The following is a 144,179-nucleotide window of genomic DNA, read 5'->3' as shown; positions in this document are numbered from 1 at the left end:
AAATCTTGCCATTTGCAACGACGTGGATGGAATTAGAAGGTATTATGCTAAGCAAAATAAGTCAGTCAGAGAAAGACAAATACCATATGATTTCACTCATGTGGAATTTAAGAAACAAAACAGATGAACATAGGGGAAGGGAAAGAAAAATAAAATAAGACAAAATCAGAGAGCGAGACAAACCATAACAGACTCTTAACTCTAGGGAACAAATTGAGGGTTGCTGGAGGGGAGGTGGGTGGGGGATGGTGTAACTGGGTGATGGGCATTAAGGAGGGCATGTGATGGAACGAGCACTGGGTGTTCTATGCAACTGATGAATCACTGAATTCTAGCCCTGAAATAATACAGTATGTGTTAAAAAAATAAAATACATAGCCGTGTTCATACCTAATTTTCTATTTGTGTTCATGTTTGTTTGTTTTCTAAAGGGAGCCACCAATTTGTAAGATTCAAGTTCCACAAAACCTGGATTCTCCCTTTAAAAACAAGCTATAGTTCAAAGAGTTAATGTCAAAGACCAGAGTTTAAATACAAGATGTATCGATTACAAGCCTTGTGGCTTTGTGTATAACGTGGAATGTCTTTTTTTTTTAATTTTATTTGAGTATACCTGATATATAGTATGTTTCGAAACCTCACTTCCTTATCTTTAAAATGGGGATTATAATGCTACACTCAACTCGAAGGATTGTTTGGAAGATTCTATGAAGTATGTGTGTATAGTTTAATGACACACGCACATTAGGGAGCCAACGAGTGGCTGTGATGATCACAGCATTCCCACAAAGGAAGGTTCTGGTCATGCTGTAGCAATTTAATGGGAAGAGAATGACTGACACAGGAGAACCATCCATGACTTACCAAATATATGTCGAATACTTGTCAAATACATCCATGACAAATACGTGTCACAAATGAATGGGATACTGGAGAGCAGGGCATTTTGTTCAACACTAGCTCCCCAGCCCCTGGCATATGGGTAGCACATATAGTAGGTGTTTAATAAATAGTGCCGAATGCTTATGAAAGGAAAGTTGTTGCACCAATTTTCTGATATACAGGGATATTGACATACAGGGAAAAGCTAACACTTTGACCAAAAAGTATCACCTCCATTGGTTAGCAGTTATTTATAAATAGTATAGGTTTCTTAACAATGTATATAACTACATTTCTATTGAAACGATGTAAACATCTAAATAATTTTTGAAAAAGTCAAAGAGTTTGCTCTGAATATCAAGTGCTTAAACTCACAGATATATCAGATGAAATTCAGATGCTTGGCAATTGCCAACACACCCTCTGTCACGTGTCTTCCATGAGACAATAACCTTTAGGAAAGCAGGTCTTATTAAGTTTTGTTTTTACTTATTTTCATCCGGCTTGTTGTCCTCCCCACCCCCACCCCCCCACTACAACATGGGCTTAATGAATGACTAGTCTCTTAAACCCTTAGGATGTTATTGGCAACTGACTTTCAGTATCTGAGGAGGAAGACCAAGAAAGGAACCAACACTGATAAAATACCTACTCTGTGACAGGCACTTTCCAGATACAGTTCAACTTCACAGCGGTCCTGTGAGGTGGTTTTCATAAGAGGTTAAGTATTTTCCAGTAATAGGAGGGCTGGAGCAAAAATAAGAAAATATGTTTAATTAAAGTGACAAATGGTCACTTGAGATGAAATGGGGACAGTGTGTGTATATGTGTGTGCATATCTGTGCACACTTACGTTTATATGTATATGTGTGCTGTACTCGAATGGGCTTTTGATCATGGGCCTCAGTCTGGTAGGTCTCAAACGTCGCAGATTGTATGATGCGCAGAGAACGGGAAAGTGGTATTCACAGGTGTTAGAAAACCTTCAGAGGGGCACCTGGGTGGCTCAGTCGGTTAAGCATCTGGCTCTTGGTTTGGCTCAGGTCATGGTCTCATGGATTGTGGGATCGGACCCCTTTCCGGCTCCATGCTCAGCGGGGACTCTGCTTGAGGATTCTTCCTCTCCCTCTGGCCCACCCCCCACTCATGCTCTCTCTCTCCGTCTAAAATAAATAAATGATAGATAGATAGATAGACAGATATATAGAAAACCTTCAGAGACAACAACAAGATTTAATGCTGCTGTGTGCCAATCTCAGTCTTATTAAGCAATACTGTGGTTGGACCAGGCCTTGGTTCTTATTATGATTGCAAGATATCCTTCAGCAACAACCATCAGGAAACTTTGGAAAAATTAAGGTTTCTTATGGAACCTAGAAATTACGCAGCACGCCTGGAGCCACATGGCAAGGCTGGAGGTAAAGAGAGAGTGTGGGGACACCCAAGCCAGTGGATCTGCTTTTATTGGGGTTGAGAGTGGGTGCCTAAGGTTTCATGCATGGGCTCATCCTTTGTTTACTTTAAAACACAGTGGAAATTTAAAGTATGGGAGGAGAAAAAAAAAAACAAGTGGCCCAAATGGTCAGTTACCAAAATCAACCAAGATCTCTGCAAGCAAAGGAGCCTGGGTTAGGGGAGGCCATTGGGCTCTTCATCTAGTGGTGCCTCCTTGACAGGGATGCCTCTGCAATCCCAGTTTAAGTCAGGCATTTGCATTCCAAAGAAAGAAAGAACCCCACAACAACTGTCAAGGCTTGCTCCACAACCACTGTTGTCGTGATTGATTGTGTCTATTGTTAATTGTCCACAAATGGCATTTGCTTTATTAGAATCCTTAAGTAAAATGTGTGGAAAGCATGAGAACACCATGAACCTATTACTTTGCAATTGGCATCAGTCAAACACTGCCTTCTTGCCTATTTGATTTTACTTTAAAGATTTTATTTATTTGAGAGAGAGAGTGGGGGGGGGGGGCGCTGCAGAGGAAGAAGGAGAAACAGGCTCCCCACTGAGCAGGGAGCCAAACGTGGGGCCCAATCCCAGGACCCTAAGGTCTTGACCTGAGCCAAAGGCAGACACTTCGCCGACTGAGCCACCCAGGCTCCCGTACTTTGTTTTATTTTTATTCCCACCCAGCCACACCTATGGCCACAGGTATTACTTATTTTAATTCATGCATCAGTGATCTGCTGAGCTGGTTTTCAGCTCATGAAACAGCCACTAAATGTTTCTTAGCTTTCCCCAGGTCAAACAGATCGCTTTGTGTGGGTGTCCCCAACCATCATCTTCTCATGGCTCTGCAGGCTCTCGTGCCCGGAAGGGATTTATTTCCGTTGGAAGGTGTTGGTAAGGATTCTCTCCCTTCTGATCATAGTTCCTAAATGCTTTCGTGCAGAGGTATGTTGCCATATAGAGATTCGGTTGTCCTGTGCCATACCCTTTATTTTGGGTTGACCTGGAAGCCAGGATGAAACTCTTCCTGAGCTCCCTGCTCCACAGCAATAGGAAAAAACTGTTGGGCTTTTTCTCTAGCTTACACTCCTGGGATCCCGTGAGCTAAGTCCCAGGAGCCGTTCCATAGAGATTAGACATGGCACACAGTAACCCTCAATAAAAATTCACTGACTGAGAGTGGAAAGTAAGTTTTAAGTTCCAGTTGTCCATTTTTTTTCTCAAAATCTTTGACTTTCAGAAATGCCACAAATGAAAGTAAGAGGAAATTAATATGTTATAAAATATATTAAGCTAATATATGTGACCAGATCAACTTTGGATGGTTGTTAAAAACTAAACAAAAAGACCTCCATTTAAATACATTTTATATTTACATTTAAACGCCTTTATCCTTAAATGCATTTTCATTCTAAAACTTTTGAGTTAGCAGCCACAATAGAACAGCTGGTCAGCTGGAGTATTTTCCTGAAGACTTGTGATCTGAAAAAAAACCTGAAGAATGCCTAAATGAAGCAGATGTAATGTGTTTTATGAATTTTTATTCTACTCATGAAATATTCATGGACCCAAAGTCAACATGCCAGCAGAATACCCTGTCCATTCCTTTTGGGTGACCTCCTCCACCTGTGGCAAAGCTTCACTACCTTGGAAACAAATGGCTCCCCTTCTCTGACAAACCCTAAGAGAATTCAGCAACTATGAAATGCATCTAACATCTTGTCAAGAAGACATGATGCTTTTCTTGATTAATAGGATTAAGAAGGTTATGTGTTTAGAGACCTCCACGCCAGAGAAAACTGCAGAGCCTCGACCAGCCAGGAGACTCTGATCGGGCTTCCTAGCAACTGGAAGTCACGCAAAAGCAACAGCATGGGTAGCAAATATGAAAATATCACCCTGCCTAATTCAGCTATTGAATTAGTAATGGGAGAAATGACTTTTCACAAATGGAGATTGCTGAAATTATTACACCACTTTTTGGGCAAAGGCAAGCTGTAATTTCCTGTTGCTTAGAAGGCTCAAAAATATATTTATCCCAAGGTCATTTTGGTATTATCCTTTTGTTAATGTGTTTCTTCCCCTGGGCAAAGTAACTAAATCAAATATATACTTTTAGATCCATAGCTACATTAAAACAAAACAAAACAAAAAAACTGCTATGATTCTGGTCTTTAGATTCTCTTCACTCTTTTCATTTTGCAATGCTTTGACAAACCAACAACTGTGCTGTCAAGTTTAGAATTTAAATAGACTTTCACAAAAATCTTCCCGAACACCAGCTGTAATGCCACCAACCAACTCCATCTTTATTTTCTGTCTCGAAACAGAAAGCATAGACTCAGGATGGCTCTTGCCAGCCACAGCTTGGGAGGTAGGCTGTAAGGGTGCTTCTTCCCATCTGTGAGAAGCCCAACAGAATCACAAGACAAAATGTGTGACGGAAGAAGCATCTAGATCCCTGGGAAGTTGGATTGAGACTGCTTTGGGGAAAATAATGTTATTGTTTTTAAATTATCCTTGTTACGCACAGCAATTGAAGCTGGGTGTGACACGAAATTCAGTCACTGAGCACGAACACGTACTGCCCATGAGGCCAAGCTCATACCGTCCCTTTTTGGAATTTGGAACATTTGTGGAAATTTCCAAAGGTAGTCCTCTTTCATTAGCCTGGTGAGGGCGGAAAGGAAGACGAGGAGCAGGCAAGAGATTGAAAAGGTGACAAAGCAACAATCCTGAGCTAGATGAAGTTTGCCAGGGGAAGGATACAAAAAGATACGTCTGAAGAAAGAATTGAGGGAGGAGAGGAATGTCGGATTTGGCAGGAGAGGCAAAAGGCTTTTGGAACTATGTAAATATTTTATAACATACAGTCAGAGCTGACGGAGAAACTCAAGTAGGAAAAAAAGAACAAATGAACAAATTTATACATTGTGAAGAGGAAAACTGAAATAAAGCATTGGACAAAGCGAAAATGATCCAGAGACTTATATACTGAGGAAAGAGAGAGACCAAAAACCAAAACCAAAACCAAAACCATTAAAACGTGTGGAGTGTTTCCATTTATATTTGTAGAATTTTTTTTTTTAATTGGTGCATTGTACAGAATAAGGAATTGATGGTTACGTGGAGGCGTGGTCCCTGGTAAGTTTTTTTCCCTGTTAGACAGTCACTCTTAGCTGATTCTCAACTACCTTTCCCACATCTTGGTCATGGCTCTGCAGGCTCTCGTGTCCGGTAGGGATTTATTTCCACTGGGAGGTGATGGTAAGGATTTTCTCCCTTCTGATCATAGTTCCTAAATGCTTTCGTGTAGAATTGTGCTGTCGGGTATGGTGGCCGTGAGAGCACGTGGCTTTCGAGCACTTGAAACGTGGCTGCCAAAATTAAGATGAGCTGGAAGTATTCATCAGATGTTGCGGGAGTAGCGTAGGAATGAGAATTTTAAATCTCTCATTTATGCTTTTCTATTGGTAATACATTGAAGTGATCACATTTTTGATATAATACATTTTATGAAATTAATTTCACTTGTTTCATTTTCCTTTTTAATGTGGCCACTCGAAAATTTAAAATTGCACACGTGGCTCGCATTTGCACCTTGCGTGATAAGCCTGTTGGACAGCATCGATGTAAGATAAAGATGGGAACTGGACCCTTCTGCACATCGCCAGTCCTATTTCAGTTCAAGTGTTACACCCCAGGGCAAAATATAGCACGTCCTATAGCGGCATGGGTTTAACCAGGGGAATGCACATTGGAAAATGGCCGTTTTCTGAAGTCGAAAGCAATTGTTTGAGAAGACCTTGTGTTTATGGAAGCTTCGTGATTCAAGGGTGTGTTGTAAGTGAATCAAAGAGGAGGGAGCTGAAAATAAACCAGCTCATTTGATTCTTCAGTAGCTGGTTTATTTTGACATCTTCATTATGATTTTGGCCTTTCAATTTTATCTATTTTGTTCTTTCTAGCTGGCGATACCTGCTGAATGGGGCATGGCAATAATTACTAAGCTTGGGTTCAAATGTAGGACTGAGCTCATAAGAAACTTTACATCTCAAAGCCGTCCCAGTTTGCTCTAAATAATATAACCAAACAGATCTGAAGGGTTTGTTGAAAAATCAGTTCCGAAATTGGTTTATGGGCATTATCCTACTTCAGCTGTGTGCATCTGTATTCATTGATAGGATTCCCGAGTGTTGCCAGGATAAAATTGGAAGAATAACATTATTTTTATAGTGACACCCCAGTGTATCATGTACTTTTTATGTTGTGATGAACCAAGAACCGTGCTGTCAATGAGAGGGAAAACCCAGAGATTCTCTAGTTTGCACATGCAAGAAAATTGTTTCCTTGTAAAGCTGACAATACTCGTTAAAATGCCTTTGAATTCGAAGTGAGATTTTCTAACACCGAACGCGTCTTCTAACTTTATCCACATTTTCAATATGATGGTGACCTTCAGGCACAAAAGTAGATAGGTACATAAAAAGTTGTTTTCATCCAGCTAATATTTAATTTGACTTTACTTTAGGAGGGTGCATTGAGGGAAAGGAAGGCTTCATGAGGATTACAATCTAATTGGCGCGCTCTACTTCCTATCCATGCAAAGATAACTATTAGTATGGCTACAAATGCCGAGGGAAAAATGGGCAGTTCAGGGGAGAGGTATGGCTAGAGGTCACAGGAAGAACACTTCCCTAATTGGCCAATGTGCAGTAGTAAAGAGAAGGGCATCTGAGTCTAGATGCCTGGGGTTAAGTTAGCGCTCTACTGCTTCACAAATCTGAGGTCATGATCTCATCTCCCCACACCTAGGTGTCCACGGGAGTTAGTTTTTTGCATTCGTCCTCCTATAATCATATTCTGATGGACATTATTCAGATCTTTTTACTTCTTTAAGTATCACTGAACAAAGGTAATGTGCATGGTTGACTGTGAAAATCCGGGACCGAAGAGAGAAGGTAAATGCCAGAGGAAAACAATAAAATACATACTATTTAAAAGTAATGCCCTCTCCTCATGAAAGTTCTCTGATTAGTTTCTTCAACAGAGAGTTTCCAAAGGCTCTTTTTATTTGTTTATTTTTGGAATACAGGTTCTGATCACATCACCAGCCTTCCCTCTGTCTTGTCCTTGTGTCTTCCTTCCCTGACCTACACAGTTTTTCATTCCCAAAGTCACCATTCCTATCTTAGGCAGAGCAATTTAGTTCTACTTTTGACTCATCCTCAGCCCCGTGTAGCAAGCCTGGGGAAGGGTGTGTGATGTTGGTGGGGGGAGAGAAAGTAGCAAGAAAAGTAAAAAGGCCAGGGGCACCTAGGTGGCTCAGTTGGTTAAGCATTCAAATCTTCGTTTCAGCTCAGGTCATGATCTCAGGGTCATAGGATCCAGCCCCGTGTTGGACTCTGAGCTCAGCAGGGAATCTGCTTGAGATTCTCTCTCTCTCTCTCTACCCCCCCACCCCCCGCTTGTGCGTGCATGCACTCGAGTGTGAGTGCGCGCGTGCTCTCTCTCTCAAATAAATAAATACATCTTAAAAAGAGAGAGAGAGAGAAGTAAAGAGGCAGGCAGGACATTTGGCCAAAGACAGTTTTCAGCATTCCTCAGACATCTCTTACAAGAACAACTTTTTCCACCTGCGAAGAAGTAAGCCAGCTAACTTTGGTTTTAAACATCGCACATGACTGGATTCTTCAGTCAGCTGAAGTAAGTGTCACTTCCTGGAGTCAAGGCTGAGGGTGAAAGGACCGCAGTTTCAAAGGTTTTTCTCCTTCTTCTGTTCTCCTTCTCATCCGTTATTTGCATGATCTCCATCATCCTTTGTAAACACGTAGACTAAGGCCCAATGAAAAGGCTTCCTACCTTGCGTAATTCTGCCCTAGAATTTTCTGATGAAAACTCATCCAGGGACATTCACCAAATGTGTGTAATGGTGTCACCCAGGTGCCAACCTCCTTGTCTGTATGCCTTTGACACGAGCATCAGAAGCTGGATCTCAAAATTGTTTCCCTGTCAACTTGAATACTGAACGTGGTATGAATTTAGAGTACTTTTATCGGTTATTTATACTTTTCCGAAGCAATCTTTTAATTCCCACAACAATCTTACAGGCCAGGGCTTTCAAGTAGTCACATTTTACCAAGAAAGAAATTGAGGATCTGAGCAATGAAGTCATTTGTTCAACATCACCCAACTGGTAGGTGGCAGAGCCAGAATTTGAAACCAGGTGTGTGTGAGTGCAGAGCCCACACTCATCACCCCATTTTGCCTCTCACTGGGTGGGCTGGGAAAGGCAACATCGAGAAAATGGCATTTGGGCTGGTTCTTTGAACAGTACCGAGCAGGATTTTGATAGATGGAGATGTATGGAGATGGAAGTTCAGAGAGACCATTCCAGATTGAGGGTACCACGGGAAAAAAAGGCGCCATCAGGAGATGATGCATCATACGAATCTGTGGTGACACTTCCAGGAAATTAGTTAACGACAAGGTGTTTTCAATCATGAGCCTGAGATTACTGGCAAACTATATTCAACTAGTCCTTGTCAACCACAGTCTTAAACATGAGTCTACAGCTTCAGATCTTGTCATATCAAATAATTTCAAGACAGTAGATGAGGCTTATCGCTCTATCGTTTTCATAAAAGAGAACTCTTTGAGCCATGAAGCGAAGTGAACAAAAGACAGCATCAGGTAAAATCCGAGAAACCTAGAAAGCACTAAAATTGTTAAGGAAAAAATTGAATTTTACTGGGAAAAAATTGAATTTTACTGGGAAATAATTTTCATGATACAGAAAAGTGGGTAAGAGAATACTAATGCTTCCAGTAAATGTTGCCAAATTGCCTTATATGAATGTTGTACTTTCTGTGACACTACTCCTTTTGTCACATCATCATCAACCCTGGGTTTTAATCACATGTCATTCCTACTGGAAGTCCACTTTTTCAACAAAATCAACTGAACCCAAACATTTTTTAATGATGTGGGTTATCGTTATAAACTTTGATCACTTTTCTTGGTTATCATACAATGATGGTTTATCCCTATACTAAGTAGCCTCAGAAAATATTTTTGACTGCTTCTGCAAGACATATTTACGGTTTTCCTGTATTATTCATTCTAGTCAGGCTGTCAAAATCCTCTCTTTATAACCCCCTTCTACTTTCGATCTGCTGCAGCTTATTAAAGCTTATTATAATTCTCTCTAAAGTTAAACTACCTCTGAGTGAGAGCCTGGAATGTTCCCTCATGAATAAACTCATGACATCTATTTTGGCTGCTGAAGACGTTTGTTTGTTTGTTTATATCCTGGTTTTCGTATGTGTTCTGAATACTTAAGGAAGCTGTGAACATGAGAGCTGGATAAGGATGGCAATAGGTATTCAAAAGTAGAATCCTTAAAGGTACTTTTACGAAGAGCTCTAGCAGCGAATCCTTTCAATCAAAGCACAGGAAATGAAGAGAATTAATATTTTATTTATGTGTGTTCCATATTAAACCAACTGTGAAGTATTAGAAAGTTGTGTTTTAAAAATTTAAATCTTAAAATGTTTAAAAGCCATAAAGTAAATATGTAAAATATATTGTATAAAAATAAGAAAACATTTCGCCATATTCCAGAGGTAGTGTAGCACAGTGGGTAAGAGTATGAACTCAGGAGCCAGATTCCCTGGGTCTGAAACTCAGTTTCTCCGCTTTCTAGCAGGATGACACTGAAGAAGTCCCTTCCTATCGCCATGCTTTTGTTTCCACATCATCATCACACTACCTACCTCTGAATTATTCTAAGGGAAATGAGTCAGACTGAGAAAGGCAAATACCTTAGGATTTCACTCATATGAGAAATCTAGAAACAAACAAACAAAAAGCAGAATCAGACTGTAAATACAGAGAACAAACATGGCTGCCAGAGGGGCAGGAGTGGGGGTTTGGGCAAAACGGGTGAAAGGGAGTGGGAGAGACAGGCTTCCAGGTGTGGAATGAGTCAGTCACAGGAATGACAGGCACGGCATAAGGAATAGAGTCAACGATACTGTGATAGTGTTGTGTGGTGACAGATGGTCGCTACACTTGGGAAGAGCATAGCGTAACGTATAAACTTGTTGAACCACTATGTTGTACATCTGAAACTAATGAAACACCGCGTGTCAACTATGCTCAAACACGAAAACTTTAAAAAATACTACCCACCTCTCAAGGTTGTTGGGAAGATGAAATGAGTTAATATATATGCATATAAACCAAGTAGAATATCACTTGGCATGTCGTGAGTGCAATTCAAATGAGGCTTTTTATTAAACAAGAGTTGTTTCCCATTTTCTTTTGTTTTTGTTTTTAATCTTCAAAGTCCATTCTACATAATTTATATACTTGTACAGCACTGTAAGCTCTATAAGGTTACAGACTTTGTCTTGTTTGTTACTTGAATTCAGTGTCTCGCATGGTGTTTAGGACGGTAGGAGCTCAGTATATGAGCAAAGGAATGACTGAGTGGATCATGGTTAAAAATTATGATTTTATATGTACTAAAGGGCAATACCATTGTAGATGGGGAGTGAAATTATTTTCGCTATAGTAAAGATAAAGTGTCAGTGTGTTGGCAGGGCCAATTCGATCCTGATGAGTTTTGTGATAAATACCTTGTTCTTTGGAAGACAACTCCTTGGTGTTTAACTTAACCTGATGACGTGTTAATATCAAGAACGATGAGCAGAAAGCCATGTTAGAATTAAATTGTAATAGATGGAAGGCGAAACAAGCATATGATGTAGATTCTGTTCTGACTTATAATATTCCCATCGTGTAGGGGAAAATTTTGTAGGAGATATTGAAAATTATAGTAAATAGAAACCATTCGATTATTTCTTTCAGATAGCAATACAATTATCTAAAAAGATTTTAAAAATTCACTCAAATGTATTAACATCTCTGTCAATGAGCAACACCATATGTACAAGTAAAACAAGCTTAGAGAAATCTTGCAATGTATTTAAAGTCAAAAGCATACAACCTTAATACATAAGACATACGTGTAGGGAAAGAAAGCACACATAAAGAGAAAAATGGGCAAAAGATATAACAGGCAGGTACAAAATAAGAAATTCAAATGGTCTCAATAAATCTCACTAGTAATAAAAATGCAAATTAAAATAAGAGACACCCCCCCCCCTTGGAATTGGCAGGGGTTTCAATGGTAAGGACTCAGCTGACAAAATTGTGAGAACTGAGCCCTCTCACACCCTGCTGGTGGTGGTATGAATTCGTACATCCAGTCTGCAGAGCCATTTAGCAAGACAGAGTGTCTAGAAAATGTTTATACCCTTTGACTCAGCAAGTTTACTTCTAGGAATATACTCCATAAAATAACTGGGTAAGTTGGCACTATAAATATGCAAGGAGATTTATCGTATCAGTTGCTTCTAATATTGAGAAATATGATATTTATCATATCAGTTGCTTCTAATATTGAAAAACCCGAAAGTGACTTAGGTGTTGGTTTGATTGGCTTTGAACTAATTAAATACGTTGAGATGTGCTATATGCCAAGAAATACTACGTCGTTTGTTGATTTTTTATTGTATACTACTTATCTTATTTGCATTCTTTCATCAACTCCTCACCACAACACTAGGGATTACTTAGTTCCCCACATTGCAAATGAGAAAATTGATAAGCAGAATGAATGTCATGTCCAAAAATTCAAAACTAGGTCTATCAAATGCCAAGGCTCAGGCTCTTCAGATCACGCGGTACTGTAATATTTGGTGGCTTGGAAAGAAGTGAGAAGAGCAGATGCCAAATAATGCATAGGTATGATCCCATTTTTATTACAATTGTAAATAACGATATATAACCAGGTGCTGTTGTTGTAGGAGACTTTAATGCCCTTCTTTTTCACATATGTTTTCTTCAATAACTATATCAGTTCATGTAATTTTGAAAGTTCTATTTTCGAATGAATTGACTTGTTTTACTGAATTGCTAAATCACTAGTTATATTTAGGATCAATGAAAATCAAAGGTCATTCTAGGACAAGAGAGAAGTGTGTGTGTGTGTGTGTGTGTGTGTGTGTGTATGCACACACGCGCGCTCATGTGTTTGTGTGTGCATATACCGCAAGTATTGTAATGGAACCTAGTTAGCAGACTTTTGCATTTAGTGGCTAATGTGTTCCACTAAGTTTATTTTCATAACTGAAATAATTCACTTCTTACACAGAACAGCTCCATCCCATGCCTTGGAGAAACCTGTCAGAAGTGACTATAGCTAATTGGGTCATGGTTTTACAGTCATCTCCGCACTCAATTTAAAATTTGTCCTTTGTTTACTGTACTCGGAGTGAAATAATTTGATAATAATGATAATAGTGAAATCACTGTCGCTCTTTTGGTAATTCAGTTGCCAAAGACATCATCATAACATTTAATTTATAAATGTAATTCAATTCATGTTTATGCTCTGTGCCAGATAAGGTGGAAATGAAGACATGGTCCTTGCCCCCGGAAGGCACACTGTTGATGGAAAGGGTTATTCCGTGCAATGTATGTTTTTCTGTAGTAAAAAATTATTATGGGAAGTTGAAAAGTGATCAGAAATGGCATTGAGTCTTTTATTCAGTTAGTAACTGGGTGCCAGAAGTTGTCCTAGATACTGTGAACACAACAACCAGTAAAACTCAGCTCTTGGTCCCAAGTGGCTCACAGTCTAGTAGGGTAATCACAAAATGATTAGCAAAAATAACTTTTGCAAAAGGTGTAGTGGAGCCTTAACTAATTGAGGTGACAGGAGAGGAGCTGAAAAAAGAATGTTTCACTTACGACAAGCAAAACGTGATGAAGTGAAGACACTCCTCTTGGAAATGTGTCAGTGGGCCAGTACATTGAACATGGCCGCCTGTTGTATTTCCACACCATTTCCATGCGTCCTAACTGTGAGTCTGGGCCAGGCCCTCCTTTTCACAGGCCAGAGCTGCCGCTAGAGGTATCACATTATCACAGTCATGTAATCCAAAAAGCTTCCTTCTATCTTGAAATTACTGAAGTGTTCTTTCCCTTGGAGTCAGAAAGTAGAAAGCAAAAGATCCAAGCCAGAAATCAGTGGAGTGGTTGGCCCTGGTGGTCGGACACCCACACTTTTTTTTATTTTTATTTTTGCAAGTTTTTATTTCAATTCCAGTTAGTTCACATACAGTGTTGTATTAGTTTCAGGTGTGCAGTATAGAGATTCAACACATCCATACATCACCCGGTGCTCACCAGGACAAGTGCGCTCCTTAATCCCCATCCCCTATGCCCCCCCCACCTCCCCTTGGGTAACCATCGGTTTGTTCTCTAGAGTTAAGAGTCTGTTTCTTGGTTTCTCTCTCTCTTTTCTCTTTGCTCGTTTGTTTTATTTCTTAAATTCCACATATGAGTGAAATCATATGGTATTTGTCTTTCTCTGACTGACTTGTTTCACTTAACGTAATACTCTCTAGCTCCATCCATGTTGTTGCAAATGGCAAGATTTCATTCTTTTGATGGCTGAGTAATATTCCATTGTATATATGTACCACCTCTTCTTTATCCAGTCACCTACCAAGGGACCCTTGGGCTGCTTCCATTGGCTCTTATAGATAATGCTGCCATACACATCAGGGTGCATGTACCCCTTTGAGTTAGTGTTTCTGTACTCTTTGGGTAAATACCTAGTAGTGCACTTGGACACCCACACTTTTAAACTAGAGCTTCATTATTCACAAGGTTTCTCCAAGAAACAACTTGGGAAAAACTTTAGCCCTGACACTGGCATTCTAGGGCCTGAGAATCAATGGTATTGAGGGCTGAGTTACTGCAATTGGCAATCTTCTCAGCAAATCAAAACTCGGCAGTCCCTGTTACTGACTATCTGTGCCTTCTTGCAGACCTCATCTCTGGCTTCTAAACACTGAAACATCACCGGCCGTGACGATGGGTTAGAAACGGATAGTAGGGGCGCCTGGGTGGCACAGCGGTGAAGCGTCTGCCTTCGGCTCAGGGCGTGATCCCGGCGTTATGGGATCGAGCCCCACATCAGGCTCCTCCGCTATGAGCCTGCTTCTTCCTCTCCCACTCCCCCTGCTTGTGTTCCCTCTCTCGCTGGCTGTCTCTATCTCTGTCAAATAAATAAATAAAAATCTTTAAAAAATAAAAAAAGAAATAAAACAAAAAGAAGTGGATAGTAAAGGAAAAGTCATTTATTTCATCAACACCATTTGCTTGACTGCTGGACATGCAAGTATTTGTCTGACTATTGGAAATGCACCAATATTATCCCCTCTAGTCTTGCTCTTGCAAGATTGTTGATAAGAAAGAATGAACTTTCTTATTTTCAAATTTGCCAGGCTGGTAAAATTTTCAGACTCTTTAATCCATTTTCCCGGGCAATGAAGTCCCCTCTTTTTCCTGGCACACAACGTCTTTACGGCAGCCTCTCCAGCCATCACGACCACCACCTGTTTTCTTGCACCACAAGCTCTACCTGACCTGATCCTCCTGAAACCACTTACTTATCCTTTATAACTTAGTTTGACAGTTAACTGATGCTTTCTCCAAAATAAAAGTAATCTTTTACTCCTGTGGAAGCCCACTGTCTACTTACATTTATTTATAAAATAAATAAATAACTCTATTCAACTAAAAGCTCCATGAAGGGAATGCTTTTGTCTTGGGTGTCTTTAAAAAGGTGTTCCTATAGTGCTGGCTAATTGAACATAATAATAAAAAAAATAAATAAATTTTAAGAATAAAAAAATAAATAAAAAGGTGTTCCTAGCATTACACCTACAATGTAGTTGCTGATCAGTAGATTTTTATTGACTGAATTAATGAGTACCTTAAGCAGATATTGAGTGAATCTCAAGTTTTGGCCCAAAAGGATGTCTATACAGAGAAAGAAGAAAAAAAATTCTGGATCTGTCCGTGTAAGCAGAATTCTAACGGAAAAGATATAAAGGTCATATTAGAGTATCCTAAGGCAAAATTCAGATCTTTGAGAAAAATTTGAAAATGTAGTATGATAACCAGAGAAATGGACCATAATAGGCCTATTTTTCTTTTTGTACATGAATCTCCACATGTCAAGAGAGAAGAACAGATAAAATCGAAGGGATAATGGTTTGGGAAAAGAGTGAAAATAATTGCTTCGTATTACTAAGGTAGTAACAGGAAATGATCGTCTGGCAATTGGAGTACAGCTCGAGGCTTATTTCTTTAACCAGTGGAAGAATTTCTGATGCAATTATGGCAGGAGACCCAAAATTGCTGTTCTCTCCATTAAAGACTCCATACATGTAACAGGGAAATCCAAATCACTCCCTTCCATGCTGCAGTGTGATGAGTTTGGTTACCTAAATCAGAAACTAACTCCTCGCGAAGAGAAAGGAAACAGGCATTTTGTCCTCAGATACTGGTGAATAAAGCCACTGGTGGGTTGTGCTAGGAGCCCCCAAAAGATAAGGTCCCTGCCTCCGTGGCACCTGTATTCTAAAACTACAACAAATTATCAAGTTTAAAAGGTTGAGACCTTGAAATTTTATTGTGCACTTCTTTTACTGTTTTTTTAAAAAGACTTTATTTAGGGGCACCTGGGTGGCCTCAGTCGTTAAGCGTCTCCCTTCAGCCCAGGGTGTGATCCCAGGGTCCTGGGATCGAGCCCCGCATTGGGCTCCCTGTTCCACTGGGAAGCCTGCTTCTTCATCTCCCCCTCCCCCTGCTTGTGTTCCCTCTCTCGCTGGCTGTCTCTCTCTGTCAAATAAATAAATAAATAAATCTTTAAAAAAAAAGATTTTATTTAATTTATTGTTTATTTTAGAGACAGAGAAAGAATGTGAGCAGGGGGGAGGAGAAGAGGGAGAGAGACAAGCAGACTCTGAGCTGAGAGTGGAGCCTGACGTGGAGCTTGACCTCAGGACCCTGAGATCATGACCTGAGCCAAAAGCGAGTCAGACACCTGACTGACTGAGCCTCCCAGGCGCCCCACATCTTCTACTGTTGTTGGTGCTACATGTGCGTCCACACTTGACTGTAAGTTCAGCTGGAATGCTTCGTGAAGGTTATAGATAAATCTTGCCCTCATCAGTGGACGCAGTTAGGCAAATAAATGAGTAGAATACATAGTGTATCACTTGGTGACATATGGGGGAAAATAAAATGGAAGAGGAGTGAAGGAAGAGTGTAGGGTAGGGGTCGCCTGACTGCACCAGAGCCATATGTAGGTTAGAATCCTGAATAGTACTAGCCCTCATGTGGTAATAATTGGAAATCAAGAAAACAAGCACAAGACCATTTGTCTTGATGATCTCAAGGTAAACAATAGACAGGAGGCATTGAACGTTTTCTAGAAAGGGAGGGGTTCCGATTAGAAGCACACAGAGCTCCTGGGCATCCTTTCACTCCTGCCAACAGGCACATGGAGGTCTGAGACTGGACAGTCAGAACCAGATTAAAGGCATCTTCTGGACTTCTGCTATGGAGGCAAGAGAAGCCTTGGGTGGAATGTTCTGATCCAGACCCCACTGAGGTCAGGGACTTCCCACCCTTGGTCAAGTTCAAAAAGTCTGGAAGATAGGCTGTTGGAAGAAAATACATGCTGACACTTTGCCATTGCTTGTGATACTATTCAATTCCAAATTTACAAACTTCTACTAAGAGGTCTTCAGATTTGGGGCGCCTGGGTGGCTCAGTCAGTTAAGTGTTTGACTCTTGATTTTGGCTGAGGTCATGATCTCAGCGTCGTGAGATCGAGCCATGTGTTAGGCTCTGCGCTGGGCCTCGAGCCCGCTTAAGATTCTCTGTCTCCCTCTCCCTCTGCCCCTCCCCCCCAAAAAGAGGTCTTCAGATTCAAAAATGGCTTTTAATTGAGACAAAAGCCGAGTCACAGAAACAAGAAACTGTCTTGGGGAGAAGAGTCTGGGGCAAGCTACCTCTATGCTCCCCACAGTCCTTGCTGACAGTGAAAATTACTATGAATAGAATTGACAGAGAATCTTCATTTATTCTTTTTCTGTGAGAGAAGTCTATTACTAAAGATGCATCAGCAAAACCCATAATTTATGCTTTCTACCTAGTCTCTATATACTCTGAGCCCATCATTTTGGAAATGATCTCAGGAATCACGGAAGTAAAATAAGAAATTTCATTCTCTATCAAAGCTTGCCCAGAGTTGACAGTTTAGGGAGAGCAATGAGACATGTAACTAAATACCTAAAAAACCAACCGTTGCCAGGGTCGGGTTACCGTTCTGAGCCACTACAGTTCTTTGGGTCCCTTAAGAAACTTCAAAACAGTCAAACACCAATGTGGTTTTCCTTAGCTTGGAGATTTCATTATTCTCATGAAGCTGTCTGTGAAATGAAGCTGTCATTCATGAAACTGTCACAAGGAAGATAGAGCAGCCAACAACTCAGGACTGCTCGACGATGTAAATTTTTGACCAAGATTTATGAAGTTCCAAGAAACCATTTTTCCTACATTTCACAATCTTTTGCAACTTTCAGCTTCCACTTAACACACCACCCTGATCCCTCCCGTTATCAGGAAAGATGGGATGAATTTGTGTTCCACTGCACTGTTAAAAACCCTTAGTTCAGAAATGGTTGTTGTTGGGGCACCTGGGTGGTGCAGTCGTTAAGCGTCTGCCTTCGGCTCAGGGCGTGATCCCAGGGTCCTGGAATCGAGCCCCACATCAGGCTCCTCCACTATGAGCCTGCTTCTTCCTCTCCCACTCCCCCTGCTTGTGTTCCCTCTCTCGCTGGCTGTCTCTCTCTGTCAAATAAATAAATAAAATCTTTAAAAAAAAAAAAGAAAAGAAATGGTTGTTGGTTCACGAGCACCTGACCTCTGGCTGTCCTCTACGAACCAGCACTGTACTTTTCCACACCTTTCTAGACATCCTGACACTTAACATTTCATCTCTATGTACAGAATGATTGTAAGATTAGAGATAGCTGATGTATTAACTAAGAAAATAGTAAAAGTCTTTGTAAGCAGAAAGAAGGTAGGTTATCAGGGAATGGCTTCGTTCACTGCTCAAGGAAGGGCAAGATAGAAGCCTATGGTATTGGCTTCTCCAAGAGCAAATGATTCCAGAGCTATGATGTTCAGTGAGGTATCCAGAATTCTCCTCCAGTTTAGATTGAAATAAAACCAACACTACATGGTTTTGTCTCGTGCCAAATGAAAGACGCACACCTCTTTTACAGGGAGGATATGGCAGTGACACCTCGTTCTGGAAGCCTTAGGCTTTTATCAGGCTGAAATAGGGGAGTCAGAATGGGAGTGAAGACAACATTTGGGGAGTGGGGATGATAAGGATGTGCCAGAAAGGGGTGCTCTGAAAAGAGGTGTAGAGTTGGAAAGGTTTAAGTCATGTCGGGAGACAGTAATTTGATCAGTTTGCCTAGAGTGAAAGTTTCAAACGGGGCAATGGTTAAAAACGAGCCTGGTAAAGTAAATTTGAAGCAGATTGTATGAGTCTTTGAACGCCACAAGGTTGTAAACTGGATTTAAGATTTTCAGTTATAAGTGATCAGTGACAGATCTGATTCTTGGGCCTTATTTATCATTACACAGCAAATATCATCATTTTTCCAAACAAAAGCTACCTCTAGAAGTCACTTTGGGTAGTAGAAATCATGGATCTCAGAAGGTCTTATGTCTTTTCTGATTGCTTAAATACTTTCAGATATAGCATATATCTTCTAGACTGACCAACTATGATGTATGTATGTGCCATTACTACTGGTGGTTCCAGAACATTTTCCGTCACTTTAATGTCCTTCTCTTTGGAGCTGGTAAGAGTGCCCATCGAAAATACATACAGAAAAGAAAAAAAAGGAAAGGAAAGAAGAAAAGAAAACACGTGCCTAGATGTATTAGAGTGAGACAGGGAAACTAACTTATTTCAAAACAGTAACAAGTCCTTTCCATTGTTAATTCTTCCCCTGAACACTGAAATAATTTAACTCTCGGAAGTACCATTAATTGACAGGCACACAGTGACAGAATGTGTTATCTGCTCTTTGCGTTAATTTGTATTGATCCCCCAAAAATGTCAGTGGAAACTGCTGTTGCAAAACCCTCTCCCTCAAACTGCTGATGAATTTTATGTCAAGACATCTAAAGATGATAATCTGAAGAATGAAACATAAAATTCAGCACCTTTTAAATGAAAAGGTTCTCTTTTAAAAAATCAAGTGTACCACAATGGCTTAAGATAATTCAAGGATGTCTTGATGCATGCATCAAACACTTGAAGACAGAAGAAGAGAAACTCTGGCTTGTTTGTATTAGAGAAGTATTATAATTGTTTTCCTATGAAAAGTGTTTCTAGGCTGGGCTTTCCCAGGGGTATTTTCTATTAATTGCTTTTTTCTTGTGAATGGGATATGTTTTCTTGTTTCTTTACATGCTTTATAATTTTTTTTTAACTTTTTTTTTTAAAACTGGACATTTTGAAGAGTATAATGTGGCAACTCTGAAAATTCGATTCTCCCCCTTCCTTAAGGTTTCTTGTTGCTGCTTGTGTGGTCGTTGCTGTTTGTTTGCTGGCTTTTTAAAATTAATTTTGTAGTATCTGCATTCTTTCTTGTGTACAGCCAGCTGAAGTCTCTGTTCCATTAGCTGAGTTGTAGCTAGTGATTTAAGAGCATTTTCCTTCAGTACCTGGAACCAAACCAAACCAAACCAAAGATTATTCCAGTCTTTGTAGATCAGATGTGTGTTGCGGCACTCCTGCATTGCTCAGCCAGGAAGTTTAAAACCCTACCTTAGCCTTCACTTCTTGGTTGTACAGAGCCTGAAGGTTGGCCAGTAGAGAGAGCTTAAGGACTTCTCAGGTCATTTCTGAGAATGTGTTCTGACCTAGGCATTCGTGTAGACTTCTCGAGTCTTTAGAATTCGTGGGAGTTTTTCGAAGCCTTTATTCTCCAAGTATTTTCTTTGCAAGATTCTTCCTTCTTAAGTTTTTTTTGGTACATTTCTTACCCCAACCATCACCTTTTGTCCGGGGTGGCAACACCTAAGACATTTGCCTATAACTATTTTTGACAAACACTGCCCAGGGAGCCACCTCGGTCCTGGGGAAGCTCTGAGATCCGCAAAACAAAGGCAAACACTCCAATCCCTCAGGGAGCCATAGGCAAGGTCAAAACATACATAGTAGAGAGAGGAAATCCATACTGCTTTCTCTTGTACCAGCAGCCTTCACCTGGAATGCCATTCAAAGCTCCTGCCACACTGGGGTGTAGGAGATGATAACGGGGTACGTTGAAATGCCACAGAGCTCTTTCACCAAAATTCAGCAGTCTTTTTCTTCGTTAAGCATTTCCTTGGTTATTGGAAGTTTAGATTAGATTCCAGAGTTCCAGAAAAGTTGGATCTGACAGTTTTTGTCAGCTTCTCTGTTGCCCTTGTGAAGGGTTGGCATTTTAGACTTCCTTCCTCTGCCAGTCATCACTTTTATTCCTTTTAAGTATTTGTCCCTGTACATTGAAAACCAACATAGACATCTATGATCTGAAATTGCTTAGAATTCCAAGTATCTACTGACTCTCTTTTATTGTGTGTCTCGGTCTCTGATAAAAGGGATGGGGATATGCTAATGAGGTTAGCCAAGTTAGTCATGAGGGCTTACTACACACAGGTCAGGCATGGTCTTCACTCAGTCCGTCTACACAGCAGTCGTGGCAAGTGGCTCTTATGTACGTTTACAGATGATAAAAAGGAAGTGCAGTCATGTTGAGTGACTTGCTCGAAGTGACACTGTTGGTAAAGCTATGGCACCGGGACTTGGACCCACAGAGTCTGGCTCCAGAGCCTGTGCTCTGGACTACAGCCCTCTACTACCGATACCGCAGAGAAATAGCCATCAATTAAGAATAATAACAATGAGGAATAAAGCTTTAACGCCAACTGTTTCTTTTGCTGGAGTTATTTGTTTTCCGTGTCACAGATATACACTAGCATCAAGAGTTCCAGTCTGGGGCGCCTGGGCGGCTCAGTCGGTTGGGCGTCCAACTCTTGATTTGGGCTCAGGTCATGGTGTCTGGGTTGTGGGATCAAGCTCCGTATCGGGCTCCTTGCTGGGTATGGAGCCTGCTTGGTATTCTCTTTCTCCCACTCTTTCTGCCCTTCCCCCACTCTCTGAAAATAAAATTAAAAAAAAAAAAATAAGCGTTCCAGTCTCATGGAAGAGAACTGATTGATTTGAAATTTCCTTCCTTGTCAGTCTTCATATACTGTTTCGGTGTGGTTTCATTATTCTTTTTGCTTTGCTTTTGCCCTTGTCAGTCCTTTTGAGATGAACCTAGTGTTAGTACTGATCTTATCTATTTTAACTTATTTTGATACATTCCCATTGGGTGACCAATAATTAGGTTGCTTAAGTGGCCTTTTGAAATCACATTTCTCCCTAATTGGCACATAATTCTAGGTTGTGACATTTGTGGGTATTGATTTATGCTTTTTCTTATGTTAACTTCTGGGATATCTTTTACAAAATTGAATAATAATTCCCCAAATTAAGGCAAATTTGGTGGACCACCACTCCCTCGTGTAAGAGAGATTTGAAATCTCTTTGCCAGAAGCTGAAGTGAGCTCTTAAACTCAGCTACATTAATGTCAGGAGTCTGGAGAAGAACATTACAACTGCTAAGTGGAAGATTAACTAAAGAATATAACAAACATCACAAAAAATGAAAGCGGATTTGTGGATTCAGAGAGTTTGATACAGTAACCACAACAGGAGAAAATGACATGGTGTTTGAATTGCAAAGCTCTGAGATACAACTGATTTTTCTTTACCCCTTGAAAGGAATTTAAGTTGGTAGAAAAGCTCACGAAAGAAACAGCATTCGTGATATACACACGCCTGGCATCTTTTTGAAGTCACAGGACTGCCGTTATCTTTTCCCGAGAAGTAATTTGCAACAAATCATTTGAACAACTCTCTAAAATATTTTGCAGTGTAATCCCTAATTGGGTAAATTAGAGACATTGTGTTTTTTTTTAAAACCACAATTAGCAAGAAAATGGCTCAAAATTCCATTGAAAAAATGTTATGCTGTGTAAGTGCTTAATTACTAAACAAATTAAATATATGTTGAAGTCTACACAAAAGAACTCTGCATTAAATTACTATAAAAATGAGGAAAGTCTAAACTCTGTTCTCCAGGAACTGAATGTCCCCAGGTCTGAAATGGGACAGGAGGAGGGTCATCAACACCTGTTAGGAAAGAAACAAGGTGGGCCCCTGCGACTCAGCATCTCCACACCTTGATCTCGGTCTGGGGACTTGGGATGAACCAGGCCACCGGTGGAGACTTCTGAGGGACTCACAGAGGGATGCCAAATTCCACCACGCTCCATAGCAGATTTGCCTGTTCCCCCGAGGCCAGATGTCACGGGTCTCCTTAGCCTTGCCATCCGGGGCACTGTGGGAGGATCCCTGATGAGGGGATTGTGGGAGACACCTGAGACATCCCTTCCCCCCCAAACAGGGGATCTGACTCCAGCAGCCTTCCCCTCTTGGCATCAGGAGTGCAGTGTGGGGAGCCCCTAGCTCTGGAAAAAGGTACAACAAGCCCCAAATAGAGTCATTTGTCCCTCAGGACAGCAAACCAAGACTTAATCACACTTTCAATCTCTCCCAGGAATGACCTTTTAAGTAACAGTCAATTTGAAATTTCTGGATCACCACTAGTGAGGTCATCTGCATGGTAAAAACCCAGTTGTTCTCTCCCCACCCCAAAAGAAGATGAAATAATCTTTTGTTTTGTTTTGTTTTGTTTTCCTGATAACTTCCTTGCTCTACCCTCCTGCCTTCTTCCCCCTATGCTCCTGCCTATAAAAACAAAAAAAATTTTGTACAACTCAGACCATCTCTTTATTGCTAGATGGGATGCTGTTCCACTCATGAATTGCTTAATAAAGCCAATTAGATCTTCAAATGGACTCCATTGAATTTTTGTTCTTTACCATATCTATAAGCCAAGAGCAGTTTGTCTTAATCCGTTTGGGCTGCTATAACAGAGTACCACAAAGTGGGGAGCCTAGAAACAACAGGAGCTTATTTCTCATAACTTTGAAGGCTAGAAGTCCAAGATCTGCAGCGGCCACTGGCCGAAGACTTATGTTAGGGATATAATAGGAAGGCATGTTTCTGGTGACCTTGCGGGCTTCATTGTTAAGTCAAGAGTCAAGCGGTCGGGAACGCCCAGCTGTTTTGGGGCAGAACACTGCTGAAACCTGATTGCTCTTGGCTTGGCGATGGCCCGCGGGACCCCTAGAAACATGTTTAAGGATAGGCCCCACTTGCTAAGCGTTACATCACCTGATCCCCTGACCTTCCCCGTGATCATGCACCACTATCCCGTGACCCTCCCCGTGATCATGCACCACTATCCCGTGACCCTCCCCGTGATCATGCACCACTATCCCGTGACCCTCCCCGTGATGCGCTACTATTCACTAGAATGTCACACGGATCACTCCCTTGATCGATTGTGATTGTAAATGCCTTTGATTGTTGCCAAAAAATACGCGAGGTCGCAGCTGTTCCGGGTGATCACTCGTGGCGATCGTCCCCTGCACCCGCGCTCTCTTTCGCAAGCTAACATGTCTGTGCCTCGTCCTCCCCAGTCGAGGAATCAAGGGTGCTGCGGTTTTGGCGCTGCGGACGTGCCGCGGCAAAGATCGGGAGCCAGCAGATTCAGTATGGTGGCTGGTGAGGGCCCACTTCCTGGTTCATAGCTGGTGCCCTCCTGTGTCCTCGCATGGTGGAAGGGTCTAGGGAGTTCTCTGGAGTCTCTTATAAGGGCACCAATTCTATTCGTGAAGGCTCCACCTTCATGACCTAATCACCTCCCAAAGGCCCCATCTCTTAATATAACATCTTTGGGGATTAGGGTTTCAACATATGAAATTTGGGGGGACACAAACATTCAGACCAGGATAATGTCTATGGGCGTTTCATTCCCCTCATGCCAGCTTTCCCTACACACCCCTACCCAAAGGCACAGGCATGGGAGCACGAAAACACACACACGCGCACACACACACACACACACACACACCCCTCCAAAACCGACTTACCCTCAAGAAGCCAGCTGGTAAAATCAGTCTATGAGTTAGTAAAGGATTGGCAGGGCTTTAGATATTCACCAAAAAGAACATGTTCTTTTATTTTATGTTCTCAGAGTTCTGTTGCCTTTTGTTGGGATGTGCCAAATAAAAACCACAGGTGGAGCTGGGTAAAGAGATTCTTTGCTTAAAAGGATTATTGCCATAATGGGAGGTTGCCTATTGTAATAGGGGGAGGGAGACTATTGCAGTAGAGAGGACACTCCAACCACGGGATCTGTAAGTGTTTCCAAAAAAAACGAGGCAGAAAGGAATTTTCTTTCATAGGGAAGGATAAACAAGGTAAGAAAGAACCAGACGGGGTGGAGTGGGAGGAGTAAGCGGCATGATTAGGCAGTGGAGCAGGAAATGTTTTCCTTTTGGGTCAGGTTACCCTGTCTTAGGAGGGGCCCTTAAGGAGGGATCGTTCTGCATTGCAATGCTGGCTGAGGGTAGATACAATTCTTGGGCCTGGGGGAAGAAGAGAAGATCCAAGTTTGATCAAGTCAGGTTAGCGGGTATATTGTGCAGACGGGTCAGTGGCTATGAATAGTTCAGCTCATCATTTATAGAACAACAAATGGGAATCTGGTAGATCTGTGTCTGGCCTGGTCCTAGGTACAACAAGGGGGTCATCTCTGAGTCTTCTCTAAGTCACGTGGGGACACGTGATTCTTTTCAGTAACCCCTTTCCTGGAACTCCAAAGGGTCAGGGATTTCTGAATCTGGATGTTTTCCAGGTGCACTGGATTCAAGTAAAGTTCAACGTTGTCAGATGTAAATGAAAAGATGACGAACCAAGTAACCAGCCAGTGGGAACACCTCTTGTACATTATGAACACACGTCTGTATCAAGCCTACTGATCCTAGTACCACTCTCACAATTTCCCCTGTGCCAAGTCACTCGACTGCAAAGATCACCTTTTCAGCTGGGTCACTGCTTTGGGGCTTCCTGTTTCACCAAAAACAAGAGGACTTGCTTATCCTTCCATTTTTCTTTCTGCCACCAGTATAATCAGGATTGATCCCTTGATCCAACTCCAGTCTGATGAGTAGTTTTCATATGCATTTCATCTTAGAGGCCTAATATGAAGATTGAGAAATCATTTGGCAAAATGATTAAGTGATCAGCAAAGCTTAACAGATTTTCATGCTGTCAAGACCAGCTTATTGACTGAGACCATTTGGGAGTCAGATGTTCAGCCTGCCGCCAGGATTCGGAACTAACAAAGTTGTTTAGTGCCTTTGACCTTTCAGGCATCGTCTTTGTATTCTTTCAGCAATCCCACCCGAGCCGATTTGCCTGTTGTCCTTATAGATCTTTTCTATCAAAACTAGCCCTCAGTGACTCAGTACCCCAAAACAGCTCTTCAAGAAATGTACTGATAAAGTCAGTCGCTTACATGTATATAAAAAGATGGCAGGGCTTCATATGGGAGCCTTTTAAGAGACACAGTTTTATGGTGGTTGTAGTTATTAGTCCGTCTGCTGCTTGGTTGGTGTTGTTTTGGTTTTTCTCCCAAGGCTAGGATAAGGAGGCATTTTATGATACTTAATGAATATTAGCAGGGTCTGTTAGATTTTTAGCTGGTCTGATCATTTTTGGAGCACCACACAGCACTGGAAGACTGCTGATGAAGACCTGTTCCAGAACGTGGCAGTGTTTAAGGCAAAGCAATTCTACGACCTTGGGTCTCCACAGGAAGCCTCCCACTGGATCAGGCCAGAGTGTGTGGAGGGCAGGCTTCCCAGCAGGCTGTCTGCATTTGAGTTTTCTGGTTTACCAGAAGCCTGTGTTGTGTTAGTCCTGTCTTCGCACTTTCCCACAGCTTCCTGTTATCACTCTGACCTCATCTTCGAATTCTCTCCCACTCATTGCTTCCCTGAATGTCCCAGGCCTGATCCAGCCTTAGGACTTTTTTTTCAGTGGTGCCCTCGGCCTGGAGTGTTTCTTCCCCAGGGAGCCACTTGACTACTCCCCCATCTCTACCGTGTCTTTGTCCAAATGTTTCTTTTTTGGTCAGGACAACCCCAAAGACCCGAATTCAAAACGCAACCTGCAACTCTCTGCTCCCACCCGACCGTCCTTATCCTTCTTACCTGGTTCTACTTGTTATCGCACAGCAGTAATCGTATGAGGCATCCCATATCATTTTTCTTTTATTATAGTCATTGCCTTGTTTCACTAGAGTGGGAGTAGAATTTTGACAATTTTGTTTATCGCTGTACCTTGGTACCTGAAATCATGCTCAGTGCATGGTAGGTAATCAATAATTATGTGTTAAGTTAATTAACTTTCTGTTAAGTCAAAATGATTTTTAATAGATAATAAAATGACAGACAATATAATTAAACACTTTTCCATGATATAAAACTGTTTCTAATACATACATTCATCCCGAGCGTGATCTATTTCAAATTAACAACCAATTTCACAGTTGTTCTTTTTGGTATGAAAAAAATAATTGGATGTGGTCAGACTAAGAGCCTTGCGAGGCCTTTTGTTTATCCTGGAGGTAAAAACACTTCCTCGTGTATTGCAAATCTTTCTTCCATTACCAGTTGTCACAAATATTATGTATTTTCAACTTTAGATGTCTTTCCTGATGATAGGAAAGGTTAAAACTTAGGTTCTAATAAAGTCTCCAATGTCCTTATAAACAAAAAATGAAAAATGTTTTCTCCCCTTCCACTAGTCAGATATACTTAGTCATGACTTTCTCATACGATGGCTCTTCTATCCTATAAATACACTTCTCCCTTCCTGCTCAAGGCAGTCCTTTCTTAGAACACCTTGCTATCATTCAAGATGGCTGACTTAAATCAGAGAAGGAACTTGCAACTGTGGAGTTAATGGCATGCAAACTCCACTTCGTTTTCACTACCTTGTAGAGAAGACTGATTATATTTGAAGAAAGGTAGTAAATGATTGCTGGAAGGAAAAGAAAAAAAAATCAATTCCGACTGTCTCTGAGGAGCAGAGTAAATCTAAAAAACAAATGTTCATTCAGGAGTCCCAGCCCCAAGAGAGCACATGAAGGGAGTCACAGTCTGTTAATCCCAGAGATACCAATCCCACAGAGTGAGAAATTCAGGAGGACCATATTGTTAAGAACCTACTGAAATAACATTCAGAGCAAACAGTGAAAATGGATGCTGGCTGTGAACTGTTCATTTGAGAGGAGCCTTGGAGGTGCAAATGCTGCAAATCCAAGAAAGCTCAAAGCCTAACAGGCCCATACAAGCTGATAGTGACTACACTGTGTCCTTGTTTTCTCTTTTCCAGAGCCCCAACATGAGAATCAATAGAGAAGGCACCACGATGATTACAGAATTACTCAAAATGAAATGTAAGAAAGAAGAGCTAGCTGAAATCAGTCAGGCTGGAAAGAGGAACGGTCAGATTTCTGTGATGGATAGTAAACTGTTCTGTGGACTATTAAAAGAAAGATGGCGACTACCTGTCCACTGAACAGAAACAGACTTAAGCTGAAGGATAAAATAGAAAAGTAAGCAAGAGGCGTGTCCTGTCTTTTAGAGATTAGTAAATCCTCTGGGTTTCTGATTTAGCAACCATGGGGTTTCTCTTTCCCTGGAAAGTAACTGGAACAGTTTCCCCATGTTCCTGGGATTGGCTGTGAAATCATGAAGACAGTGAATACCTAGGCACTCTCCATTGGACACAGGTATTTGTGTTCCCCAGCACTCCCATCTCTCCCTGCGCTCTCTCCTTCATTGTTTCCAGTGAGTGCCAGCATCGTTTCGTGCAATTCTACTCGCCAGTCTTCTCATTCCATTGTTCAAAAACCCATCTGCTGAGTACCACTTCTGCACCTAGATAGACAGGAAGGGTATCGAGGTCAGTAATAACAGACAAGACTGCCGCCATGGGGCTTATGTTGGGAGGAGAGGGGAACAGAGAAGGGAATCAACATGATTTCATATAGTAAGTAGTACTATAAAGAAAAACAGGATGTTGTGGTAGCTAGTGATTGTGTGTGTGTGTGTGTGTGTGTGTGTGCGTGTGTGTGTGTGTGTGTGAGGTTTTCAGATAGGGACTTAGGAAAGGCCTCTCTGAGGAAGTCACTGGTGAGCTGATGAGCGGGAAGCAGCCCTACAAAGACACAGGCTAGAGGAAAGCCTACTCATTAGCCTACAGTCCTGGGCGTCCTCAGCATCAGGGGATGTTCACTTAGTCTTTTTTTTTCTTTTAAGATTTTATTTATTTATTTATTTGACACAGAGAGAGAGAGAGAGAGAGAGCGAGCACACAAGCAGGGGGAGCGACAGAGGGGGAGTGAGAAGCAGGCTGTCCTCTCAGCAAGGAGCCCGACGCAGGGCTCGATCCCAGGACCCTGAGACCATGACCTGAGGCGAAGGCAGATGCTTCACCAACTGAGCCACCCAGGTGCCCCGTGTGTTCACTTAGTCTTGAACAACAACAACAACAACTACACGTATCCTCAGATAAATGGATATAAAGCTCTGACATTTTCCCCAAATGGAAACCAGTCACCCCAAACAAAAATTGAGATTGGGTGGTTGGAATTAATATTTTACGTAGTCAAACATTCAGGGGTTGTTGCTAATCATTTCACACTGGATCTCACGGGCAGGAAGCGCTCGTGTGGAGATCCGAAGATTCCAGCTTTTCATTCTGATTTGAGAATGATGGTTGACTACAATATGAGGCATTGATGGGAACCACCCTGGATCCAGACTGCCTGCATTGGGACCCTCCCTCTAGCATATACCAGTTCTGGGACTCTGAGCAAGTTACGTTAAAACCACACTCAGCTTTAACGCCTCCATCCGAAAATATGCATAATAACGGTATCTACTTCAAAGAGCTGTGACAATGATTAATTGCACAATGATTAATTCATATTTGTAAAGCCTATAGAACAAAGCCTGAGACATAGTGAGTATTAAATAGTGGTTTGTTAAGCAAAAATAAAATAAAATGATTCGTTAATATGGATAACCTGAGCTAAAAGTTGATGTAAACTGTAAGAATGTCTTCGAACTACTTGCTGCAGGAAAATCATCCAGCACATTGTGGATTAAACTTCCATCAGTGCAAATTTATAATTCCATACGAGTTGAATGAAAACTTCCTTTTGGATTATCCATGAAGGATATGCTAAGTAAATTGTTAATATAAAGAACTTCGTCGTGTGTGTTAACGTTTCTGAAGGGATTACATTTTTTGGAAGCATTTCAACAGTATCTCTTTGTAAACGCACATCTGGTGTGCTAAGTATTAGTCTTATATTTTCATTTAATCTGTTAGATAACATTCTATAAAGTGTTATTTATACTATGTATACCTAGAAATCCCATATAAGCATATTTAGAATATATGTAGGGGCACCTGGCTGGCTCAGTGGGTAGAGCATGTGACTCTGATCTCGGGGTTGTGAGTTCGAGCCCCACGTTGGGTGTAGAGATTACTTAAAAGCAAAATCTAAAAAAATAAAATAAAATAAAAAAATAATAAAATTTACATATAATTTATATATGTCAATCTAACTTTATTTTCTCCCCTGTGTATTCTCTTCTCTTTCCATGTCTTATGTGTAATAACAAAAGGCAGGATACCTCAGGTAGGCAGTTTTCAATGTGGTGTGTTTTCTATAAAAACCAGACCTTTAAATTCTCTTTTTCCTTCTACCCAATGCTATGCACAGAGATTATGGACTTTCTTAAGCATTGAGTTTATGCATAAACTCTCAGACTTGGTCTTGATGTCCAACATTCATGCCCTGGTGTCAATGCCTTGTATTAGGGGAGCAGCTGAACAGCTCACCATGCACTTTACCCACATGAAATAAATACATGTGCATATATATATATTTTCCAGGAATAAGAAGCTGAAACATCGCACTGCCACACCGCCATATGGAGTGACCACGCTGTTTTCCTTGCCTAATACTGTGAGATTGTCAGACACTTGCACGATTACTTTTCTTTGTTTTTTAGATGGTATCTCTACAAAGCAATGCTGTGAGGATTCAGCAGGTTTCAGATTATAATCCCCAATACTCGCTTTTGTAAGCAAGACATCGGCTCTCAATGACCGTGAAGCCAGCACCAAACCTTTGTTCTTGTGCCTCGTGCAGTGTGGTGCTGACTCTCCTGGTCCGGTTTATGCAGCCTATTAGGACTGTAATTCTGTTTTGCCTATCACAGCAAATCCCCCACCATGTGGGGGCCTCCAGGGATGGGGACGCGTGTCATCACTCAAGTGTTGGCAACTCCTCAAACAAGCTTCTTCACACTGAGTCATCTGCCTACTTGAAACCCCCAGAATATATGCAGATTCCCCCCCCCGCCTGATTCTTGTTAAATTAAAACTATAAAAGAAAAAAAAAAAAGAAAAGAATACCACTCGTCCATCAACCGCAATTAGGTGCACCAAGAGTCACTAGCTGCGAAGGGTATCTTGCGCGTACGCGGGCCATGGAGAGCCACACTGGGGCCGGAGGAGTCTGCCACGCAAGAGAAGAACCCCTGGCGTTGTCTGAAGAGAACTAGTGCTCTGCCTTTGCCTCTCAGCTGGTGAGCTCCCTGATGCACCGCACGTGGGCTGCAAAAGCTGTCTGCGGCTTGCTGGGATTTTTTGCACAGTTTTGTTTTCAGTGCCTCTCATTTCATACTCATAGCGTTTAACCATTCAAAAAATAGTTAGTGGGTCCCCATGACATTTCAGGAACTTGGCTGGGCACTGGGGAACACACGGACAAGCAAGACTTGGTCACCGCATTCGACATGCTTTAGGGGTGGCAGAGATGATAAGTATGTAAGCAGTCTTATTCTCAGGAGAAAGCAGTGAATGCTAAGCTACCGAAGCTCAGAGAGCAAGCCAAGCTCCTAAAGGTCACAGAGGAAGGGGGAGGATGAGATAGGGGTCAGGATGGGCATTTCCTGAGGGCTTTAGGCCAATCGATTCTGAAGGTCTCCTTCCAACTCTGTTTCTATATTTCTTATCTCTGTTAACTGTAATCACTGCTGACTTCCCATTCAACAGTGCTCCACATACTTGAAGCCTGGTATTAAGGCCCTACGAGAATAGCAGACTCTGTACCAGTAATTGAGAATGATGATTGAGTGTGATGACTTCAGAGCAAGTATGCAACACTTAGCCTCTGTCCCATTAAACCTCGACTAGACTGGAAGAAGAGAAGAGAAAGGTATTTAGGAGTTCCAACCTGACAAGCTTTGGAGAGGTCAGGGTAAAGGAGGTCATCTGGGAGCCAAATGTGTAAGACAACAGATTCTTTGAGAAGACAGTAACGCCGTTCACTAACGAAAGAATGACAAAAGGAGAGGAGAAAAAGCATGCAGCGTGAGGAGTATTATAGGAAAGAGGAGAGAGGAGCAGTTTATAAGCTGGCATGTACAGGAATCATCAGGAAACATGCTTACTATTCTTCCGCACAATGTAACTGGGGCACAGGGGTGCAAGAGCACCTGGCTTCAGGCATCCCAAACAGACCAGGGCTGGCCACTTGCCACCAACAAAATCCAAAGGCAGAACAGCAGTGGTGAAATGAGAAAGGAATTTATTTCAGTGAGGCCGACACCAGGAACATAGTGGACGAGTGTCTCAAAGACATTTCCAAAGTGCTGAACAGTCTTCTAGGTTTATATAAAGAAAATGTGTGGGGCACTTGGGTGACTCAGTGGGTTAAGCATCTGCCTTCGGCTCAAGTCACGATCCCAGGGTTCTGGGATCAAGCCCCGTGTCGGGCTCTCTGCTTAGTGGGGAGCCTGCTTCTCCCTCTCCTCCCTGCTCATACTCTCTCTCTCACTATCTCTGTCTCTCTCAAATAAATAAATAAGATCTTAAAAAAAAAAGAAAATGTGGAATAGAGGTCGGTGGGTACTTGCAAGTGGGCAATAAATGTCAGGTCAACGATTGTCGCGAGATCAATCATGGCGGGGGGCTTTCAGGCTTGCAAGCTCAAGGCTGTCACTATTGCTTGAGAGGGTAGTTTCAGTTTCCACCATGGGTTGCTTTGGCCCCTGGGTCTTGCCTGTTAAGAGATAAGCTGGAAAGAAGAACTTAATTAGAAAGTCCAGACCGAGGTCAAAATGGAGGTAAAGTCCTCCTTCAACTATGATAAGGCATTTTGACCAGGTTGTTTCTAGAACAGATTCCACAATATTTTAAACATTCCAGATGGCCTGTGTTTCAGCAGACCCAAATTACTGACAGTTACAATCCAGAGACATTATCATATTAATTTACAATACGGCTTTTTTTTTTTTTTAAAGATAAGACTCTTTCAATGTGACAAAAAAGAACGTGTCCCCTGGTCATTTATTTCAGATATGCTATTAGTTCACACAGAGGCCTGATTTCCTCTGCTTATTCCTCATAAGGCCATTCCCCATTATGTGTTCCTTCCTGTCTGGTAACTTGCCTCAGCCACCTGGGCAGTATGAAAGCCACCCTTCATGTGTCCTCTTGCTCACCTCGTCTTTGCTCAGGTCCCCATTCTATGTCGTCTCCTCTAAGAAGCCTTCCCTGGCCTCCAAGTGTGGGTCAGGCACCTGTCCAACAGGTTATGCTAACACTTGGCAATTTTCTATGGTAACACATTACCACCGTAATTATAAAATCATTGGTGTGATCATTGAATGTCTGCGCTCTCCACTTCTTTACTAGTTAGAATGTAAGCTCCGTAAAAGCAGGGGTCACCATGTTCCCAGGCCTCATCAAAGAGTCCAACACATGGTAGATTCTCGTGCAATATCTGTCACGTGAATAGATGATTCAATTTAAGTGGAATTATTAGACCAAATGTGTATGGATATATCCGAAGTTCTCGATACACGGTCACTTAGTTTGATTTCATAATATACAACATCATCACCGATATTATAGAGAAATGCCTGCGCTCAGAATTACTTTTCAACTAAAAATGGTAATTTTCTTTCTTTGAAGTCGATGGCGATTTAAAATATATTTGTTCATTTAGGACAAACTCTTTTTTTGATATTGCTAAAATGCATCTCTGGGATTTTAACATTTATCTGATTATAGCAACATTATTCAAATTGGCCAAAAGCCACTATTACTAATACTTGGCGCTCCCAGTTTGCTTTGGTGAAGTTGAAATCAATCTTCCTAAAGTATTGTGTGCATGTTTGGTTTACTCGAGATTACTGTATTGAGCACAAAAGGCCCTGGCTCATTAGATTTTCTTATTTACCAAGAGTTAAACTGAAAATTATTTTTGTCTCATCTCTTTTACAACTTTTGAAAATGTTAGGTGGTACAAACATTCAGATCCCTGGTTCAGACTGTAAATCAACATTGATTCTATATAAGATAAGAAGTGAAAGTTAAGAAAAGAATAATTAGAGGAATGTATAAGTTAAAGATGACTTCCTAAGTATGCTATTTGAATATGCCCAGAACATCATAATAGTATAAATTTCAAATCATTTAAAAAGTAAGAATTTGTTTTCCACCAAAAGGAGAAAAAAAATATACATATAATTATATATGATTGGCAAAGAGTACGTTTTTTTATTATAGAAAAATTCTTCAAAACATTAATTCACAATAACACAAAAAGGAAAAGTGACAAATGACATGGGAATCATTTCAGGAAGCATTTAAATAAATGGCTTAAAACATGAAACCATGCGTAACTCACTAGTAATCAAACAAATGCAAATTAAAACAATAGGGTAAAATTTTTGGCTATAAAATTGTCAAATTAAGATAAATTATATCCTGCCGTACTCATGGGTGTCCAGGGGCACAAGAACTCTCACATGCTAGTGGTGGGAGATTCATAGCCATACAACTCTTTTGTTATGAAAAACTGGGAAACCTCATACATTGCTGATGTGTATAGAGGAGAGGAAAACTTGCTTCCTTCTCCCTTTCAGGGTCTTCCAGCTGCTCTAAGAGCTAAATTGCTGTGAGACAGATGAACAGGGGAAAAAAGCGAAGTTTGCACATGGAGGGCCAATAATGAAATCAAGACCCAAAGAAAGGATCAAGGCGGGCAATTTTTATACGTTTTAGACGTTTGTCCAATTACTAATCTTTCTTTGAAAGATTACTGGGATTTTAGTTTCTCGATTACTTTATAATATAGCAATAAAAGCAAATGAAGTACCAATCCATACACAACAAAGATGATCCTTGTTGAGAGGAGATGGGGTGTGGTGGTGACTATGAAGGAGTATGTGGCTTCTTCAGGGCGTCATGAAAATCTTCTAAAATTGACCGTGGTGATGTCTGCACAAAGACTTAAGTATATTAAAAACGATTCAACTGTACGATTTAAATGGTAGACTAGCATGTTAATTATATGTGATGAAAATTGTTTTAAAATAAATAATACGGCAGCACCTGAGTGGCTCAGTCGGTTAAGCGTCTGCCTTAAGCTCAGGTCATGATCCTGGGGTTCTGGGATCAAGTCCCGCATCGGGCTCCCTGCTCAGTGGGGAGTCTGCTTCTCCCTCTGCCCCTCCCCCCCCACATTGCGCAATCTCTCTCTCTCAAATACATACATAAATAAATAAAATCTTAAAAAATAATAATAATATGAAAAAATTTTTTAAAAACTATCCAAAGGCAGGAAGGGGAACAAAAAGCTGCTAGACTAAGGGTGTCAGTTTGAATGAAGCTTAAAACCTGCATACATTTTGATGTATTTTATAATATGAAAATACTTAAGTATTTCTTCATTCACTCATTCAATCGACAAATATATTTGGAGGCCTACATGAAGCCTTCATTTTAGCCAGAGAGCCAGACATTAGCCAGATATGTAAAAAGACTGAAAATTGTAAACGTGATAGGAGTTATAAAGAAGATAAACATTATGTTAGTAGAGCATGATTGTTTAATACAGGTGCTGGGGATACAACAGTGATCAAATAGGCAAAAATCCCTGTCATCATGAAATTACAACCTAGTAGGACACAGAATGCAAAAAATAAATTAGTAAAATATATGGTATGCATGATGCCTCTACTTCTATTGTGAAAAGCAAAGTGGGGCAAGAAATACGGGTCTTTGCTTACAATAGGATGCTTCGAGAAGGCTTTTCTAAGGAGCGAAGATCTGAAGAAGATGAGGCAGCTGGCCATCAAGATATCTAGCCACAGTATTCCAAGTAGAAGCAGGGCTAGTGCAAAGGCCCTGAGCAGGAAGTATGCCTGACCAATTAGGAGAGTCTTGAGGAGATCAGTGTAGCTGGAGCAGGGAGTCTAAGGGAGGAGGTAATAGAAGTTTGAGGTCACGAAGCTAAACTTTCAGAGGAGGCAGTAGTAATTTAATTTTACTCTGAGTGAGCTGGGAAGCCATTGGATCATTGGATCATTGGATTGTTTTCAGCAGAGGAAAATGAACTGGTTGCTGTGTTGAAAATAGACTGTGTCAGGGGAATGCAAGGGAAAAGCAGGAAGGCTTTAGGAGACACCTGGAATGGTCCCGGAAGGAGAGGGCGGTGCCTCGTGTTGGAGTGGTAGCGCTTCGGGGGGATTACAGATACAGTTGGAACACGGAGCCAACAGCATGCGCTACGCCGTGACGAAGAAGAGGCAGGAATTAATCTAAGGGCTGGAACAACCAGAAGAAGGAAGCTGGCATTCACTGATGCGGAGGGAAGTCTGTAGGGGCATGTTTTGCTGAAAAAGCAAGAGTGGTTTTGGACACGTTAATTTCGAATTGCTTATTAGACTTCTAAGACTGAGGTGTAGCAGGAGATGGTAAATTATATCATTCTGGAAGACAGTAGAAGGCCTGAACTGAGTATATAAATTTGGGAGTTATCAGTGTAGAAACGATATTTGATTCCATATGATCCAATGATTTCATCAAGGGAGATAAGAAAAAGTTTTGAGGTCTGCGCTTCATTGTCAACAAATTAGCAAATGAAGAGGAACAGCTAAGGTGAATGAGGAGCCTAGAATATCCACAAGGGTGTCTGGTCTAATCAGGGTTATATATATAGAAAGAGAGAGAGCGAGCGATTTAATTGTATTATTGTTTATCGTTTTATTTATAGTTGTGAAAAATTAGAAACAAGCACAATGTCCACCAACAATAAATTCTGGTGGGTCTGTTTCATGGAATACAATGCAGTCATTAAAAACTACTCAGGGGGCGCCTGGGTGGCACAGCGGTTAAGTGTCTGCCTTCGGCTCAGGGCGTGATCCCGGCGTTATGGGATCGAGCCCCACATCAGGCTCCTCCGCTGGGAGCCTGCTTCTTCCTCTCCCACTCCCCCTGCTGTGTTCCCTCTCTCGCTGGCTGTCTCTATCTCTGTCGAATAAATAAATAAAATCTTTAAAAAAAAAAAAAAAAACTACTCAGGTGCCCCAAGGGTCAGAGATCTTCTAAAGTATCCTCACTAATTCTTTAGCTCAGGTTAAGGGCTGAGGAATATCTCCTTTTTGTTGACGAGGTTAGAGGTGTTCAGAGTGTTACAACTACAAATGTGAACTCAGGTCGAATGTATGGTTCATAGGAATACCTTTCAAGCCCTATATGATAGTTCTTGGCAAATATCCCCATACACAGATTGTTTTATCACTGGTCCTCCTTTGAGCTAAGACTGGCATCATCAAGATAGGCTCAATCATTATGCCAGTTGACCCTGACTCTGAGTATCAGTTCTCAAACTGTAGAGCTCTTGGAGAAGGCTGAATGAGGGAGGGGTTTCATCCTCAGGGGCCCTAGCTCATTGTCAGGGTTCAGAAGACGTGGCTGATGAGTAGAGGAGGGGTCTGCAAAGAATTTTCGTTTTCTTCTGGATATCTCAGGGAGCTCTGGGGTAACTGACTCTGGTTCTGCTGCCCACCCCACCACCAGACCAAAAACAGAACATCAAAAAAATCCTATTAGAACTGAAGCTCCACAAGGGCAGTAAAGTTTGTTATTTTGTTCATAGTTGTATCTCCTTATCTAAAAGAGTCCTACAACACAATAGAGTCTTAATAAATATTGAGCCAATGCATTTGTACCCTTGGGAATCTGAAAGCGGAAAAAGGTCCAGGCAGCGTTTGCCTTGCTAGTACAGTGGTTCGCAGCGGGAGGCGCACATGAAACTCCTGAAACCATTCTAACAAGCACAGTTGCCTTGGGAACACCCTCCAGAGATTCCAACTTAGGTAAAATGTGGTAGGTCCCACGCATCAGTATTTTAAAATCTCCCCAGAAGATTCCGACGAACACCCAGAATTGAGACCAAGCGTTGTTCAAGGAGTCACCCCTTCGGTTGCACAAAGCACTGAGATGCCAGTTATAAGTCCTCAGGATCTGGGTGGCTTTCTTATACCTCCCATGACTTGGGCCAGCTGCTTCTGCAGGGCTCCGGTTTCAGAGCCATGTCTGGTCCTGGGCAGCTCTCAGGGCGCTTGGTCCCAGAAGTGCAGTTGATTCTCACCCTTAAGGACCAGAAGAAAAGGCTGATTATAGTTGGGAGCTTAGATAGTTGAGCAGATCTGAGGGGCTTTGAGGGTGCAGTGACCTGACCTTGCAACCAATGAGGACCGGCGCGACACTGTGGTCTGCCTCATTTGTGAGGAGAAAAGGGGTTCGGAGGCTACAAATGCAACAGGGCCCGACGTCTGTTTTTTATGCACTGACATTTCCCTTGCTGGGGAAAGGAAAAGTATGCATTCTTTTCATACCACATAAATTATTATGATTATAGGACCGAGTAATAGTACACATAATCACAAATCTCTTCTGTTATAAAAATGCTCCAGAATGTCACACACATAATTTAAGCTACAATTTAAAGGGATGTATCAGGTCACATTCCTACTTATCCATATCAGAGAAGATTTATTATCTGACAAACATAGAAGAAATTATGAAACGAAACTTTCTAAAAGTCATTGCTGACATTGCGGTCCAATTCTCACCCTTTATTTCCCCAGAAAGAATGTCATAGACTCAATCTACAGACAAACATATAGCACTTTATTTTGCTTTATTCCAACTTCACGAATTGGACAGAAAATCCCTCTGGGTTCTTTTGATTATGGATTATCCCTTTAGAATGCCCTCACTGGAAGTGTTTCATGACGAGGAGGTTATTGTGAAATGACATTTTTTTGCCCTTTGAAGTAAGAATATAACAGTGAAAAGAACTTTTATGAGACCTGGTGGGACTCTTACTCATTGTGATGGTAGATGAGCATATTTGGAGGTAGAAAATCGTTGAGGCGTTATCCTTTTGATGATGGCATGAGCCCTGGGTGTTATACGTAACCGATGAATCACTACATTCTACCCCTGAAACTAATAACACCCTCTAGTTACTCAAATTGAATTTAAATTAAAAAAAAAGAATAAGAAGAAAACAGGCCTCTGACACATGTTTAGCTTTTTTCCTTCTGTCCAATTGGGCATCTAACGACCGTTTTGACAATGACATCTTCCCTTACTTCTTTATAACTGCAACTTGAAGTCCATAAGCTTGGTCATTCTAAACACAATTTGGAGCTGTTGTGGCCAAAGGAGCTAATTAAATTTGTGCAGTAACATGGACCCAGAGAGGCTTCAGGTTAAGGCGAATTATTTAACCCCAAAACGGAGCAGGAAGATGCCATTTATTTGAATTTCTCTTGTAGCCCACAATACATTACCTAAAATTAAAACAGCTAATACTAATTAGGTCAGCGAAGATCAGATATTACTCAAATCCAGGGGCAGCTATGCGTGTGTCTCTTGCTGCACCTGCATCAAGAAAGTTAAGAAGTTGGATGATTTGTATCAGAAAGCATGGGTGGCCGTCACTTTTGGCTACTTAAGAATTGGCAGATATTCTGGGAAAACCACAAGCTATTATTTTTAGGAGACCACAGCTTCCCAGAGCATTAGTAAGGGGAAAATCTGGAGCCTACATATGTCAAAGGAAAAGATTACACCCAGGTGAGAGCAGACTGATCAAGTTCATATTATCATCTGGAAAGACGTGGTCCATATTGATTTCAGTAAGGCTCTCATTTTACTTCACATGACTTTCTTACTAATAAAAAATTAAATTATGATAACGATCACATTACTTTGAGTAGAAACAGGGAATAAAGTATCGGGGGACTTGGAGTCAAATTTGGTGATTATACAGTATAGTAACTCATGAAGAAGGTCCTTGATAGCATTCAATACCCTTGTTAACCTTCACTATAAAGACCTTGTGGTACTATCCAGCAAAATTTCAGAGGGAATTAAGTCATTCGCAGTTTCCAACATTCTGGAAAGTACCAATGCAATTTTAAGTGATCATGATAAATTGGCAAAATGGAAGTTGGCTAGGATACGTATGTAACGGCATACAGCTAGGGGAGAAAGATATTTCAGGGTGGAACTGAACACCTGTAAGCAGCATTTCCAACCTGAGCTCAAAGTCAGTGTGACACTGATTATAGCAAGAGGCAAATACAATGACTGAGAAAGAATGTCCTGTCCTAGTCTGAAGAGTATGAGAATATTAGATTAATTTGAGCCACTAACCTTTGCACAGGAGGTAGGAATTCTAGAGAGGATCCAAAGAATGATCAGATTGATTTAAAAATATATAAAATAGGTCTAATGGATTAGATGCATGATTTTTAAGATAAGATTATTAAAGAAGGATGCAGTTAATGTTCTTCAAATATATGAAAAATATTTTATAATGAGGAAGGCAATTACTCAATTTCCATGTTTTCTGAATACTTTTCTGTCATCTATGTTTAAACTTAGGCAACACCTATATTTTTTTTTCTAGCATAGATTGTTACTTGATGTTTGATAATGATAACCAGCTATCGTCTGTTTGGAAATAAAGACAGAATAATATACCTTCTTATGCAAAATTAATTTCCCACACTCCTTGACCTCTTCCCTTTTGACCTCAAACTTATTTCGTGCTTCCTATTTTTAAAAAATAAAAAGAAACAAGGAAGAAAAACCTTTACGTGATCCTCGTTATTAATTACTTCCTTTTCAAACTCCTTCCTTTACTAGCTAACCTTCAAATTAATATATTATATTTTGTCCTATTTTTCTACCTTTTCAAACTCCTTCAGTATTTACTAGCTAAACTTCATATTATATTTTGTCCTATTTTTCTACCTGCCATAGATAATCTAATATTTGTTTATATCAGCACGTAGCACTATTGTTCACAAAACTTTCTCATTCATTCCCTCATATTCAACAAGACTTTACTTAGCTGTTAGGATGTGCTGAATAATGCACTCACTGACACTGTGAACACAGATGAGAACAACACAGACACAGCCTTACATGTCGTCTTGGACAGAGAGACACAGACCCTTACAGTTGAGTGGAGTAAATAGACAATATTCTAATATCACATAAAAAATATACAAGTGCAATGGTTCAAAGTATTGTGAGGTTCTCTGGAACTATACAACATATGACCCAACCTATTGAGAATGTAAACTCAATGTTTTCTGCATGCAGCGTGTCTCATGTCAACTAGTTTCTAGCAAAAAGGTGTCTTAAGTTTGTTTTAAAAAGCTCATGGGGGACGCCTAGGTGGCTCAGCTGGTTAAGCGTCTGCCTTAGGCTCAGATCATGATCTCAGGGTCCTGGGATTGAGTCCTGCATCTCCGTCTGCCTGCTGCTCCCTCTGCTTGTGCTCTCTCACTCTCTGACAAATAAACAAAATCTTCTTTAAAAAGTATTATAAAAAAAGAACTCATGATATTAAGCATAGTTATAAATACATAGGTGTACAGTAAATACTGAATGAGTTCATGTTTTATAAAACTGATCAGATATTACTGGTGATGACACAGCAAAATGAACATTATACGGAGCATTCAGGTCTCAGACCAGCATGTAAGATGTCTGAAATTTGTAACTCTGTCCTAACGATCTAAAAAACTGAACAAACTAAAAAATCAATTCTTCTTAGATCCATAAGATAAGTGAGGGCATAGGTCTATGCACTACCCTCAAATCAGAGAGATCGACAAATGAAAATAGAGAATCACAATTTACCAGAGCAGAAACCAACAAGCAGAAAACTCTAGGACAAGTGCTAAGTACATCCTGTCTTGCTATCAAGAAAAAAACAACACAAGAAATACTAAAAAACCAAAACACACAGTTCAAATAGAGACAACAAGCATTAGAACCCCACTCAGCTATGGCAGAAATGTAAGAATGATCAGATCATGAATTTAAAACTATGGCTAATATGCTCAGTGCTCTAATGGACAAAGTAGACAGCATGCAAAAATGGGCAATGAAGCAGAGAGATGAAAATTTTAAGAAGAACCAAAAAGAAATGCTAGAAACAAAAAACACTGTAACAGAAATGAAGGATGCCTTTGACTGAGTTATTGGTAGACTGGACACAACTGAGGAAAAAAATCTTTGATTTTGAAGATACCTTAGTAGAAACTTCCAAAACTAAAAAGCAACGAGAACAAAGACTGAAAGAACAGAACAAAATATCCAAGAACTGTAGGAAAACTACAAAACATGTAACACACATGTAATTGGGAGTACCAGAAGGAGGCAAAAGAGAAAGAAACAGAAGAAATATTTGAAACAATGACTGAGAATTTCCCCAAATTAATGTCAGGCACCAAACCATAGATAGATCCAGGAGGCACAGAGAACACCAAGCAGGATCAATGCCAAAAAACAAAAACAAACAAAAAACCACAAAAAGCTACACCTAGGCATATAATTTTCAAATTTCAGAAAATTAAAGATAAAGAAAAAATTCTGAATGAAGTTAGGGGGAAAAACCCACCTTACTGACAGAGAAACAAGAGAAGAATTACATTCTCTTTCTCCTCAGAAACCATGCAAGCAAGAAGTGAATGGGGTGACATTTTAAAGTATTAGGAGAAGACTTTAACCTACAATTCTGTACTCTGCAAAATTATACTTCAAAAGTGGAGAAACGAAGACTGTCTCAGACAAAGAAAAATTAAGGGAATTTGTCGCCAGTAGACCTGCCTTGTAAGAAATGTTAAAAGAAGTTTAGACAAACTGAGGGCTACAGAGGGGAGGGGGGTGGGGGAATGGGATAGACTGGTGATGGGTAGTAAGGAGGGCACATATTGCATGGTGCACTGGGTGTTATACACAACTAATGAATCATCGAGCCTTACATCGAAAACTGGGGATGTACTGTATGGTGACTACCATAATATAATAAAAAATCATTATTAAAAAAAAAAAAAGAAGTTTAGAGAGAAGGACAATGATATAGGTCAGAAACTTGGATCTGCGTAAAGGAAGAGCATTGGAGAAGGAATAAGTGAATTTAAACAAACTTTTATTTTATATATGAGATACATATATGCATTTATATACATACGTATTTTATATATACAGCTATGTTTGCTTATGTATAAGTAACTGGAATGATAGCAATGGTATAAGGGATAAGAGGGAAGAATTTGGATTATTTTGTCATTATAAAATACCAGCACTACCTGTAAAAAGCTATAGTGTTATTTGAAAGTGAACTTGGATTACTTGTAAATACGTGCTGCAAAGTCTAGGGCTACTACTAAAAAAAGAAGTACAATGGGTTTGCTAAGAATGGAGAGAAAGTGCAAGTATATAAAAGATTCAATTAAAACCACAAAAGATGGGGCGCCTGGGTGGCTCAGTTGGTTAAGTGTCTGCCTTTGGCTCAGGTCATGATCCCAGGGTCCTGGGGAGCCTGCTTCTCCTTCTGCCCCTCCCCCTGCTTGTGCTCTCTCTTTCTTTCAAATAAATAAATAAAATCTTTAAAAAAATAAAAATAAAACCATGAAAGACAGAAAAAGAGTGAAAGACAAATACATAACAGTAACTAATATGGTAGATATTAGTCCAACAAAATCAATACTCACTTAGAATGTCAATGGTATAAATGCATCAATTAAAAGAGATTTTCAGGATGAATCAAAAAACAAGACCCACCTAATATGTTGTCTACAAGAAACCCACTTTATTTTTTTTCTTAAATCAAAACTGAATTTTTCTATAGATTTTTTTTTCCAAATTTTTACTTAAATTCTAGTTAGTTAACATATAGTGTAATATTGGTTTCAGGAGTAGAATTTAGTGATTCATCACTTACGTACAACACCCAGTGCTCATCACAACAAGTGCCCTCTTTAATACCCATCACCCATTTAGCCCATCCTCCTGCCCACCTCCCTCCATCAACCCTCAGTTTGTTTTCTACCAGTAAGAGACTCTCATGGTTTGCTTCTCTCTCCCCCTCTTTTTTTTTCCCCTTCCCATATGTGCATCTGCTTTGAAGAAACCCACTTTAAATATATGTATAGATTAAAAGTAATAGGATGGTGTTCTACACAAGTAATGAATCATGGAGCTTTACATCAAAAACTTGGGATGTACTGTATGGTGACTAACATAATAAAAAATTATTATAAAAAAAAGTAATAGGATGGAGACAAAAAAGAGCAAATTAAATCCAAAGTAAGCAGAAGAAAAGAAATAATAAAAATTAGAGCAGAAATTGATGAAATTAAAAACGGGAAATCATTAAAGACCAAAAGATGATTCTTTGAAAACATTAATAGAATTCATAAGCATGTAGCGTCATTAAGAAAGGAGGACAGAAGTTACTAATATGAGAAGACAAGACAACACTAATGATCACATGGACATTAAAAGAATATAAGAGTTTTGTGAACAGCACTTTGTCAAGAAATTTGATAACCTAGATGGAATGGACAAACTTCTTGAAAGACACCTTTTGCTAAAAACAGCAGAAGAAATAGAGACTCTGAATAGGCGTATATCTTCTAAATAAATTGGATCAGTAGTTAATAACATTCCAAAAGAGAAAGCATTAGGCCTAGATGGGATTCCTGGTGAATTCTACCAAACATTTAAGGAAGACGTTTTGCTGATTGTTAAGAAACTACTCTGGGGACACCTGAGTGGCTCAGTGGGTTAAGCATCCAACTCTTGATCTCAACTCAGGCCTTGCTCTCAGGGTTGTGAGTTCAAGGCCCGCATTGTGCTCCACTTAAAAAAAGGAAAAAAAAGAAACTAGTTTTATGACACTATAACATAGGATACATGTCACCATACATTTATTCAAACCCATAGAATGTAAAACACCCAAAGCGAATCTTTATGTAAGCTGTGGGTATTGAGTGATAATGATGTGTCAGTATACGTTCATCGACTGTAACAAATGTCCCACTCTGGTGGGGGATGCTGACAATGCTCAATTGTTGTGAATTGGAAACTGCTCTATCGATAAAGTTTATTGATAACGAAAAATGAAAAAAAATTACATGGTGGATCCCTGGTATCCGTGGATTTCATAGTCATGATTTCAGCTATGTATTACTACTTTCTTAATCTTTTGAGGCAGTGTCTGATTCATATTTACTGTGGAGATTGTAGGCAACAGTCGATTTCTTGGCGAGCAAACCTAGTGGACAATTAATGTATATATTCCCAAATGGTGTTGCTATTCTCTCGTCATTACCCGCTCTCATCAAGTGGCCTAAAGGAAAACATACCCATTTATTTGTGTAAGTCAGATGGCTGCTGTTGCTTTGGTGAGATCGACGTCCCAACAGAGTTTTTCAGCAAGTTCTGTAGCTGGTTATAAAACTTCAGGATACAGATATCCCCCCTTTTCAAAAGTCCAAGTTATACCACTTGGCTTTTATGGTAGACCTCCATTAGTACCGGTTTTTCTTAACTGAAAGAACTCTGAAGAGGATTTTTACTTTTATTTTTAAAAAGGCGAGCAGCGAGAATAGCATCGAGCATTTGTTTTGTAGCCAACATTTAAGAGGCAGCTCGCACCCCAAGCCGCGAGAGCGGCGCCGCCCAGCTCCTCCCCCACAAAGCACACCGGGCATCTCAGCACCAAGCCAGCGTGCCTTTGAACTCGTCTGTGAGCCTCTGTGCTTTATCCCGGTTTGTTGTGTGTACCCGGGAGCAAGATGTGTCCTAAGGTGTCAGAAAATCCTGAGAGGTGATTTTTGGGGTCTGGGAACGCTAAAAGTGTTTTCCATATAAATGAACGGTAATTACTTCTTCACTTTATGCCAGTTTTCATGGGAAGTTTCTACTTTCGGATAGTGGGGGAAACCTGTAATTTTACTGCGATCCCCAGCTTCTACCAATTTCTTTGTGTTATTTTTAAAGATTTATTTATTCATTTGAGAGAGAGAGAGAGAGAAACAGACTCCCCACTGAGCACGGAACCCTATGCTGGGCTCTATCTCACCACCCTGAGATCATGACCTGAGCCGAAACCAAGAGTCGGGTGCTTAACCGACTGAGCCACCCAGATGCCCCTGTTTCTTGTTCTCTGCTCTGAGTCTTTCAGCCTTCATCTCCAAACGGGAATTGCCTAAAACACACACTCTAAGCTATTCTCTTTGCTCACCCCTTTCAAAGCAACCACTAACAGAGGGCTGCTGTGCCTGAACAATTAATGACCATTGGCACGTAATGAATAAAACACTACATCGATCAAATGGCAAAGAGCTTGGTATTTCATATTAGAAGTTAATATTAAATGACCTTTTGGACATGCAGTCACATGAGTATTTCTCACAGATCACACTAGTTCATGTGGTACCCTGACCTCTCATCAACTTACTCACTTGACAATCTCTTACCTCTTAGTTTTTATCTTCGTGGAGCTAGGCAATTGTTCTGTCTCAATTCTAAAACCAAACCTAGTTCTCGACCTACCTTTACATATAAAAACTATCAACGTTCCTAGCTGAACAACGCGGCCATCCTTAGTTTAGAGACATTAACAAGATCTATTCTCTCCTTCTAGAAGGCAGTTGCGATTTTAAATAGTGACTTTTTTCTCCCTTCCATTTATGTGGGGGAGGGATCAAAGATTTCTGAAGAGAAAGCCAGATGTCAGTGCTAGAGATGAAAGGAGAGGTTAGGTAAAAAGATCTCAAATAATTGTGGCTCTTAGCCTGAATAGTTTTTTTTTTTTTTAAAGATTTTTTTTTTTTTATTTGACAGAGAGACAGCCAGCGAGAGAGGGAACACAAGCAGGGGGAGTGGGAGAGGAAGAAGCAGGCTCCCAGTGCAGGAGCCTGATGTGGGGCTCGATCCCAGAACGCCGGGATCACGCCCTGAGCCAAAGGCAGACGCTTAACCGCTGTGCCACCCAGGCGCCCCTCATCTGGAACTTCTAGTTCTAATTTATAATAAGCTATACATGATAAAGTATTTAAGACATCATTTTTTGTCTTTCAAATATTTGGCCCCATTTTATAGTAGACACTAGTGGAAAAACAAGGCCATGTAATGAAAAGTGAGAGAACTTTAGAGCCAGATAATCTCATAAGTCTCTCCATTTACTGTCTCTCTGACCTTGGGAGAGAAATTTAAGCTTTTTCTGGTCAGTTCGTTTATCTGTGAAAGGATATATATCACAATGTTGTTGTGATGATTTTCTTAAATTTCTTCATTGCCGGTTAAGTTCTCATGTAGTCAGTAGAGTATCGTACTGATGTTAATTTTCTGGTTTCTCTACATGTACTATGATTGTACAAGGTGTTAACATTAAGAGAACCTGGGTGAAGGGTATATGGGAACTCCCTATACACTTTTGCAAGTATTCTGTGTCTAAAATTATTTCAAAATAAAAAAGTTAAAAGGAAAAGAGAACATTTGGAGAACAAATGGAGAGATCAGAATATAGAATAGGCATTAAATGATATTAGGGAATTAGTGTTAATTTTTATAGGTGATAAGATATTATGTAACCACATAAGAGAATGTCCTTACTTTTAGGATATGTGTGTGCTGAAATATTTAGGGCTTAAGAATAATAAATAAATTTTCAGTTGATTTTGAAATGGATCGATAAAATACATAATGTGTATACATCTAATACATACCTACACATATAATGTAGACAGCAAACATAACAGCTGTTGAATCTGGGAATAAGAATGCTCACTGTATTAGTCTTATGATATTTCCATAGGTTTGGAACATTTTAAAACAAATTGTTTAAAAGTTCACAGGCTCCCCTCCAATGCTAATTTTATTTTGATTCAGATTCTCGTTGTATCCTACTTCTGTAATATCTAGGTCCAATGTCTTGACTAGAATGACCATAATATAACTGACTTCATTATTTCACCCTCTTACCTGAATCTTTTTTTTTTTTTTTTAAGATTTATTTGTCAGAAAGAGAAAGAGAGCATAAGCAGGGGAGGAGCAGAGGGAGAAGCAGGCTCCCTGCTGAGCAAGGAGCCTGATGAGGGACTCCATGCGCAGGACCACGACCTGAGCTGAAGGCAGACACTTAACCAACTGAGCCACCCAGGCGCCCCTCCTACTGAATCTTGACTACCACTTTGATTCCTTGGTGATCAACTTATGAGGGCTTGATCAAGTCAACCATGTGGAGTTGGCTCAATTTAGAGCAATTCCATCACAGAGCATCTTGATTATTTTTATAATGCTCATATTCCCAGTAGGTAATTTTTCTTGGATTCTGTCTATGCATGACTGGATTTAATCAGATTCATTACCTTGAGGGGTTTCATAATGGAATTCCCTAGAAGACAGGTAAAAATTTTTAAAAATAATTTTCAATTTATTGTTAAAGATCTCTAGTGAAGAAATCTCCCCTGACAAGTCTGCTTCATTCAGAAAGTTCATCGTTCTTTGAACTCTCTTTTACTTCTTCTCATTTTATCTTTGATATAATGGGGGGAAAAGAATTTTTTCTTCTTGATGCTAATTCAGACTATATGAGAGGACTGTTATTAAATCTTCCTTTCTGTTCTCGTTTTTGTTTAAGAATCTCATTTCTTGGAGCGCCTGGGTGGCGCAGTTGTTAAGTGTCTGCCTTTGGCTCAGGGCGTGATCCCGGCGTTCTGGGATCGAGCCCCGCATCAGGCTCCTCCACTGGGAGCCTGCTTCTTCCTCTCCCACTCCACCTGCCTGTGTTCCCTCTCTCGCTGGCTGTCTCTATCTCTGTCAAATAAATAAGCAAAATCTTAAAAAAAAAAAAAAAAAGAATCTCATTTCTTTAAAAATAACCAATATTCCATACTCTGAAAATCAGATATCTTCTCTTGGACATACCTTTTGGAAAGGCATTTATATGATGTAGGATTTGTGTCAAGAAAAGAATTTGCTTTATTTTTCTAAAGATTCTGATATTGAGAGCACTTTGTGTAACTGTCGTGGCACTCTGGGAGAGGGTGTTACTTAGTGGCAACAGCTGTTTTTTATGTGATTATTATTACTGTCCAGTTAAACGTGAATGTATTTTACGTGTTTATTTTTCCACAGTAAGCAATACCATCATCAGAATAAACTGACAATGGACAGTGATGTTCATGATGGCCCAGTGTAAAAAAAAAAAAAAATCTTATTTCTTTTTAAAAAAATTTTTTTAAAGATTTTATTTATTAATTTGAGAGAGAGAGAGGCAGAAAGGGCACAAGCAGGGGGAGAGGCAGAGGGAGAGGGAGAAGCAGACTCACTGCTGAACTGGGAGCCTGACATGGGGCTTGATCCCAGGACCTGGAGATCATGACCCAAGCCAAAGGCAGACACTTAACCATCTGAGCCACCCAGGCACCCCAGAATCTCATTTCTTTAATCTTTGATGAAAGCTACTATTTTCCAGATCTTTAATACATTTTATTGTAAATCTAGCTACAGCATGCTTCTTTTGCCATTTACTGAATATTTGATAGGCTTAATATTTTTTGTATGTGTCAAAAATCATCCTGAAATCCAATACTTTAGAGGTAAGCAATATCAGATTAAGAATTTGGATCAAATCCGAAGGCCCTCAACCCCTCCAAAAATTAAATGCCATTATGTCTGCTAAACCCCCTCAGAAGTCAGAAATTTGGGGCACCTGGGAGGCTCAGTTGGTTAAGCACCTGACTCTTGATTTCAGCTCAGCTTGTAAGATTGAGCCCCACGTGGGGCTCCGTACTGACCGTGGAGTCTGCTTAAGATTCTCTCTCCCTCTCCCTCTGCCCCTCCTTCCCCACTCACAGGAGTGCTCTCTCTCTCTCAAATAAATAAATCTTAAAAAAAAAAAAAAGTCAGAGATTTGCCTCAAGTCTTTCACCTTGCTCAATGTTCTCACTTTGAATCACGGTTAAATAGTAATAGGAAATAGAGCACTGCCTTAGAAATCGGGAAGCAGAGGACTGAGTTGCATCATTGCCTCTGGCACCTGGAACCTTCAGCATTCTGTGGAACTGCTCAGCCTCTCAGTTCCCTCATCTGTGAAATGGAATTCCTGATGTTTGCTTAGCCTACCTCACAATGGTATCTTAAAGATCAAATCTGAGGATCATTTGTGATCGATGAAATGATACTGTAAAGTCAAATATGATTGCTAAGGAACAAAACAACAAAACATGATTTATACATTAACCCGCTTACATATATTTTAAGGCTTTCTTTTGTGCAGTTAATTTGCGAGTTTTTAAGATTCAAATGGACATACGTGGATCTCTCTAACGTTTGCAGTCTACTTGAAGGAGTTTTTTATGAGGGTCACGCTAATGCCATCTTCAAGGTACAAAAGCAAAAGGATTAATGTTGAGTAGAAGGTTAAAATGGTTCATTTTCTCATTATACCCTTTAAAACAAGTCAGCTGTCTGTCTAACCTGAGAGACTACTTGGAGATATTATATAGATAAGATATTATATACCTTGGCACTCAAAATCAAAGACACATATAGGAAATTTGTAGAGATAGCATATGTGTTTTAGGAACATTATTAATTAATTCATCTTTGTTAATGTGTTCAAACATGTCTGAAAATCATCTCGTCACTGACAATCTGCAATGTTCCACAGCTATCATCTGGAATGATATCATTCATGATGATATAGCTTGATAGACATAATGTACACCATATTATAAATTTCATTTCTCTAAGTGTCAGAATGTATGGTAGTTTCTATGAAATACTTCTCTGTAGCCTACTCATCCCAACAACAATTTATTTCTAACTCTTGCATCTTGCTACAAATGATTCGTTACCATACGGCTCCAGGATTCTTTGAGAAAATGTTGTTGTTCATGTTCATTAAATGAAAATAATGTTCTCACAAACTGTTATTACAATTAAAGTACTTTTCAATAAGTTTATGCATTTGATTTCATAAAAATGTGTCCTTGGAATTACTTTATTTTTAATTAGATCAGAAGCAAACCACAGTTAGCTTTACTAGTCAAGTTTTACATTTGGGGAAAGAAAACAGTGATGAATTCTAAGCCGCCAGTAATGTTAAAAATGAATATAGCCCAATTATGATAATATCCAGTCCAAGTTTTAGTTCACTGAAGAAGCATGGAAGGAAGCGGTATATTTTAAACATTTGGGCAGTAAGGTAAAGGAAGTTCTCTCCTAAGGTCAACTGTGAGAAGATGGCATCCGGGGTCGCTTCTGGTCATGAAGAATTGTGACCTCAAATTAGTCAGGTTTTGCTCATTACCACCCGTCTGAGTTTAAACTTGTTTTGCTCTTGAGTACTACCCCCACCTCCCTGAGACTTTAGCTGACAGCTCTAAGTTGAGGACAGAAGGGAAAAGATCAGTTGAATGTCATCATTATGCTAAATTCATGAAAAATAACAATTGATTTCAAGGTGTATGCATCCAAGAGATCCGAAACTAATCAATACCTGGAACCTTTGCAGAAAATTCACGAAGGAAACATGAATACTCTAGAAGTCCATACTGTACAAAGGTACAATGGAAGCTACAGCCAACAGTCTTAAGTCCCCATGGGCCTACACTGTCTCCTTCTACGGATACATAGGGGGGAGGGCCTGACTTCCTTAGAAATGACAGATGGACACACATCATGGGTGAAAGATCAATTCTGTACATATTTCATCGTGTTATATACAAATAAAAAAGCAAATTGCATTTCAGGGCTGGCTAGAAACTGCTACAGTTTTTCCCTCTCCTTGGTATATATACTTCTTCCAGTAATCGGTCTGACACTAAACAGTTAAGGGAAAAACAAAACAAAACAAAACAAAAAAAGTTAAGGGAATGAGGAAATTCAAAGAACAAAGAACAAAGAACTGTAAGTAGCCTCTAGCTGGTGAGAGTAACCCCTGCCAACATCCAGCAAGGAAACGTGAGTCTCAGTCCTACAAAAACTGGATTCTTCTAAGAACACGAATGAATCTCCAGATAAGAGTCTTGCCGGGCTGACATGTGAAGCGTGCAATCTTCTGAGCAGAGGGCCCAGATAATCATTTATTTATATATGGTTTTAAGCCAGGAAGTCCGTGTTAATTTGTGATGCAGCAATAGAAAACTAATATAAACCATCATACATGTCATTGTAATTATGTGCCAGCAGCACAGTATAATGTAATGTCTTATTACTTATGCAAGAATATGAAGGGTGGTGAGAGTGGTTGGTGTGGTTGTTGCTTTTGGTGTAGGTGCGGTGGCTGAGGTAGGGTGACGGTGAGGTATCTCATTAGACGAGGAGACCATACACTCTCATTCACCCATGTTCTCGCCTGTGTATTCTAACCTAGAATTGTTAAATTATATATGGAGTCCAGGCACGGCCGTTCTTGGAGCCTTCCATTGCTGTTGTCTAGCGAACACTTTTTCAGTGCTGGGTTCTTTTAGTTCCCTGTCTTTGGGGATGTTGGTGGCTTGTTTTGTCCCAGTTGCAAGGACCAAATTGGCTGGTTCTTGCCCAGATGCTACCATAGTCACCAACTTCAATGTCGGCACAAGCAGACAGCACATCACTTAAGGTAACACTTCCCGTGCCTCACCTCCTGCCCAAGAGATACCGAGAAGATGTCAAGCACTTACATCTGCTTGGCACCTGTGTACGCATTGAACAATGGGAGACAGAAGTTTGGCAGATAGAGTCTCCTTCCTTCTTCCCACCTGCCAGATCGTCTTGAGACACACTTAGAATGTACTCTCTTAGAAGATAGTCTCACAGAAGCAAGTAAGCGACGCTTGTTATAATAAGCAATGACTGCCTTGGTAATGCCCACTCATATCTGATTTTTCTCTTTTCCTGCCTTGTTCTCCCTTGGCCACGTCCTGCTACCCCGGGACTACACTCCCGTGACATGCAGCAGCCCGTTAGCTTGTGTCTGAGGTTCTGTCCTCTGGGGAGCCCATGTTAAAGCAGAAGGCCCGTGTATGGCTTTGCCCACAAGGCTAGAGATTTCTCACGATTCAGCAGAAGGTATCCAGCCTTTTTTTTAGAAGCCGCCTTCAGCCTAGCTGTACATACTTGAATTTGCATGAAAGGAAATGCCCCTCAATTGATTATATCCGAGTCTCATCCATTTAGCTTATTTTATCTGTCACAGTCATCTGATTTTTTGCCTGGGCTAACATCCTGGCTAGCAGCCTACCCTGCCTTCCTCACAGGACTGTTGTCAGATTTAAATGAGATAATGCATGTAAGTATCCTTTTTGATAACGCTGGGCCTATAGTGTGTATGTTGCTGTGGTTCCTGAACGCTGATGAGAGATCGGAGTGGGCTGCACAATACATCCAGAAACCAGTATTAAGCAACTCTCAGGTTTTAGCATTGTGGCCTTTGTTCTTTGGAGACCTCCAGGGCACCGGCAGACCCCTTCCCGTGGACCTTTGTAAAAAGACGTTTCCGCTAGTCAGCTCAGGCGACGGCTTCAGGTTCCTCTCCCCACTCTTGAATATACTCTTGTCTCTGGTCTCTCTCTTTTTTTAATAAAGATGTATTATTTATTTTAGAGAAAGAGAGCACGCGATCGGGGGGAGGGGCAGAGAGAGAATCTCCAACAGACTCCCTGCTGAGTGCAGAGCTCAACGAGGGGCTGGATCTCAGGACCCTGAGACCATGACCTGAGCCGGAACCAGGAGTTGGACACTCAACTGACTGAGCCATGCAGGTGCCTCTCTGGGCACCATCTGGCCTCTCTTCTGACTTCACGCCAGGACTCCTATTTCTCTGCCAACCACTTTTTTATACATTCTGCCCAATTTAAAAAATTTTAAGTCAACTTTATTTAGAGGAGTTCACAGCAAAGCTAAGTAGAAAGCACACAGAGTCCCCATATATTCCCGCCTTCCCCCACCCCCCCATACACGCACGGAACCTCCCTATCAACATTTGGAGCCAGAGTGGCGCATTCGTTGTGACGTACCTGCACTGACGCATCTTCGTCACCGAAAGCCGGCACGTTGTATTAGTGTTCACTCTTGGTGCTGTGCGTTCTGTGGGCTCGGGCAAATGTATCATGAAATGCATCCACCTTCAGTGTATCATAGAGACTAGTTTCACTGCCCTAAAAGTCCTCAGTGCTCCAGCTGTTCATTCTTTCTGTCTTCATTGTGTTGCCTTTTCCAGAATGTCATATAGTTGGAATTATACAGTGTGTATCCTTTTGAGATTGGCTTCTTTCACTTAGTAATATGGGTTTAAGGTTGTTCCATGTCTTTTCATGGCTTGATAGCTCATTTCTTGTTAGGGCTGAATAGTATTTTTTTTAAAATTTAAATTCTAATTAGTTGACATACAGTTCAGTATTGGTTTCAAGAGTAGAGTTCAGTGGTACGTCATTTATCACAAGCACCCTCTTTAATCCCCATCACACACCTATCCCCTCCCCCACCCACCTCCCTCCATCAACCCTCAGTTGTTCTCCATCGTTAAGAGTCTCTCATGATTTGTTTTCCTCTCTCTCTCTTTCCCCCCTCCCCAATGTTCATCCATTTTGTTTCTCAAGTTCTATGTATGAGTGAAATCGTATGGTATTTTTCTCTCTCTAGACTGACTTATTTCGCTTAGCATAATACACTCTAGCTCCATCCACATTGTGGCAAATGGCAAGATTTCATTCCTTTTGACAGCAGAGTAGTATTCCATTGTGTATATATAAAGCACATCTTCTCTATCCCTTCATCAGTCAATGGACATTTGGGCTCTTTCCATAGTTCAGCTATTGTTGATAATGTTGCTATAAACATGGGGGTACATGTACCCCTTTGGATCTGTATTTTTGTATCCTTTGGGTAAATACCTAGTAGTGCAATTGCTGGATCATAGGGTGGCTCTTTTTTTTGAGGAACCTCCATACTGTTCTCCAGAGTGGCTGCACCTACCAACAGCACAAGAGGGTTCCCCTTTCTCTGCATCCTCGACAGCATCTATTGTCTCCTGTGTTAATTTTAGCCATTCTGACAGGTGTGAGGTGGTATCTCATCATGGTTTTGATTTCTATGTCCCTGATGATGAGTGACATTGAGCACTTTCTCATGTGTCCGTGGGCCATCTGGATGTCTTCTTTGCAGAAATGTCTGTTCATGTCTTCTGTCTATTTCTTAACTGGATTATTTGTTTTTCAGGTGTTAAGTTCAATAAGTTCTTTATAGATTTTGGATACTAGCCCTTTATCAGATATATCATTTGCAAATATCTTCTCCCATTTCTAGGGTGCCTTTAGTTCTCTTAATTGTTTCCTTCAGTGTGCAGAAGCTTTTTATCTTGATGAAGTCCCAATAGTTCATTTTTGCTTTTGTTTCCCTTGCCTCCAGCAAACTGTATAGTAAGAAATTGCTACAGCCGAGGTCAAGGAGATTGCTGCCTCTGTTCTCCTGTAGGATTTTGATGATTTCCTGTCTCATGTTTAGGTCTTTCATCCATTTTTAACTTATTTTGTGTTTGGTGTAAGAAACGGTCCACTTTCATTCTTCTGCATGTGGCTGTCCAGTTTTCCCAACACCGTTTGTTGAAGAGATTTTCCATTGGATACTCTTTCCTGCTTTGTCGAAGATTAGTTGCCCATATGGGTCCGTTTCTGGGTTTTCTATTCTGTTCCATTGACCTATGTGTCTGTTTCTGTGCCAGTACCATACTGTCCTGATGATTACCACTTTGTAATAGAGCTTGAAGTCCAGAATCGTGATGCCTCCAGCTTTTGCTTTATCGGGATTGCTTTGACTATTCGGGGGCTTTTGTGGTTCCATACACATTTTAGGATTGTTTGTTCTAGTGCTGTGAAAAATGCCAGTGGTATTTTGATAAGGATTTCATTATATGTGTAAATTGCTTTGGGTAGTATAGACATTTTAACAATGTTTGTTGTTCCAATCCAAGAGGATGGAACGTTTTTCCATTTCTTTGTGTGTCCTCTTCAGTTTCTTTCATAAGTGTTCTATAGTTTTCAGAGTACAGATCTTTAACCTCTTTGGTTAGGTTTATTCTTAGGTATCTTATGGTTTTTGGTGCAATTGTAAATGGGATCAATTCCTTGATTTCTGTTTCCATTGCTTCATTATTGGTGTAGAGGAATGCAACAGATTTCTCTTCATTGACTTTATATCCTGCAACTTTGCTGAATTCATGCATTAGTTCTAGCAACTTTTTGGCATATTCTTTTGGGTTTTCTACATAGACTATCATGACGTGTGCAAATAGTGAAAGTTTGACTTCTCCCTTGCCGATTTGGATGCCTTTTATTTCTTTTTGTGGTCTGATTACTGAGGCCAAAACTTCCAGAACTATGTTAAATAGTAATGGTAAGAGTGGACACCCCTGTCTTGTTCTGACAGTAGAGGAAAAGCTCTCACTTTTTCCCCACTGAGGACAGCCATGGGTCTTTCATATAGAGCTTTAATGATGTTGAGGTATGTTCCTTCTATGCCTGCTTTGTTGAGGGTTTTTATCAAGAATGGATGCTGTACACTGGAGGAGATAATGCTAAGTGAAATAAGTCAAGCAGAGAAAGACAACTATCATATGATTTCTCTCATCTATGGAACATAAGAACTAGGATGATCGGTAGGGGAAGAAAGGGATAAAGAAAGGGGGGGTAACCAGAAGGGGGAATGAAACATGAGAGACTATGGACTATAAGAAACAAACTGAGGACTTCAGAGGGGAGGGGGGTGGGGGAATGGGATAGACCGGTGATGGGTATTAAGGAGGGCACGTATTGCATGGTGCACTGGGTGTTATACACAACTAATGAATCATTGAGCCTTACATCGGAAACCGGGGATGTACTGTATGGTGACTAACATAATATAATAAAAAATCATTTAAAAAAAAATAAAATAAAAAAAAATAAAAATAAAAAATAAATAAATAAATAAATAAATAAAAATTAAAAAAAAAAAAAAAAAAAAGAATGGATGCTGTAGGGGCGCCAGGGTGACTCAGTTGGTTAAGCGTGTAATTCTTGGTTTCAGCTCAAGGCCGTGATCTTGGTGTTGTGGGATCCAGTTCCATGTCAGGTTCCCCACTCAGCAGGGAGTCTGCTTCCCCTCTCCCTCTCCCTCTGCTCCTCCCTCCGCTCATGCTCTCACTCTCTCTCTCTCAAATAAAATAAATAAATCTTAAAAAAAAAAAGAATGGATGCTGTATTTCGTCAAATGCTTTTTCTGCATCTATTGTGTGGATCATATGGTTCTTATCCTTTCTTTTATTAATGTGGTGTATCACATTCATTGATTTGTGAATACTGAAGCAACCCTACAAAGGCTGAATAGTATTTTATTGTCTGGATGTACCAGTTTATTTGTCCATTCACCTACTGAAGGACATCTTGATTTCTTCCAAGTTTTTGGCAATTATGAGTAAAGTTGTTAACAAACATCTGTGTACAAGTTTTTGCATGGACATACGTTGTCATCTCCTTTCAGTAAATGCCTAGGAGCACAACTGCTGGAACATATGGTAAAAGTGTGCTAAGTTCTGTAAGCAACTGCCAAACTGGGGAGCGACATCATCAAGATGATAGAAGGCGTCGTTCCAAACTTCAGTCCACCTCACAGAAAGACCAGCCAGCAGCTACCAATAGATAAGATGCCTTTGTGAAAATCCCAGAAGCTAAGGGAGAGACTGAAGCACCCCCCTGGACCACAAAAACGGAGAAAAAAACACATTAGAAGGGCAAGAGGAGTGGTTTCACTTTGACCATGTTGTCACTCCCGGAGGCCATCATAACATTATACCAACAGGGCCCCCCTGGGCCTATGGTTTCTCCAGGGGGAAAAAAGGGCACCCTAGGTAGATGTCCAGCTTCCTCAGTGTTATGGGACATTTTCCAGAAGACCCACTCTGGTTTGACCTCAGGGGTTTCCCTGGGAGTCTCAGTGGGGTTAGACAATTGGGGATCAGCTAGCGATAGAGAAGGTGGCTGAGGCTCACGGCACCCAGCACACTTAGCTTGGTGGACCGTGCTGATGGTGGCCCCCTAGCAAAGAGACCAGCTAACAACCCTTCCCATTCGCAGAGCTGAGCTTGTGGCCCTGTCTTGCCAGAGAGCTTCGCTGGCAGATCGGCCCCATTTGGGTCCCCAGCTAATGGGCTGAATTGGCTGTAGAGCCCATTTTATGGCCCCACCCAGACAGGGAAGCAAGCCAGTAGCCCCCCTCAGCTGCTGAACATAGTCTCCACACTCCCCCACCCCAACCAGGAAGGCTGGCCAGAGAACTCAGCTTTGGAGCCCATCCTACCTCCTGCCCAGATAGGGAAGCAAGTCAGCAGTCCCACCCAACTGTTAAACACACCCTCCAGCCACACCTGCCCAGGAAGCCTGGCCAGAGAACACAGGTATGTGCGGAGCCCCTCTGCGCAGGGAAGCAAGTCCTGGGAGATCGATCATGACACTGAGGCAGCCTTAGAGCCCACCTATGATCCTGCCTGGGCAGGGAGCCAATCCAGCAGCCTCAGCCAACTGTGGAGCACAGCCACTGGGCCCACCTAACCAGAGAGCCTGAACAGTGTCCAGGGGCAGCCTCCACTACCAGCATATGGTACCCTCCCTGCTCTTTACCCCTGGCTGCAGAGCCTCGTCTACAACCCTGCCTGATTGCTAAGCACAGTCTAGCCCAGGCAGAGAACCCAGCCAGCAACCCTGACCAGTTGCAGAGCATAGCCAGTGGGGCACCCAGATAGCGACCCTTCTGACCAGAGCACAGCCTCCAACCCCAACCAAATACAGGGTACAGATGATGGGCACACCCATCCAAGTAGCCTCTCCAGTGACCTTGCCCAGCAACAGAGCCCAGCCTGTGGCCCCGCCCAACCTCAGGGCACAGTCTGAGGCCCCAGACAATTGCAAAGACTACTGTGAACAATTATATGCTAAGACAGCGGATTGTCGCCATTTGAATGTCTCACGGGTCCCTCATGTTCAGTTGAGTTCAACATCACCCCTCACCTGAAAGCAAAGACAGAAACCCATTCTTCCCTATATCAGTAAATCTGTTACCATCCTCTCAGCTACTGAATCAAGAAACCTGGAAATAAATCTTGACTCCTCCCTCTCTGTGACTGACAGGGTTTTTGTTAACTTTTGGTTGCCTATATATGAATGAATACACACACACACACACACACACACATCTTGTAATGTGACCTGAAATTTCTCGAATTCCTTCATTTCTGTCTCCACCATCATTCCCAGTGCAGATCTTGAGTCTTCTACTGCCACCTACCTGCCGCCCAGCATCAGTCCTTACCCCTCTCTACACCGTTACCCCAGAGCAGACAGGCGTTCTTCCCGAGGTCCAAGTCTGAGCATGATATTTACATGGTCACAACCCTTTAATTCTCCCTTTCCTCTCCAGATGAAGTCCAAACTCATTAGTATGACATTCGAATACCTCTGGAGTATGTCCCTTGCTTATTTCCACAGTAGAGTTTTTCAAACTATTGCTGCAACTCATTAGGAGGGTCAGGAAATCAATTGAGTTGGTCGTGACCAGCATCTGCTTTTAAGTAAGAGTGGGATAGAATACAATAGAAAATATTAGAGTTCATCTCACATAGGAAGGGTATTTTGTGAAACATTTGTTTCTGTTATATGTGTATACTCCTGGGTCACAATAGAAATGTATTTGTTTTCTTTTTTAAACAGCTTTATTGAGGTGTAATTGACATACAAACAAGTGCACACATTCAACGTATACAGTTTGGTGGGTTTCAACATGTGTAAACACCTGTGCAACCCTCACCACAATGAAGGTAATAAGCATATCCGTCACCTCCACAAGTTTCTTCTTGACTCCTTTTTGGGGGCAGAAACACTTTACTTGAGATCTACTCTCCTAACATTTCCAGGGCAATACACTATTGTTAATGTTAGGCACAGCGCATCTCTAGAATGCGTTCATCTTGCATAACTGAAACTTGATGCCTGTTGAACAACCCCCCATTTCAACTCTGTGCTTCTGTGATTTTGACTACTTCAGACACCTCACGTAAGTGGTTATGATGCAGTACTTATCCTTTGTGGTGAATTTACGTCACTTAGCCTAATGTCTTCCATGCTTATCCATGTTGCATATGGCAGGATTTCCTTTTTTCTTATTTTAAAGGCTGAATAATATTCCACTGTAGGTATATATATACCACATTTTCTTTATCCATTTACCTGCTGATGAACATGTAGGTGGTTTCCATACCTTGGCTATTGCCAATTGTACTGCCAGGAGCATGGGAGTACGGACATCTCTTCGAGATCCTCATTTCAATGGTTTTGGATATATACTCAGATATACGAATGCTGGATCATATGGTAATTCTGTTTTTAATTTTTTGAGGAATATGCATACTGTTTCGCATAACTGTCGTAGGTCACAGTGAGAAGATTTTGAAAGCTATTGCTTTATACTAACCTCACATACCACTTTTCTTCTTACTTTGCATTCTGCAGCCTTTTGAACTTCTTTCAGTCCCTCAAATGTGCCACACGTTCTCTTCCCCCAGGACCTTTGCACATGAGCTTTTTGATCCCGTGTGTGTGTGTGTGTGTGTGTGTGCACGCGCTTGCATATGTGAGCATAAACATATTCAAATGTTAACACTGACTGTATCTGAGGGATGGAGTTGCAGGTAAATATGTCTTGCTATGTTCCTTTCTATATTTTTAATAATGATCTTGTATTACTTTTATCATCAGAGCTCTGTACGAAAAATACATCTTAAATAAGAGACTCCTAGTGTAATTGAAAAGAAGAGCAAGTAAAGTACAATAATTTTAAAATTAAATAGTAAGTGTTACTTTGTTGTTCACAAGGGAAGAACAACAGACAGGCTGGGGAGGGCTCTTCAGGGGCGACGACTAGTGAGCTTACTGAAAGAGAGCGTAAGAAGTTACCAGACAAAATGGGGAGGACCCTCCATGCGGAGAGAATAGCATGCGCCAGGCACAGACATCTGAAATCCCCGCACGGGAATGATCTGTAATCCGCTGTGACTGGAGGATATACTATGTGGTGGATGTCTAACATCACAGGAAATGCAGTTGGCAAGGCACGACCCCGTCAGATTGGACTTTGTGAGCAATAGGGAGCCACGCGATATTGACAAGCAAGAGCTCAGCTGACTAGATCGGGGTTTGGAAACGGTAACTCTGACAGTAGTGTGGGGCTTGCAATGGCTCTAGAAGATGAGGAGATTGCATAGCAGGCTACATTTCCCCCTGCCATCGCCTCTGCCCTTCATCTGTCGACAGCCTATACTGCTATAGCGCTCAGGGGCCCCCGTGAACCCCGATCCCGAGAGCACTTACCGGGTTGGGAGTGTGCCGGTTGCGCACCGTGCCCGCAGCCAGCCTCGGGAAGGTGGAACTTCCGTCACTCAGAGCTGGATATAATTGGCTCCCGTGGGACCTTGATGGCAGCCACGTGGGGGCAGATACGGAAGGTGGGAAAGAGGGATGAGCAGAAAACCCAGGGGATGGATGACGACTTGATGCATATTTATTCTACCTGACAAAATGCACACCTTTCGGAAAGCAGCACAAAGAACACACCACCCCTCCTGGTATCCTTTGCTTCCATCAGTGCAAACCCCCGAATTATCGGTCAGGCTTCATCAATGGCCTTAATCTGGGTACCAGATCAGAGTTTATCTAATCCTGACACTGCCAATTCCTGACTGCTGCCAGCGCAGCTGAATAAAGAGGGATCTTTCCTTTTACTTTCTCAAGACGAAACCTGGCAGTGGGCCAGCGCCGGTGAGACCCCACGTTCACCCTCCTGCAAACATGCACTCATCTCTCCCAGGATGAGAATGCCCAGCTCTCAGGACAGGTAAAGTGAATGAGATCATCGCCATCGAGTTCCTGGGGCATAATTAGGTCACAATTAATAGCACTGATAATAATGCTAATGCTAATAATAATACTATGACCTTTAAAGACAGCAGCAATTAACAAGTATTGATCGCATGGATTATGCTAGCTGTTTCACATACATTTGACCCATCTAATGTTCGCATCTTAAAGGAAAGGAAAGTTGAGATTGGGGGAGATGAATTTGCTTGATGTCATAAACCTAGCAAGCCACAGAGCTGCGCCTCGATCCCAAGGCTACGTGGCACCCCCTTCCTACCGTGCAACCACTCTCTGATAAGGCCCCAATAGCCAGGATGTGGCTTTTTTTGTTTTCACGTTTTGTTCTTTTCTCTCATAGTCAATCTGGGTGCTGCTCCTTGCAAGACAGAAATGATGCTTCCCATTTTAGCAGCTTTGATTGGTGCTATTACTAAAACTTAGCCGCATGGGTTTATTTGTACAATCATGTATGTCACTTTAAAAACAAATTTCCAAATAACCTGCCAGTTTGGCTATTTTGAAAAAAAAATTGATTACACTTACGGTCGGTGACAGAATGAAAAATTGCAAGAATATTTAATTTTATATTACTCTCCAGCAGCAGTTACTAAAGCCTCATCACACTTCTTCATAACTAATACATTACTGGAAAAGGGGGAAAGATCATGTCATTTTTTTTTTTTTTTTTGCCAGCTGGAAAGAAGTAATTTTGATTTTAATAGCACAGGTATTGTGCTGTAGAAAAGAAGTGTCCTACCAGTGCTCTGACTTTTTCTTTTTTCCTTAGGACTCATTGCCAATCAATCACCTGCCATGACACCTGAAGTAACGCTGGCCCAAGCAATCTCTTTAGGATTCGTTTCCTGGGTTAGGCTTTTGCAATCCTCTGTTCCTTTGAAAACCATTTTTTGAGACTCCACTGAGTGCCCAGCGCTGTACTATGTTTCCCTGGTGTCATGTATATGAAAGCATCTCAAAGATGCTCCCAGCTCAGCGAGCCAGCCTGGTTACAGGTCCGGGGCAGAGCTCTGTGATGAACACAGCTGGTGAGTTTGGAGTGATTGTGGAGGACTCTTGTGGTCGTCCCTCACTCGACCTAGAAGACTTTCTTTAATGACACAGGGTTTACGCTTCTTTTTTTTTTTTTTTAAAAGATTTTATTTATTTATTTGACAGAGAGAGAGACAGCTAGCGAGAGAGGGAACACAAGCAGGGGGAGTGGGAGAGGAAGAAGCAGGCTCCCAGCGGAGAAGCCTGATGTAGGGCTTGATCCCAGAATGCCAGGATCACGCCCTGAGCCGAAGGCAGACGCTTAACGACTGCGCCACCCAGGCGCCCCAGGCGTTTATACTTCTTTACTATCCCCGCTGAGTGTGTCTCAGAGGCCATGCATTTAATTTCGTGTTAATGTTTCTGTTTAGGAGACTTCTACCACTGCAGTTTATGCCTACCAAAAATTTATCCAGCCATCATTTATCATATTATCACATTTAATTTAGATCTCACAAAATTCTAAGCGGGACAGATGCTATTAGTCGCCTCAATTTATTGAGAAGAAAAAGAGAAGTGAAGTGATTTGCCCCAGATCACACAGCCAACATGTGGCACATCTGGGGTTTTAAACCAAGACATTCTGATGTTTCTTTCCTCGATGTCTTGTACGCTCCCATGATATCACTCCCTTTGGATTTCCAATCATACTTGCTTTATCCCTTTTATGGGGTACCTTTTATTTCCATTTTGTGCTACAGTGCTATGGATTTGTGTATCATCTTTCCATTGAGTTCCATTCTTTTTGCAATTATTTTTCAGCTCTCTTCTCCATTGAACAAATTAATATCCGGGACCAGATCTTCAATGAATGTCCAACTTTTTAAACATAGCTTTTAAGTATCAGTGCTCCATCAGAATGAAGGAAAACAAGTACGTAAGATGTGATAGCAAAGGGTGATCAAACACTATGTGGCTGTTCATTAATGGCATTTTGCCCTTCCACTGCCCTGCGAGGTGCATAGGGTAGCACATTTCCATGGGACAGCTGGGCCAATGGAGGCTTGCTTGAAGAGGTTAAGGACCTTGGGTGAGGTTACATAGCTGGGAAGCAGAGGGGCCGGGTGGGGCCAGCATCGGGGTCTTGACTCTGTCTCTAGAAGTCATTCACATCTCTCTCCCTCCCTCCTGTGCTTTGTAAGCACCTCTTCCGACTTTTTCCTTTTTTAACCTACCACCAGCCTGCTCCAGATGATTGTCAACGTACACAGCCTTCTCCCAACTCTTGGTCTCTCTGCTTCCGGTCTTCCTCTCTAACTATTCTTTGAGAAAACTTAAATTGGACTAATTGCTCACCTGTTCGAAAGCCTTAAGTGGCTCCACAACACCTTAGCCTGGTACCCAAGACACCTGTCAACCAAATTTGGTTCCACTACTTGGCCTCCTTTATAATTTTCTACCACTATAAACCCATGATGAAATGAAATGAAGTCGCTCTCTTATTTCTGCACCATTTTGTGTGGCGTTCTCTCTGCCTTTATGGAAATCCTATGTTTGCCTGTTTCCAGCCTTCTTTCCATCTGGTTTGCATCTATTCATTCTTTAGGCCACTAAGCAGATATCACCTCTGTTTAGAGAACTTCCCTGATGTTCCAAATTCACCATGGGGGCCCCTACCTATGGTGCAATAGCCCCTCATACACATTCTTTTTATTTTCTTTTCTTTAAATTCCATGTTATGCCTTGGATTCCAGTGGCTTATTCATTCCATGCGCTCATGCTCATTCTTAGAGCCTTTATCACACTGCAGTGAAATTACATATTGTGTTTCCTGGTAGGCTGTGGCTGTATTCAGATAGGCAGGACCAGGTAGCTCAGTTCTTTAAGGCTCCCTGTGGAATTGGAAGCTGTAAGGCTGGAGCACCACCAAAAAAGCTGGTGGAAGGACACTTGCATCTGGGCCGCCTAAGCGTGACCAGCACTGGGACCTGACCTCGTTTCTGAGCTGTGTCATGCTTGAGTCATGTCTGGGGTAATGAAGATCAGACTCCTGAGTAATAGTGGAGGAGTAACAACTGGACAAGAACTCATGCAATTTCTTCTTTAAAATGTTCACTCTGAGTTGGAATAAAACCAACTTATAGAAAAAGAGGGTTGGTTTTATTTAACAAACATGTCATCAGCTCCCATATCCATAACCTTTATGAAATACCACATCCAACATATTAGGAATTTATGATTTGAGTGCTCTTTTCAGAATTCAGAACTACTAATAACATAAGTAGTCATGATCATTGCGACAGCACAAACATGCAAATCTTTTTTTTTTTTTTAAAGATTTCATTTATTTATTCGACAGAGATAGAGACAGCCAGCGAGAGAGGGAACACAAGCAGGGGGAGTGGGAGAGGAAGAAGCAGGCTCCTAGCGGAGGAGACTGATGTGGGGCTCGATCCCAGAACGCCGGGATCACGCCCTGAGCCAAAGGCAGACGCTTAACCGCTGTGCCACCCAGGCGCCCCCAAACATGCAAATCTTATAGCAAAGATTTATATCAAAGTGGTGAAACTGTCATGTTCTACCATTTACAACGGGCCTTGTAGGCTGCTCGTGGGCAGGGACCGCCGTTTCATGCTCAGTAACCAGCACACTGCGTAACGTACAGTATTTGTCCAGTAAATCTTTAAAAGAATTAATGTTTTTACATATACTAAGTCTGACTCTCATCAGAGCCCTGGCTCTCGGGCTGACATTTTCCAGATCCAAAACAAACAAACAAAACCAACAAGGAACCAAGAAACGCAACATTTAGAGATGTAACAAAAATGGAGAAAATTCCATATATCAAAACACCTCTCCGGGGGAGTACTCGTTGGTGGACTCCCTGGGAGCATGCCTGACTAATAATAGCTAGTCATTACATTTCCTTCAGAGGGTGGGCCTTGTGATAGTTAAGACCTTTGCTTATTTGTATACAGATTTGGGCACAGAGCTGAAATCCTTGGGAAGACAGTGGAGGGACTCAGGAAAGGGAAGAGACAGTACTGCCCAGCTAAGCAGGAGTGAAGGGACTGTGGAGAAGGAAATAAAGACTTTTTCTGTCTCTCCTATGAATTCTTTTTTAGAGAAAGAGAGAGTGGGGGGAGGGGCAGAGGGAGAGGGAGAGAGAGAATCCTCAAGGAGACTCCTTGCTGAGTGTAGAGCCCAACGTGGGGCTCAATCTCATGACCCTGAGATCATGACTTGAGCTGAAATCAGGAGATGGATGCTCAACTGACTGAGCCACCCGGGCACCCTTCTCCTAGGGATTCTTCAGTAAAATCTACGTCTTTCCCCGGAACTTTTCCCATAAGTTCGTTCTTCCTGAGGAAAATGACTGACAGAATGCCAACTGTCTCCAGACACTCAGACAGTGGGTGAGGTTGGAAATGTGTTTATTTATTATGTATGTATTTGTCGAGTTTCTTTCAAATGGCAGGCACTGGGAATACAGCAGTGAACCAGAGTCCCAAGGACTCTTTTCTTGTGGAACTTACCTTCTAGTAGGAGAGCCAAAAATTGTAGTGCAGACCCAATAAAGCTTGTGATGAGTATTTTAAAGGAAAAAATATACAAGTCTTATGTGACAGACAATAAAATAAAATCGGGGTTACTTTCAATAGGACCGTCAGCAAAGGGCTCTCTGAGGGGTGATGTTCAAAGTGAGATTTAAGAAAGAGGAGGAGCAACCTAGGTTAAAAGGAGGAGGAAGAGAATTCCACACCCAGAGAGCAGCAAGTAAAAACGTATTGAGTCAAAAGATAGACTGGCATGTTCTAAAACTGTCAGAAGACTATTATGATTGGAAAAAGTAGTGGGCGGCATGAGATGATACAATAGAGAGTTGATAGAAATTCCTAGTTTAACATTTACCTTGGTCGGTTAGGGTTGCTGTACCCCAAACACCATACACTGGGCGGCTTATAAACAACAAATTGCTTTCTCACAGTTCAGGAAACTGAGAAGTCCAAGGTCAAGGTGCCTGCAGATTCTATGTTTGATGAAGTACTGCTTCCTGCTTCATGGACTTGTGGGTTTTGTTTTGTTTTTTTCTTTCTTGACATGTCTTCATATGGCAGAAGGGGTGAGAAAGCTCTCTGGGGTCTCTTTCGTAAGGGCACTAATCCCATTCATTCGGGTTTCACCGTCATGACCTAATCACCTCCCAAAAGGCCCCACCTCCCAATACCATCACATTGGGCATTAGGTTTCAACATGAACATTCTACTTCACCCCTAAACCTCACTATGATGACAAAATGGTAATGGTATTTACATTGGACTGTCCACTAGGGGTGGTAATGAGCAACATGGAATGTGACATATTTTAGTGAAAATTTTAATTTGAAGTCATCTGTATATCATTCTCACTATCAAAGAAATGACCCTTTTTTAGTGACAGTGGCTGATGCCTTATCTCAGTGCTAGTGTCTATTTTACCCTGTTGCCTTTTCCAAAAAGCATGGAAAGAATTTTATTTCTTAACTATAAATGACAGTAGAGCATTAATGTGATGAATAGCTTTAATTTCAATAAGTGTGTTCAAACCTGAAGAAGGCCAAGAACTGAAGCATTGTGCTGATACATTCGAAAAGCAATGTCATTATCCATCAATAGTTACTTAATCAATCCGTCCAAAAACCCCAAAAGCAAAATTGGAAGTTCAGATATAAATGGGTTTAAAAAAAGGGACTAACAGAGTTTTTCCATGAGGGTCTTTGCTTTGCATACGACAAAGAATTAGATGATATTCTCTCACGTACGAACTAAGCCAAGAAAGCAGGCGAGGTTCCAGCATTATCTGGCAATTTTCATGATGTTGAAATGAAATAAAACACCCCACTCTGAAGCAGATTTCTTACATTTGGGAGCTTACGGCAGTTATGAGGCCCAGTAGGCTTCTCACTTCTGATTTTTTGACCTCTCTTAACAATTGAAGTGCTAAATAGGTGATGGGGATTAAAGAGAACACTTATCATGGTGACAATAAAATAAAATAAAACAAAATATAATAAAAAGAAAAAACAATTGAAGTGCTATGAAAGTCATAAACATTGGCCAGAAATGAACTGCTACAATAGGGTGGGCTTTCACTGGAGTCTCCTAAGGAAGAAACCTCCCCCTAGAGAACTCTTAACCAGGAACACATCCATAAGGACTTTAGAAACTACTCTTTACGAACATTAATGAGAACAGCACAGTCAGTGCTATAAACATAGTGTAAGTCCCGGAGCCCAGCTGCTTAATCCCTGCATGCCTTAGTTTCCTCATTTGTAAAATGGTGATAACAGTTTGTAGGTTCACGAAGACTAAGTTATAATGCATGGAAAGAGGGGCGTGTGGGGGGTTCACTCGGTTAAACATCCGACTCTTGATTTTGGCTCAGGTCATGATCTCAGGGTTGTGAGACGGTGCGCCATATGAGGCTCAGCTCTGGGCTTGGAGCCTGCTTAAGATTCTCTCTCCCGTTCTCTCTCTCTGCCCCTACCCCCGCTAGCTCTTTCTCTCTCAAAATAATAAATAAATAAATAAATAAATAAATAAGCATATAAAGAGCATAAGACAGTTTCTTGGGACCTGAAAAGCCCTCAATGTTAGCTATTTTTATTGTTCTAACTCAATATTTTATATTTTAGGACAATCACGTACATGTTGTTAAGAAATCTCCTTGTAGTGAAGAGCCCTACTGCAAATCATGTCACAATATGTAGTCTGTGCTAAAGCCATATTAACTGAACAACAACAACAAACAACCCACACACAGTAGTAAGATATCTGGTTATATAATGCTGGAAAAATCCTGTAGTCATCTTTTTTAGAAATTTTTTTTGAAGAAGTCTAATTTTTAAAGTAGTCCTAAATACTCAGATTCTCAAAAAAAAAAAAAACCCTCTGAAAATATGGCAATGACTTCTTATTTGATGTGACAATTGCTTATTTATTTAATCAATTATTTTGTCTAGAGAAGTAAAGCATGTTTCCACAAGAAGGAAATTACATGTCAGTTCGGTGAGGATGTATCCTCTCTCAGTCTGTTTGAAAGTGTAAGGCTGTTCTAATTTGTGAATCTTAAGACAAAAATAAAGATACATAGGGGCACCTGGGTGGCTCAGTCGGTGAGGCGTCTGCCTTCGGCTCGGGTCATGATCTCAGGGTCCTGGGATCGAGCCCCATGTTGGGCTCCTTGCTCAGCGGGAAGCCTGCTTCTGCCTCTGCGCCTGACTTGTGCTCACTCTCTTTCTCTGTCTCAAATAAATAAATAACTAGACATAAATGCAAGAGCAGAGAAAGAGTGGATGTTAAGAGAGTATGGGTAGGATAACAAAACAGCTTGAGAAGGAAAAATAGTTAGAAGCAGGTCAGCTATAAGGATCATACCGTAGGGAATTTCTACACCAAATCAGGCGAGGAGAATGCCAGTCGATGTAGAAGTGTGTGGTAAGGTCAGGCAAAAAGGTTCGGGCTGACTTTACCTGAGAACTTGGTCGGGCACACTGGAGGACCAGTTACATGCTATTTCATACACTTCATCCACGCTTCATGTGGATGCAACCATGTCTCTGCGCAGAGAGGGAACCAATAATCCCTGTTCAATTATAATGTTTCCAGCGATCTTAACAGTGCCGTCCTCTGTGCCAAGCATCTGGCAAGCCGCAGTGTCAGTGATGCGCTGATTCTTGCAGAGACAGAGCACACAAAGGGGAGCAATGAACATGCATTTATAATGAGCTATCCTAATAGGCAGCCTCAGTGCTCCCCAAAGCACCAGGAGAAAAGGTTCATTTAATTTTTATAAATTAATTTTATAAAATAAGCTGTGATTCCAACTGAGATGCGGCAGGCCACATAGATACCTGACACTCCCCAAACACCCATTCAAACTATGAGAAGGGTACAGTGCACAGTCTTGTGCCTTTGTAAATATGAAATGCATGTTTAAGATCAGTAAGAATGGGCGCATCCTTGCACGTGACCATCAGCTTCGACCTTCCTCTTGGACACAATGTTACAGACAGTGAAGAAACTCTGGAAGTCATTTAACCAGCCTATTTTTCTGGCTAGAAAGATATTCTGTATCATGCCTTTTAATTTACTTTAACACTTTCATCATGTAGTTTGTACTTTAGAAAACACATAAATACTAATTGTAGGATATGGAAAGTATTAGAAATTGGGAAAAATAACATAATCATTCTAGGAAGACACGACTTTTTACAAATGGGTATCGGGTAGAGCAGAATTTATGAGAATTTCTGTGTTTCTAGGGCATGAACCTGCAACGACCGTACTACGAACAGTGAAAATGTTTGTAATAGCACGTATGGGACAGAAATGTACCAGAGGTTGTCTCAAATCAGGCGCACAGAGCACTACCAATAACAATCTGTGATGCTTGGAAAAACATTTTTTAAAGTACGACTACATTTTAAAAATGTTGACGATGTTAGAGGAAAGGCTAAATTATCTGACTACGATATTGATGCTATAAAAGGATATTACAAAATCACTGTCATATGAAGAAGCAATCAAATCGTATTCAGCCAAAACTGCAGAAGAGTATCACAGAGGTGAGTTAGGAAGTTAATTAATTTTTAAAATGTTCTGTTTCAAGACTTAGTAATTTTTGTGTTATTCATCATCTTTGTAAATTTTTCACTTTTCCTGATTAGTCCTCTTATTCTAAATAAATATTCATGTGCTTACTTTATATGTTAGTACTTTGTCATGTTCTGGCCAAAATTATATTGTGGGTAATGCACTGAAAACTCTGCAAATATTAAATACCGAAAATACTGACGTATGCCAATGTCAATTTTACTGTTACCATATTATTAGACAACAGCTGGTTTGTATATTTTGATTCTTAAAATTAACATGACAATTATGGCAAGTATCTTTTTTTTCAAAGATTTATTTATTTATTTGAGAGAGAGACAGAGAGAGAGAGAGAGAGAGCAGGGGGAGAGGCAGAGGGAGGGAAGCTGACTCCCAGCTGAGCAGCGAGCCCCACACAGGGCTTGATCCCAGGACCCTGAGATCATGACCTGAACTGAAATCCAGTCAAATGCTTAACCCACTGAGCCACCCAGGAGCCCCTATGGTGAATATCTTTGATAAAAATATGTTTCTAAGGACTTTGGGAGATGATGATGTCAATGTAGGTTAATCAGTTGTCGCAAACATACAACTCGGGTGGAAGGCGCTGCGATGGGGAGTCTACGCATGTGTGGGGACAAAGGGTATATGAGAAACCTCTGTATCTTCCTCTTAATTTTGCCATGAGCCTAAACTGCTCTAAAAAATTAAGTGTATTTTAGGGACACCTGGCTGGCTCAGTCGGTGGTGTGTGACTCTTCATCTTGGGGTTGTGGGTTCGAGCCCCACGTTGGTGTACAGAGATTACTTAAAAATAAAATCTTAAAAAAAGAAACCGTATTTTAAAAAACCTAACTTGCAGCAAGTTGTACTTCAAAGCAACTTACAGGGAAATTAGGGGGAAAAATCTTCGCTTCTGTACATTATTTTTCCTTAAGCTCGTGGTTCTCTCTTGCTCTTGTTCTCTTTCTCCAGCAAATCCTTTTCAAAATGGGTCTGACAATTTCCATTTCCATTAACACATGCTCATCAGCACTATGTATTGTCATTCAAAATAATACGTGCCAGTTTGATAAGCAAAATGTATCCTGTTTAAATTTACATATTTTTTTGCTCCCTACTGACTCTGAACATTTGTATGCCCACCATTGAAATTAACTGTTCATATCTTTTTGAAAGTTTTTATTGTAATGTTGGTGCTTTCATTACTGAGTTGTTTAATGTATCCAGGCATTTCTCCTACAGCTCAAGGTGTTCATAAAAAGATTTGTGTATAATGTGATCCATTAACGAGGCAACATACTTTGCAGTTGGTTTTAACGTTCTGGTTATCTGAAACTGGCACCAGGAATACAGGAGGGTGAAAAATACATATAATAACAAAAATCTCCCCTGTAACAGGGTCATTTGCAGTCACTTTTTGTTTTAGCTATAAAAAATATGAGGGATGGAAGTGATAAAAATATGCAGGAAGAATGAACTGTGGTGGTAGCGATGCTAGAAATCAAAATATGGGCTTTGCCTAGTAGCGTGGAGGTTATATAATTCAACACTCTTACAGCTCTAAAAATACCTAATTTAAATGTCCCTACAGAAAAATAACTATTATTGAGTCTAAGACTTTCCGGCTTCTAACTTGCTCCCCTTTTCTCCTTCTGTGACAATTACTCTCATACAAAATTGGTGATAAAGGGAATTGCTTAGTTATGTATGTACATTGCTCTCCTACTACAGATATTTACTGGTTAATTAATTTATTAACCTTTTGTCATATTTGTCACAATTTTTCCTTATTTATTATTTGCCTTTTTCATTTGTTTGTGGTTTGATTAGTAAAAAGATTTTGTACGTAGTTGAATTACTTTGTTTTTATTTTTTAATGGCTTCCATAGCTTCTCTGTGTACAGAATTCTTTCCATTTCTGCATTTCTAGAAATATTATAAATCTTAAGACAAAGGGCCCATGTGTTTTATGATTTTGTGTTTTATCATTTATTTATTTTTCAAAGTTTTTATTTATTTATTTGACAGAGAGAGACAGCCAGTGAGAGAGGGAACACAAGCAGAGGGAGTGGGAGAGGAAGAAGCAGGCTCCCAGCAGAGAAGCCTGATGTGGGGCTCGATCCCAGAACGCCGGGATCACGCCCTGAGCCGAAGGCAGACGCTTAACGACTGAGCCATTCAGGCGCCTCTATGATTTCGTGTTTTATATTTCATTGTAATCCATCTAAAACTTACTTTAATATATGATGTGAAGAAATCTAGTTTTCAGTCAATTTACTTAATTTATTGAGGAATCTATCTACCTTGTCTTATTTCCTTAATTTTACATGAAAATTCGATAAAGAGTAGGGTCTGCTTCCAAGCTATCTTTAAGTCCAACACATCTTTTTTTTTTTTTTTTTTTAAGATTTTATTTATTTGACAGAGAGCGACTGAGTGAGCATGAGAGCACAAGCATGGGGAGCTGCAGAGGGAGAGGGAGAAGGCTCCCCATTAAGCAGGGAGCCTGATGCAGGGCTGGATCCCAGGACCCGGGGATCATGACCTGAGCCGAAGGCAGACACTTAACGGACTGAGCCACCCAGGCGCCCCCCAACATGTCTTCACAAGCACTTTACAGTATATTTTCGTGTTTGACAGTGGAACCACTCTCTTTGTTCCAAACACTATGGCCACAATTGCCTGTCTTCATTTTTAATTTTCATAATACAGGCTATTTGAGGAAGAGAACTGTCAGCACAATTACAACAAATGTACAAAACAAAAGTAAACTAACATCTTGTTTTTTCAAGAGAAATGAAATCAGTAAGATAAAAAAAGACTATTTGCCATTTTTATGAATTTAATGTCCTTTTACTGCTAGTTATTTATAGGCTAATTAAGAGAAAAATTAGCACCTAATTCTTTTAGCTTATCCCTTCTCATTCCCAGTACATACTGTGATGTGCTAGTTCCGAAAGCTTTATTACCTAATAGAAAAAGAGAAGTCAGTGGCCTGAGTTATAAGACTCAATAATTTTGCCTACCTATAGAATTCTTGGCATTTTCTAAATCTGTATCTTTAGATTTTGAGAAATCTTATGAAAAGCCATTTGTGGGACATGTTTTCCTTTGTAAATTCATCTCTTTAAGTGTTCCAGCATTGTATTAAATGCCATTTTTATTTTAATAAATTTCTCTTGATGCTACTTCCATATGAATAAATTTTCCATGGTGATAAACATTTACTATCAAGGCATCCACATTTTTAATGGAGTCTTCTGATGAATAATTCAATAAATATGCAAATAGATGACATATTTACATGTACAGTAATGTGTTTTTCAAATTTAGGCAAAGTCAATATTCCAAACTTATTCAGTTGTGAAGGAAACCTTTTCTTATTGGTTCACCATGTCTCAACTAGACAGTGAAAGACAGTAGAGTTGTTGAAATGATTATTCCTTGCATTAGACCTTAAAATAACCTATATTAAAATAGTAATGCATTGCAAAATACGTGTGTAAGTAAACAATCTCTTGTAACATTTGAAGGTTTGACAGAAAGTAATTTAAAATTAATCATGATCACCCTCCTACCTTTATTTTTTGAGGCATCACAGTTTGCAGTAGATGCCACCTTATAAAATCAAATCTTAGTACCATACTGGGCCGTGGCATATTGGATTAGTAAGAAATATACCCTGGTTTAGTCAAGGTTAGTGTCTTCGAAGATCTGGGAACTCTGTTGGAAACGTTACATAGGCATCATCTCTGACCTTTGTAACCAGCTTGCTAAGGTATTGTTAGCATCTTTTTTTTTTTTTTTTTTTTTGAGAGAGAGCAGGGGGAGGGGCAGAGGGAGATGGAGAGAATCTCAAGCAGACTCCACACTGAGTGTGGAGCCCCACACGGGGCTGATCTCATGACCCTGAGATCATGACCCGAGCTGAAACCAAAAGTCCCAACCCTTAATCGACTGAGCCACCCAGGTGCCCCTGTATTGCTATCATCTTGATTATATGATGAGCAAACTGAGAGATTAAGTAACTTGGCCTGATGACACCGGAGTGACCTGGGGTGCTAGATGTACTCATGGATTGCACACATATACAGCCTTACAGGTATATGTATTTCTAATTCTTTCTATATATTGCAAAACATAACTTGATACATCTGATTCGCGTCTCATATGGTACTAGAATTCTTTGTAATGAACTAGAGTTCATTGTAAATTTTTCTCCCTCTCCATAATGTTAACTCCCTTCAATGAAAAACCTGGATCCCATTAGCTTAATATATTTACTTCTTTACTTAATTGCCTTGAATGTGACTAATAGCCAGAACCTCTCAGTCTGCTGCCCCACTTGCCACTTCCTTTCCTCTGGCCTGCTTAAAGGCTTTTTGAGTGAAATTTTCAGATAGGAAAGAGAAGGGGAAAGGGAGGGAAGAAATACATACGCTCACTTCTAGACAGTTTTTTTCATTTCTTCATCAGAGGCACCAGGGACAAATTTTTAAAGATCCTTCTTTATGACTAGTCTATGATATTTTATATTAACTCATGCACATAAATACCCTAAAATTGTGGAAATATATGACAAGGATGAAATAAAAACCTTTACCTTCTTATTCCCTGTTAGCATAGTTCTCTAGCTCTCCTTGTGAGCTAGAGACCCCACTGGGTACTTGAAAGTTGTATTCCATACCCAGGCTTTGCAAAGAAGAGCAAGACATTTTTCCAAAACTTACGTCTCCAAAGACCCAACTGAAATGTTTTTTTTTTTCTACCCAACAGTATTGAGCAGAGAGAATCCAAAGGGTTAGAACGGTTAGAGTTTTGAAATCCTATCCTCTTTGACATGTAGGTGATATAATAAGCATGTAATTGATCAGTAAGAAAAGAACGTCTATATTGCTTTGTACTGAAGCCCTATTTTTTGTTTTCTGTATTTAGTGGGTTTTTCTTTTTTTCTGTTTGGTTTTGTTTTCTTCTAAATTCAAGTCGTTAAGAAGAGTTTGACCTCCTCATACTTCACTGGGAAAATGTACACAGCGAACAGTGGTTCTGATTAGAATTGTGTCTCATGGGGCACCTGGGTGACTCAGTCATTAAGCATCTGGCTTCGGCTCAGGGCGTGATCCCAGAATCGAGCCCCGCATGGCTCCCTGCTCCACTGGGAGCCTGCTTCTTCCTCTCCCACTCCCCCTGCTTGTGTTCCCTCTCTCGCTGGCTGTCTCTCTCTCTGTCAAATAAATAAATAAAATCTTCAAAAAAAATTGTGTCTCGTGACTTCTCTGGTGGTCGACATTTGTTGTTTCAGAACAGGTCACTACAAAAGCCCAGCGTGGTAGCTGCAGCCAGGACTGTGGTTGGAACAAACCTGGTGAATCGTGTAGAACCCACAGGGAATACTGTCTTGTGAGACAGTCACTTGGGCCACCCTAGGGACACTTTATTATCTCTCTTTTGTCAGTTTAATAGAAAGACTCACCCCTGTTTTCCCAGAAGAGCTGCAGCAGCCCAGGACACATGTAGCAAGTGTGTGTCCGTGTCTGATAGAGCTTCACCAGCTAGGGTAGTGATTAAGTCTACAGACTACTTGGCTGGGGTTCTAATCCTGACGCCACGATACGCTAATTGTGAGTGACGATGCACGAGTTAATGAAATGCTCTGTGCCTCAGTTTCCTCATCTGTAAAACGGAGGTTATAGTAATACTTTCTTCATAGGGCGGTTGTGAGGATGAAGTGAGTTAATACATATTAAGTACTCAGAACTGTGTGCAACACTTGATCTCTTTGGAAGCACGCAGGAAAGAAACACTGTGTGTCTGTGCGCGTGTGTGCACGCGCGTGTGTGCTGAGGAGTGGGGCTGAGATGGCGCGGGAGTCGTCAGGGAAGGTTCGGGAGTGTAAGTGATTCTTGAGAAATCTTGAAGAACAAGTAGTTTGCCAGGCAGACAAGATGAGGAGGAGAGAGAGCGTCCCAAACAGGGGCCAGTCTGCGAGAAAATGTGATGCTCCCTGCGACCTGTAATTCCCTAGAGCTGGAAGGACTGTGTTTGGGGCAGAGCCAGGAGGTGTCTGCTAGGCTAAGGAGTTTACTGGGGAGGAGGCTGAGACTCCGAACTGAAGTTGTGTCCATTACTAGGACCCGCGCGTGTCTGGGAAAGCCCAGACAACTGAAGGGATGAGCTCGGTAGAACTATTTTGGCGGAGGGTTGGGGCGGTGTGATTGAGGAGCTGCCGGAGACAGAACGTATTGTAAGGGAAGAAGGATCTAGGCATTGTGAGTTTGATATACTAACCAGACCCTGGCTGTCGGTGGGGAAGAAGGTGACTGGAAGGTCAGCACATAGGAGAACCCCCGACTGGTGATTCTGATCCTCTGGGCCTCATGTCTGCTCGTAAGGATACAGCCTTGGCTTTTCTGCCTGGCCACGAAGGTGTGACTAAATAGTGGCAACACCTCCTCGGTGAGGCCCCTAGCAGGTAATTAGAGTTTTCAAAGGGAATTGGTTACTGCCTGCCACTCCAGATTGATGAAGGAATTCCATGCAGACCACTTGCCTGGCCGCCTTCCACGCACAGCGAAAGAGGTTTTGGCCATCAACGCCAAGGTTTCAAATTGGCATTTTCATAAAAACAGGCAAAGCAGCCCATTATCTAATTGATGTCCATAAATTATGGTGGCTGAGGGAGTCAATGTCAATGCACGTGGTGTTGAGCCATTTTTTTGGAAGGCACTCAATTCTAGGCTTGGAATAGTCTCTGTATAAAGAGAGGCCTAGATTCCTTTACTAAAAAAAGAATTTAAACTTCCTCATTTGAACAGCTTGCACATACACAATTTCTGGAAGCAAACATGAGGACTCTTTACCAAGTTCCCTTTGCAATCTATTGTAAGTAAAGGAAATGTACCATGACATCTTAAGATGAATTAGAGGTGACACATAATACAGCTGTACATATCTCCTAGCACAAACAAGCTTTCTGCCTCACAAGCCTTGTTTCTGTTTGGGTTTAATTACTCTAGAAAATGATCAGTCAGCTTCATCTGAGGCTCCTCACACTTCAGTAATGACATCCATCCTTGACTTATCACCAGCAGAAACTCAGTGTCACCAGTGATGCACATGGTGCACCCCTTAGAGGAGGAGAAGTGAGAACGCAGACCACGTTATGAAGAGGAGATGGTGATTTCCACGGCAAGGGCAGGACCATTAGGGAGTAAAAGGAATCAAGTGAAATCAAAGCAGATAACTCAACATCCCCCCGCCTCATCCCAGCCCCGCTCAACTGCTTGAACTGGCCCTGGATGGGTGGCCTAGGTGAGTTCGCAGTTGTGCCTCACAGCGTTCCGTGTCCCAAAAATCATACAACGCATTCCGCTCCTCCCATGTAGCCTCTAAAACAGATAAGCAGTGCACCCTCCTCACATGAAATTCCACCGAGTGCCTGCTACGTGCCAAACACATAGGTACTGGGACTAAGAGCTGACACGGCCTGACTGGGTACTTGTGCCTGGCGACAGCCCAACTACCACCGACCCTTGGATGAAGCAGGGGTTAGGGGAACTGACCCCTGTGCAAGTGAAAATCCACGTCTAATTTTAAAAATATATATATTTTATTTATTTATCTATTTATTTGAGAGGGAGAGCGCATGCGAGTCGGGGAGAGGGATAAGCAGACTCCATGTAGAGCCCAACGCAGGCCTGGATCTCACAACCCTGAGATCATGACCTGAGCCAAAATCAAGAGTCAGATGCTCAACTGACTGAGTCCCCAGATGCCCCGAAAATCCACGTATAACTTTTGACTGCCCCAAAGCATAACTAATAGTCTACTGTGGCCCAGTACACTCTGTTGCCTTCTGGGCAAAGTGGTCGACAGACGTATTTTGTATGTTCTATGCATTATATATATTTTTCCATAAAGTCAGCTAGAGAAAAGAAAATGTTATTAAGGAAACCATAAGCAAGAGAAATACATACTTGCAGTAATGTATTGTATTTATCGAAAAAAAATCCATGTACCAGTGGACCTGTGCATTGAACCGTGTTGTTCAAGGGTTAACTGTACTTGGTGAATTAACACATAAATCTTCACCACCACCCTGGGAACGATGGATTATTATTATTATGTCCCTTTGCTGGGGAGGAGAATGAGGCATGGAGACTAATTAGTAGGTGGTCACATGGCTAAGAAATGGGGGAGTCACAATGTTCATAGCAGCATTGTCCACAATAGCTAAATCGTGGAAGGAGCCGAGATGCCCTTCAACAGACGAAAGGATAAAGAAGATGTGGTCCATAGATACAATGGAATATTACTCAGCCATCAGAAAGAACGATTATCCAACATTTGTAGCAACATGGACGGGACTGAAGGAGATTATGCTAAGTGAAATAAGTCAAGCAGAGAAAGACAATTATCATATGGTTTCACTCATTTATGGAACATAAGAAATAGCAGGGAGATCGGTAGGAGAAGGAAGGGAAGAATGAAGGGGGTGTAAACAGAAGGGGGAATGAACCATGAGAGACTGTGGACTCTAGGAAACAAACTGAGGGCTTTAGAGGGGAGAGGGGTGGGGGATTGGGATAGGTCGGTGATGGGTAGTAAGGAGGGCACGATATTGCATGGTGCACTGGTGTTATACGCAAACAATGAATTGTGGAACACTACATCAAACACTAAGGATGTACTGTATGGTGACTAACATAACATAATAAAAAATTAAAAAAAAAAAAAGAAATGGGGGAGTCAAAATTTGAAACCAGGGAGTGGGGTCTAGCATGACATGCTTTACGCTTTCCTCACCACTTTCTATGATGCACGAGGTTGTCTGTACCATGAAGGAACACAGAATCTAGGGAGGAAAGTAGACATAAAATGAAGAAATTATCATACCATATCATATGAATTTGAGCTAGCCTGAAGGCACAGAGAGAATAGAACTTTCCAATGATCAAGTACCTATGAAGTGCCAGTTACCATGAAAAGTGCTGTACTGACATTATTTCACTTAGTTGTTGTAGTACCAGGGTCCTCTCTGTCAGTAGCTGAGGTCACCTTAGGCTCCCCAAAACACTATAGACAGTGGAGCATTTCAAAGATATACCTTGATAGTCATCATTTTTCTTAGTATGGGTAAGGAAATAGTTTCTCTCTACATTTTTATAACAATTTTACTGAGATACAATTCACATAAATTAAATTCACCCTTTTAAAATGTGCAATCCAGGGGCGCCTGGATGGCTCAGTCGGTTAAGTGTCTGACTCTTGGTTTCGGCTCAGGTCATGATCTCAGGTTGACATAGCTCCGTGCTCGGCAGGGAGTCTGCTTCTCTCCATCTCTCTCTGTCCTTCCCCCCCACCTCCACTCACATGCATCCTCTCTCTAAAATAAAAATAAATAAATCTTAATAAATAAATAAATAAAGTGTGCAATCCAGTGGTGGTGGGCATCGGCACAGGGTTGTGAACCATACCCCATATTGCTCCAGAACATTGTCATCACCCTAAACGCAATCCTGCACATCTTTAGCAGTCACTCCCCACTCCCGCTTCACAGAGATGGTCTCTGTAAAACCATGGTCTGCTCCCCCCCCTTTTTTTTAAATAAATAACAGCTTTATTGGGATATAATTCACACACCGTACCACTAACCCATTTGAAGCACACAACTTAACGTTTGTTAAGATATTCCTGGGATTGTCCAATCATCACTGCTATCTGATTCCAGAATTCCAGGCTACCACGTTGCTGAGGAGAAGGGGATAAAAAGAGCACAAGTACATTGTCACAAAGTTCTGTTCTTATAAAGATCCAGCCATTTTTCTTGAATAAGAGTTACTTGAAATGTTGCAAAACTTTGGTTAATTTCCAGAGTTCCGCAAAAGTTTGTTTTGACAATTTTTGCCCGTGTTCTGTTGCTTTTATGGAAGAGTAGATTTTCCGAGTTCCTTACTCTGTCATCCCTTTGGAAGTAGTTTCTTGTACACAACTAAAAATGCAAAAGCTCTCAGATGCTCCAGGTCCATTTATAAACTGCAAACCTTCTTTCTTAATATAACAAGCCCCAGCCTGGCATACCTCTGTGAACTCAATACCAGTTGCATCATGTAGCTATATAGTTAAAAGTCTCTTTCCTTCCACTTTTCTTCTTTCCATAAACACTTATTGAACAATCTACTATGTACTAGGATCAGAGCTAAAAGCTGGGAGTAAAAAGCTAAATAAAGTAGAATTCATGCACTCATGGATTTTGGGGTGTTGTGGTATAGACAAGAAACCTATCCAAGGACATCTAGGGCAGATACTAAAGTACACACAATATGTATATATAGGTGTGTGTTTAGAATCAGTGTGTTCATAGGGCAGGGGGCCCTGGGGCCTATTATTATCTCCTTCCATTGAAGCCTTGATGGAGGATAAGATTCTGAATTTATTCATTCAACAGTATATCATATGTCAAACACTGTGCTGATTGCTTAGAATGTAGCAGTGAACAAATCAGATGTGGTCCCTAACTTCATGGAGTTCATAACCTAAGGGGGAATTCATGGAGGTCCACCATTCACCTGACTCTAGGCACTGTCTCCATTCACTGTGGAGTCTGGACAACATTACAGTAGTTCCCACGTGTGGAATAATACAAAAACAAAATAAAAGGAATCATAGAAGGAGGCTGGTATTGAGCATAAATTCTGACTGAGTCTTGTCATAGAGTAACCAGCCATCCCAGTTGGCCCGAAACTTTTGTGGATTCAGCACTGTACCTCCTGGTACACCCAGGACAGTTGATCACTCTACTTGTTAATTAGTATTTGTGTTGGTAAGAGCAGACAGATAGAAATTATATATATATTTAAAAATAGAATTTAAACCACTTTTTATTTTATTTTTTAAATTTTTATTATTTTTTAAAGATTTTATTTATTTATTTGACAGAGATAGAGACAGCCAGCGAGAGAGGGAACACAAGCAAGGGGAGTGGGAGAGGAAGAAGCAGGCTCATAGCAGAGGAGCCTGATGTGGGGCTTGATCCCACAACGCCAGGATAACGCCCTGAGCCGAAGGCAGACGCTTAAGCGCTGTGCCACCCAGGCGCCCCTAAAACACTTCTTAAAAAAGATGTTATTTTATTTTAAATAATCTGTACACCCAACTTTTTGGGTGGGGCTCGAACTTACTTGTAACACTGCGATCAAAAGTTGTATGCTCTACCCACTGAGCCAGCCAGGCGCCCCTAAAATACATTTTATTAAGGAAGATCACCTAAGAGTGTGTGAGCGGTTGAGGCAGGCCATGTATATAGAGGCAGCATTACAGATAATATTCCTATATACTAAGAATAACAGCAGATGAAAATATCCACTTAGAAGTTGTACTGGATTGTTTATTGTCAACTTTGTTACACCAGGACCTCTGTTTCTCAGGACTCGCATCCCAGTATGGCTGAAAGTCAGAGTTAGCCAAATTTGGGAGGCAGAAGAAGCAACAGCTGTTGTGTTCAGAGGGTTATCATTGTTTGCACGCAGTAAGAGATGGGACACAGAGGTGCCAGCTGTCCTGGTTTGCTTTCCCTCCTCCCTGCTCTACTCCAGATTACCAGTCCTGCCGACCGGAGGCGACCCAGGTCCACCACCAAAGCATCCCCGAGCATGTTTGGCAGTGGTAGACACAAAGAGTCAACAATATTTCATAGACTTCTACATGGCTCCCCCCCTGGGGTCTATCCAGATTCCTCTGTAAGCTCTGATTGTTCGCCTCCATCAGGGCACCGTAGTGATTTTTGTCTGATCCTTCATCTCCCCTTTCCAAACCTTTACTTCCCAAACTCCTCCCACAATCACATGTGGTCTAATTCCCATGATGAATTCCTTATTCCAAAACAGACTGATACATGAAATACGAAGACATTCTGATCTAAATTTTATTTCTTGTGGGCAAAGAGGTTTTGATTAAACCTAAAAATGGAGTTCCCACTATCTTGAGTACCTGCCACTGGTTCAACGTTAACAACGGATCTTGCGCATTTGCCTTTATGCTGTCATTACTCAATCCTTTGACATAAGTAGTTTCACTCCTGATCCCATTCCTTTTCTGACTTTTAACTGAGAGTCATAATAATGATTATGATAATTATTAACATTAATTAAACATGCGTTAGTTGCCAAGAACACTGACAAGCACTTTACATGCATAACTTCTTAATTCTTCACAACCCAATGAGGTAGCTCTATTGACAGCTCAGTTTTATAGAGGAGGAAACTTAAGCTTTCAGAGATATTTGGTAACTAGCTAGAAGTCACCAAACTAATAAGTGGTAGGACAATAACTAGAACCGAGATTGCCTTAGCTCTGCTATTTCCAAAAGCTGACTGTGAAAATATACTTATGTTGTCAAATGCTATTACTTCCCCCAATCTAAATATAATGCAAGTATTTTTGAAGGACTGTTGATTATACATAAAGCATCACACGTGACTAACCCTGCATCTAGCAGTTCACATTTTATAATTCCCGTACGCTATTATGAGTTAGGTGTTACTATTCATATTTTATAGGTGAAGAAACTGAGCCTCGGGGGGGTTAAAATATCTGCCAATAACAAAATAGTCAGAAAGTAGCTGTGACTATATTCACCCTCAACTCTTTTTTTTAGATTTATTTATTTATTTGAGTGTGGGGAGGGGCACAGAAGAGAGAGGGAATCTTCAAGCAGACTCCCTGCTGAGCCCAGAGCCCAATGCAAGACACGATCTCACGATTTCACGACCCATGAGATCATGACCTGAGCAGAAATCAAAAGTCAGGCGCTCAGGGCGCCTGGGTGGCTCAGTCGTTAAGCATCTGCCTTCGGCTCAGGGCATGATTCCGGAGTCCTGGGATCGAGCCCCACATTGGGCTCCTCCGCTGGGAGCCTGCTTCTTCCTCTCCCACTCCCCCTGCTTGTGTTCCCTCTCTTGCTGGCTGTCTCTCTCCGTCAAATAAATAAACAAAATCTTTAAAAAAAAAAAGTCAGGCGCTCAACCGACTGAGCCACTCAGGTGCCCCTCACCCTCAATTCTTAACAAAGGCTATTCTCGACACAAGATATGTATGTAAAGAATATGTTTGAAAGGCGAATAAGAATGAAGAGCATGTGGCCATGGGGAGGCTGACTCTCGAGTTGGGCAGTGTTCAGGTAAGTTGCAGTAGATGAGACTAGAAAGGTGGGCTGGGGCCACACTACAAAGGGCCTAGCCTGATCTGTTAAGGAATTAGGACTTTGCGCTGAATGCAATGACTTGACTAAGAGTGCAAATCTGAGCTAGGATTCAAGTCTAAGTTTCTTACTCCAAAGCCCATGACAGGATATATCTTCTAGTCTCTGATGTTGTCGCTGCTCTCCAGTATACCACATGCATGGAAATTCACAGTTTACAAATCACATTTACAGCCATTATTTCATTCAAACCTCACATTCAACCCTGTGAGATAAGTATTCCTTTCAAGCTGATTTAAACATAAAGAAACTAAAAACTTGCTAGTAATGCTTAAATAAATACACATATATACAGTGTGAATGTGGCAGATCCCACAATGAATCCCCAGGAATTTCATGCAAAATATCACACTTTTTGACTCCAATTGCCTACTGGATAATCTATAAATCTCTCCTTTAAGCACAATATGCAAACATATAATTTTCTCACCAAGGTCTGCTTCTCTTGTCATCTCTTTACGGGTAAATGCACTACTCTCCAGCAAGTTATCCAAACCAAAAAAGCCTGAAGACATCCTAAAAACCTAAACATCTGAAGAGTTATACCTTCATCAGAGTTTAAAAGTACCATCTGTCAATCAAGTCACAAAAAATGACTATCAAAATACTGAGTTAAAAAAATACAAAAAACACCGAGTTTTTAAATCTGTAATATTCCATGTTCCTAACTTGATTATTCCCTCTCTGGTTCTCTGTAGGGATTACCAACAAAAGTTTGATAATTGATAGACTTGGACATGGTGGGGGTTACCATGAGGCTTGGTCTGAGAGCAGGTAACTCTATTCTACAATCTTAATGAAAGGCTGCCTATTAACATTTTTTAAAAGATTCATTTACTTATTATTTTAGAAAGAGAGAGAGAGAACACCTGAGTGCGAAGAGAGGCAGAGGGAGAGACTCTTCAAGCGGACTCTGCTGATCAGGGAGCCTGCCACAGGGCTCGATCTCACCGCCCACGAGATCATGACCTGAGGTGAAACCAAGAATTGGACGCTTAATGGACTAACCAACCCAGGTGCCCCTGCCTAATAACATTTTTTAACAGATTTATGGAGGCATGATTGACATACAATAAACTGTACATCTTTCAAGGGTTCAAGTTCATAATTTGTGACAGATATGTACAGCCATGAACACATCACAATGAAGACAGAGAACATAGCCATCACTCTCCCCAAATTCTTTCCTTTCCCCACTACGTCCTCTACGCATCCTCCCACACACTCCCTGAGCAATGACCGATCTGCTTTGTCATTATTCGTCAGTTTACACTTCCTATATATTTTTCTGTAAATGGAATTATATATTTCCAATCGAGAATCCCATGGCATCCAAACTTTCAGTCAAGTGTGAGAGCAACACAATAGGCATTTTAAGACATACGAGGGTCTCAAAAGTTTTTTTGCCAGGCGTTCTTCTTCAACCAATCACTAGGAGAGATCTTTCACAACAAGAACACACACACACACACACACAAAATGAAGGCAAAAACTAAAAAAGAGAAAAATATAAAAATGAAGAAATAGGACCCAACAAAGGAAAGAGGTAGACTAAATTTCTGGGATGATTATAAAGGGGCATCTTAGCATAGCAGCTATGTGGCAGTCCCAGAGACTGATCAGTCCATTGGAGCCAGAGGACAGAAGACCACTTGAGCCATGACTTCAAGAAAAGAAAGTAACCTGACTGATTCTCTATCGTGTTTGTATGGAGGAAAGATATGCATTGCCCTAGGAGCGTTAGGGGCATTCCTGATACATAGCTTTATTCAAATGATGGTGATTAAAAGCATGTTGAGTGGGTGATGGGTAAGTGCCGTGGTAAAAGATTGGTGAGCTCTCTTTGTTTATAGTAGGGGGTCAAGAGAATGTATTTATTTATATCTCTAAAAATCTGAAGAATAAAATAAATGGAGATTATTTTAAATATGAAGGAGAATACTGGAGAAACCAAAAAAAGTTAACAGGTAAAAGTAGTTAGATTTAGAGAGTGGGAATCAGGGGTGGGCAAGAATATGGTTGGGGACTGGGACTACTGTTTCGGTTATAAACTTTGAAGGACTGGTTGACTTTAAAATTATGCACCTATGGGGCACATGGGTGGCTCAGTAGGTTAAGCGTCCTACTCCTGATTTCGGCTCAGTTCATGATCTCAGGATTGTGAGACTGAGCCTTGTGTTCAGAGAACAGTGAATAATATATTGTGATGTGATGTCGTGTGTGATGTGTGGTGTGTGTGTGTGTGTGTGTGTGTGTGTGTGTGTGTGTGTGTTTGTGTTTGGGGAGGACATGTGAAGAAAATACAATCAGAATATTGAAATGAAGGTGTTTTTAAAGGGACAAGCTGAGATTCCACTTGCACTCGATTGGTGAGGATATGACCAAGAAAGATAGAAACTAACCTTCTGATATTTCTAGGTCTCAGATGTTATCATGCCTCCCCTCAGATATATCCAATAAGGCTATACCCAAAAGTGAGGAATAGGTCAGATTTTAGTAACTGTGCGGCACACTTGACTCCAAGTGTATTGATTCCATCTGAATTAAACTCTCTGAGATGATAAAAAACACTTGATATTTATTCCTGTAATAAATGGGTTTATTTCTTATATATATTTTTAGCTCACTGGGTGGTTTTATATGACTCCTGTGCCTCAGGTCAAAGTCATGTGGAGCTGGTGTAGCCCTTAGGGATTTTAACGATCGTCTGCTGGAATTAGCTAGACCATGAAGTTCTCACCTCACTTTCCATATTTTATCCTTTTCAACTTTTAGGTCATCCTACTGTTTCCTTGTTATTTGACTCTGTGGTCATCCCAGGAAGTAGAGAAGTGTAATGGATTAGAAACCTTCAGTACGTTCTGAATCAAGAGCCTTGAGCTCAGGGAAGAGCAACAATAAGAAATGAGAGTAACCACAATTATTTTTTAGTAATAACTCGTTCTTACATTTTCTCCAAGACCAAGGATATCTTCATTTATATTAGATTTATCAAATTTGATCTAAAATGAATGTAAGCAGTTAGCCACTGATAAGTAATGTGTGGAGAACTATTAACATCCTTTAGATAACTTCCTAGGATCCTATGGTTTACTTTACTGAACCTGATTCACAACAATGTTTTCGGTACTTACTATGTGCCAAATGCTAGGAAGACAAAAATGAGCTTCTACGCTGGTAGGTTTCATAAACTATAATACCAGTCAGATATTACTAAATGCAGTGAGAGATACAGTGTGTTATGGGAGCCCCTGGAGATGAATTTGGGAGTGAGAAACTATGGAAGGTATCACATCACAGATTGGAGGATGGCTTGTGGATAAATACATATGTCCTGTCATTTCTGTTGCTTTATTACTTAGAAGTCTTATGTAATGAAAAAAATAACGAGGCAAGTGGCAAGATATGGCTTTCTTATTTACTCTAGTACGATCCGAGAAGAATGGACAGGCCTGTTTCCTAGAAAGAAACCTTCAACAAAGATGCTTGCTGCCATCTTGATTCCCACCAAGGGGCCATGCCTGCTGACGGGTGTAGTTTGTAAGGCAACATCTATAAGAAGACAGCTGTATGAAAGTCCAAAGGAACTTTCACTCTTCCTTTCAATTCCCTGTGAACCTAGAGGTAGGTTAGATATTTTTGGAACGTGCCACAGGCAGCCAGGCAGGTTGGGGATTTCATGCCAGCCCATCTCTGTTCTGAAATAATGAAAGACGCTCCAAGAAATTGTACCTGTCAAATCTGTCAGGGACTAAAAGCAAGAGGAGATCATTTTGACAGTTTTCAGCAGCCATTGTGCTGATCACCCATGTTACTACCGCACTGTGTTCCTGGGGAAGTGATGGGTGAGCAGTGAATTATGTGTTTCAGAATTAACTCAAAAAGATCGCTCAAACGTATTTGTTGCATTTCGACAAGTTTGGAAAAACTGACTTTATATCCTAGTAAGGCTTGTATTGAGAGAGAGAGAGAGGGAGGGAGGGAAGGAGGGAGGGAGGGAGAAGGAGACTTAATACATATTGGATACGTATAGAGCAGACAATATGATCATATTCTGGTCTTGTTTCTCAGTTCTTGTTTCCTTGCTGTGAGTTTAACTCGCAAATGGAAATGAGCTTCCTGACACCCACGTGCAGTTGGGATGCATTGCATTTCTCTCATTTCCAACTTCACTGCAGGGAAAACAAACAAATAACATGAAGCAAATACCATTGGCCAAAAATCAAGCATCTGCGTCCAGATGAGAAAGGCAGGCTTGGCAATAAAAGAAGACATTGGCTATGTTTCAATATAAGTTTATCTGGGGGAATTTACTGGATTATTCTGAGTGAAAAATCATACATTTATTAGTCAGAAAGTTGTCTGGGTGTAATCTAATCCAGCTCTTTGTTTTGTGATAGGTTGACTCATCCTCTTCCAAAGATTTTTTTCTGATCTAGCGTTTAAATTTTAAAGGTAGATTATATGAATACATTATGATAAGAGTTTAATCTAGAACTAAGGACTGAAATATTACAGATTTGGGATTTCAGGAGTCCCTTTTAATCTCGGTTTTGCTTTCTACGGTTTCAGTTTCTGTGGTCAGTGGCACTCCGGAAGCCCATGATCCTTCTGACGCAACATCAGAAGGTTGACAGTAGCCTGATGCTCTGTCACGCTGCCTATGTCATTCACCTCATTGCATCCCATCCCGTGGGCATTTTATCATCTCGCATCATCACAGGAAGAAGGGTGAGTACAGTACAGTAACATATTTTGAGAGAGACCACATTCACACAGCTTTTATTACAGTATATTAAAATTGTTCTATTCTATCACTGGTTATTATTGTTAATCTCTTCCTGTGCCTAATTTATAGTTTTTTAAAGATTTTATTTATTCATTTGAGAGAGAGAGCACGAGCAGGGGGAGGGGGGCGGGGCAGAGAGAGAGGGACAAGCAGACTCCCTGCTGAGTGAGGAGCCCCATGCGGAGCTCAACTCGGGGCTTGATCCCAGGATCCCAAGGGCACAACCTGAGCCAAAGTCAGAGGCTCAACCTACTGAGCCACCCAGGCCCCCAGTCTAATTTATAAATTAAACTTTATCATAGGTATGTATGTACAGGAACAAACATAGTCTGTATAGGATTCAGTACTACCTGTGGATTCAGGCATCCATGGGGTCTTGGAACATATTCCCCATGGAACCATTAGTTTCTTGAATGGAGTGTCAGAGAAAAATGTTAGACTTACATCAGAAAACCTGGGATGAGTTTAAGATTCTATTCTTCTACTTGTTGGTTGTGGATCTTTGGACAAGTCACTTAAACTCCCTGAGCTCCAGTCTCCTCATCTTCAAAATGGGGAAATAACAGCTAGACTGTGCATGTTGCAGGGAGTTTTCAGGAGTGTCAAAGGAGATCATATATTAAATAATTTTGGAATCTTTACAGAGCTGTAGCAAATGTGAAGCACTGTTAAAGGCAGTAATAATGACTGATACATCTTTATTGTGGTAAAACATACATAACTTAAGATTTACCATTTCGCTATTTTGACAGTCCAGTAGCATTAGGTACACTCACCTACCTTGAAACCACAATCCCTGTCTCCAGAACTGTTTCATCTCAAACTGAAACTCTGTACCCATTAAACAGTAACTTCCCATTCCCCACAGCCCCCCCGTACCAGTCCCTGATAATCGCTCTTCTACCTTCTGTTGCAAAGAATCTGACAACTTGAGATACTTCATATAAATGGAATCATACAGTATTTGTCTTTTTGTGTCTGGCTTATTTCACTTAGCATAAAGTTTTCAAGCTTCATCCATGTTGTAGCGTCCATCAGAATTTCCTTCCTTTCTACGACTGAATAATTCCACTGTATTTGCCTACCACACTGTGTTTATACATTCCTCTGTCTAATGACATTTGGGTTGTTATGGCTCATCTTTTGGCTATTGTGAATAATGCTATGAACATGGGCATACAGATATCTGTTTGAGTCCCTGCTTTCAATTCTTTTGGGTACATGCCTACAAATGGAATTTCTGAAATCATATGGTAATTCTAGGTTTCATTTTTGGAGGAACTGCCAATGATTTATATTTTTATCACCCCAAAAGTATGCATATAGTAAGATTTCATGGTGGAAAATCATTCATCTCTTTCTCTTTCTTTCTTTTCTTTCTTTCTTTCTTCTTTCTTTCTTTCTTTCTTTCTTTCTTTCTTTCCTTCCTTCCTTCCTTCCTTCCTTCCTTCCTTCCTTCCTTCCATCCTTCCACAGGGAACCCCTACACTATCCAGACCCTGTACTAGACATGGAGGACCTATTCTCTGTCCTCCCTGATCAGTTATTAATAGAAATTGAATATTAGAATTTGATTTTCAATATTCACATATTATATTTTACATATTCCTTGGTTGAGGGAGCTTTTACAATTATATTGCTTAAGGCCTCTAAAATATTTTTTAAACTTTAGGTAGCATTCAATTAACTTTGAAATAAATTTAGTGGTTCACAAGAAGCATGTATTTTTAGTATAACGTAATAAAATACAATAAGAAGTTTCAGAAAAGCATCTCAAATTAAGGGTAAGTATTATTTCATGATATTTTTATTTTGGCATACACACACACACATTTTAAATTGCAATTCAAAATTATTTCTTGCTGTGAGAAAAAAACACAAGAAAAGTTTGATAACCATGAATAAAAGAGGATTCCTTTTTTTTTTAGTGAAGAGGCTAGGACTAAAGAGGTAAACTTTTGCTTCTCCCCCATTTGCCTTGCTGTTTTTTAAGTTCTGCTAGAATTTACCAAAAGCAACTTTCCCATATTTCAGTTCCTTTTCAACGAAAGATTCCAATATTGTAGTTTAAACAGTAAGAGAAATGAAGTTGTTTTGATGTTTTTTAGTTAAGAACTTCATAAACATAAGGGAAAACATTTTTTTCATTTCTTTTTTAAAATTTTATTTAAAAATAATTAACATATAGTATATTATTAGTTTCAGAGGTAGAGTTTAGTGATTCATCAGTTGCATATAACACCCAGTGCTCATTACATCACATGCTCTCCGTAATGCCTGTCACCCAGTTACTCCACCCCCCCACCTACCTCCCCTCCAGAAACCTTCAGTTTGTTTCCTAGAGTTAACAGTCTCTTATGGTTTGTCTCCCTCTCTGATTTTGTCTTATTATATTAAGGAAAAACATTTTTATATACATAGCCATTGCAAAAAATAATTTTCAGAGAAAATTTTAATTAGTATCATATAATTAGGTCTCTGTATAGCCAACATAAAAATTAATATTGCCCTTTCTCAATTAGGAATAAATACAGACTATTTTTTAAGTAGGAGAATTTCGATGTAAATGTGAATGTCAATTCCTCAGAACATTCCTGCTGCTGTCTTATAAGCTATGTAAATGCACTACCTTGTTTTTGCTTGGTTCGTTTCAGCTTTTGAGGTAGTTTAAGTTGAGCAGGAAATACCTACCTTAAACGTTGACCATCTAACTTGAACATGAGGCATTCAACTTGAACATAAGACATGTAAGTCAGTTCCGCATGTTTCTGTCTTTTAAATTGAGACTTACACACTTAGTTAAGCAAATTTCCTTAATTATACAGTGTGAAAAATATATAATGGGAAGTAGTCATGAATGCTCTTCACCAAATACGTCCAAGTCTCTGTCTCCTGGCCACATTGAAAGGTTAAACCTGTAGTTGAGTGGGGTCTCATGAGATCTGTTCAATGAGTTTTAAGTGGAAATAATGTACGATCATCACTCCCAGTGGGAGGATTTCATTGCCAAAACAACATCCTCCAGAAGACTATTACCAAAGGGAAAGTAACCAAGGACATTTGAGATGGTGGCTGCTCTGTCTGTGTGGGTCCTTCAGTACCAATGATGATCCGGGACCCCTGCCAACTGGAGATTTACATAGAGCATAAGCAAGAGTAAACCCTCTATTGTTCTAAGCCCTTGAAATTTTGTCGCTATTGTAATCAGAGCATAACCACACATATCTTGTCTGACACACATGATGAAGTTCCATGATGTTCACTCACAACTTCTGAACCAGTGGTTGATACATAGGTTTGCTTGAGCTAGAACTGTAAAGATCCAAGATTTTGACCACCTTTGACCAATTCAGTCAAGAAAATGAATGAACTGATTAATTGTATAGACACTTAACAAAAATCATGGAAATGCTTGTTGCATATTGAAGGGAAGGAAAATTCTTCTCTACCCTCAAGGTCTTCCAGCTGGACTAATAAGTTAATTTACATGAGACAGATAAGCAGAAGAGAAAACCAAAGTTTTATTATGTGCACATGGAAGCCCAATAATGAAATTGAGACCTAAAGAAATGACCAAGGCGTAAGCAGTTTTTATATTTTCTAGACAAAGAGATAATAAACCTGTGAGCACTTGACAGGACAAAGAAAACTTAGGAAGCTTCAAGTAGTAAGGAATTTTAAACAGAATTTGAGCTGAGAGGATAAATTAGTAAAATGTAACAAGGGTTGTTCATATAGCCTTCTGGGCTCTGAATTTCCTACTTCTGGTGAGAAGGATGTCCCTGTCCCTCCTGGTACAGGAAGGATACCTTTCACATGGGAAACTTATTTTCTGCTTTCAGGGGGACAGAGGAGGGTCTGAGTGTCCTTCTGGCGCAAGCTGTCTCTCAAGTAACTTTTATTTAAAGTAATCATGGAACTTTACATAAAAAACTAGGGATGTACTGTATGGTGACTAACATAACATAATAATAATAATAATAAATAATAAAGTAATCAATATGTCATTGTGGCACATTTTGGGGAAGCCTGCACTTGGCACCTACAGTATATTAAGTTTCTAGTTCATGAAAACTCCAGTGTCATATTCAAAACAAAGATATTTCCTTGACTTGACTATTAACAGTCTTTATAATCTCGTAACTTTCATAGTAGTTGCAAGTAATATCAGATGAAAGGTTTGGATATTTGAAAGGCTTACATTTACATAGTAACTATAGAAACCTCAAGCCATATTTCTAGGTAAAGTAGGACCAACACAACCACAAAATATGTTAAATGGCAAAAATAAAGGTGAAAATATACCTAAGCTGGTTATAAGAAGCTGATACTAAAATGGTACTAGAATTCTCATTCCTTTAAGTCCTAAAACATCCAAGTTGTAAAACATAAGAAATGTAAAGTCTTAGTAAAGACCGTTTATGATTCCACAGGAACATTTATGGCAGTGGTGTGTGACACCACCACCGACAATCAAATATCAAATAAAATTGGGGGAATATGAGATTAACAGAATGTCAGGATATAAATGTGCTTATTCAGCAGATCCCCAGAATTCCACAAAAACAAATCCATAAAAAAGGCAAAATGATATTTACACAACCCAATACTATTATAGAGAGGAAAAGAAGGTTAACAGTAAATGTTTAAAGAGAAAGCACCACCTCTTGATGTTCTTAAAACATGAAGAAATATGATAAAAAATACTTTGGTATTATAATGTCTTTAAAAATTAAGCTATGGGTCCAGTGTTCTTAACATGTTGATGGCTGTCATTTTCTTTCTTCTCTTTATGATATATAGGCCCCTGCTCAGCTCCCTATTACACAGGCTAGATACCACAGTGGATCTCAATGCCCTGTGAACTGAGTATGAGTCATATTTAAAAGGCTAAAGGGTAAATTCCCCCTCTGATTTTGATAGTGAATTTGATAATGTGACTTATAAGGCTGCTATTTCCAACCATGTTAGTCATGACAGTAATTATATTGATAAATAGAATAATTATGTACTTTATTCATTAACATGACCAGTTAGTCTTATATTCACTTTATTTTATGAAATCATCTGGCATTGATATTAAAACCATACTGATGAGTAATGATATGCATTTTGTCGCTATTGGAAAGATGAGTAATTTTTTTTTTTTTTAAAGATTTTATTTATTTATTTGACAGAGATAGAGACAGCCAGCGAGAGAGGGAACACAAGCAGGGGGAGTGGGAGAGGAAGAAGCAGGCTCGCAGCGGAGGAGCCTGATGTGGGGCTCGATCCCAGAACGCCAGGATCACGCCCTGAGCTGAAGGCAGACGCTTAACGACTGAGCCACCCAGGCGCCCCAAGATGAGTAATTTTTAAATAGCTCTAAGAAATGTAAGTCTGGGCATATTTCTGATCATCTTATATATTTTACTGAGAAAATAAATTTTAGATAGAGAACCTTGAGAAATGAAAAGATACGTGCAAATCTAAGATGGCCATTGTCACCATTATCGTCTATGTAAGTCAATACTTTATGTTTATTTCTCTAAAAAAAAATCCGATGCAAATATCCCTCTACTTATACATAGGTGTACAATGTTTCTAATGAAAATACAGAATTAAAGATTCCCAAATTTGGAACTAAGCTTAGAGATCTAATACAAGGGCTCTTAAGCCATTGACTGTGGAAGGGCTTCATGGAGTTAGTCAATCCAGACATTTTAGGAAACAATTTAATCTGCTTCCTCATGCAGGAAAAGCAACTATTTGGGGTCTGATCTGAAAACAGATCTCCCATTGTATTGCATACCTGAAATGAACATAATGTTATATGTCAATAATACCTCAATTAAAGAAAAAAGAAAGATCTCCCAGTGAGTGGAAACATCTATCATATGCAATATAATTAAGTAACTCTTCTAGCTTGTACTATACCACCATTTCATTCCTAATGTCCAATCAGGCTTCATTATGAAGCAGTACGTATCATTTAATTCTTAACATAACCCACTAAGTAAACATGATAAAAATATGTTTTGATAATGATACTTTTATGAAATCCATTTGTAATTTGTTCATAGTCACAAACTAGGTAGATTTTACATGTTAAGACATCTTTCTGTGTGCTGAATGTGTGGAATAAAATGTAATAAAACTAGAATTATTTGGGACTCCTTCTTTCAACCACAAAGCCATAAGAGATACTAGATTTACCTTCCTGCCTAAAACAATTAAGAAAGTGACAAAATATATGAAACAATGGTTTTTAAGGCATTGAGCATCAGGAAGTAGAGGAGAGTGATCCTTGAGAAATGGGTAACAAATGAGGTATCCAAGTAAGTTCCCTAGCCTCTGCCTTACTGTCTTGAGATATTTTCCAAGTTGTGATGCAAATAGGAGAACCCAGGTGCCAGACAAAGACTGACAGTTAATCTGAGCATCTGAAGATGTAAAAGGCAGAATTCTCAAGACAGAGTATTAGAGGAAAAAACCCTGAACTTATTGATGGTCATGTTAAATGAAAATAGTACAAATGTCTTTGCTTAAAAGGTAGAGACTATCAGGTTGGACTTTAAAAAAAGGCTTAGCTGGAGTGAACAGGAAACAAAAGTAGCAGACACAAATTACCAACTTGAGGAATCAGAGAGCTGACATTACAACAGACTCTACAGATGTTGAAAGGATAATAAGAGGATATTATATATAATTGTATGTTAATACTTTCAACAAATTAGAGAAAAATGAATAAATTTCTCAAAAGGCACAAACTACCAAAGCTCATTTAAGAAATAGATAACTTGAATATTCCTATATTTATGAAATAAATTGATTTTTAAAAAACACCCTACAAAGAGAACATCAGAACCAGAGGGCTTCACTGGTGAATTCTATCAAACATTTGTAGAAATTAATAAATTAATCCTAAAATTCATATCGTAATTGAAATAATCTAGAATAACCAAAACAAATTTTTTTAAAAAAGAAGAGATTTAGAGAAAAAACACAACATGACTTCAAGACTTTAATTAAAAACGACAGGGGTGCCTGACTGGCTCAGTCAGGAGGGCACGTGACTCTTGATCTCAGGGTTATGAGTTCGAGCCCCACGTTGGGTGTAGAGATTACATAAATAAACAAACAAACTTTAAAAACCCTACAGTCTCATGCCAGTGTAATGCGGGCATTAAGAAAGAAAATCAATCAATAAATATCCCTGTTACCAGAAGTAGCCTTTCACAAATATGGGCAACTGCTTTTCAACAAAAGTACAAAGTCAACTCAAGAGAGAAAGAATAGCCTTTCAAGAAGTGCTACAGAAAGGGGCGCCTGGGTGGCTCAGTCATTAAGCGTCAGCCTTCAGCTCAGGTCATTATCCCAGGGTCCTGGGATGGAGCCCTGCATTGGACTCCTTGCTCAGCGGGGAGCCTGCTTCTCCCTCTTCCACTCTGCCTGCTTGTGTTCTCTCTCTCGCTGTATCTCTCTCTGCCAAATAAATAAAATCTTAAAAAAAAAAAAAGAAGTGTTACAGAAAAAAAAATGGATTTCTATGTCAAACCAATGAACTTCAATCCAAATCTCACACCATATACAAATATTAACTCAAAACAGATAATAGACCTTAATGTAAAACCTTAAACTACAAAATTTTTTGGAGAAAACATAAGAGGGAAGTACTTAAACCCTGGTTTAAGCCAAGGTTTCACTTTTTTAAAGATTTATTTATTTATTTTACAGGGAGAGAGAGAGAGCACGCAAGTGGTGGGGAGGGACAAAGAGAGAGGGAGAGAGAGAATCCTTAAGCAGACACCCCACTGAGGGCTAAGCCTGACACCGGGCTCCATCCCAGGATGCCGAGAGCATGACCTGAGCTGAAACTAAGAGTCGGACGCTCAACCAACTGAGCCACCCAGTCACCCCTTAACCAAGATTTCTTCAATACAGTATTACAAAGGTGATCCACAAAATACAGAAAAATCGGGGAATCATACTTCATCAAAATTATACATTTCTACTTTTTAAATTGTACTTTTAAGAGAGTAAAAAAGCCAAGCTAATGATGGAATATTATTCAGCACTACAAAGAAGTGAGCTATCAAGCCATGAAAAGACATGAAGGAAACTTAAATGCATATTAAGAAGTGAAAGAAAATCTGAAAAGGCGACACACTGTATGATTCCAAATATATGACATTCTAGAGAAGACAAAACTACGGAGACAGTAACAAGATCAGTGGCTACCCAGGGTTGGGAGGAGGGAAGGATGAACAGGCACAGTCACAGAGAAATTTTAGGTCAGTGAAATTACTCAGTAGGATACTATGATGGTGGATATATGCTATTATAACTTTGTCCAAACTCATAGAATGTACAGCATCAAGAATGAACTCTAAGGTAAACTATGGACTTCGGGTGATAATGATGTATTAATGTAGATTCATTAATGGTAACATAGATACCACTCTGGTAGGTGGGTGTTGATAGTGAGAGGCTGTTGGGGGGGGCAGGGCATATATAGGAACATTATGCTTTCTGCTCAATTTTGCTGTGAAAGTAAAACTGCTCTGAAAAAAGTTTATTTTTCTAGATTTTATTTTATTGCTGTAAGAATACAAGATGAGATGTAAACGCTTAACAAATTTTTAAGTGTATAATATATTATTTTTGGCCATAGGTACAATGTTGTATAGCAGATCTCTAGAGCTTGTATATCTTACTTAACTGAAACTCTGTGCCTGTTTATTAGTAACTCTCCATATCCCCATTCCCCGGCCCCTGGCAACCACCATTCTACTTTCTGCCTCAATGAGTTTGACTACTCTAGATATCTCATAAAACTGGAATCATGCAGGAACCGTCCTTCTGTGAATTGTTTATTTCACTTAGTATAATATCCTCAAGTTTCATCCATTTTGTAATATATGAGAGTTTATATTTATGTCTGGATAATATTCCATTGCATGGATATACCACATTTTCTTTATCCATTTATTCATCAATGGACGTTTAGATTGTTTCCACCTCTTTGCTATTGTGAATAATGCTACAGTGAACAAGGGAGCGCAAACATCTCTTCAAGATCCTGATTTCAATTCTTTCAGATAAATATCCAGAAGTGGGATTGCTGGATCATATAGTAGTTCCATTTTAAATTTTTTGAGGAACCTCCATACTGTTTTCCATAGTGACTGCACCATTTTGCATTCCCACCTACATTGTGCAAGGTTCCAATTCCTCCGCATCCTAACCAACACTTGTTTAACAGAAATGGAAGGAGAAATAAAAACGTTCTCAGACAAAAACACAAAAACAAAACCCAAGCAAAACAAAAGGACATATGGTTAAAGAATCAGCCAACAGATGCTTCCCACAAGAGCAAGTACAAATTTTTTAAAAAAAGAATAGATTAAGAGAAAAATCCAGATGACCTATATATACCCGACACATCTCAGAATCCATGTGTTTAATAAGGCAGGAAAACAAATCTTAATTTCAGCCCCATCAGAAGTGGTGCAACCACTTTGGTCATTCCCCTCCAAGGTATTTGCCCAAGAGAAATGAATTCATACGCTCACATGAGAACTTGTACACAAATATTTACACCAGCTTTGTTTGTATTACACCTGAACTGGAGGCTACCCAAATGTCCACCACACGACCTTGGTGAAACTTCATGCAAATACATCCAGTGGAAGATGCCAAAAAAAGAGTCCACTGAATCTACTTGTATTAAAATTCCTGAAAATGTAAACTAATTTACAGGAGGCAGGAAAGGAAAGGTGGGAATAGGGTTTACAAGGGGACATGAGGAACCTTTTGAGAGTGATGGTTATGCCATTTTCTTGATTACAGTGATGATTTCATGTGTGTATATATATATATGTCAAAAATTACCAAATACGTACCTTATATATGTAAAGTTTATTGTATATCAGTTATGACTGCATAAATCCGTTATAATCAAATTTAAAACACCACTGGTATTGATTGTTGATTGATTTCCAAAGTACCTAGTACACAGGCAGGTTCCCACTGTTGGGCTTAAGTGATGAATAATTTCAGTTGGCAGCGGTAGTGCCAATGCAGTAGTGTAGGTGTGTTTCAGTTTTTGTAGACATGTTACGAACTGAGTTTATATCACAGAGAACAATAAACTATAGCCTTTAAAAGCAGTCTATTCGCCAAAATATAATAAAGCTTTGGAAATAGTCTTGATTTTTCCAAATTATAATTGTGATGTGTACAAAACATTGTCACATTTACACTGTGAATCAAATGCAGTATTTTACATTGTTCTCTGAGCTCCATACCCAATTTTTATTAAAGTTAATGTAAGATCACCTTCTAATTTAATCACTGCAATTAAGACAGCCTAAATAATGACACTCTAACCTATGGTTTACCACTGAGCCCTTGGGAGGAGGCTAGTTGAGAATAAAGACTCCTTTTCAGTTGCTGAACCTGAAACTCAGGCAAGGAAAGGTTTCCATATTCACCATTTAGAAACCAGCTTTTTGGGGCCTATGTTAGCAATGATTTAATTTTGTTCCACTGCAGTCAGCGGTCGGCAGGTGCACAAATCATCTCTCTTAGAAACAATTTTCTCCCTTTAATTCAAATCAATGGGCCAGACTGGTCCTAGGAGTAAAACTACAATTGGCTCCTTAACCTCAGAAGGTCATAGAAACAAGTCAAATGCCACCCAAGAGGGCTGGTACCTGGAAATGAAAGCCCATACTTAGAAGAGAGAGAGATGTAGTGAACTGTTGCCCCAAAGAGTCTGCAGCTTCCTGCTCCTTTTTGTCAGCTTTCATTGAAAGTGATCAGCAATACCTTCTCGTTGATTGACAGATTTCCACTGAGAACTTTTCTTTGGTGTTTTGATTTAAATATATGTAAGTGCTAGATGATGGTATGAGAGAAGCGATACCGGAGCACAGAGGAGAAAGCAAGGATAATTACATGTGGAAATATGATGGGGTGGTCATGCTCAATGGTGGATTCCTTGAAGAAATTCCATTTGCTCTCCCTACTGAAGGGTGGGTGGATTTCAACAAGCAGATCTGGGGAAGATTAGGGGACTGATGATGGAAGGACAGGATGGAGAGGAAGATTACAATCAGATAAGTGGGGATTTTTTTCCATTCTCAAAGAATGAAGAGTTATCATTTTGAATCGAGGCATTCACAGAACTCTATTAAAAAAGTTTAGTTGTGCTGCATGGGAGGAAGGGTCAAGTGAGAGATACTCTTCACTCCTTAGCTTGGTGCACGACTTATGTATGTGCAATTCCTGTTTCCTGGGTACCTGTCTCTCCCTATTCTTCTCTTTGCCTGACATTTGTGAATACATTGTACCTATAGAAAAGAGATAAAAAATATATTTCATAAGCATGGTATAATACAGAAATTTTGCCTCCAAATGTAAATCTAAAATCTATTATGATGACTAATTTCAGAATGACATGGTAACCCTACAGGTAAAGTTTGCCATATCTATTCCATCCACCTTACGAAAATTCGAGAGTGTCTACACATGCTAATATATATTTGAGAATGTGTATTTTAAGGAGCAACTAGAACATTCCTGAGCTGTGGTTTCATGAATCTTCAAATATAAGGCTTACTGTTGATTAATATAAATAATACCCCCTGACTTGAATTCATGTGTCAGACGATGAGTGAAAGACTGACAAAGTCAGACCTTAGAGGTCATGTCTGCCTTCCCCCAAATCATGCTTTTTCCAGGAAAGACCACCTGAAGAAACAGTTTTCCTCAATTACTAAGAGAATAGTTTACAGTATATCCAGGAGTTCGGAGATTTCTTGGAAAACCTTCAGGTCCATGGCCTTTGAATATGTTAAAGGTCCCTTACTTCCGTCATCCTGCCCAGGGCCAGACAAACCTCTGTCCTTTGGGAATACACAGCGCTGGTCGACCAGTTAGTCGGGATGTCTGAGTAAGGATGTCTGAGCTCCAGTATTGGAATTATTTTTCTCCTCATCCTAGAACCCTGAGTGAGTCCTTTACAATTCCTTGCTTTCATTTCCCCGTGACAGGAAACTGAGGTTGAAGTTAGTGTTACAAAAGAGCCATCTGCTATTTACTAAGTGACGAAATAAAGGTATTAACATTCTGAGGTGCACCCATAACTGAGACCTCAGTGAAAGTTTTCATTAAATCTTAGTTACATTGAAGGTTCAAATTGGACGACAGAGGCAATACAGTGAAGTAGTTACGTGCACAGACTCTACGTTCAGGCTACCTGAATTCAAATCTCAGTTTCACCACTTCCTAGCTCTGTATCTTACCCTTTCCGGTTGTTCCCTCATCCAGCCAATGTGTGACAAATAGGGTTTTTGTGAGTTGTATATATATTTAGGTGTGTGTGTGTCTCTGTATGTATGTATATATGTTACGGTAGTGTCACCTATTATTCTTTCTGTAAGCAGAAGATGGAATGAAAGGACACAGCTTATAGTCCTAACGCTGAGATTTGATGCCAGGAAGGCCTTAGGTATGTTCTTTCCCCTTTCAGCTCTGTGTATTTTCATCTGGTGGGTTGAACCAGAGGGTGTCTAACTTTATTTCCTCAGGTTGGTTATACTGTCCATTAGACATAAAATTTGTCATTATTTCATATTATTCCATAATATTTCATATACTAAACTATTTAAAAAAAACCCCAACTCCATTTTGCACTATTTTTTTTTTTACCAAAAGGATAAATCATAGGAAAATGTTATTTTGCAGAAAATCATTTCTGCTCCGTGGTTTAACATTGAAAAAGATGCCTGTGTCTGCTGAGATAGGAGTTACCAAAGATCACAGAGTCCGACTGACCTAGTTTTCGCTAAACATTGCAGTGGATTTATAAAGTAAATTTTTGGCTCCTGGCCCTCCACCATCCCTGTATGACGGCTTTTCTGTAGGCTCGCCTTCAATTTCATGAACATATTTCAACTCAGTATTTCTTTCAGGCATTTTCAAAACCACCAGTGGAAATGAAACTGTTTTTTCCCCTTGAGTTGACATCATTTTCTTAATTCCATCTTCAATTTATCTGTGAGAACCACAGTCCCAGTGAAGGAAGAGAAACTAGAATGGGCTATACAGTGGCTCAAAATTCCTCTTCCAGTCTTACTATCTTGAGGGTCTCTGTTCTTTGTGATTTAAAAGGCTCTATGGGTCTCATATTACATATGAAGAAAACCAGTAGAGGAAAGTGACAGGGGGCAAGTTTTACATCAATGTAAAAAAATAACTTTGCAACCGACAGAATTATTTACCAGTTTATTTGGTTCTCTTATGAAGGATATTTTTGAATAGAGAAGTAATGAGATGGAACCAGAAATCACTCTTTTAAGAGGAGACCTTGGTATTAGGTAACTAAGACTATGTACTGCTGTGGCTAGCAAAATCAGTATTTAGAGCATAGGCTTTGGTAAAAGAGAGACATGAGTTCAAATTCTAGATTCACATATTACTAGAGTAGAGCTATATGGCTTTGGGTAAGGCTTAATAATCTCTCCGAGTCTCACCTACCTCCATAACATGGCGATCGTAATTAATAGCTAGCTCATAAAGTCCTTGTGAAAATTAGGTGAGGCAATTATGATTACTACATGATATTTAGTAAGAGGAAAGAGTTATTTTTGCTTTTTTTATGTTTATTTTTGGTGTTTAAAGAAGATTCAGAGAAAGTGATGTTACATTGTGTATCTTTTTTTTTTTTTTTACTAATAATGACATACTTAGGCATAAACTATGTGGGCCTCTCTATTCCTCAAGTCATTGGTAAAAGTAGCAGAAGGCTCTAAATGATGTCCAATGTTCAACAATTTGCCCTAAAAAGTGTATAGCCTAGCCCAGGTTCTGACAAACGGGTGAGTTATCGCAGCTTGTCTTAAAACTCATTACTGTTTCTGTGAAAATAAAAACTAATAACTGGTGATTTTGCAAAAGCTGCTCTAAATTGAGACTTTTTAAAGTTTGAATAAATGTCCTGAATTATTTTCATGTCAATATCTCTCGTAACTTAAGCCACAGATTTAATGATCATTAAATCAAATTCATTAAGTTTTGGAAAAGGAAAGGGGTTGAAAGCATTTGCATTGGGAGGAGGAAAAGATCATAACCTTCTATATAGTATTTAACATGTATTTACTCAAAACAGTCCAGAAAAATACTTTATTCATAACGGCATAAGAGTCCATCACCACATAAATAATATTTTAGAGGACAATGAAATTAAGGTTCTTTTAATTGGCCAAATCAATGGTGATGATCATGAAAATCATGATAGTGGTGATGACGATGACAGCAGCGGTCTTTTAAAGAGTAACCAAGGGCTTTTCCATGATTTTCAGTTAGGGTGCCTGGACCTTTTATCTCAGGGTTTTCTGTTTTTAATGCCCCTGTTATTTTCAAGTATATAATAACCTGGCAAGTGTTCCATAAGTATTTCCCAGTGGAGAAATCTGAGGTGATTTTTCAGTAAGTGTAGTACAGCGTATTATTTGGAGTCCGACAGAACTTAGTTACAATACTGGCCCTGTCACTGTTTTGGTGGGTGTCCTCGGTCAATTTATTTAATCCTTCTGAACTATAGTTTTCTTATCTATAAATGGTGATAAAAATAATCTAGCAGGGTGTTGTGAGGATTAAATGAAATGATACACATAAAGTAATAATTCAATAAAGTAATTAAATGATTTGCGGTACATTTTAAGTATTTAATGAATATTTAGTTTCCTTTCCTTCATTATTTTATATTTCTTCCCCTATACTTGGAGACAGAATAGTGTAAAAAAAGCGGGGGGAGGGGCTCTGGAACCAAATGCATGGGTTCAAATCTTACTTCTCCCGTTACTGGAATTTACTAGTCCTGTGACCTTGGGCAAGTTATATTAATATTTTATGCTTTAGTTCATTCAGCTGTAAAATGGAGAAGAATACAAAGACTTTGTGAGAAGGAAATGATAATACACGTAAGAAACTTGAAGAGTACCTAGAGCATAACAGATTCTCAGTAAATTATGTGCTAATGTTTTAACATTGACTCGGGTTTGTAGTGAAAGAAACACATTTATCTTTTTGAATGTGAAATTACGGCCCAATTAATAGTGAATATGTTGAGTGGTGCATTTCATTGAAGACAATAATTGTGTTATCTTAACATCAACTAGTATTCCTCAAAGATTTTTTAAAAATCATTTACACATTTGTTTAAAATAATAACAACAATGTGTCAGATGACTGTATCTTATGGATAAGTGAAATGAATGATGGCAATGTTATAAAGGACAAGAGGAGGGACTCTAGAATATTCTAAGATGCCTATACTACCTATGAAGCAATATAGCATTGTTTGAAAGTCGGCCAAGACTAGTTGTAAATGTGTATTTCAAACTCTAGGAAAATAATCAAAAACTTAAAACAAGAAGTAAAATTGACATTCTAAGAAGGAAGAAAAATGGAATCATATAAAATGCTCAATTAAAACCAGAGAAGGGAGAAAAATAGGGAAAGACCAAAAAAAAAAAAAAAAAAGAAAAGAAAAGAAACAAAGAACAATGGCAACAAATAGAAAACAATTACTAGTATGATAGATATCAATCCACCCATATTGGCAATCATGTTAAATGTAAATGGTTACATACACCAGATAAGAGACAGAGACCACCAGAGTTGATCAAAACCAAGACCCAACTATATGTTGTCTACAAGAAATCCATGGTATATGTAAAAATACAGCTACATTAAAAGTAAAGAGATGGAGAGTTATACCAAAAATCAAGAGAAAGCAGGAGTAACTATATTAATTTGAGATAAGTCAGACTCCATAACAATGAAAAGTATCGCAAGTAAAGAGGGGCATTAACATAATGATTAAAGTGTCAATTCTCTAAGAAGACAACATAACACAACGAAGACATAACTCTATGACATTAAAATCCTTAACATGTATGCATCTAACATAACAGAATCAAAACATTTGTACCAAAATCCAACAGAAATTCAAGGACAAATAGACATATCCAGTATCACACTCAGAAATTTCAATACTACTGTATTATTAACATATCCAGCAGGTAGAAAATCAGTAAGGATATAGTTGAACTGAACTGGATCTAACTGACATTTATAGAAATCTTCATCCAACAATAGCAGAATACACATTCTTCTGAAGCTAACATGGAACATTCACCATGATAAACCAAATTCTGACTGTAAAAAAATACCTTAACCAATTTAAAAGAATGTAAACCACACAAAGCATGTTCTCAGATCAGAAATGAATTAAAATTACAGGACATTCTGAAAAAGTTTAAATGACAGAAACAATAAAAAAAATCATTGGTTACCAGGATTTCTAGGGGAGAGAGCAAGGGAGAGCTTAGTTGGAGCAGAGGGTATTTTTAGGGTGGTGAACTAATTCTCAATAACCCTGTAGGGGTGGATGTATGACATTATGCACTTGTCAAAACTCATGGAAAGGGACAACACGAACAATGAAAACTAATGTAAACTATGGATTTTAGTTAAAAATGATGTTATCGATATTGGTTAGCCAACTGTAACAAATGTAGGGCACTACTAGAAGAGGGTCACAGGGAAAACTGCTGGCAAGAGGACTCCCCCCTGTACTCTCTCTTCAAGCTTTCTCTAAACTTACCACTGCTCTAAAAAATAAAGTCTACTAATAAAAATAATCACTTATACACAGTATAATTCCTTTAGAGATGATTGACTGAGAGATATCAGTGGGAAGTTCATGGAAAAGAGGCATGATTATTATTCATCACCTTTCTAGGCCAGGAAAGATTTTTCTCTAGTGCTTTGCCACAATCCCAGTGATGTTTGAATAGAAATGGCTAGACCTTTCATTTTAATAACTGTTTATACAGCATTTATTGCTTTAACCCTTAAGGATGAAAGAAAAATGCTAACGAAATATACAACCAAACCAAACAAAAGGTAGTGTTGTGATTTGGGAGGACATAAGGAGCATGAGTAAAGAAATGGACAGGAGTCTGACCATGGCAAGTAAACAAACATAAGGATACCAGCTTTGCCAAAAATTAAACACACACATGCATGCACACACACAGAGAAGTCCAAATATTATTTTATCTCCTGACATTTGAAATTTTTTCAATACCTACAAAATTATATATTTGTATGTTCACATATAATTTTCTTTAATCCATGAAATACTTTGCAAAAATAAGGAACTTTCATGGCAGTATCAGAAACCCAAAGAACTACAGCCACATTAAAGTATATATTTTAGCTTCGTGAAGATATAATTCATATCTTCATGAATTTAAAGTGTACAATTCAATGGTTTCTAAAATATCCATGTCTTTTCTACAGCATGGGACTGTACAAAAGGTTTTCTTGTTAATGAATAGAGTTGGCCAGCACACATATTTGCAACTGGTTTAGGATGATCCAAGGAATCTCAAGGTATTCACTTGCCTTAAGGAATTCCTGGACTAGTATCGCTGCCAGGCACCTGACAGAGGCAAACCCAAATCTTCCCTAGAGCAAGGTACTTCTACCCTGGATCTCAAGGACTTCATTGCTTTTTTTTTTTTTTTCTGCTTTAAAAATTACTGCAAATTCAGTGGCCTAAAAGACAGATTTATCTTAAAGTTCTACAGATTAGATGAGATTAGAAGAAGCTTTAGATTAGGGTCTATATAGCAGAAGTCCAACCCTGTGTCTCCCTAAGTCAAAAGTCATTGACTTGCCTTTTCTAGGTGCTAGAGGCTACCTGCATTTCTTGGTTCACACAACTTTGAAGTCCCCAGTGTTGCATCTCCTAGGCCATTCTTCTTCACACTCTCATCTCCTTCTCAATATTTTCTTCTGCCTCCCTCTTCCACTTTTAGAGACCTTTGTGGTTACACTGGGCCTACCTGATTCAGAGTAATACCTCTATTTTAAATCCGGCTGATTAGCAACTTTAATTCCATTTTTAATCTTAATTTCCCACTGTCATGTAACCTAACACATCCACAGGCTCCAAAGATTAGGACGTGGACATATTTGTGGATGGGCATTATTTTGCTTGTAACATTCTCCATACTGACAATTTTTTTGGTGCCAATAGCATTACACAGTCAAGAATAACCTAACATCTAGGGTGCTCTGAACAAGAAGAAACATAAATAAACACAGGTAGTAGAAATGGAGTAAAGAAAAAAAAAACTTCCTATGTTGGAGTGGTCAGAGATGATAAAACAACTGATTATTACAAGATGTGACTTGTAAGTATGAAACTGTCTGGAAATAGGAAACCATAAACAGATCTAGCAAACTTACCATGGAAACAGACTTCTAGAAATGAAGTATATAATAAATATAAAACAATGTATATTTCTTCTTTTAATAAAAGCAGATCAGGTAGTTCAGACCAGCAATAATGCTGAGCACAACTAGAGGGTCTGGACAACATTTTTATAGGATAGCTTTAAGGGACTGCAGAACTAATAGGACATTGAGGAATTACGGGGTCAATATTCAGGAGGACACAAATCCAGAGAAGAGATCATAGGACTTAAGGTGTCCTCCACCCAAGGGCATCCACCTACTCTGGAAGATGCTACCAAGAGGCTACAAAGCCTGGCATTCAAGACCATCAGAGTGTGATCTTAGCTGAAAGTTAAGCTTATCTCCCTTTACTCTCATAGTACAGTGCCCAGCGCTTAGGCATTCATGGGATAACTGTTAAACTGAATGGTGGTTATACTTTGTGCCTCAGGTTTTACGTGTTATTAGTTCTGCATCCAAGCACATTAACTACTTATACTAAAACTCTCTTGAAATAAGAAGCAGGCAATGATAAGATGAAGATCACCAATTCAACTTCCAACATTTTGATAATGGTTGTGATCTAGAACCTTGTTATTAAAATTGCAACACAGAACTCACCAAATCATCAGCCATTTTATGCAACTTGTATGAGCTGTTGTCTCTATGTTGCTTCCCGTCTATTAAGGCCATCCTGCTTAGAAGCTATGTGTAATCATTTGCTCTGATAAGGATCTATTCATTATCTGCTTCAGTGAAGGGCGGGTCATAATGACCAGAGGAGTTCAGAAGCTTGAGGAGTTTATAGACAGCCAAGCTCAAGCATGAGTGAAATTAAACAAAATAATAACTATTTGATTAGGATGCTGATTCACTGTTGATAAAATTTTGATTATTGTTGTGTTTTATAAAACTAAAATAATACTATATGGGAAAACATTTTAGTTGATTGTTTTCATGGTATTTGCTTGAATATGACTAATATCTTGATATTATAATTGAGAAAATTATATTTTCAATAACACATTTTAATTTAATCTACTTCTGATACTAATTATTATAATAGATAAATGAAGGACTAAAAAATAATTCAACATTATATTACCAAATTGAAAAGAAAAATAGTACAAGGGATTTTTTCCCCTCTTGCTTCCAGCATTAATCAAATTTCAATCAGAAAATCTTCAATAACTCCTAAACTCGGTTGATTATTAATTTTTTTGTCTTTTTGAAGATAATGAAATATTTGTTTCTTGCTTTGGGTTTAAAACAATTTGAAATTTGAAGATTTTGCTCTAAAACAGATTTCAAAAAGGAAATGCAGCTGTCTTCATAAATAAACTGATTATTTTAATAATTGTTATGACTGATCTTTTCCTGGAGTGAATGTATTTTAAATTCCTTATTTTCCTAACAGATCCATTTGGTGCTGCATGGTTTCCAGTTATGATCAGCTTGATATATTTTTTAAACCTGAAAGAGAGTTGCACATTTGAATATATTTTCTATTCCAAGTGATTATTTATGAGAAGTAGCATAGTCCATATTATCCAAAGGTGGTCTTTCTAGAACCAATACCTTTTATGTTTGAAAAGTAAAATGAAAAAGTCTCAGTTAATATGAAGATAGTCAGAATCTCTGGATAACTATTGAAGACTACGCAGCTGACCTGCATTCCTTCAGAAAAATCCAAATGCTTCATCTTTTTTAGTAGGGTTGATCCATTCTTTCCCTGCCCCCTGCAAGATCCCCTTCATTTTTGTTTCCTCTTCATTCAATGAGTCAAATCCTGTGCCAAATTCAGAACCTACAAAGCTGGTTATGTCATGATCTCTGTTCTCATGGGGCTCATGAACTGGTAAAGCATTCAATCTTGGCTACACATTAAAATTATCTGGAGCATTTTTATAAAGATCTCAATGTAAAGATCACACTCCAGAACCATCAAATCAGACTATTAAGGGAGGAGGTACCCAGGCATCAGTATTTTTTAAAGCATCCAGGTCCCTCCAAACTATTGTCAAAGTTGAGTAACACTGGTTAGATCAATGATCCCCACATTTTAGAGACATGCCTGTATCAACTACAGGGCTGGCCAGAGCATAGATTAGTGGGAAACAGTCTGGAATTTCAATTCAGTGGGTCTGTGGGTGGCATCAGAAATTCATATTTTTAACAATTACCAAAGGATAGATCAATGGTTCTCAATCCTAAATGAACATTACAATGACCTGAGATGCTAAAAAACAAAACAACAGAAACAACAATAAAACACAGCACTGCCTATGCCCCACCCACAGAGGTCTGGCGTCACTGGTCTGAGACAGAGCCCCAGCGTTAGTTTTTACAGGTTCTCTAGCTGAGTTTCATGTCCCTCTAGGTTTGAGAACCAGTGATTTTTTGGAATGAAAAGATCTCAAGCCCTGAACATACTGAGATAGAGGACAGAGACATTTGTATGCACAGAAAAAGATGTAATGGAGTATAATGCAGGAAATGGTGCTATGCTCAAAGACAGTACATTGGAAAAGTCTCCCCTAAAAGTGGAGATACTTTAAATTAATCTTGATGAAGTTAGTCAGATGGATGCGTATTCTAGGTCCATTTGTCAATTCACCAAAAACCATTTAGCCAAATTATCTCAGGTGTCCCTTTAGCTATCCTAAATAAAAATTTCATCTAAGGACTTATTTTTGTTTTTATAATAGTTATTAATCTGCCTTATATCATTGAATAGGTAGTTGCATAGATTTATATCCTGTGCAGTTTTTTTCCCGAGTCATTTTTAAAAATTAAGTGTATATATATATATATATACACATAAGGAAAATGGCTGCCGAGAGCGCCTGGGTGGCTCAGTCAGTTAAGCGTCTGCCTTCGGCTCAGGGCATGGTCCCCGGGTGCTGGGAGCGAGCCCTGCACTGGGCTCCCTGCTCAGTGGGGAGCCTGCTTCTCCCTCTCCCGTTCCTCCTGCTTGTGCTCTCTCTGTCTGTCAAACAAATAAATAAATAAAATCTTAAAAAAAAAAAGAGAAAGAAGAAAGAAAGAAAGAAAGAAAGAAAGAAAGAAAGAAAGAAAGAAAGAAGAAAGAAAGAGAGAAAGAAAATGGCTGGTGCCTGGGTGGCTCAGCCGTTAAGCGTCTGCCTTCAGCTCAGGTCATGATCCCAGGGTCCTGGGATCGAGCCCCACATCTGGCTCCCTGCTAGGCAGGAAGCCTGCTTCTCCCTCTCACACTCCCCTTGCTTGTGTTCCCTCTCTCGCTGTCTCTCTCTGTCAAATAAATAAATAAAATCTAGAAAGAAAGAAAGAAAGAAAGAAAGAAAGAAAGAAAGAAGAAGAAAGAAAGAAAGAAAGAAAATGGCTGCCTAAATGCATAGCTTTACTGCCATTTTCTCTGGACTTTGATCTGATTATCTTTCCAGGAGCAGCTCCTGGATTGAGTAAGCAGGTGATGCAAACAAGGCCTCGGTCTCTGCTGGGCCCAAATGCAGAGGGGCTGAGGAGAACATTGTGACCCTCGTTTACACGCATTTTTAGGAAATGTAAAACTGTAGTGATATAGGCAGTCTGTCCTTTGCTATCTTGTCTGCCGCTCCCGTGCGGCAGATGCAATAAACTTCTCTTTTGTTAAAAAACAAAAACAAAAATGAAACTATAGTGATATAAAGCCGTTTGTTGGTTGCCTGGAGTCAAGGGTAGGTGTGGGGATTCATCCCAAAGGTGCAGGAGGGAACTTTTGAGGACGAGGGACTATTCTAAAACTGGGTTGTTTTGGCGCTGTAACCTGCATAGACTTAACAAAACTCATCTAACTATAAACTTAAAAGGGTTCAATGATAATTGTTAGTAAGTTATGCCTCAGAAAAGGTATAAAAATGATCATTTATGGAAACTGACAAGCTGAGTTTTAAACTGATATGAATGTACAAATGTCCAATAATAGTTAATGCAATCTTGAAGAAAAAACAAAAAACAATAATAAAAAGAAAAACAAATAAAAATGGAAGGGCTTACAGTATCAGGTATCAATAATAGGTACAATAATGACGTAGTAATTAAGATAGGGTGCTGTTACTTTGAGGATAGGCAAATAGACCAATGGAATAGCAGAGAGAATATAGAAACAGACTCACATACACAATCAACCAATTTATGAGGAAGGTGTCACTGCAGTATGATGGAGAAAAGATTATCTTTCAATGAATACTGGATACCCTTGCAGGGACAAGGGATATACACACACATACACATATACACACTCTGACTTTACATCATACGCCATAGTCAGTTTTGATCGATTGCAGAACTAAATGAGAAAAAGGCATAACTAATCCATGGCATTACAAGTCTGAGCAGTAGTTTTCCATGAGGGGAAGGCACCTGGGATGCTGAACAATTTATTGTTCTTATTTTTTCATCTAAGATCTGGTTAAACAGATGTGTTCAATATGTGAACGCTCATTTAGCTGCACCATACTTAATAAGTTCGCATTTGTGTATATCTTTAAACCTTAATAATAAAATAAGACGGGGTGCCTGGGTGGCTTAGTTGGTTAAGCCTCTGACTCTTTTTTTCTTTTTTTAAAGATTTTATTTATTTATTTGAGAGAGAGAGAGACAGCCAGCGAGAGAGGGAACACAAGCAGGGGGAGTGGGAGAGGAAGAAGCAGGCTCCTAGCGGAGGAGCCTGATGTGGGGTCGATCCCATAACGCCGGGATCACGTCCTGAGCCGAAGGCAGACGCTTAACCGCTGTGCCACCCAGGCGCCCCAAGCCTCTGACTCTTAATCTCAGCTCAGGTCTTGATCTCAGGTGAGTGCAAGCCCCAGGTTGGGCTCCATGCTGGGCGTGGAGCCTACTTAAAAAGTAATAAATAAAATAAAATAGGACAAAGATACAGAGATTAAAAATAAAGAGATGAACAAAATTAATAATAGACACATATGAAAACTCTTATCAAAGCATAAATTTAAGTACAATAAAAAATTAAAGCCACATCAAGCAATAATAAAATATGCAGCTTACACGAAAGCTCTGGCAATCAAAATATATATGTAGCAAATCACATAGAAGTAAAATAAAGCATGAGGCGCCTGGCTGGCTCAGTCAGGAGAGCCTTGCGACTCTTATCTTGGGCTCGTGAGTTCGAGCCCCACATTGGGTTAGAGATTACTTAAATGAATAGATAGATGAACCTTAAAAAAAAAAGTTAAATAAAGCAAAAACTATTACAAATGCCAGAAGAATTTGAAAACAGGGCAGTTTTTACTTGAACACTGGAATACATTGGAATACAGTTCTTCCATAAACAAAGAGATCTATCAGATGAGAATATGGAATCACATGGGGTGGTTAATTAACATACATTAATAATATACATTATATGTATGCATATATATGCATAATGTGTGCATATATTAATGTATACATGATCACATAACTTGTTTCATATGAGAAAAATAATATATATTTGTGTATGTCTATGAATATTTACAAAAAATAATATTTAGCAACAACGGAAACCTTAACAAAGATTTAAAAATCTTTTTCATGTCATATTCTCTGATGAGAACCCAATGAAATTTGAAATAAAGAAGTAAAAAGGTCAAGTTGAAAAAAATGCTTAATACTTAAATTAAGACTTACTAAAACGGTCTTGGCTCAAAGAGTAAAACAGTACTGAATTTGTAAAATTTCTTGAAGGGAACAAGTTGTAGAACTTTTCATACCATTATGTGATCCAGCTAAATCTATACTAACTGAAAAATTATAATTGTCATTTTTAAAGAAGACAGGATTAATGAAGGAGTACAAATTTAGGAGAAAATCTAAATATGTTCCTCATCCCTTTCAAAGCTTCCGTGTTGTCTTGTTTAAAGAAACACTCCCAAACCTAAGTCTCTCTTTAATATTTTTATATTTCTCCTGATTTTTAATCCTTATGTCCATTTGAATTTATTTTGTAAGGTGTGAAGTAGGGATCCTCTCTCATTTTTATCTAAGGTGATACAGAGTTGACATAGTTGTCATTTAATAAAAATAATCTTATCCTACTGAATTGCATACAATTTAAATTTCATATTAAATTCCCAATTAGCACTGGGATATTTCTGTACTTCACAGTTGAAAGGATCTGAAAGATGCAGGGTTGGGGATTCCCATGACCACCCCACTCAAGTCACCTATTTGGACTGTGTAGAATACAGATGAGTCTTGGAGAATGACAGTGGATTATCACAAGCTTAACCAGGTGTTGACTCCAATTACAACCACTATACCAGATGTGATTTCATTGCTTGAGCAAATTAACACATCCCCTGGTACTTGGTATGCGGCTATTGATTTGGCAAACGCCTTTTTCTCCATCCCTGTCAATAAGAACCCCCAAAGCGGTTTGCTAACAATACACCTTTACTGTCCTACCTCAGGGACACATCAACTCTCCAGTGCTATATTATAATTTAATTTGCAGGAATTTTGATCACCTTCTTCTTCTACAATATGTCACACTATTCTGTTATATTGATGACATTACGCTGATTGGACCTAGGGAGCAAGAGACTACTCCAGATTTATTGGTAAGATGTTTATATGTCAGAGAGTGGAAAATATATCCAACATAAGTTCAGAGGCCTTTTATCCCAGTGAAATTTCTAGGGGTCCATGTCAAGCTATCTCTTCTAAGAAGTTGTTGCACTTGGCCTTTCCTACACCCAAAAAAGAGGCACAGTGCCTAGTGGATTTTGGAGACAACATATTCCTCATTTGGATGTGTTAATCCAGCCCATTTACCAAGTGACCCAAAAAGGTACTAGTTTTGAATGGGGCCTAGAACAAAAGGAGGCTCTGTAATAGGTCTGAGCTGCTGGGCAAGTTACTCTGCCCCTTGGGCTATGTGATCCAGCATATCCAATGGTGCTTGGGTATCCATGGCAGATCGGGATGCGGTTTGCAGCCTTTGGCAGGCCCTCAGAGGTAAATCTGCAGGCCCTTAGGATATTGAGCAAAGCCTTACCATCCTCTATAGAAAACCATTCCACTGTTGAGAAACAGTTCTTGGCCTACTATTGGGCCTTAGTAGACACCGAATGCTTAACAATATACCTCCAAGTTACCATGCAACCTGAGCTGCCCATCATGAACTGAGTGTTATCTGACCCACTAAGCCATAAAGTCAGGTATGAACAGTAGCATTCCATCAGCAAATGAAATTGGTATATATGTGACTGGGCTCACGAAACCCCTGAAGGTACAAGTAAGTTGCACAATGTGGCCCAAATGGCCATGGTCCCTACTGTTATTATACTACCTTCCCTCTCTTAGCCTACACCTATGGACTCATGGGAAGTTCCCTACAATCGCTTGACAGAAGAAGGGAACACTTGAGCCTGGTTTCTAGATGGTTCTGCATGATATGCAAGCAACACCTGGAAGTGGACAGATACAGCACTATAGTAATTTCAGGGACATCCTTGAAGAAAGTAGTGACAGGAAATCTACCCAGTGGGCAGAACTCTTGGCCTGCAAAGAGAAATGGCCAGATGCATGATTTTCTATGGATTCATGATCTATGGCCAAGCATTTGGCTGGATGGTCAGGAACTTAGAATGAACATGAATGAAAAACTGGTGACAAGCAAATCTGGGGAAGAGGTATATGGACCTCTCTGAATGGCGGAGGGGTTGATGTGAAGATACTTGTGTTCTTTGTGAAAAACTCACCAAAGGGTGACCTCAGCAGGGGAGAATTTTAATAATCAAGTGAATAGGATGACCTGGTTTTGGGATACTAGTCAGTTTCTTTCCCCAGCCATACCCATCATCATCCAATGGGCTCATGAACAAAATGGCTACATTCGTGGAGATGGAGGTTTCACACGAGCTCAGCAGCATGCACTTGCACTCACCACAGCAGAGTGCCCATTCTGCCAGCAAGAAATCGACACCGAGTCCCTGATATGGCACTGTTCCCCAGGACGATCAGCCATCTACTGGTGGCAGCTTGTTTGCAACAAACCACTTCCATCGTGGAAGAGGCAGCATTTTGTTCTCTGCATATGGATTTGCCTTCCAGGCATGCAATGCTTCTACCAAAACTACCTCACAGAATGTTTTATCCACTGTCATGGTATTCTACACAGCATTGCTGCAGACCAAGGAACTCAGCAGAAAATGAAGTGCAGCAATGGGCCCATGCTCATGGAATTCACCGGTCTTACCATGTTCCCCCCCATTCTGAAGCAGTTGGCTTGATAAAATGATGGAATGGCCTTTTGAAGACTGAGTTACAATACCAGTTCGGTGGCAATACCTTGCATGGCTGGGACAAGGTTCTGCAGAAGCCTCTGAATCAACATGCAATATATGATGCTGTTATTCGCATTGATAGGATTCACTAAGGAATTAAGGGGTGGAAATGGCAGTGGTACCACTATTATCTTTAGCAAATCACTAGTAAAATTTTTGCTTCCTGTTCCCATGACCTTATGGTCTACTCGTCTAGAGATCTTGGCTCCAAAGGGAGTAATGCTTCCATAAGGAGTCACAACAATGATTTCATTGACTTGGAACTTAAGACTGCTGCCGGGCAACTGTGGACTCCCTGTGTCTTTGAATCAACAGGCAATGGGAGTTCCTGTGCTGGCTGGAATAACTGATCTTGTTTCCCAAAAGGAAATTGGACTACAACTTCACAATGGAGACAAGGAAGACCATGTCTGGAATACACAAGGTTATTTAGGGCATCTCTCAGAATTACCATGCCCTGGGATTAGTCAACAGATAACTACAATCACATAATCCTGGCAAAACTATTAATGGCAGAGACCCTTCAGGAATAAAGATTTGGATCACTCCACCAGGCAAAGATCCACAACCAGCTGAGGTGTTTGCTGAAGTAAAGGCAATATGGAATGGGTAGTGGATGAAGGTAGTTATAAATACCAGCTATGACAAATTACCACTTACAGAAATGAGGACTGTAATTGTCATGAGTATTTCCCCCTTATTTTGTCATGAACGTTTGTGTGTGTTTATATATCTATATATCAATATCTATATGTCAAATCTTTCTTTTCCTCCCTCTCTTCTTTACTTTTAATATAACATTAGGTGTATTGACTTTATATTATAACAATTAAGTATTATTAATTTTTCATCATACTACCTAAGTTATGGGATATCAAGAAGAGTAAACATCAAAGACTTTACATCCTCTTCTAGAGAAAGCGTAGTGCATTTTCAGTAGTACACAAGAAAGTTGTTTGGTGGAATTATGACCTCATCAGTGCTTTCAGGCTAGTATGGTTTAAGGAGATGTGTTTGGGTACCAAGTTGACAAGGAGTGGATTTGTGATGGGTAATTTTACCCGTAAAATTGACTGGACCATGGGGTGCCCAGATATGTGGTCAAAAATTATTTTAGGTGTATTGGTGAGGGTGTTTTTGCATAAGGTTAACTTTCAACTGGCAGGCTGAGTAAAGGCAGATTGCCCTCCCTAATGTGGGTGGCCCTCATCCAGTCAATTGAAAGCCTGAGTAGAATAAAAAGGCTCACCCTTCCTCACGGAAGGGGCAACTACTACTGCCGGACTGCCTTGAGCTGGAACATGGGTCTTTTTTCCCAGTCTTCAGACTCAAACTAAAAGAGACCTTCTTGCATCTCCAGTCTGCTGGCTTTTAGTCTAGAACATCCTTCAGCTCTCCTTGGGCTCAGGCCTTCAGATTTACACTGAAACTACGCCATCAGCTCTCCTGAATCTCCAGTTGGCTGACTGCAGATCTTAGGACTTTTCAGCTTTCATAATTATATGAGCCAATTTCTTACAATAAATCTTAATCTCTCTCTGTAGATAGAGAGAGATATTTACATGCACACATATATAATATATACACACTTATGCATATAGATACATAATAGATACATACATATGCACGTAGATGTGTATATATACATAGTCCCCATTGGTTCTGTTTCTCTGGACAACACTGACTGATACAATCGGGAAATAAAATAATTTATTACATCGATAACACATCATTGCAAAAATATAAGATATATTTCAGCAGACACTCTCATAAAGTATCTAAATAAAGTATAAATAAACCTATTAAAAGAATAAAGGTAAGTCACCAAAAAAAAAAAAAATACTGTCATCCTGAAATGTAAAATTCAGTTCCATTAAGATCGAAAACATGACAGAAATCCCTGCTGAGAATATTATAATTTGACATTATTTTGGAGATTCTAGAGGGAATGCAATAATAGCTCAAATAAGAAAGGACTGTTATAAATATTGATGACTGAGAGATGAAATTCTCTCCGTCTCTTTCCCTTCTTTGTAAAAGGATTCTATATCTAGAACTACCCACCCAACTAAAATACTCTTTTTTAAGTGCCTAATTTAGATTTTTAAAAACCTACATTGTTCCATTTAGGGAAAATTATGCTCATGTGCTCGTGCTTTAACAAATTAGTCACTACCACAGTGTTAATGCTTATTTTTTCAGGGAGCTAAAATTTCAGATAACTTTTACTTTCTTAATTACATTTTTGGTGATATTTGGCTTTACTTATTAAGCCGTGCACATTGTTAATATAGTCATAAAAACAAAGGTATTCTCGCTGGTGATAAACAAGTCTTATATGATTATCAGAATAAAATAAAGAATATAGTGATGTATAAAAAGTTAATTATATCCCTAACCATTCTCATCCCACACGGCTGTGGTAACCAATGTTTTAAGAAAATCCTATATAGTCATGTAAATATGTATAAATATATAAACTCTTAGATATGCTCTTTTTATCTGTTTAGTGTGTTTTATGAAGACTGTATACAAACTATTCCTCAATATTTTTTGGTTGAATATAACATGGTGTTTCCTACATGTGTCAATATATCTAACATTGTCATGGTTTTTTTTAAGTAAACACAATGCCCAATGTGGGGCTCGAACTTATGACCTCGAGATCAAGAGTCACATGCTCTACTGACTGAACCAAGCAGGCAACCCTGACCTTTTTTTCTTATAAGTCCTCAGCGTTTCACACCATGTCTATAACATCTTATGTAATCATTGCCCAATATATATGGACATAGGCTTTCTATTATTAATAAGAGTATTTTTTTAGAGCAGTTTTAGGTTCATTAAAAATTGAGGGGGAAGTACAAAGATTTCCCATATACCCCCTGCCCCCACAAATGCATAGCCTCCCTCATTATCATCATCCCCCACCAGAGCGGTACATTTGTTACAACTGATGAACCTACATTGACACACCATAGTCACCCACAGTCCATAGTTTCTTTCTTCCTTTTCTGTTTTTTAATTTATTTGAGAAAGCGAGAGCGAGAGCGAGAGAGAGACCATGAATGGGGTGAGGGAAAGGGGAAGAAGCGGGCTCTCTGCTGAGCAGGGAGCCTGATTCAGGGCTCGATCCTGGGATTCCAGGATCATGACCTGAGCTGAAGGCAGACGCTTAACCGACTGAGCCACCCAGGTGCCCTCAGTCCATTATTGCCATTGGGTCCACTCTTCATATTGTCCATTCTGTGGGTTTGGACAAATATACAATAATATGTATCCATCATTATGGTATCATAAAAAGTATTTTCACTACACTAAAAATCCTCTGTGCTCTGACCATTTTCCCCCAATGCTTAGCAGCTATCGATCTTTTTCCTCTCTTTATAGTTTTGCATTTTCCAGAATGTCATAGAGTTGGAATCACACAGTATGTAGCCTTTTCAAAGTAGCTTCATTCACTTATTAATAACACAGTTAAGGGGCGCCTGGGTGGCACAGTGGTTAAGCGTCTGCCTTCGGCTCAGGGCGTGATCCCGGCGTTATGGGATCGAGCCCCACATCAGGCTCCTCCGCTGTGAGCCTGCTTCTTCCTCTCCCACTCCCCCTGCTTGTGTTCCCTCTCTCGCTGGCTGTCTCTATCTCTTTCGAATAAATAAATAAAATATCTTAAGAAAAAATAACACAGTTAAGATTCCTTCATGTCCTTTCATGGCTTAATAGCTCATTTCTTTTTAGCACTGAATAATATTCCATTTTCTGGATGTATAACACTTCATTCATTTACTGAAGGACAAAATGTTGGCTTCTAAGTTTTGGCAATTAGAATAAAGCGGTTAGAAACATCTGTACACAGGTTTTTGCGTGGACATAAGGTTTAAAATCCTTTGGGTAAAAAATAAGAAGCATGATTGCTGGATTACATGATAAGTGTATGCTAAATTTTATAAGAAATCACCCAACTGTTTTCCAAAGTGGCTGCCCTATTTTGCCTTCCCACCAGCAATGACTGAAAGTTCCTCTGGCTCCACAGCCTTGCCAGCATTTGGTGTTGTCTATGTTCCAGATCTGGGCCATTTCAATATGTGTATACTGGTAGCTCATTGTTTTAATTTCCTTTTCTTGAGGACATCTGGGGAACGACTTTTTATATGCTTATTTGCCATCTATGTATCTTTGGTGAGGTGTCTTCTAATCTTCTGCTCATTTTTTAATTGGGTCGTTCATTTTCTTACTATTGATTTTGAAGATTCCTTTGTATATTTTGGAAAATAGTCCCTTAGCAGATGTGTCCTTTGCAAATTTTTCTCCCGTCTATAGCTTGTTGTCTCGTGTTCTTGACACTATCTTTTACAGAGCAGAAGTTTTTAATTTTAATGAAGTCCAGATTTTCAATTATTTCTTTCATAGGTCAGATCTTTGATAGTGTGTCTAAATGTCGCTGCCATACGCAAGGTCACCTAGGTTTTCTCCTATATTATCTTCAGAAGTTTTTATTTTGCACTTGCCATTTAGGCATGTGATCCATTTTGAGCTAATTTTTGTGAAAGATGTAAGATGTGTGTCCAGGTTCAATTTTCTGTGTGTTGATGTCCAGTTGTTCCCACACCATTTGTTGGTAAGACTACCTTTGCTCCCTTGTGTTGTATTTGCTCCACTGTCAAAAATCAGTTGATTATATTTATGGGGGTCTATATCTGGACTCTATTCTGTCACCAGTACCACACTGTCTTGATTACTGTAGCCTACGGTAAGTCTTTTTTTTTTTTTCTACAAGCTTCTTTTTTTTCTTCCAAGTTTTTATTTAAATTCCAGTTACTTAACATAAACTGTAATATTAGTCTCAGGTGTGCAATAAAATGATTCTACACTTACATACAACACCTGGTGCTCATCAAAACAAGTGCCCTTCTTAATCCCCATCATCTATTATACTAAGTCTTGAAGTTGCACAGCGTCAGTCCTCCGAATTTGCTATTCTTCTTCAATATTGTGCTGGCTGTTTTGGGTCCTCTGCCTCTTCATATAAATGTTAGGATCAGTTTGTTGATATCTACAAAACAACTTGCTGGGATTTTGAAGACTAACTGCACTTGAATATATGGGTCTACTCGGGAAAAACTGACATCATGACAATGTCGTGTCTCCCTGTCCATGAACATGGCATTTCTTTCCATTTATTTAGTTTTTATTTTGATTTCTTTCATTAGAGTTGTGTAATTTTCCTCATAGAAGTCTTGTATGTATTTGTTAAATTTATACCAAAATATCTTGTTTTGGTGCAAATGTAAATTGTATTGTGTTTTTAATTCCAAAATCCTTTTGGTTATTGCGGGATTATCGGAAAGCAATTAACTTTTATGTATTAACCTTGTATCCTGCAATTTTACTTATTATTTCCAGGAGTTTTTTAGTTGATTCTTTCAGACTTCCTACATAGATGATCATGTCATCTGCAAAGAAAAACAATTTTATTTCTTCCCTCCCAATTTCATATCGTTTATTTCCTTTGTGTGTGGGCGTCTCTCTCTGTGCCTGTGTATGTTGTTGCATTAGCTAGAACTTCCAGTACAATGTTGAAAAGGAGTGGCAAGAAGGGTCTCTCCTGCTTTTTACCTGACCTTAGTGGGAAAGCTTTGCGTTTCTCACCATTTAGTATGATACTAGCTGTAGCTTTTTTGTAGATATTCTTTGTCAAGTTGACTTTTCCTAGTTGACTGAGAGTTTTTTCATGAACAAATACTGGATCTTTTGAGTGTTTTTTCTTTTTTTTCCTAAAGTAGGCTTCATGTGGAGTGGAACACAGGGCTTGAATTTATGACCCTGGGATTAAGACATGAGCTGAGATGAAGAGTTAGACGCTTAACTGACTAAGCCACATAGGTGCCCCTCAAGTGTTTTTTCTGCATCTATTGATATGGCTATGTAATTTTTATTTTTTAGCCTGTTGATGTGATGGATTACACTAACTGATTTTCAAATTTTGAATCAAACTTGCATATCTGGTATAAATCCCCTTTGATTACAGTATGTAATCCTATTTAGACATTGTTGGATATATTAATATTTTGTTGAGGGTTTTGCATCTACCTTCATGCAAAATATTTGTCTATCCTTTTCTTTTTTTGTCATGTCTTTGTCTGATTTTGGTATTAAGGTAATGCTGGCCTCACAGAATGATGTAGGAAGTATTCTCTCAGCTTTTATCCCCTGAAAAAGATTATGGGGAATTGGGATAATTTCTTAATTGTTTAGTAGTATTTACCAGTGAACCTATTTGATCTTGGTGCTTTCTGTTTGGAAAGGTCATTAATTATTGGCTCAATTTTTTAAATAGACACAGGCCTATTCAGATCATCTATTTCTTCTTCTTCTTCTTTTTTTTTTTTTAAAGATTTTATTTATTTATTTGACAGAGATAGAGATAGCCAGCGAGAGAGGGAACACAAGCAGGGGGAGTGGGAGAGGAAGAAGCAGGCTCATAGCAGAGGAGCCTGATGTGGGGCTCGATCCCAGAACGCCGGGATCACGCCCTGAGCCGAAGGCAGACGCTTAACGACTGCGCCACCCAGGAGCCCCAGATCATCTATTTCTTCTTGTGTGAGTTTTGGTGGACTGTGTATTTAAAGAAATTGGTGGACTGTGTATTTAAAGAAATTGGTCAATTTCATCTAGGTTATCAAATTTGTGGGCATAGGGTTATTTATAGCATCACTTTATTATCCTTTAATTCATGGCATCTGTAGTTACATCCCTTCTTTCATTTCTCATATTAGTAGTTAGTGTACTCTCTCATTTGTTCTTAGCTTGGATGGAGACTTATGGATTTTATTGATCTTTTCAAAGGTCCACTTTTGGTTTTGTTGATTTTCTCTATTGATTTCTGTTTTTTCCCCTTGTTCAATTTTTTTTGTTTTATTGAGCTATAACTGACATATAACATTATATTAGTGTCATGTGTATAACATGACTCATTAAGTGTATAGATCATGAAATGTTCACCATAATAAGTCTAGTTAACATCCATCACCAAACATTGTTACAAATTTTTTTTCATGTGGTAACAACTTTTAAGATTCACTATCTTAGCACTTTTAAATATGTAATACAGTATAATTAACTACAGCATCTGTGCTGTTATAGGACTTATTTATTTTGTAACTGGAAGTTTGTACCTTTTAACCCCCTTTACCCATTTTGCTCATCTCTGACCTCCTGCCTTTGGCAAAATACCAATCTATTCTCTGTATCTATGAATTGTTTCTTCTTCTTCTTCTAGATTCCATATATAAGAGAAACCATATAGTATTTGTCTTTCTTTGTCTGACTTATGTCACTTAGCATAATGGCCTCAAGGTCTATCCATGTTGTCACAAATGGCAGGATTTCCTTCTTTTTTAGGGCTGAATTATATATATACATATATATTTATAAAATATGATATATATCTGTCTATCACATTTTCTTTAGGTATTCATCCAAAAATGGCCCTTTTGGTTATTTCCATGTATTAGCTATTATTTATTATGCTGCAAAGAACACAGAGTTGCAGGTATGTTTTTGAGTTAGTGCTTTCATTTCCTTTGCATAAATACCCAGAAACAGAATTCAATCATATGGTAGTTCTGTTTTCAGTGTTTGAGGAACTTCTATACTGTTTCAAACAGTGGTTGTGCCAGTTTACATTCCCCCAACAGTGCACAAGGGTTCCCTTTATTCCACATCCTCACCAGCACTTGTTGTTCCTTATTCCTTTTAAGAATAGCCATTCTAAAAGGTGTGAGAATATTTCATTGTGGTTTTGTTTTGCATTTTCCTGATGATGAGTGATGTTGAGCACCTTTTCATGTACCTGATGGCCATTTGTACGTCTTCGTTGGAAAAATGTCTATTCAAATGCTCTACCCATTTTTTAATCAGGTTGGTGGGGGTTTTTTTGTTGTAGTTGTTACTTTTTTTTCTTTTGCTATTGGGATATATGAATTCTTTGTATATTTGGGGTATTAGATATATGATTTGCAAATATTTTCTCCCATTCCGTAGGTTCCCTTTTCATTTTGCTGATGGTTTCCTTAGCTGTGCAGAAGCTTTTTAGTTTGGTAGTCTGGAAATTTTTAAAATTTGAGTATATACACAGAAGGATAGAAAGTGGTTGGGGCTAAGTTGCTGTGGGCAACACTCTAAAAATATGTATTATAAAAAACATGAATTCCTAAGTCATATCCCAGATTTGCTAATTCAGAATCACCAGGGAAATTCTTGGGAAATATTTCACGACAGTTCATGAATTCCTGTTACTGATATCTTCCAGAGCTGCTAGAGAGTTTGCCTATCCTGATACTTATTTGTTCTACTCTTCTCCCAAATATTTGAACTACATCTGTTTTCTAATAAATTCCTGTTGTTCTCTTTAAATTAGGCAGGATTGGGATGCCAGGGTGGCTCAGTCGGTTAAGCGTCTGCCTTCAGCCCAGGTCCTGATCTCAGGGTCTTGGGATCGAGTCCTGTGTCGGGCTCCTTGCTCAGCGGGCAGCCTGCTTCTCCCTCTGCCTGCTGCTCCCCCTGCTTGTGCTCGCTCTCTCTCACTCTCTCTCTGACAAATAAATAAAATCTTTTCAAGAAATAAATTAGTCAGGATTAATATTTATAGCTTAATATCATATCTCCAAGACAAGACCCAAGAAAATATATCTGTAATAGTTTATTGAGCTAAGATAAAAGCCAGTTAGATGCTCATTCAGATTCCAGAATGGTAACGTAGTGGACTATGTCACAGAGTATAGAATAACCTAATGAAGTATGCTTGAGGCATCCTGAGGCAATGAGTCCACTGAAGGTGAAGTTCTGGGAGGCCAGGTAACTACTGCTAGAAACTAGTTTAAATGGGATGGTCTAAGATGATTTTTTTTGACAGATCAGATAAAGCTCAATTCTCAAATTCTTCCTTCAGGGCATGTAATAAAACTCAGAACTATTACCTGACACCTTTTTCATACACACATACACACACGCACACACACATGCTATAAACCAAACAAAAAGATTGACGCAAAGTTTGAATTATAACTCTTCCTGGAGCAAATTAAATGACAAAGTTATCACAGTGATTAGAAAAGAGTAAGATACTAATAATTAGAATGGTGATACATGGTTGGATATAAAAAACAGAGATAACTAAAAAAAAAAGAAGCTCAGAAATTCTTATAGGCATGCTTTTCATGCCTAAAGAAGTTGTTTATCCCTTGCAAGAAAAACCTAATACTTTCCCCAAATGCCTTTCCTTTCACTATGGTTAGGCAAGTATTAGCAGTTGGGTTCTCCAGGAAAGCGACTTTGAAATAAATATGCAGGATGTTTGTTAATGAGTGACTTTTGGATCGACACTGGTGGAAAAGAGGAAGGAAGCAGAATTGGGCAGAGGAGGAAGTTAAGCTGTAAATGCAGGCCCAATCTTAGCCAAGGCCATGAGGAGTTCCAGTTCCAGAGCTAGACCAGCCATTCAGATTGTGTGCCTCGTTGTGCTAAGATGATTGAAACATTCATGTGAACTGACGCTGGTGGGTTGAGAACACAGACTGAGCTTGTAGTGTGCTTTGCGGAAGTACTTGAAGGCAGAGTTTACCAGTGAGTTCCGGGTGTCACAAAGGAGGGTAGAAGTTCTAATGTCTATTTACTACCCATAAGAATGCTGTTTGATGCAGTTATGCCTGTGCTTGGATGCTTTTCATAAGAGTTGTCAATGTTGGAATTCTTAAATAAATCTGATTTAAATTTTTTAAAAAGGATGATCAGACCATTAAACTTCTGCATTAATCAGTCATTGAATGTGGGCTATCCTGCAAAGGGGCATGATCCTAAGCCAGGCAGATATCGGAACTTAAGGACTCTCTGAAGGGGTTGACAACTAAGGGATGTTTGCTGATATGGTAGCTAAATCAACAAGTCCTTCCTCAAAGAGGGATCTGGGAAGTGCCTCTATGTGTCCATCACTGTCCACCCCTTGTGCTGCTTAGGTTCACTTCATGTATGTTTCAGATGCAGTTCCTCCAGGGCTCTGGGGAACCTCTCTTCCTGGAGGAAATGTAGAAAAAGGTTGGTGGGATGAACAACTCACAGTGCTCCAGTTGGTTTCAGGGTCACAGCTGATACTCATTTCCTCCTTCACCCTTGTCCTTTTGATGGCTGAATAATATTCCATCATGGTCTCTGTGTGTGTGTGTGTGTGTGTGTGTGTGAGTGTGTGTGTGTGTGTGGCTATTGTTGATAATGCTCCTATAAACATTGGGGTGCATGTACCCCTTCAAATCTGTAGTTTTGTGTTTTTGTATCCTTTGGGTAAATACCTGGATCTGAGGTAGTTCTATTTTTAACTTTTTTGAGGAACTTCCATACAGTTTTCCACAGAGGCTGCACCAGTTTGCTTTCCTGCCAACAGTGCACGAGGGTTCCCTTTTCTCCACATCCTCGTCAACACCTGTTGTGTCTTTTCTTATTGATTTTAGCCATTCTGACAGCTGTGAAATGATGTATCACTGTTGTTTTGATTTGCATGTCCCTGATGATGAGTGATGTTGAGCATCATTTCATGGGTCTGTTGGCCATCTGGATGCCTTCTTTGGAGAAATGTCTGTTCATGACTTCTGCCCATTTTTAATTGGATTGTTTGCTTTTTGGGTGTTGAGTTGTATAAGCTCCTTATAGATTTTGGATACTAACCCTTTATCAGATATGTCATTTGTAAATATTTTCTCCCATTCTGTAAGTTGCCTTTTAGTTCTGTTGATTGTTTCCGTCGCTATACAGAAGTATTTTACTTTGATGTAGTCTGAATAGATTATTTTGGCTTTTGTTTCCTTTGCCTCGGGAGATATATCTAGAAAGAAGTTGTTGTGGCCAATGTCAAAGAGGTTACTTCCTGTGTTCTCCTCTAGGATTTTTATGGTTTCCTGTCTCACACTGGCTTTCATCCATTTTGGATTTGCTTTTGTATTTGGTGTAAGACAGTGATCCTGTTTCATTCTTTTGCATGTTGATGTCCAGTTTTCCCAACAAGGTTTGTTGGAGACACTATTTCCCATTTTCTTGCCTCCTTTGTCAAAGATTAATTGGCTATCTAGTTGTCGATTTATTTCTTGGTTTTCTATTCTGTTCCATTGACCTGTGCATCTTTTTTTGTGCCAGTACCATACTGTTTTGATTACTAGAGCTTTGTAGTATAACTTGAAAGTCTGGAATTGTGATGCCTCTAATTTTGCTTTTCTTTTTCAAGATTGCTTTGCCTATTCGGGTCTTTTGTGGTTCCATACAAATTTTAGGATTGTTTGTTCTAGCTCTGCAAAAAATGCTGTTGGTATTTTGATAATGATTGCATTAAATGTGTAGATTGCTTTGGGTAGTACAGACATTTTAACAATAGTTGTTCTTCCAATCCATGAGCATGGACTGTCTTTCCATTTCTTTATGTCACCTTCATTTCTTTCATCAGTGTTTTATGATTTTCAGAGTACAGGTCTTTCACATCTTTGGTTAGGTTTATTCCTAGGTATCTTATGATTTTGTTGTAATTGTAAATGGGATCAATTCCTTAATTTCCCTTTCTGCTCTTTCATTATTGTTGTATAGAAATGCAACAGATTTCTATACATTGATACAGTATCCCGTGACTTTACTGAATTTACTTTTCAGTTCTAGCAATTTTTTGGTGGAGTCTTTCTGGTTTTCTGTATGTAGTATCATGTCGTCTGCAAATAGTGAAAGTTTTACTTCTTCCTTACCAACTTGGATGTCTTTTATTGCTTTTTGTTGTCTGATTGCTGTTGACTAGGACTTCCAGTACTATATTAAATATAAGTGGTGAGAGTGGACATTCTTGTTTTGTTCCTGACCATAGAGGAAAAGCTCTGTTTTTCCCCATTGAGGATATTAGCTGTGGGTTCTTCATCTATACCTTTTATTTATGTCGAGGTATGTTTCCTGTAAACCTACTTTGTTGAAGGTCTTTATCATGAATGGATATTGTACTTTTTAAAATTTCTGCATCTATTGAAATGATTGTATGGTTCTCTTCCTTTCTTTTATTAATGTGGTGTATCACATTGGTTGATCTGTAAATACTGACCCACACTTGCAACCCAGGAATAAATCCCACTTGATCGTGGTGAATGATTTTTTTTTTTTTTTAAAGATTTTATTTATTTATTCAACAGAGGTAGAGACAGCCAGCGAGACAGGGAACACAAGCAGGGGGAGCGGGAGAGGAAGAAGCAGGCTCATGGCAGAGGAGCCTGATGTGGGGCTCGATCCGACAATGCCGGGATCACGCCCTGAGCCGAAGGCAGACACCCAACCGCTGTATCACCCAGGCGCCCCGTGGTGAATGATTTTTTAAATGTATTGTGTAATTCACTTTGATAGTATTTTATTGAGAATTTTTACATCCATGTTCATCAGGCATATTGGCCTGTAGTTCTCTTTTAGTGCTGTCTTTATCTGGTTTTGGTATCAGGGTAATGCTGGCCTCAGAGAATGAATTTGGAAGTTTTCCTTCCTTTTATAGTTTTTGGAATATTTTGAGAAGAATAGGTATTAAGTCTTCTGCATATGTTTGATAGAGGCCAGCAGCTTTTAGAGGGTACCTCTCCTGCTCCTTTGCTGTAAAGTAAGTCTTCTGATTGCATGCAATGTTATATGGAAACTCATGCAGCTAAATTCTGATCTTGTTCCAGAATTTCTGGGAGCCTGTTTTCTGACTCTCCCTCTGGTTTCTTTCAACAAACTCCACAAAGCATCTCTGTGCTACCTTTAATATCTCCAGTCTGCCAGATCATACATCCCAAGTAGAAGTTGCACTTGTATCACAGCCTGGACCTGATATAGACCCCTTTCCTGCTCTGGGCCCAACTCAAAGCTACCTGTCTTTAGGGTCACCTGGCATATGTGTTGGAGCAATTTTCTTAGGTATAAAATATGCTTCTGAGAAAATATGAAGAGGCTGTCAGGCATCATACTTCTTTGTCAGTAGAAGGTGGAAGTTGCAATAATTTGTCCTGTACCTTGGATGGTGTATTAGTTTCCTAGGGCTGCCATAACAAAATACCCGACCGGATGGCATAAACAATAGAAATTGATTTTCTCACAGTTCTAGAGGTTAAAAATACAAGACAGCATCGTCAGAAGGTTTTTATTTATTAGTTTTTTTCTGAGGCCTCTCTGCTTGGCTTGCAGATGGCCCCCTTTTTGCTTTGTCTTTACAGTATTTCCTATGTGTGTACATATCCTGTATCCAAACTTTCTCTTCTTATAAGGACACCTGTCCGGTTGGATTACGGTCTACCCTAATGGCCTCATTTTATTTTATTTTATTTATTTTTTTAAAAATTTTATTTATTTATTGACAGAGAGAGAGAGCACAAGCAGGAGGGGTGGCAAGCAGAGGCAGAAGCAGGCTCCTCAGCAGCGAGCCTCATGTGGGACTCAATCCCAGGACCCTGGGATCATGACCTGAGACAAGGCAGACGCTTAACTGGCTGAGCCACCCAGGTGCCCTAATGGCCTCATTTTAACTTAATTTCTTCTTTTAAGACCCTAACTCCAAATACAGTCATATTCTGAGGTCCCAGGGCTTAGAGCTTCAACATATGAATTCAGAGTGGGGGACACAGTTCAACCTAAAGCAGATAGGACATACTAGAATGCCCCTGACCAGCAGACATCTAAATTTTTACTAATTATGTCCAGGTCATTAAAATTCTTGGATGTATCTCCCTCTCTTTAGAGAGTGGTAAAAATCAAGATTTCCAATATGCTAGCTACTTTTTGTTCATACAGTATGATTAGTCTGACATCATAGATCTAATGAGTAAGTCTCTTGGGGGACTATATATGGGCAACAAGCTAATACTACCTTTTGAGGACCTACCAATTTTCATTTGTTTGTCAGATGAGGTCATATGGGGTCAAATGATAAGTGAAATTGTCAGTTGAAAGGCTCATATTTGACCATATAACAACAAACTCATACTGTTTTTTCTCTCTTGTTTCTGAGGGCTTTTTTTTTTTTTTTTGAAGATACATACCTTCAACCAATGGCATAATCCCATTTTCACTTCCTGACTACTGAGTCAAGTAAGGGCGACCTATCAAACAGTGTATTCCTCTAGGGGAACTGCAGAGTAATTTGCCACCATGGAATGACTTGAAAGATTTAAGCCTATTGATTCTTATAACATCACCATTTAATTCTCTCATTTGGCCAATAAATAGTCTAATAGGTGTTGGGGAATAGTATTAGATATCGGTAAAGGTAATCAGAGGTTTTCTAGCTACTGCTCAAGGCGTGGTCTCCTTACTAGAGCAAATCAGAACTGCTAATGGTACTTTCTCTCTTTATGCTTAGTTCAAAGGAAACTTAACTGCCCTGCAATTATACAGGATGTCCATGTTGGTCTGTTCCATTGGTAACATCTTGCTGAGAAAACCTGGGGAATAGATAATAGCTGTTTCCTTGTATGTCTTGGGAAAATGTACAAACATTGCAGAAAATAAATCTCAAGAAAATAGAGGAGAATTCCCAGGAACCCACTCATCTGAAGGCATGTGAGGATGTCTCCTTCGTGGTGAAAGAGAAGTACTTTATGGCCCTAAGAAAGAAACGTAACAGTACATGAGACTCTTTTATTCTTTGGGGGTAACACTGCATTTTTATGCTGCCACATGTTTGTGGGGGCCTGAGAAGAGAAAGCTTTCCAGGTGCAATTATAACATGACATATCCAAATATGATTAAAGTGTCACTCGTATATTTGCACGCTCTATGTAGCTTACGGTAAACTCAAATAGGACAGCTGATATTGGAAACCATTAAGATTTTTTCTCAGGCGCTAGACCTATTACCTGACGTTTATCTACATATCTGTATCTCAGTCTTTCTTGTCTTTAATCCACCAAGTCTGTTCCTTCCAAGTCCCTGGTCATCCAATAAGAACAACGTCTGCTACTTTGTGACTAACGTAGAATCATATAACAGACCATCCGTCCTTCTAAGAAAAGAACAAGACTTCCTTGGGGACATAGCAAACAATTTCTGCAAATATGTGTGTTTTACTCATCTAACACCACTGCTTAGATTAGAGGATAAGTATAGTCTGAACAACATGAAACTTCCCTCATCTAAGCAGACACAGAGTACCACCACTGATTAACCAATAGTCCAGCAGCAGCAACTAATCTTGTTTACGTGAATCAGAATTAATGAACTACCTAGTCATAGGTCTTAGGTGGATTGTACTGTACCCCTTCCATTGTGGAGAGGACAAGACTTGGTCCAAAAATATAGATTTTACTTCAGATTTGCTATGGCTGTCAAAACAAAACACCACAGACTGAGTGGCTTTGACCACAGAAACTTATTTTCTCACATTTCTGGATGCTAGAGGTCCATGATCTAGGTGTTGGTAGGTTTGGTTTTACCTTCTGAGATGCTAGGGTTTGGGGCTTTAAGATATACATTTGCTTTGGTTGGGGGGACACAATTTAGCCCATAACACAGAACTTATGAAATATCTTACACAATGATGATGCCCCATACAATTTCCTTCCACCCAGTAAATCACTTCACAGACAAAGAAATAAGACATGGACTGACTGCCCATGCGTCTCTGGAAATGAACAAATTTATAACGACTGAGGGACGTCTTGACTCACTTCTCTCAGAAACTGATAAATCAGGAAATTGAGAATTACGAGGAATATTGAGAACAAACAAAGAGTTATCAAGTTTGCTGTAAACAACACATATAGAATGTATTCTTTTCAAGCACATATGAAATATTAACAAAAATTTATTGTCTATGTCCCAAAGGAATTCTCAATGAATATTAAAGAATCCAAAATATACAGACCACAATCCTTGAGTACAACATAATAAAGTAAGAGATCAATAATGGATACTTCTATGTATAATAAATAATAAATATTTTAGAAACAATAAAACATAAATGGATCAAATAAGAAACTATGATGGAAATTATAAAATATTTAGAAATAAAAGGCAAGGAAAATATGACACATCAAACTTCTTGGTAGGCAACCAAAGTAGTACTTAGTAGAAAAAAGTATGGGTAAAAATGCATACATTATAAAATGAAAAAGATAAAAAATTAATGGGTTGGTTGTTTCACTCTAGAAGTCAGAAGAAGAGTAACAGAAGAAACCCCAAAAAATGGAGCAGGAATTAATGAATAGTAAATAAGCAAGAGAGACCTTAAACACACTAACACTAGTTCTTTGAAAATTAATAAAATAGACAAACTGCTTTTTAAGAGTATGCAGGAGAAAACCCTAGGAATGAGAAGAGACATAATTAAACATAGTACAGTTTTTTTAAGTAATAAAAGTATTATGAACAGTTTTGTCCTAATAAATCGGGGGAAAACTTGAAATGGACCATATATAAACTATCAAGAACGACTCAAGAAGAAGTGGAAAATATGAATTAGGGCACGGAAAACCCATCTTTATTGAAATTGTTTTTGTTAAAACTAAAAGAAGAAAATTCTTATTTCATTAAAATAAAAGAACGAAAATCTTACTTTAGTAATCTAGAAGGCTTTGAAGTCTGTTAAGAGTTAGTAGGAGAAGGAAAATGCAGACCTGTGAGCATAGATGCAAAATCGTAACTTATTAAAAAACTGAATCCAGCAGTGTGTAACACGTACGCCATGACGAAGTAGGTTTTCTCAGGACTGAAAAGACACTCCAACGTAACACAAACCGACTACTTCACCTCTAAGAGATTAAAGGAGAAAAACTACAAGATCGTATGAATGAAAGCAGAAAAGGGCATTCTGTAAATCAAACAGGTGTTTGTAAGAACAACTCTTAGCAATCTAGATACTCCTCAAATGGATAAAATATATCTACCAAAAATCTGCAACAAGCACACTTAAAGTGACAGATTTTAGTTTTCATATCAGAAGAAGAGAGCTCTCACCCTTGCTGCTTCTTTCCACATCACACTAAAATTCCTAGTTAACAATAACAGAAGCAAAATAAAGAAGAACAAAGGAATTGGAAAGTAATATTGGTTTCATTTTAAAAATCAAATTCCAGCTACAAGATAAATGCATTTATAAATAATGATACGACAGGAAGTGTGTAAGAACTGTAGATGAGGAAATGAAGAAAAGTAAAAAATATTGCTAAAGGACTTAAGAGATGACCTGAGTAAATGGGGAGACATCACAGTACAAGGGGTCACTCTTCAGTTCTCTCTCCCTTGACCTCACATTCAGTCCTGGCCTCTAGACCTCCAAAATATCATCAATGTTTCAACTACTCTCTCCAAGCCATTATTCTTCCCAGCTTTGACTGTTACAGTGACTTCTAAACTGGTCCCTGTGCTTCCATTTTGTGTTTCCAAAATCCATTCTCCACATAGTACCCCAAATAGTATTTTCTCAATGTAAATGCAGTCACGCTTACCCCTCACTAAATTCTCCAAATGTATTTATTTGCACATAAACTAAAAATCCAAACTCTCAGCTTGCCCTAATCTTTTTTTCTAGATCTCTTATTAAAATCTCTTACCCCTGCTTTCCTCACTCATCTACCCCCAACCATACTGGCTTTCTTCCTATTCCTCAAGTAAGCCAATCTCATCCTGACTTTGTGGCCTTGCAAATTGCTGGTCCTTTTGCCTGAATGGCTCCACCCAAGGTTTTCTGGATGAATGGCTTTTTCTTGGCATGGACACTTCAGCTCAAACGGCAGCTTTCCTGAGAATCCTTCCCTGACCACACATTTTTAAATGACCTTCCCCCAATCTCTCTCTCTCACACACACAGGTACTCACTGTGACTTCGACCCCATTTTATTTTCTCCACAGCACGTACCTTAAAGTAGTATTTTGTTTGTTTGTTTGTCAACTGTTCATTCTATAAGTTCATAATAACGAGATGTGGTGAAACTTTCTTATTTTCCTTTCTGTCTCCAGCACCTAAAATAGTGTCTCACATGTGATCACAGCTGACTATCACCAGAGACGTACTATTCGGGCTCTAATTTAAGTAGGTCTTTGCTAAGGGAAAGGTGAGAAGAGGGCATTTTAAGTGTATGCCCAGGGATATCTGGGCAAATAATGGATGATATATTTATATAATTATATTTATATGTTTATATAATTGATTATATCATTTTCTAAGTGACATTGTTTTCTGAGACCAAGACTGAAGTCTGAATGGTAATAAACAGGGAAAACACAGCATTTCTTGCTAAGTACTCTTGGCATTGTTGGGACTATTGAATGTATTACTCTGGAGCACTCATTAGATTATGAATCATTTATCTTCAAATAAATTCCAAAAGCTTCAGTATTTTGGATTAAAGTGAATAGTCAAGTATGTCACAACGGTTGAGATGATGGAGTGAAATCCAGAGAGACTACATGAGTACTGCAGTCTTTACTAATAGTTATTAAACGAAAGAACAAAGCAAAGCTGCCTACCCAAATTAAACATTTGATTTGCACTATGGACATGACTGTAATTTTTGCAATTAGATACTCCAACCAGAGTGCATTTACCACAGATTTGATATAAAAATGTATATGATTTAATTCTGTGCATCTCCAGGGAACCCCAAATCACAAAGTCATTTCACTCAAACTTGATTGATATTTGGAAGAAAAATGAAGCCGTAAGACTGTTACTCTGACAGTGCAATTAGATTTTCGATGGGCACAGATTTGTTCACCCTTGGATTTGATGAGTGGCAAAGAAAACTAACTGAATGATCCACATATTGTGACCATTTAATCTACCACAATAACCTTAGTGAAATAAGTTCAGTGAAATGATGGAGCAAAGGGTTTGGGTCGTGATGGGCTGGAAAGTAAAGGGGAAACTGTATATATAGACACTTGCAAGAAATGTGTCTGTGAAGAAAGAGAATGAAACTGTGGAACCTTAAGATGCAGGGGCAAAAAAACTTTCATCTAATGTTTGGATTAGAGAGAAACAATAATGTTCACGTTCATATGCGAAGCGGAAATTTAGAAGCATGGAAGCGTGGAGGAGGTTGACAACAGATGATAGAAAATGAGTAGTGGAATAAAATTCTATAAGGAATGGTCAGCAATGCACCAGAGGAAATGGAACCTTCTTTGGGACCAAAGGAAAGGAGTTAAGAATTAGCTGCTACTAGCATGAAAATATTTGCAGAAAGCATTGAGCAATTACAGGGGGAGTCATACTAAATGGCTTTTCTTGGTGAAGCAGGAGCTATGCTGATGTTAGAGATGATTTTGAAGGTCATGAATTTGTAGTGATACAGATGTGCCGTGAAGTGTAACTTTGACCAGCATTGCTCAGGAGCCATTTCAAAGGAGTCAGAATTTGGATGTTTCTGTATGCTTGCAGATGAAGGGCAAAAGTAAAAAAGAGTTTAGTGGTAATCAAAAAAATCATTTAATGGACAGACCCTGAAGAACAATTTCGATTGCTAACTTTAAATGGACATGAAGGAACTGGATAGATTGGGAGAAATCAGTAAGGTTTAACAATCATTGTGGTAAGATATAAGAAAATAAGAAACCTATACACATAGAGAAGGATTTTGAAAACAAAGGATCATGTGACTATACAGTGTGGCTGGGACAGTCCTAGTATAATTTCTAACAGATCTCCCCCTATACCTTTCATTCGCAAGAGCATCCTGGCTTGGACAACAAATTATATCGTCACTCATCATTTTAGATTTTAAGATTGGGGTACTGAGTATTTCTGGGTGCAGCAACAATGAAAATGTCCTTCTTAGTCTTCTTTTATAGTAAGAAATGTAATTGATCGAAGGCCCCAGCTGCTGCTTTGCCCTGAAATCTATCTATAAAGTTTGTGCCAAGGCCATACATGTGCTACTCCCATGTGCTACTCCAAGGCCATGTGCTACTCCCCCCCAATGACTGAATAATACTAAGGTGACTGAATGATACTAAGGGGGGCATGTTTCTGGGAGACAAAGGATGCCTTTGTTGGTCTGTTTTGGTTCAAGGGCATCCTGATGGCTTTGCCCAAAGTTTTTTAGAGTCCATCACAGTCCAGATTGCTTCCACTCAACTTTCTCTCCCTCTCTTCTTCCCTGGCTTTCAGGAGATTTGACGGCTCTTCCGGTTCCCCAGCTCACTCCATATTCCCTTTTATAGTCAGTCTCCTAATAAAATCCTTATACATTCAGTCTTCTCTTAGTGTCTGCTTCTTGGAGGACCCAGGCTAAAATAAATGGTACCCAGAATGGTCCAAAACAACAGTGAGTAGGATAAGAATTTCTAACTGGTTCACATACCCTTCCATCTTTACCCCACCTCACCGCACACTAAAGGTGAAGACGAAATGATCTTGATTGGTACCATGGAGAGTTCTTGGCCCAGAAAAGCTATTCAGTTGCTAAATATTTTACCTGAGGTAACCTTGGACAATATCTCAGTGGAGGAGAGCACGGTAGCAGGTGAAAGGACACAGGCATCTGGAATATATGAGCAGAAGAGCGCCTACGAAGACAGTGGACTTGGCTGGTTAAGGCTAAGCTGTGTGGACACACTGCATACAGATAATGGGAGACTTAGAGCTGTTAACAAGCAGTCAATAGCTACGTGCAGGAACCAAGGGCCTCAGTGGTAGCGTATAAAGATGCCCTCATCACTTGCAGCAGAAGGCCAAGACACAATGAAACAGCAGGCTGAACAACTAATTGTGAGAGTTGCAGAGCTCCAGAGACACCAAAGCAGGTCTGTTATGTGAAGGTCAGGACCCTGATAGGGAAAAACTACTATCCCGAAAACTTGAAGGGACACATTCGGATGACCGTCCTGAGCATACTGACTCTACAGCCCTCCCACGCTCCACACACAAACGCACTCGGCATGATGTGGAGATGGTCCACCCTTCCCATAGAATGGCTAGGACTTCTGCTGTAATTCAAGAGGCTGCAGAAGCCTCTCTCCCCCAAGGCAATGGGTACCCCTGCAGGGGTTTCCCCCATCTATTCCCCTGGCCACCAGGCTTATAACTACTGTCAAATTCCAGTGTAATCTTTTTTTTTTTTTTTAAGATATATTTATTTATTTCAGAGAGAGAGAGAGAGAGTGAGTACGAGCAAGCGAGTGGGGGGAGGGGCAGAGGGAGAAGGAGGGAGAGAATCTCAAGCAGACTCCCAGCATACTGAGCATGGAGCCAGACATGGGGCTTGATCTCACCACCCTGAGATCATGACCTGAGCTGAAATCAAGAGTTGGACGGTTAACTGACTGAGCCACCCAGGAGCCACAAATTACAGTATAATCTGATTGTGGACAAGCTGGGACTGATAAGGAAATTAAGAGATTATATACTCAAAGAATTGCAGGAGCAACCCAGCATATACCAACAGGAACTAGGGGAGTACTCCAGGGACTGACTTGATGGAGTTAGAAGTAAGGATGAATAAGCAAGAATTCACTGACTTCATAAACTTTCTTGGGGCATGAGGTTTAATACTAGCAAGGACTCCATGGAATGGGGCCAACTTGCTGCTAGGATGACTCTTACAAGCCTTGAAAAAATGATGGCCGGTGTTCAGCAAGGAAGACATGCATACATTTCCCAGCAACATGGCAAAAGAGAAAATAAAGAAGCTTAGGGAAGTGGACATCCAAGAATTGATATATTACAGCCGGAACGCCACTCCCTGAGAGGAGCCAGAGCATGCACAATTCACCAAGGTCATCAGGACTGTATGATGAGAGGGACACAAGCATCCCAAAGACTTTCAGTGGTGGTTCTCCTCATTAAGGCTGGCTTGATATAAGGAAAGGCACTTGCAGAGCTGGACTCATTAATGGCCATGGTGATGATGGAACCATGATATAATCGAAATTAAGTGATAGTGCTTAACTACCAGAAGTGGAAGGCCACGTTTACCACAATTACCAGCAAGACCAGAGGAGCAGCAGAAAGGGTTTGACCCACAGCGAGCTGCAGATTCTTAGTAGAGCATGGTGTAACTAGGGGTGAAAGAAAGGGTAGTCAACAAGGGTGCTGCTGAATATATTAAAAAGAGTGGGCCAATGACCACTGGTCCACTGGTCATATCACATACCACACCATGCAGAAGCAGCTGGTTTCAAAGAACTCTGGAACAGCCTTCTAAAGGTACAACTGAAATATTAGCAAAGAAAAAACACTCCAAAGACAGAGGGAAAACCTTGAAGGTACACTGTATTTGTTAAATCAGAGACCTCTTTTTGGTGATCTACCCAAACATTAAGGATCCTTGAATTTGGGAACCTAGGGTTGGAAGCAAGAATGGCCCAAATTACCTTTACTCCTAATGACCCACCGAGAGACTTACGCTTTCTGGGCCGTCAACTCCAGGCTCTGCAAGGCTGGAGGTTCTGTTTCCCAAAGCAGGTACGCTCTTTCCAGGGGACACAGCAAGGTTCCTAATGAACTACAAGTCAGAGCTGATTCTACAGCACTTTGGACCCCTCGTGCCCAGGGACCAGAAGGTGAGAGGAAGAGTCACTGTCCTGGCAAGGGTAATGGATCCAGTGTTCGGGCGGAGGCACAGTGGCTTTTAAATAATGGTGGCAGAGAAGAATTACGTATGTATCCCAGGTGATCCATGTGGGTGCCTGCTATTACTCCCTTGACCCATTGTAACTGTGAATAACAGCCAGTCTCATACCACTCAATTCTGAAGGTTTGGGTTCTACCACCAGATAAGAACCAAGACCTGCTGAGGAGACAGCTGAAGGCCAGGTGAATTTAGAGGGGTAGTGAATGAGGGAGAGGATGAGTGGCAGTCGTGTCAAGGCCAACTGCAATGACTGCGGTTGTTGTCGATCCTACTGACTACCTTCTTCTGAGCTCTCCTTCAGAAAGACCTATCTATGGGAACTATGTAGGAGCTTCTGCATGGCCCAAAGGTTGGATGGTGGCAGCCATAAGAATGCACTCACTACTACAGGGAGCATAATTAACCAAGGGCCCAGCTGCAGCACTCAGAGATCCATCCTTGTGTTTGTGCCAAGTGCACCTCCCATCGTCTCCTCCCAGTATTTGAATACAAAGGAAGATATGAAGGCAGAAACAATCCAGGAAGATATGGGGCTCCTGTGCTAGCTGACTTCGGTTCAAACCTTCCACAGAATGCACTGTGATAGAAGTCGCTTCCACCTAACCTTCTTTCCGTCTATCCTTCAGTTGAGGTCATATCTGGCACGGCAATCTGACTACTTTCTCAGCCACCCCAACACCACCATATTTACATTCACACAGGCATTTCTCCTAATAAAACTCTTGCACTTTTCATCCATATTAGCATACACTCTTTTGAGGCTCCGAACTAATACAATGGATAACTAAAAAGAAATGTACATTATGAACTTGGGAGTGGATGGCTGAAATGGAATGGGGTCACTGGAGTTTAGGAGGTGAAGAAAATGAAGTACTAGGTTTTGGTGTGGGTCATTCAAGTTTGATACTAACAAAATCCTGTTAGTGACGGAATTAGAGACAGTTGCAAAGTAAGTAAAACTGTAAAGTAAAGATAGTTGTAAAGTGTTCAATGAATATAAAAAGGCTGACCTGGAGAATATCTGCACCTAACTAAATCAGAGGCTAACGTATGCTATAGCAAAAGGAAAGAAATTCCATGAAAATGTTATACACAGGGACTCCCGGGTGGCTCAATGGGTTAAGCGTCTGCCTTCGGCTCAGGTCATGATCCCAGAGTCCTGGGATTGAGGCCCGCATCAGGCTCCTTGCTTGGCAGGCAGCCTGCTTGTGCACTCTTCCTCTGACAAATAAATAAATAAAATCTTTAAAAAAAATGTTTCACACAAAGAATATTTATATTTTTAAATGAACATAAATATGACTACATAGATGTATAGAATACACTTAAAATATATAGATACATAAATTTATAGATGTAGAAGATAAGTGTATTTTCTATCTATGAATAGAATATATCTAGGGGTGCCTGGCTGGCTTAGTTGGTAGAGCATGCAACTCTTGATCTCAGGGTTGAAGCCCCATATTGGGTGGAGAGATTATTTAAGAATAAAATCTCTAAAAAAAGGGAACATCTCTATATATCTATACATCTCTAATTCTACATCTATGTATTTATACTACTATAGCGCAGTATAAGATAAAAGGTAATTTGCTTATCAGAAGCATGCATTCCAGTGATCCAGTTAGAAAAGTCTGGCGGTGATATTGACAATGAGTATACAAGTCAAGAAGAACAAAAGGCAAAGCAAGATAGGGGGAGATTACAGGAAAAGTTAGGCGAAAAGAAGGTAGTATAAAAGGGTGATAGAGGTATGATTTATGTAGCTTTATGGTTCCAAAGAAATTATAGCATTTTCCCGGTTAACAGACACTGATATTTCAGGACTGGTACGTTTTACTGTTTGTTGCCTAGTTAGATATCCTTTGCTTGGGATTTCAAACTGAACGGAGAAAAACCGTATTTTGCACTATAAAATGTCCATGATGTCTTTACTTCTGTTAAAATTAATTCAATTCTCCTATTCCTTTGTATTTCTTCACATCAACATTTTGTAAAGCTTCTTACTCATCTTCCTCATGAGACACAAACTCACATCAATCATGCCTTACATTTATATAGTGCTTTGCAAAACATTCACATTCAGTATCCCATTTATGTTCATTAACAAATAAGAAAGTGAAATGATTCATTTCCCCATTTTAAAGAAGAGGGAACTAAGAGTTAGAACAGACTGGAACTTCCGACTCCAAGTCCTGAGGTCAATTTTCACCAATGTACAATGTATCAATTCACTTTGAGCTGTTTAAGATCTAAAAGAAAAATCAGAAAACAGAACCTCCGCTCGTATTTCACAAATTATATGATTCGGAATGATATTAGAGACGATTCCTTGAAAGGAAGGATTAATTTGTAAATATTTACATGAAATAATACACTTAAATCCACAAATTTCCAGTTCTGCCGGAGAATCTTGTATCACACTAGTCCTTGCAGAATTAATCATTGTAAACACCCTAAGATATTGTTTAAAATATTAGCACCTATCTTGGTCTTATACTTTTAGAGGTCAGAAGTCTGAAAGGGAGCTTACTGTGTTAAAATCAAGGTATCAAGGCGGCTACGTTGCTTCTGGAGGCTCTAGGAGAACGCATCTCCTTCCCTTTTTCAGTTTCCAAAGGCATCCACATTCCCTGGCTCATGACCTCCTTCTATCTAACTATGCCTCCTCCACCTTCTTCTTCCACTTATATAAGTGCTTCCACTGGGGCAATCAGGATAATCTTTCCATCTCAAGGTCAGCTGATTAACAACGTTAATTCCGTATGTATCCTTAATTCCCCTTTGCCATATTCCAGGTTCCAGTGATTAGAACATGGACATCTTTTGGGGACCATTCTGCCTACCACACAAGGCTCACAAAAGTGGGTAAAAGCATGGAAAAGTGGAACAGAGGGAACTCAAGGGAGTAAGATTCACATTTGCATAGTTTTAAGTCTAAAGGCAGCACCCGTCCACGGTGCGTAGGAAGGTCATGTGTTAAGCAGGAGGCTGCAGGTAGAATAGCTTGAGCAGAGAACCTCGGCTGGGACAGCTAGAGCAGCAGCAAACAGAGGAGGGAAATCACAGGGGAGGGAGGAACAAAGTGGAGAGGGACCCTCCAAATCTACAGATACACTTCACTCAAACCCCACTAATTCCTGAACTGCTTTTGAGTGAGGGAGACCACCAAGTAACAGCTGGAAGTCGGAAAGAGCTAATCAGAGATTTCAAATACTTCCTATTGTAAGGGAGAGTGGGGACAAATTGGGCTTTAATCTCGAGGAGAAACATCAGTCTTCTTCAAACATAGAGGACAGAATCCAGATTTTGTACAATAGACAATGTATCAACAACAATATCTAGTTTCTAACTAAAAATTACTCCACATGCCATGAAATAGGAAAATAGTAAAGAAAAAGAAAGTTAATAGAAGCCAATACCAAGATGCCTGAGATAACACAGTTAGGATACACAGGCTTTCAATGAACCCAATGTGGATATGTCCCAAGTGCTAAAATATTGCGATAATGAGCGAAGAGAAAGCAAGTATTAATGACAAAGTTAAAACTATAAAAAATGGGGAGAAAAGAGACCTAAAAGAAGCCATCTGAAATTAGAAATTCACTAAATGAGCATACTAGAAAACTGGGCATGGGAAATTAGAGTCAGTTACGTAAAGGCAAATTAGTAGAATCTATACAATTTGCACAATAGAGAAAAATTCGTGATTAAAAAGAAACAAACAGAGCCACAGTGACATGTGGAAAAATGTCAAATCACAAACACATGTAATTGGGGTTCCAGAAAGAAAGAAAGGAGAGAGTAAGGGAGAAAAATTATTTGACTAAGTAAGAGCTGAAATTTCCCAAATTTGTTTAAAAGTATCAATTGACAAACTGAAGAAACCAAACAAAGACTAAGCAGGATAAATGTATTTTTATTTATTTTTTGTTTTGCATATTTTTTCTTCAAATTTTTATTTAAATTCTAGTTAGTTAACATATAGCGTAATATTGGTTTCAGGAGTAGAATTTAGTGATTCTTCGCTTATATATAAAACCCAGTGCTCATCACAAGTGCCCTCCTTAATCCCCATGCCCCATCTAGCCCATCCCCCCATCCAACCCCCCCCACCAAACCAGCAACCTTTAGTTTGTTCTCTATCCTTAAGAGTTTCTTTCTTTTTTTTTTTTTTTAAAGATTTTATTTATTTCTTTGACAGAGTGAGAGAACACAAGCAGGGGGAACAGTACAGGGAGAGAGGGAAGCAGGCTCCCCACTGCGCAGGGAGCCCAATGCTGGGCTCCATCCCAGGACCCTGAGATCATGACCTGAGCCAAAGGCAGACTCTTAAACATCTGAACCACCCAGGCACCCCTATCCTTAAGAGTTTCTTAAGGATTGTTTCCCTCACTCTTTTCTTCCCCCTTCCAATACATTCATTCATCTGTTTTGTTCCTTAACTTCCACATATGAGTGAAATCATATGGTATTTGTCTTTCTAAGCAGGACAAATTTAAATGAGTTATAAGAGTGTAGAATGAAACTGATACCAAACTTCTCAAAAACTTAGTAAGCAAGGCAACAATGTGGAAACATTTTGAGAAATCTGAGTGAAAGAAAGTGCGATAAAGGATTTTACGTTCATTCAAGCTGCCCTTCAGTTGTCAGGGCTTTAGAAAAACAGCCTTAAACACGCAAGGACACGAGGATATTCTTTACCCATATGTCCTTTTTGAGAGTGAACAGTGGGAAAACATCAAGAGAAAGGACTGATGATATATAACTAACACAAAAGTGGGATAGAGGGTAGAAAATCATTTACAAAGCTTTTATGCTATGACAAAGTAGCAGTCACAGAATGGCCAGATGCAGGCCCCACCCCAGAAACTAGGAGAAGGATTACATTTTGCAGCCTTCCCAGAGCACCTGAAGATCCCCAGTGCTAGTTGTGATCTTGGGGGGAGAGTGTGTCCTGCTCCGCGCCTTCAGGAGTTCATCTTCATCCAGCCCTCTGCCTTTGGTTCACTCTTGGTATAATGTAGTCTTTGGGTTTGGACAACTGTATAACGACGTCTAGCCAGCCTTACTGTATCATACAAAATAGCTCCACTGCCCTAAAATCCCCCGCACTCTGCCTGTACATCACTCTTTCCCCCTAAACCCCTGGCAACCACTGATCTTCTTACTGTCTCCATAGTCTTGCCTTTTCCTGAATGTCAGATGGAATCACGCAGGCTGTTTTAAGTCTAGTTTTAAGTCTAAAGGCGGCGCCAGTCCATGGTGCATAGGTGCCTCTTCACATTGGTACCTTTTACTTAGTAATATGCACTTAACTTTCCCCCATGTCTTTTGATGACCCGAGAACTCATTTCTACTTAACACTGAATGATATGCTATTGTACAGATTTGCCACATTTTATTTATCCATTCACCTATTAAAGGACATCGTGGCTGCTTCCACATTTTGGTGTTCATTAATGAAGCTGCGATCAACATCACGTGCAGGGTGTTGTGTGGGGTAAGTGTTCAACTCATTTGGGTTAATACCAAGGAGTGAGATTGCTGGATCATATGGTAAGGGTATGTTTATTCTGTCAGAAACTTCCAAGCTGTCTGCCAAAGAGGCTGTGCTATTCTGCATTCCTACCAGCAGTGAATGAGAATTCTGTGGCTCCACATCTTCCTTGGCATTTGGTGTCAATGTATCCGATTTCCGACGTTCTAATAAGTGTATAGTGGTGGCCCATTTTTGTTTTAATTTGCATTTCCCTGATGACTCAGTGATGTGGAGTATCTTTTCATAGGCCTATTTACTATCTGCATTTCTTCTTTGGTGAGGTGTCTCTTCAGATTCTTCATCACTATTTAACCCTGTACTAGAGGTATTAGTCAATGAAACTCGACAATGGAGGAAAAATCTATCTGAGGTATAATAACTGGTAAAGAAGTGAAGCTATCTCTATTTTCAGATGCTATGATAGCACAGCTAAAAATCTCTAAAGATTCAATGATAAAACTAATTGAGACAATAAAAACATTCAGTAAGATAGAGCAGGATATAAAATTAATGTACAGAAATTATTAGCTTTCATACAGAAAAACAATTGCGAGTTGGAGAAATAATAGAACAGAAAATACCATTACAAATGCAGCAGAGATTACTTTCATAGGAACAAAATGAACATGAGAAGCGCAAAATTTATATAAAGAAAATGTTAAAACACTCGAAACACATACAAGCAGACCTGGACACATTGAAAGATACGCCCAGGTCTTCAATAGGAGGAATCAACATCATAAAGATGTTCATTATCTTTATTAACTTATAAATTTAATGTGATTCTAATAATACTTATTCAAATTTAAATGGAGCTAGATAAGTTGATAATAAAGACAAATTGATAATAAAATTTATATAGAAAACAATCATGCAAGTAGAGCAAGGATAATACAGAAAAAGAAAAAGTGCAAGGAGGGACTAGCCCTATCAGACATTAAAACATACTGTAAAGTCCCATTAAATAAAGCAGAATAGTTTTACAACACATGAATAAAAAGACCAGGGTGAGAGAACAGAAAGGCCAAAAAGTGATCCTACTACATATAGAAATTCAGTATGTGATTAATGTGGCATCTCAAAACACTGGGGGAAAGGTGGATTTTTTTTAAAAAATGCTGCTGTGGGGGTGCCTGGGTAGCTCAGTCAATTAGGAGTCCGCCTTTGGCTCAGGTCATGATCCCAGGGTACTG

General features: G+C 39.7%; 1 pseudogene; it reads left to right on the top strand.

Annotated features, from left to right (window-relative positions):
• Positions 1-23,712: 23,712 nt before the first annotated feature.
• LOC113241856 (uncharacterized) lies at positions 23,713-115,482 on the top strand (annotated as a pseudogene).
• Positions 115,483-144,179: the final 28,697 nt, after the last annotated feature.

This window comes from Ursus arctos, chromosome X, assembly GCF_023065955.2.
Source record: "Ursus arctos isolate Adak ecotype North America chromosome X, UrsArc2.0, whole genome shotgun sequence".
Lineage (NCBI taxonomy): Eukaryota > Metazoa > Chordata > Mammalia > Carnivora > Ursidae > Ursus > Ursus arctos.
This window is presented reverse-complemented; position numbering and strand designations above follow the sequence as displayed.